At 36.3% G+C, this 142,929-nt stretch overlaps 12 protein-coding genes and 1 pseudogene across 20 annotated transcripts; 5 read left to right on the plus strand and 8 right to left on the minus strand.

Moving 5' to 3' along the window:
• The first annotated feature begins 542 nt into the window (after positions 1–542).
• On the plus strand, positions 543–7,405 carry LOC137715211 (homeobox-leucine zipper protein REVOLUTA-like). The gene is made up of 18 exons (XM_068454457.1): positions 543–1,688; positions 2,015–2,174; positions 2,419–2,504; positions 2,619–2,709; positions 2,844–2,939; positions 3,064–3,177; positions 3,275–3,358; positions 3,506–3,661; positions 3,735–3,809; positions 4,178–4,284; positions 4,431–4,614; positions 5,118–5,306; positions 5,506–5,586; positions 5,692–5,826; positions 5,986–6,320; positions 6,433–6,538; positions 6,669–6,818; positions 6,924–7,405. The coding sequence occupies exons 1-18, from the start codon at positions 1,456–1,458 to the stop codon at positions 7,071–7,073; spliced, it is 2,532 nt and encodes an 843-aa protein (XP_068310558.1). The 5' UTR covers positions 543–1,455; the 3' UTR covers positions 7,074–7,405.
• Positions 7,406–19,537: 12,132 nt separating this feature from the next.
• Positions 19,538–21,463, minus strand: LOC137715714 (CASP-like protein 5A2). Its single transcript, XM_068455055.1, has 3 exons — positions 21,108–21,463; positions 20,842–20,974; positions 19,538–19,999 (listed from the first exon to the last, which is right to left on the minus strand). The coding sequence occupies exons 1-3, from the start codon at positions 21,320–21,322 to the stop codon at positions 19,808–19,810; spliced, it is 540 nt and encodes a 179-aa protein (XP_068311156.1). The 5' UTR covers positions 21,323–21,463; the 3' UTR covers positions 19,538–19,807.
• A 4,629-nt stretch (positions 21,464–26,092) lies between these two features.
• LOC137715186 (uncharacterized) lies at positions 26,093–35,798 on the plus strand. Of its 3 annotated transcripts, none has more exons than XM_068454425.1 (19): positions 26,093–26,502; positions 27,226–27,329; positions 27,536–27,622; positions 27,768–27,843; positions 27,930–28,004; positions 28,087–28,140; positions 28,439–28,498; positions 28,591–28,707; positions 29,341–29,435; positions 29,538–29,746; positions 30,300–30,397; positions 30,630–30,733; positions 30,872–31,037; positions 31,297–31,419; positions 31,765–31,847; positions 32,899–33,040; positions 33,117–33,146; positions 33,741–33,811; positions 34,306–34,459. In XM_068454425.1, the coding sequence occupies exons 1-19, from the start codon at positions 26,464–26,466 to the stop codon at positions 34,325–34,327; spliced, it is 1,755 nt and encodes a 584-aa protein (XP_068310526.1). In that variant the 5' UTR covers positions 26,093–26,463; the 3' UTR covers positions 34,328–34,459. The 3 variants fall into 3 exon arrangements, with proteins under 3 accessions (XP_068310526.1, XP_068310524.1, XP_068310525.1); XM_068454423.1 differs by lacking the exon at positions 34,306–34,459 and adding an exon at positions 34,600–35,798 and having other exon boundaries at positions 26,099–26,502; XM_068454424.1 differs by lacking the exon at positions 34,306–34,459 and adding an exon at positions 34,603–35,798 and having other exon boundaries at positions 26,099–26,502.
• Positions 35,799–36,883: 1,085 nt separating this feature from the next.
• On the plus strand, positions 36,884–37,702 carry LOC137716610 (ubiquitin-like protein 5; annotated as a pseudogene).
• A 2,376-nt stretch (positions 37,703–40,078) lies between these two features.
• Positions 40,079–43,077, plus strand: LOC137714320 (pleiotropic drug resistance protein 2-like). Its single transcript, XM_068453559.1, has 4 exons — positions 40,079–40,197; positions 42,035–42,206; positions 42,306–42,560; positions 43,039–43,077. The coding sequence occupies exons 1-4, from the start codon at positions 40,079–40,081 to the stop codon at positions 43,075–43,077; spliced, it is 585 nt and encodes a 194-aa protein (XP_068309660.1).
• A 1,640-nt stretch (positions 43,078–44,717) lies between these two features.
• Positions 44,718–45,284, plus strand: LOC137714321 (uncharacterized). Its single transcript, XM_068453560.1, has one exon. The coding sequence runs from the start codon at positions 44,718–44,720 to the stop codon at positions 45,282–45,284; it is 567 nt and encodes a 188-aa protein (XP_068309661.1).
• Positions 45,285–53,998: 8,714 nt separating this feature from the next.
• LOC137715899 (auxin response factor 18-like) lies at positions 53,999–57,991 on the minus strand. Its single transcript, XM_068455260.1, has 4 exons — positions 56,302–57,991; positions 54,605–55,512; positions 54,419–54,484; positions 53,999–54,240 (listed from the first exon to the last, which is right to left on the minus strand). Exons 1-4 carry the CDS (start codon positions 57,415–57,417, stop codon positions 54,159–54,161), a joined length of 2,172 nt encoding a protein of 723 aa, XP_068311361.1. The 5' UTR covers positions 57,418–57,991; the 3' UTR covers positions 53,999–54,158.
• A 14,828-nt stretch (positions 57,992–72,819) lies between these two features.
• LOC137714322 (uncharacterized) lies at positions 72,820–73,602 on the minus strand. The gene has a single exon (XM_068453561.1). It carries the CDS (start codon positions 73,600–73,602, stop codon positions 72,820–72,822), a length of 783 nt encoding a protein of 260 aa, XP_068309662.1.
• Positions 73,603–76,722: 3,120 nt separating this feature from the next.
• LOC137715785 (GATA transcription factor 11-like) lies at positions 76,723–80,163 on the minus strand. Its single transcript, XM_068455132.1, has 3 exons — positions 80,018–80,163; positions 78,898–79,140; positions 76,723–77,648 (listed from the first exon to the last, which is right to left on the minus strand). Exons 1-3 carry the CDS (start codon positions 80,060–80,062, stop codon positions 77,031–77,033), a joined length of 906 nt encoding a protein of 301 aa, XP_068311233.1. The 5' UTR covers positions 80,063–80,163; the 3' UTR covers positions 76,723–77,030.
• Positions 80,164–91,697: 11,534 nt separating this feature from the next.
• Positions 91,698–97,905, minus strand: LOC137715389 (protein-tyrosine sulfotransferase-like). 7 transcript variants are annotated; one of them, XM_068454700.1, is made up of 15 exons: positions 97,554–97,905; positions 97,323–97,379; positions 97,125–97,201; positions 96,614–96,827; positions 96,447–96,518; positions 95,551–95,839; positions 95,269–95,409; positions 94,861–94,965; positions 94,593–94,740; positions 94,261–94,310; positions 94,098–94,166; positions 93,888–94,007; positions 93,087–93,212; positions 92,016–92,144; positions 91,698–91,874 (listed from the first exon to the last, which is right to left on the minus strand). In XM_068454700.1, exons 3-15 carry the CDS (start codon positions 97,171–97,173, stop codon positions 91,713–91,715), a joined length of 1,674 nt encoding a protein of 557 aa, XP_068310801.1. In that variant the 5' UTR covers positions 97,174–97,201; positions 97,323–97,379; positions 97,554–97,905; the 3' UTR covers positions 91,698–91,712. The 7 variants fall into 7 exon arrangements, with proteins under 7 accessions (XP_068310801.1, XP_068310804.1, XP_068310800.1 ...); XM_068454703.1 differs by having other exon boundaries at positions 96,614–96,779; positions 97,554–97,903; XM_068454699.1 differs by lacking the exon at positions 97,323–97,379 and having other exon boundaries at positions 97,125–97,198.
• Positions 97,906–101,068: 3,163 nt separating this feature from the next.
• On the minus strand, positions 101,069–103,334 carry LOC137716575 (UDP-xylose transporter 1-like). Its single transcript, XM_068456028.1, has 6 exons — positions 103,214–103,334; positions 102,925–103,109; positions 102,715–102,782; positions 102,464–102,596; positions 102,148–102,309; positions 101,069–101,571 (listed from the first exon to the last, which is right to left on the minus strand). Exons 1-6 carry the CDS (start codon positions 103,332–103,334, stop codon positions 101,209–101,211), a joined length of 1,032 nt encoding a protein of 343 aa, XP_068312129.1. The 3' UTR covers positions 101,069–101,208.
• A 9,115-nt stretch (positions 103,335–112,449) lies between these two features.
• Positions 112,450–118,738, minus strand: LOC137716343 (uncharacterized). Its single transcript, XM_068455781.1, has 15 exons — positions 118,611–118,738; positions 118,124–118,287; positions 117,894–118,002; positions 117,694–117,816; positions 116,393–116,497; positions 115,927–116,010; positions 115,721–115,836; positions 115,460–115,561; positions 115,236–115,349; positions 115,046–115,102; positions 114,542–114,608; positions 114,334–114,387; positions 113,778–113,852; positions 113,223–113,258; positions 112,450–112,893 (listed from the first exon to the last, which is right to left on the minus strand). Exons 2-15 carry the CDS (start codon positions 118,141–118,143, stop codon positions 112,801–112,803), a joined length of 1,155 nt encoding a protein of 384 aa, XP_068311882.1. The 5' UTR covers positions 118,144–118,287; positions 118,611–118,738; the 3' UTR covers positions 112,450–112,800.
• A 4,350-nt stretch (positions 118,739–123,088) lies between these two features.
• On the minus strand, positions 123,089–127,192 carry LOC137714143 (uncharacterized). Its single transcript, XM_068453423.1, has 3 exons — positions 126,077–127,192; positions 124,358–125,028; positions 123,089–124,229 (listed from the first exon to the last, which is right to left on the minus strand). Exons 1-3 carry the CDS (start codon positions 127,180–127,182, stop codon positions 123,208–123,210), a joined length of 2,799 nt encoding a protein of 932 aa, XP_068309524.1. The 5' UTR covers positions 127,183–127,192; the 3' UTR covers positions 123,089–123,207.
• Positions 127,193–142,929: the final 15,737 nt, after the last annotated feature.

Genomic DNA, 142,929 nt, shown 5'->3' on the forward strand with positions numbered 1-142,929 from the left:
AATTGAGACTTTGAAAAACTGAAAAGAAATGCTAACGAGGTTTTTTCAAAAGTGAGATTCTATGAACTCTCTGTCACCTCATGTTTTTTATACAATATTTTATACTGTTAACATGAAAATTAACATTAAACTATGGATTTATAAATGTGTTTTCTAAGAAATGCTTAGAAGTCTCTCTTAAAAGAAAAATTCTTTATAAACTTTCTATCATCTTATACTATTAACACAATATTTATTAGTATTAATACGAAAATTAAAGTTAAACACGAGTTGACAAAAAATGCGCAGAGAGCCCACTTTGAAGGACTCTCTTTAGCATTTCTTCGTTTTTTTGGATGCGAAGATAAGATTTGGTTTACTTGACCGAGGCATTTGACAAGAGTGCCTCAGCCCCTATATATGTGTCCCCTATGGTATAAGACGTCATTACGAAAATACACTAGGGACAACGACGTAAATGCGCCGAAATCATATAAATAATCATCAATATTAAACTACTCAAAATAAAAAATTGGGAGCTCGACACTGCTAAATGTGTCGATATGCGTGCCACATAAACACTCCCTTTCTCTCTCCTCTCTTCTATTCTCCACTGTTTCTGCTCAGCTCAGATCACTGCCTTTTTAGCTCCCCTCCCCTCTCTCTGATAAAATAATCAAATAATGAAGCCAACCCCATAAATCTTCTCACATTTTCTCACTGGAAAGTGGCAAAAACAGCTTCTCTCTTTAGGATAATTATGATTAGGGTTTCTCGCTCTCTTCTTCTGGATTGTCTTCTCCTACATCCATCTCTCTGATGCTTCTGGAGATTTAATTTCTCCTGACACTATGATTTTGAGCTTTGTATTTTTTGTTCAAACCAAAGTTGCAATGTGTAACAAGCTTCTATTCATTGTATGATAAAATGGATCTATGGGTGGAAAAAGACTGATTGAGGTGGTGGGTTTTGGAAACTCAAAGGAATAAGTGGGTTTTGTGTTTTGTGTCATATCTTTGGACTTTCTTGGAAAGAGAAGAAGTTGGTTTCTTTCTGTTCAAAAGAGCTAGAAGTTTTGGCTTTGAGCTTTCGTTTGTAAAATTTTGTATTGTATTCAAAGTTCCAATCACAGCAACCAATAACAGAGAGCTGTGTGAAGAAATTAAGGAAAAACCCAGACTTTGATTTTATAACCGAAACCCCGAATTGGGTCTTCACCAACAAGCAAGCAGCCACTGCCCCTGTTCACACAAACCCAAGAATCTTTTGTCTCAAAAATCCAGTCTTGCTCAACCATTTACACTTAATCTCTCTCTCCTCACTCTCTCTTTAGACGGACTTTACAAAGCAGAAAATCTTTAACCTTCTTCTGAAATCCAGAGAAAAACCAAAACAAACCATCACTCTCCTCTCTCTCCTCCCACTTTTTGCTGTTTATATTAGCTTTAAGCTTTTGTTGGTTTGGGGTTTGGGAAAATGGCCATGGTTGTGGCTCACCACAGGGAGAGCAGCAGTGGGAGCAGCATAAACAAGCACCTCGATGCCGGAAAATATGTACGTTACACATCTGAGCAAGTGGAAGCTCTTGAGAGAGTCTACGCCGAGTGCCCCAAGCCGAGCTCTCTGCGTAGGCAACAATTGATCCGGGAGTGCCCCATTTTATCAAACATTGAGCCCAGACAGATCAAAGTCTGGTTCCAGAACCGCAGGTACATATGAACAGGACTGATTAGCAACTGGGTTTTTTACCCTCATTGCTTTTGTCCTTTTGGATGCATCAAGTTTGATTCTTGGGTAATTTTGAAAACTGGGTTTTGGTCAATTTCCCAGTTTGATCAAAGTTCAAGACCATACTTTTTAGAATTTAGCTTTTACATATGGGATTTTTTCTTCATTTTTTTTTTATATATGAGGTGATTTAAAAATTGGGTTTTACTCAATTCCACTTTTTTGAAGGTTTTAATGTTTGATTTGGCCTTGAGATTATTCATTTTGGGTTAAAAAAAGAAGGGGATTTGGTGTTTTGGGTATGCAGGTGTAGGGAGAAGCAGAGAAAAGAGTCCTCAAGACTGCAGATTGTAAACAGAAAGTTATCAGCAATGAACAAACTGCTGATGGAGGAAAATGATCGATTACAGAAACAAGTCTCTCAGCTTGTTTGTGAAAATGGTTATATGCGCCAACAATTGCATACTGTAAGTATAATTATCATAGATTTTAGGGAATGAATTTTCTTTTTATAGTCCGGGATTGGAATTATATTTTGTCTTTTAGCAGTTATTTATTAGAAAGTTTTAATATGTTTTGGCCAAGTTTTAATATTGCATCTGCAAGTTTTGCATTTATTCCAATTTAATGGAGTTTAGCATGGCCAGCTGAATTGCAGTAGAATTTAGTGGTGGCTAGAACTTAACCCTCTAATAAGTGATTTTCTTGTAGGCACCCGCTGCAACTACTGATGCAAGCTGTGACTCTCTGGTGACAACTCCTCAGCATTCTCTTAGAGATGCTAATAACCCTGCTGGGTAAATTTTTACTGCCAATTGAGTTTCACCTTTCCTAATTCCCTTTGTAAATATTTACTGGCATGTTGATTTTCGTGTATTACATGATCTAATCTTCATTATGTTATTTGGCAGACTCCTATCCATAGCGGAGGAGACCTTGGCAGAGTTCCTATCCAAGGCTACAGGAACTGCTGTCGATTGGGTCCAGATGCCTGGGATGAAGGTTGCTTCTTGTTTTTATTATTTTTGGGAAATGCTCGTTTGTGTATCTTCTCTCTTGTTAAATTTTTGTGCAATCATATGGTATAAATTGTTCTTCTTATTCATGCTGAATCATCTTAATCAATTGTTTGCCAGCCTGGTCCGGATTCGGTTGGGATCTTTGCCATTTCACAAAGTTGCAGTGGAGTGGCAGCGAGAGCCTGTGGCCTCGTAAGTTTAGAGCCTACGAAGGTAAGAATGTACATCATTTGATAGTGCTAGAAATTTTTTTGCTACATATTTGTATACACCTTAGTTTCATGCGACAAGGTACATGAAGCATTTGAATTTGAAGTTAATTATTCATGTACAACAGATTGCAGAGATCCTTAAAGATCGTCCATCTTGGTTCCGGGACTGTCGGAGCCTTGAAGTTTTTACCATGTTTCCTGCTGGAAATGGAGGAACCATAGAACTTATATATACACAGGTGAACAAAAACGGTTGCAAACTTGGAAATTTTTTCCCTGATTATGTTTTACCGTGTGTTTTTGTTTAAAGGAATAACTAACATTTAATTGTTCCAGACATATGCTCCAACTACTTTGGCTCCTGCAAGGGATTTTTGGACCCTGAGATACACTACATCTCTAGACAATGGCAGTTTTGTGGTAAGCATTCTGGTGTATATTATGTTGTCATAATTAGTGCATACCAGTTTATGACAAATACAAATTTGACTTCCTTTTCTTTTTTTTGTACTCCTGTAAGTGGATACCTAATGTGCTCTAAAAATATTTTGTTATCTATGTTATAAGGTGTGTGAAAGATCTCTTTCTGGTTCTGGCGCTGGCCCAAATCCAGCTTCTGCTTCACAGTTTGTTAGAGGCGTGATGCTTCCTAGTGGTTATCTGATTCGACCATGTGAGGGTGGAGGATCAATCATTCATATTGTTGACCACCTGAATCTTGAGGTATGAATTTCGGATTCTTACTCTCGTAAGTCTCTTAGGTAGAAAAACTCAATTGTTTCTCATCTTATTTCAGGCATGGAGTGTGCCAGAGGTGCTGCGACCGCTTTATGAATCGTCCAAAGTGGTAGCACAAAGAATGACTATTGCGGTGAGTAGTTAATGATTGAGTCATTGACTTGATACTTTCTTCTGTACAATCAATGTATAAGTGCTTGATATTCTGATTTCTGTATAAAAAGTGAATTTTCTGAGCTCTCATTATGTGATCAACTTCCTTTATGTCTTTAGACGTTAAGTTTTAAACCCCTTGATATGAACCAAAGGCACCCTGGAAAGTAGAATTTCTCAATGTAAATTCCATTTATTCTTTAGAATACTGCGGTGTGCTAGTGTTAATAGCATGTTGACTGTAGAACGGAAAGATAAACTAATAAACCCCTCCCCTCCCCTCCCCATCCTACAAAATTCATTAGATATTTTGAGAATAGAAGTACTAACTAAGCTTCTTTTATGAAGGCGTTACGGTATATCAGGCAAATAGCTCAGGAAACGAGTGGTGAAGTGGTATACAGCTTGGGCAGGCAGCCAGCTGTTCTGCGAACCTTTAGCCAAAGATTGATCAGGTGGGTTATTATACTTCACTTATTAATCATTTGCTCATTTGATACATCTGTTTGTATAATTGCTTTGTCACCTTTTTCAGTGTTAATAACCACCATCTTTCTATATCATTTATGTAAATAAAATTTATCGATATGTCTTCTTTTAGAGGCTTCAATGATGCTGTCAATGGATTCAATGATGATGGATGGTCATTGGTCAACTGTGATGGTGCTGAAGATGTTATAATTACAGTTAATTCAACCAAGAATTTAACTTCTACTTCGAACCATGCCAATTCCCTTGCATTACTTGGAGGTGTTCTTTGTGCAAAGGCTTCCATGTTACTACAAGTAAGTCTGGAATCTGACGACCATCAACTCTAAAAATGATAGTTTCTGTGTTATGATCTAAGATGCCTTTGTTATGTACTCTTCTCGGATCATGAAAGAGCATATTTGCTTTGTTATCTAATCTTCTTGCATGATGAATGAGGATATATGTCTTTTGAACTCAATTTATGTTTCTTGATACCTAAGATGTATATGTTTGTCCCGAGTCCCTGACCTATTTTGTAGAGTTTGAGTAGCCTTTTCTGTGTTGGGAAAATAGTAGAATGTCCATGATTCTTCTTTATTGCTTTGTTTTTCTGAGATTGGGCATTGAGCTTTATCCAGAGGGCTGCATTTACAATGATTTTGTCCCGTCTGCATCTCTTAATATTGCTGTCTAATTGGATTAGTGGAAATCAGTGTTAGTTTTGAATGGCTAAGAGCTTATGCTTTCTCCAGCTTGTTGTCTAAACCGTAAATTTTAGCTAATGAGAACTTGGCATGCGTATCTTTTTCAACTCCAGAATGTTCCCCCAGCTGTTCTCGTTCGTTTCTTGAGGGAGCACCGTTCAGAGTGGGCAGATTTCAATGTTGATGCCTACTCTGCCGCATCTTTGAAAGCTGGTTCGTATGCTTATCCTGGGATGAGGCCAACAAGGTTTACCGGGGGACAAATTATCATGCCGCTTGGTCACACAATTGAACAAGAGGAGGTATGCTGTTTCAATTGGTTCAGATTTTTATTTTACTTTTGTGAGTAACATCTGAACCATTGTTGTGAAACATTACATCAACAGGATGATAATTGCAACCACTTTCTGTCATGTTAGAGTGCAAGTATATTCTACAGAGTGCTTCTCATCCCCCTTTTCTTTTCTTTTCTTTTTTTCTAACCTCTAATTTTGATTCCAGTTGCTTGAAGTTGTTCGACTTGAAGGCCATTCTCTCACTCAAGAGGATGCTTTTGCATCAAGGGACATTCATCTCTTGCAGGTGCTTTTTCCTGCTGCTTGTTCAGCTACTGCCGTCCTTGCTACTATCTGTTGGGGTACTATTGTGTGCTGATCATACGAAAAAATGTCTTGTTTCTATTGGCAGATATGTAGTGGAGTTGATGAGAATGCTGCCGGAGCCTGTTCTGAGCTTGTTTTTGCCCCAATTGATGAGATGTTTCCAGATGATGCTCCCTTGCTTCCCTCTGGTTTCCGTATTATCCCATTGGATTCAAAAACAGTTGAGTTTTTTTTGTGCTTCACGTGGGTTTTACCTGTTAATTCAACCAAATAGACATATGCATCAATATTGTCATAGCCTTCGGGCCATGCTGGACTGCATCTTAATGTGTTTTTTGGGCTCCCCCAACATGCTAATGTCTTGCAATTATGAATACAGAGTGATTCAAAGGCTACTTTGAATACGCATCGAACATTAGATCTGGCATCCAGTCTTGAAGTCGGCTCAACAACGAGCAATGCAGCTGGAGATCTAACTACATTTCACAATACTCGATCAGTATTGACGATTGCCTTCCAGTTTCCGCTTGATAATAGTCTACAAGAGAATGTGGCAAACATGGCACGGCAGTATGTTCGTAGCGTAATTTCATCCGTGCAGAGAGTTGCAATGGCTATATCTCCATCTGGATTGAGTCCGTCTGTGGGACCAAAACTATCTCCCAGCTCTCCAGAAGCTGAGACACTGGCTCACTGGATCTGCCAGAGTTACAGGCAAGTTCTTTGTTGAATACTTTAGATTGCATGCATGATTCATCTGTTGGGAAAAACGTACCATATTTGCGCATAATTTCTATTTCTCAATCCTTTTCTTTCTCACCTACAGTTATCATGTTGGGGGAGAACTGCTGAGACCTGATTCCTTTGGTGGTGACTCGATGTTGAAACATTTATGGCATCACCAAGATGCTATTTTGTGTTGTTCATTAAAGGTACATTGCATCATGACTGACACACATGCTAAGTCTTTATATCGATTCCGAGTAGCGGGACAAATTTAACATGTCATTCTGATTAATAATTTGTGGAGATCGTAATCTGCGCAATTTGTTTGTTTTGCAGTCAATGCCGGTTTTCACCTTTGCAAACCAGGCAGGACTTGACATGCTGGAAACAACATTAGTCGCCCTTCAGGACATCTCATTGGATAAGATTTTTGACGAGGCCGGACGCAAGACGTTGTGCGCAGACTTTTCTAAACTAATGAACCAGGTACATCAGATGTTTGAACTTTCTTCCCTCCCTCAGTTACGTGTAAAGCCATATGCTGTCTCTCATTGTAGCCTAATTCATCTTTTATCCTTTCTTCCTCGTCAGGGTTTTGCGTACTTGCCAGCCGGCATTTGCATGTCGACGATGGCTCGCCACGTGTCGTATGAACAAGCGATTGCATGGAAAGTACTTGCAGCAGAAGAAAACTCTGTCCATTGCCTGGCCTTCTCCTTCATAAACTGGTCTTTTGTGTGAGCATTTTAATTGGTTCCATCCCTCACCTTTCTTCCACTAGACATGCAAAAGAAGCTTTGATAGAAAAAGAAAAGCAGAAATGTGGAAAAAGGAAAAGAAGTTTTGTAATATCTCTACCCCTGCCGGAGGTTTTGCATCAGATTAATTTAAGTTGATTTTGATTTGCAACTGTGCTGCAATTGGCAATGTTGGCATTTAAGTGATCAAGGCTAAAAAGGCACAAGCATTTGTATATACTTGACTTACATTGGCTTCTGATAGGACATTTCTCTTTGCAGACAGATTAGAAATTTGACTGGTAAAAAGTCTTCGTTTTGTGGTTTGTGTTTTAATATTTTTCTAAATTTTGCAGTTCAAATTTTTTATTTGATTTTTCAGTTAAGGTGCCATGTAGTGTTTCTAATTTCCATAGTAACCATAAGGGAGGGCTTGATTTTGGCCTTTTAGCCGACAAACTTCTAAGCAAGCTGCCCAAGGTCGTATTTACAGCTTCAATTTGCCCATCTCATTGAGGGTGATAGACACAACTATAATTTCACGAGTGTACAAAAAATGGCTAAATCAATTTGAGGATTATATCATCGACTCCTAACTTGTTATATTTACTCTTGACTACACATTTATTCGTATGATCACGATAAGTTCATCTGCTTAGAATAATTTTCTGTAACATTTGTATGTCTTGCTTAAGGTGGTCAAAATAAATGTACAATATGTAGAAAGAGTTGCCTATATATATAAAACAGATGTGTGGAAGTCATCTCAAAAAGGATACGTAAACTAGGGGTGGACAAATGGGTCTAGGACCCGTGGGGCACGGGCCGGGTACAATCGGTTCGGTACGGGTATGGGGCAAGTTCGATTTTAGTAGAGAATGAACGAGGCAGGACGGGGCGGGGTGGTTCCAAAACTTTAGTTTCACTGGCCCCCGAATCGACCCGTTTATAGCATACCAGAACAACACAGTGTCCACCACTTCTCAAATTTTTAAAAATCTCTATGTCCTTCAAACTTTCTCACATGCCACAGAATCTCGGCACTTACTGCCCTCAAATTTCTTTTGGACCTAACACCCCAAAGGTAAATTTCAATCTCGCGAACTTCTGGTTTTAGTAGCTGAGCTTTCTTATCGACAAGGATTCGTGGTAAATCTTGGTATCGGAGATTACCTTCGATGGTATGATTCTCAATCCACTCCACTGTACTTTACTTATGCTTTGACATCACATGTGAAATGGGTTCATTCCCGCTCATAGCGCACTCTTATACTTAGGCACTTTTATGTTTAAATTTATTCATATTTTCCACATCACTACACTTTATGGCTTTATCACCTTCCAAGTATCGACCAGTATAGCTCGATTCGAAGTCCAAGTGAACATTCCGGATCGGGGTGTGTCTTTTATGATATCTACTATCTACTTTTTTTATATAATAATTAAATGCATTGTTTCTTGCTGTGTGAAAATCTACTTTAGATTTGCTTTTGCAATAGAAAAGAAGAACTGAAAGTTACGTTATGGGGAGTTGTTGTAGAGAGAGAATTTGTGTTCATTGTCGATGGAAGCATTGTCTCCATCAATTATTGTCGTTTTCACGAGTTTGAAAGTAAATTTATATCTATTTATTTAATTCGATTAAAAATTAACATATTTCATATCGTTATTACCCTATTTTTAAATATCATATGGTGTAAATTGTGTTAACCATCTCTTATAACACGACTTCAAAGCATTTACTATCTCTGATTGGTTTTTTTTTTAATTTTTTTTTTTTATCGAATTTGTTATCAATAATGAAATAGGTTACGATTCTATACTTAGAAACTTTAAACGTATATGACATTATACGGACTCTTTATTAATGTTGTATTCATGTTGTTTCCATTATTTTTCCGATGCACAGATAAGATTGTGTTGAATACCACTGTTTCCATTATTAATGTTAGTTCCTTGCTTTTCTTCCTTGATCCAGACATCCCAGAGTTAAACTCATATAAATCAGTGTGGGTACGTTTACATTTCTCCAGAGAGAACGAAAATATACCTATTATTTTTACAACAAAAGGTATGTTATTTTTACAAACTTATTCAAGTCACATTATTTTTTAAAACCTGCAAGTTTACTCGCATAGAGACTGTTAAAACACTGCCACCCTCTTCGCGGCAGGCAAATGAAGCTCAAATTTTACAAACTGCCAAGAGATTAACGATTGATGAATTAGCTTTCTTGGATCCAAATTTATATAAGGTATAAAACTTTAATAAAACTTTTTATATTTTCTAAATTTGATAACTACAAATTTACTCAAAATTATTTACATGCTGACTCATCATTATACAAATATATATCAAAACATTTTCCAGGACTACACGTTTTTGTGCAAGGCATCTGTCAATTGTTTTGACACGTGATTTGATTGGTGGTACAATTCTTGTTCAAATTGTGTAAAGCAGATGCATAAGGATCCAGCGAGTGGACAACTAGTTTGCCAAAAACACCACGATCAAATTCCAACGCCTTGGTAATGTGTTACATCCTCAGTTTCAATTTTTTGTCTTGCAAATTTAAATACAATCTGTCACCATTTTTTTTTCAATTTATATATAATTAATAATTTATGCTCTTCCTCACTTAACATGAATACTATTTCACGTTTAATGCATTGGTACAAAAAACATTTCTCCCTTGAATGATCGATTGTGTCAAAAATATATCACCCAAATTTTAAATATAGGTACAAAGTAAATTTGATTCTTGAGGACCACACCAATGAAATCACTACTTTGATAATTGGTAAATCTGGCAAAAAGTTTTTGGTACGCCTTGCAAAGATTTGATCCTAAATCAGAGATTGGTGGATTAACAACAATTACCCAATGAGTTTCTCAGATTGATAGGGCAAAAAAAAAATTATCACCTACGTTTTGGCAATAGAAGAAACAACTTTAATTGAAGTGATGTTCTCATTCACAATGTCTCTGACGATGCAAGTATTGAGCCAACAACTCCACATACATTGTTAAGGGAAATTACTATGCCCACAACTGCGGTTTCATCTTTTATGTCAACACCAGACACAACTGCAGAATCCCACAAGCGAAAAAGAGAGTCGGTGAGAAGACCTCTTTTTATTGGTAAAGAACAAAGGTTTGTTTGCTATCTTTCCTTTGTACAGGTTTTAAACTTTTCTCTGTTCATTTTTTCTAACATTTGTTATCGATTTGAAACATTAATGTAGACTTTGATCAAATTCCCATCAAGCTGTTAAAAAAAAAAAAAAAAAAAATCATCTCCCACTCCTCCAAAGGCAGATTTGACTCTTCCAAAAAAACAATAGGTGACAATACTCTACCATCAGTTTTTCTTTTGATATAAATTTATTGAAGCATAAATTTAATGCCTATCTAAATGTTTCCCGTTCTTTTCCTTTGTTTAGGTTGGTTTCTCCATTGTGAAAAATACTCTACTATCACTTTGGGTACTCTAGGTGGAAAAATTTCCAGCTTTTCCTAATTTGCATCAGACAATGCTTCTAATATTTTTTTGGGATGTAAATAGTCCTTGGTGATAAACATTGTATGGTATTTTTTGCATGTACATACACCAGCGCTTTGTAATGTTTTCTAAGTGTTGCTGCTCACCGAAGTTACATAGAACTCCTAGAATACAATAGATGGATGTAATATTTTTTGCCTGCAGATGTACACAGATTTGACAGCCTTTTGTATGCAAATGTTGCTGTTGATGGAAAATTATGTATAATTGCTGCAACAATATGGATGACTGTCGTGTATTTTGCATATGGACAAATAACAATGCCACTCTTTTAAACATACATTGCACCAGCTAAATCTTTAGGCCGCAAAATATTTTATATCTTTGTTATAAACAATGTTAATGCTTTAAGCCACCATCTCCACATCTTTTGAACACAGCGTTTCATATAATTTTCGAACCCGTAGTATCGGGCAATACTAGCTAGTATATACTCAAACCCAACTTGTTTCACTGTACATAAGCATAGTGTGATTCCCATTTGCCCGTGCCAAGTTTGTGTTATTACTTCTTCTGCCACTATCTCAGAAAATATAAATACACTTTATTTTTATTTTCTTCTTCTGCATCTCTCTTCCCCTCTCGCTCCTCCCGACTCCGACTCCCCGTTCGAACACAAACCCAAACATTTTCATCTCCTTCCCCAAATCAACACAATCATCCATTAATCTTAATTCGCACCCAAGCCCTTAGAACCCTCGAACCCAGTTTGGGTTCGAAATTCCCGGCGACTTTCAGAGGTTTTCCGATGGTGGCCGGCTCTGCAACCGCAACTATTCGACTCATAGAGTCCCAACAACATCATTTGAGCTTTGCATGCTCGAATCTACCCCTTAATCGAAGATTTCCATAAGTCCAGCTTGCGGTAGGTTTTTCCTACGAAGATCCGATTTTTTTTGGGCCAATTTCAAGCCTTTCAGACCTTTTTTTGGGTCCAGCAAAGGTAATATTTTTACTCTACACCTTCGAATTAGATTTCGTTGTGAGCTAATCGGAGTTTGTTTTCCAGCAATTTTTTTTTTCAGAAACCAGCGATAATTTCTCCACATTATATATTAGGTAAATTTTAGTTACTCTCCTCAAGTATCGTGGTTTTCAACATTTGATGCATGAAGTTGTTTTCATCCTAGAGTTATACTTAAAGTATTAATTTTGTGATAATGTCGTACATCCGTTAATCTAAATGTTAAGTCTTCCATTAATTAATGATGTGACATCTATGTGAACGATGATTGAATGTTATGTGTTATTAAAAAAATTTTAATTAAATAAAAGTATTAAAAACAAAAAAATAAAAATAAAAATAAAAAGAAATAGAACCCAGAACGGTCAGAAGCCAGAACCCTTCATTCCTTCTACGGCGTCGTTGCAGATGAGCCTCGATGACATCAACAGCTCCGCGAACCGGACCGAGTCCAACAAGAAATCTCATTTCGTTCGAAATCGATCCCCTAGCGGTGAAGTAACTCGACCGAGTCGTTCGCGTGGGCGTCCCGCCCGACATCGAAGTCCCGGAAATTGAATTCCTATATGTACAGATTCTTGGTTCCCAAATCCGACAGATTTCCTCTGTTGTCCAAGAAGGTGAGGCCGACCTGGATTAAATTGAGGCCATCGACGTTGACCTTGAGCATGAGGTAGTGTGCGGCGGGTTCGCGGTGGTAGAAATTGGGATCGTTAGAGTCGGGTCGGACCACAATGCTCGAGAATTCGATGTCCATGGAAATCACTGCTATAAATTTTTCGAGGACCCCTCGTACTTGAGTATAAGGTCTGTGCAGGTTGCAGGTTGTTGTGGCTGTCTTCTTCTTATAGAAGATGACCGCACACGGAGAAGAAAGAAAATAGGAACCCTTCTTGCCTCTCTCCTCCTTGCTTCTGTCATAGTCTCATCCGTCGATCCCACCTACTTCTCCTCTAACCTTTCTCTGTCGTTTGGCAGGGGCAGTACATAAACCCAAATTTCCTCAAATTATTTCAACCATCTTAGTAATTTTTCTTATAGGTGAAATTTCCTTCATAAGGTTAGTAAGATGGATATGATCTGTTATGGGTTGGTGAAATTTACGGGTGGAGTTGCCATGGCTTCGGGAGAATGGGGAGGGAGGCGGTTGCTGAAGGTATGGCAGCTTTGTTCTTAATGAGAGAGAAGGTGAATGTTTGGAAACTAGTAAAAGAGAAAAATGGTATGTTTGGTTAGAAAGATAGTGAGAGTTTGGGGAGAGTTTATTTGATCGGTGTTTTAAATTTTGTGGTTCATATTAGATAATCAATAACCTATGTACTCCCTAGTAACTTATGATACCTCGTAATGGATGCTTGAATTATGATTTTATAATTTGTAATATCGTTTTGCATATAATTTTTGAATGAAATGTATTATATTTAAATTTTCGATGTTATTTTTGTCTATGATTTTTTCAACCTTTATAATTGGGATCCTCCGAGTTTAAAATTCTGGATCCACCGCATGGTGGAAGGGGTCGGATGATGACAAAGGGGTTTGGGTGGGGAAGATGAAGGCGTTTTGGGTTCTGGGTTCTGGGGCTTTTTTTTTTTTTTTTTAATAATTAATTTTTTTTAATTTTTAATTTTTTTTTAATGACACGTGGCGCCGAGTCATCGTCCACATGGGCGCTACATCATCAATTAACGATAGACTTAACAGCCAGACTAACGGATGTATGAGATTGTCCCAAAATTAACATTTTAGATATAACTCTGGGACGAAAAAAACTTCATGCACTACATGTTGAAAATCATGAAACTTGAGGGTAGTAAACTGAGATTTACCCTTATATATTCTATCCAATTTGGTGTTTAATTAAATATACAAAAGTGTTCTGTAGCACTATTAATCGGAATTGCACTCTTGATTTGTTGTCTCACCGTGTAATGTAAACCCTAATTAAATATTGAATACATATATTCAAAAAAAGGTTTAATACGAAAAAATTTGGTAACTTTTACTTAGGATTTTTAGAAATGGATCAAATGAGAATTGATCCCTCAGATCAAACAGTGATTCCATTGGCAAATCTCTATTAATCGAACTATTGGTATTGAAATCAACCCTAACTATTTCACAGATCAAATAGTGCATTCATTTTAATGGGTTTGCACTCTTAATAGTTGTTCTTTTGAATTCTTGCTGTTATGTTTACATATCTTTTACAATGCAGTTATTTTAGGCAGGGTCACCAATGAGAATTACTGTTTTGCGTTGTGAAGATTATCATGCCATTTAACAATCCTCGGTTGTTGACTTAAAATAAAACTTCCCTCTTCCTTACATTCGGAATTTAGCAGGTTCACTCATACCCAATTTACCGACAAAAAATTTGATATTGATCTCGAAAATATGAAAACCCAGTAATACTAGATTCTTATAGTTCCATGTCTGTGTCAGTGTGTGTATATATATGGGGGAGGTAAGATATAGATGCACGGATTATTAAGGAAATAGAAAAGCTGCTCTTACTTGATGCTATGTCTCCGTCTTTTTGCTTGCTTTAATCTGCATTCTTGTGATTTCTAACTTGTCAATTTTTTTATTTTAGTTTTATTGATTTGATTTGGAGGATTTTCTAAGATTGGCTTCAATTGAGTTAGGTTTTGTTCAATTTAATCTCATTATTTTGATTCTAATTCAATAAATTTGTGTAACGTAGAGTTTTCTGTTGGAGAATAAATTTTCTTCATAGTTCAGTCAGTTTTCAGTGTTTCAGTTTTGCGGTTCCGTTAAGATGTGCATATATTGAAATATAAAAAGTACAAGCTTCCAAACGTAAACTCTTTGCATGGAAACCAAATTTTGTGTGTACTTTAACCATTATATAATCAAACTTCTCTACACCAAACTCTGTGTGTATTATAACGATTATACTTGGTTAGGATATATTTTTACTTTGATAGTGAATTATAAGAACTGTGGCTTCCTTGCAAGTCCTTTTGGATAATGCATCTACGAATTTGAATAATTACCGAAGATTTGCTACAATAATACAAACTTTTGGGACGGAAGATTTCTTGCGTTCTTGTAATGCAAGCAATTGGATTGCCTCTTCAATCAATTTGGCCAAATGAAAATTTTTTGTGATCAAGAATTTATTTTAATGTCAAACTTTAAAAATGTAAAAATCTAATTGAGTTCCTTTCATGCAGGCAATAAGTTTTCTTTTTCAATCAATTCCTTCTTCCTAAAGTTATTCTCAACAGTAAATCACTAGATTTGTTTTACTCAACCAAATGTATAATTGTTTGGATGCGTTCCAATATATCCTAAGCCTTTGAGAAGATTCTTGGTCATTACAACAGTACAAACCTTCTTAATTTGTTTCATTTTTCATCGTTATAGAACTCGGTAGATTTTTTTGGTTTTCTCTCTTGATCACAAACAGATGTTCGTTTGTACAATTGAATTGGTGTAGCAATATTAGGGCCTATTATTTTTTTCATCATCACGGTTCTTTTAGAAAAAAGGAACTCATTGCCTAATTGTTATTTCATCATTCTTTTTTTTCCTGTTTTCCTACCTTAGATGGGTGATGTATCTGTCTTGGAAGTATTTCAAAACTGCTTTGACTCTCATTTCTGTAAAAAAAGATTGCACATTAGTTACAAATTGTAGGTTTTGAAACTTGCACTTCTGTGGTATGATAAGTGTTCATTTTCCTTATTTATTTACAGTTTATAATCGTGATCGAAAAATTAAAATCTAAACTACTATAAAATCTTCTTTGTCAACCAAAAGAGGATAAAAAGATAATTTTATCTTCTACCACAAAACAAAATCATGGGCGTTAAATTAAATTTACACAAATTAAATTTTACGGTTTTTTTCAAAGCTTCACCCAAGGATGATTCTAACATCTTCTAATTTTGAAAAATAAAATATAAAAAAGAAATTTTCTCTCTCTAATCAACATTCATTTTTCTCCCTTTCTCCTTCCCATTTTAAAATAAAAATTATTTTCACACACAAAGTGTGGGCATATGTTAGTTTTATTACGAAAGTTTTAACAAAAAGTCCGCAGTGCTTTCACTTTAACGAAAAATCAAATTTTTACACTAAAAAGTCAATTTTGATACTATTCACTTTACTCTTTATTTTGTCCTTATCATTAAAACTCAAAGTTTTTAAGTTATTTTCATTAGTTTTCTTTTTTATTTAAGCATGTTAAATTTTTTCTTCCCAACTATCAATTTGTTGCTTGAGGTTTTAAATTTTTTGCACATTATGCCAAAAATAAATGTATTAATACAAGAAGCTCATACTATTGGCACTTCAAATGGCATAGAAATGTTTAATGAAAATATTTTTTGCATGTTGCCTGAATGTCCTACATTTGCCAAGCAAAGTTTGATGATGCAAGAAGTGAACAACTGTCTTTTGAATCACGTGTTGATAAGGAAGTTCAGAAATGCTGATTAGTATATATGTATAAATAGGATGGTAAATTTGGTTGTATATATGTAGTAATAGAATTGTAAACATCGTTGAAATTATGTAACTAGAGTTATAAACCTGCGGTATCGCCTGGGTATTTTTTCTTGTATGTTAAAAAGATAGAAATCCGTGATTCCATATGGCCAATTAGTTTTAAGGAAAATTAATGAAAATGACTTGAAAATTTTGAGTTTTAATGATAAGGATAAAATAAAGGGTAAAGTGAATAATACCATGATTGACCTTTTAGTGTAAAAATGTGGTTTTTCGTTAAAGTGAACAGTATCGTGAGCTTTTCGTTAAAACTCCCATAATTTTATGATGGAGCCTTAACTTCTTTAAAATGCACTATTTTTTAGATGCACCAGCATTGATTTACTTATTCTCCAAATCACACCTAAATAAGGATGTGTTTCTGTGATAGATGCAACTTTGGCACTACAGGTTATGACAATAATGTAGCTACACGGCGCAGAATCAAGTTTTGACATACAAATTATCAAAATGTCCCATTTATAAGGATCTTCGTTCCAAACGTCATCAAGTATGAGAATATATCATCTTCCTTTTATCTCTTCTCGGAGGTTTTTCAAAAGTGCATCCTGACCTTTGATCCCAAGTCTTGTATGGTTTAGAGATGTTGGTGTAAAACGTTGGCTCAATACAAGCCAAGATGGATGTGAAGAGAGTCTCACATCAGAGATGTACAACAACCTAAGGTTTAAATATTGGTGTTCCATTTCTAATTACACCAAAGTTTTTTGAGAATGCGTCGGTTTCTCAAAGAATGCGTCGGTTTCTCTGTCCCCTCTAATTCTTTGATGCAAAACTGCTGTAGCTACACTTTTTTTTGCAACTAAACAGATCATAGATGCTTTATTTACTCTACAGATTCCGCAAAGATGCATTGATGTGCTTAATTTTATGTGCCATTTTAAGACGACATGCACGTGGATTGGAGAATGAGAAGAAGTTGAGTACCATTTTTTTGTGGTGTGGTGTTCCAGTTCTACTTTATGCCGGAGATCTTCATACTGAAACTCATTGAACACAGCGTCAGCATCCTCAGCTACATCTTTTAAGTTTCTTCGCCCACTCCTCGACTGCCTTGCCTAGACCTTGTGCTTGCTTGGAAACATCTGCTGAGATATCTTGAATCCTGGAGAATGATTCGCTAAGCTTCGATAATTCATCCTTGAATCCCAAGGCCATGCCGAAATCTTGATGAACGGCAAGAGAAGCCACTTTTTTCAGCTTTCCCTCGGCAGCAGAAGTGAGGAGAGACTCTAGCGCCATATCTCAGTAAGTATGCGAGACAAAGAGGATAGCTAGACTCCCCTCCAAACATTTGGAGACCAAAAACATTGATTACATCGTAAGACAACAACCATGCTAATCTAATGTTAGCAGCACCAAAAAATACCATACTAACGAATTAAGTGAAGTCGACAATAAAATTTCTACTCCAATCATGCATGTTCATTAGTATTAAAAGATGACATGTGCCACATCGCAGGTTGGTTTCCCTCATTAAAACCCACGAAATTCATCTAAAGTCTGGGGAAATGATACGAACTTGAGTGCTGAGGGAGGAACACTGCTCTAGCTAACTTCTGCAGTCGGAAATATTGTTTGTTTAATACAAACTCAAGTACTCAAGCATGAGTGAGTGGGTGAAGCTGTATTGCAAAGGTTTGGTGTGGTACTAGCATGAGAATGACGTGACCGGGGCTGGAGTAGCAATTTGTGACGAGAAGAACAATCTGATATTCGAGGATGGCAAGCGTCTCACCAATTTGGTAGAACCTAAATTATGATACATCCTTTCTCTGCCGGATGATTCAGTTAGTTACTACTTAATCAGCAAAGCCAAGCTCTTCATTGTACTCAGTTGACATGTTATTCTGAGTATAATTCTTGTCTTCACTAGTGACCGACTACTTTCGATCAAACACAGATCGCAAAAACTCCCTCCTCCCAGGAGCAGCAAGCTTAGAGAGTTAGTCAACCGAGTCACTTGTCTACAAGAGTTTCAGCACTTCACTCATTGTTCTGTGGACAGTTGCTGGATTTGAGCTTAATCGCCGCAGGTGTCTTTTTGTCCAACTTGTGCGGATTCACAATGCATGCGAACTTTCTATGCAATGGTCTATTTGTTTGGATCGCATTTGAAAAATAGCTTCTTACGCATCTCACAGATATTGTGAAGGAAATTTTGCTAACATGGGCTTTTCTTCTACATCTTTAACATGGCATGATTCTCCTCCATCGGCGGCTCGTGCTGCTTTGTTTTCAGACTATATTGGCTTGCCTAGCTACTGCTTCACAAATTTATGTGCATCTTGGCATCCATGCTTGTCTCACTTTTTTTTTCCCTTACTTTAGGGTGTTGTTCGACTTTTTTTGCAGGTTTAGACCTTTAGGTTTGGTTTTAGAGGGGTTAGGTTTCATGTCCACCCCCCCCCCCCCTTTTTTCTTTATATCATGCTTGTTTTTATTTCTAAAAGGGTAAGATTTATGTCCCGCTTCTTTTTCGTGTATTCTTTTTTGTTGTATCTGTTTTTTTAAGAAGTAAGGTTTATGTCATGCCTAACTAGATGCAACTTTTTTTTTTCATTATCAATAAAATTTCCCTTGTACCATTGAAAATTTTCAAAAAAAAAAACAAGAAAAAAAAAAAAGAAAGACTCTGCATGCGAACTTGCGACAAGCGCCGTATGTTCTCGCAGAAACTGAAATTGACGCTAGTTTAGGTTATCTCCAAGACTTTGATATTGCTCAGATGTTCTCAACTGGCCACTGGCCACACATGACACATGTATTGATTGCCTTGTGTCAAACGGGACCTCGAAGGAAAGTTGGAAACCGGTTGCCCAGAGTTAGAAGCATAGTCGAGAGTCCTGTTGCAAATGCAGAGAAAGTATACTGCCCATTTCCAAGTGTTCAGTGATGCGCAAACGGGAAGTCTTGGAGTTTACCAACAATTTTTTTTGTTAACGAAGGACGCGTGAAATGCATGAAATTTCCTCACTATTCTGCATCGACTGCAAGGTTCCTTGGACTGCCGAATGATTTGCCAAGAGTTCAAACCATCGGAGACCGATATACAATCCGATGATCACATGTTTAAGTTTCTTGCCACGGAGAAATCCTAGCACCGTTGCTTGTAAATTTCGTGTTTATGCTGTTACATGTTTGATTTGTATTTAAACTTAACCCTCATTATCGGTGTTGACGGTGCTATCCAGACACCTCTTGTTAATTTCTGTTATTTAATCTTTTTAATTCAATCGATCCGGCTCTGAAAAATAGTCAACCACAACGAATGACGAGAATCATACGTAACATTAAATATCTAAAATGATTAGATGCAACTCTTTCTCCTTCCCAAGTCACTTGTACGTGCAATAAAGGAGAGCGGAAGAGAGGCGCACGAAGAGTTGACGGCAGAACAGAGTTTTATCACATGAAAACATACATCTCTTCAAACTTCATGTAAATGTTTAGTTGTTCACCACAATACAAGTTGAATTATCGAAACATTCACGACCCCAAATATTTGACGTCACAGCAACACTATACACGCAAAACTACAAGTTTCAATCTAAGCACATTGCAGTACATGACAGGCAAGAAAAATCATGCAAAACACAATAAGCTTGGCTAGCATTCGAACATGACCCATGTCATCATCCTCTTCTCGAGTGTTTTTTCACTATACACGCATTCATCGAGATGCCAGTGACCAGAAATTCAAGAGAAAAGATGGTAATGCAGCGAACCAGGATATGAAAGCCATCGCTGTAGCTGTTTCAAATTGTGCACAATGGTTGTGGGCACAGCTACTAAGATCATTGTCAATAAGAACTGTGATGCCTGCAGAAGCACAAGCTGCAGCAAATGTAAGAGTGGATGTCACCTGCAGCAAATAACAGTAGATTGTTTCAGCCATGGGGAACAAGTAACTACTCAAACTGAGACTTCCATGCAAACAAAAGTAAAACTGTTGACAATAACAACGACAGCAATATCCGGAGCAAGTCCAGTAAGTACAATCGCATGGATTTGCAAAATTTGTTTAGCGTTTCACTGGGTAGGACAAATCAAATGTTCAGGTAATTCAGGCATGAACTTGATAAAGAGGTTTCCTTTCCATAGAAGTTCACTGATCAACTATGTTGGGGCATCTACTTTTGTATCAATGCTCCGACAGTGACTATAATATAAAGATTGCTTCAAGTTCAGACATAAGTTAAGTTTCCAATATAATCATCTAATCGTGACTTAGGAATAGCAATTTAACATTCATAAAACAAAGTAGGACCCTGCAAAATAGACCAAGTACTGACCAAAAATACTTCCTACAACAGAGGTTATCACGAATATATCACTCAAACTAATGAGAGGGCAAGGTGAAAGCACCATTGATGCCTAAACAAATAGAGCCGTTGACTGTCAACCAATTCGTTTAGACTGAGAATCAGATCCATTATGCTTTTGCACTATTAGTGATTAGCAATGGGACAGCACCAATTAGATTCAACACTACTGATTAAAAAGTTATGCAGCTTGTAAAGAAGGCAACAACTTTTTCAGCTATTTACAAGTAAATTCACAAATGAACAACTGACAAAAACTCGAAAATGCTTCAATTTGAACGTCGAAAATTAAAACCAAAGAAAAACAAGCAAGACCCACATCTCCAAATTGTTGAATACACCGAAATCTGCAAAAATTAATTCGAATTTCGATTAATCTTACCCCATCACCAAGGGTGAACAAGCATACAACTCGATGGTTCTGCAAGGAACGCCTAACTAGAAGGGCATAAACGTCCACAATGCCCAACGAGAAGCTCCACAAACACTGCAAACCAGTAGCTGCAACAAGGTAGCTGAAATCCACACAAAACAGAACAAACCCAAAAAACCCAATTGTTACCTGACGGAAATTAAAGCATAATTAAAAGAATTAGAGAAAAATAAGCTGAAAAAGAAGATATGGGTTCAATTGTGGCGGCTACCCACCAAAACGCAGTGACGGAGGGGAAGTCAGAGGTGGTGGCCATGACGACGAGCGAGGCGGCGGAGAACAAGAACTGGGCGAGGCGCAAGACGAGGCCGCCCGGCGTGCCGGGCATGCCAGGAAGATCCTTCATTCGGACCCGGGGTGGGTTCGGGCCGGCGCCGTCTGTGGTGGGTATATCTTCAACTGGGTGAACCGACCCATGGCTTACGTTCATCTCCTCCTGGGTCTTCAGTTGGTCCGAACCATCGTCGTTAATCAGTCAACGATGGTGGATCGGAGGTGAGGGTTGAATCGAAGGGGCACGGTGGTTGCGGGATCTGAGTTCGGCGGGGTTGTGGGAGTAGAAACTTCTCGATAAATCGGAGTGGAAGATAAAGAAACAGGAGATCAAATGGGGACTTATCTCAGGTGTCAGGGAGAGAAGCTGCGAGCGACATTTCGCTGTCTTATGACATGACGAGTGGATCAAATGAGATTTTGACATTTTCGCTGCTTTTTATGTTCTTGCTGATATACCCTTGCTCAGCGCTCGCTGCAGACTACAGTACAGGGATTTGGGTAATTGGTTGGGTAAATTTTCAGTAAATTCTAGCGTCGTCACGCAGTTATTATCAGTTTATCTCATACGAAATGTTATTTTGGTCACTTATGATTACGAACAGTGCCGGTTATTTACTTTTGAATTTAATATAAGAGTTGAGATTAATTGATAACGATTTTAATATTTTAATCTTGATTGTTAATATCAAATTTCTTTAATCACTACGTGAAAAGGACGAGACTACATGAGGATAGGTGGCAGATTGATCGTCACAAAAAAAATTCTTTCACCAAACCACCTCACTAACAAAACCTTAGCCCCTGGAGGAAAAAAACCCAAAGAAAAAATTTACCGCCAAACACAGCCTCTAGCCTTTAGATCGGTGGCAATTATTTTTTGGGGTCCCAAATTACTTTTCACACACTCCTTGTTAATTTTTATCCGTTGATTTTCTTCAATTCATCTGATCTGACAGCTGAAAATTAGAAGAGTGTGTAAGAAGTAAAATGGGATGTGTGGATATCACATCCCTTATTTTTTACCTTTTCCTTCTTTTTATTTCCTCTTTTTCCGAAGTGATCGCTCCCTCGCTTCATTGAAGAGAACCTTTGTGATTGTAGTTGTGGTTACTCTCTCTCTTTTAGGGAAGAGTTTTTGTGACGATTATGATTTATGCTCAACTCGAGATCTTAGAGGGACAATTATCTAAATCTAAGGTAGTGATTTTGTGATTTTTATGCTTGGCAAGGATTATGTAGAGTAAGCTTGACGTTTTTTGAAGGTGACTCATGGCATATTTTTTGTCGACTATTGTAAGATCACCAAAGGGAGGTGCGATCTTTTCCTCATGGGGTCGTTGCAATGGCTTGAGGAATTCACGTTCATGTTTTCTTGTTGTTGCAAACTCTTCAGATGATGGTATGATGTTTACCTTGTGTGTCTTGAAAGTGTTGGGTCCAACTCACAGGGTTTATGCTTTGTGAGCTTATCTTTCATGTTGTTTAGGTATGGGTCTCTTATAGTTGAGGAATTGTGCCTCTAAAGAGTTTGTTTTGTGTTGTGTCATTTTTTTTGTTTTATTTTGGTTGTTGTTTCATTGTCTATTTGCCTGGAAAATGACTATATTAGCATCTTCGTGATGTCTCGTAGTAGGGCTTCTTTGTCGAAGAAGCGTTGTCTTTGCAAGTTCATCAGAAAGAGATAAAAGGTTTTTGTCCTCGTGAGCGTAATAAGGGCTAGGCACGGGCCGGGCGGGGCCCAATTTTGAAGGGACCGGACCAGACCTAGGTTTAAAGAAAATGGGACGGGCCGAGCCAGGGATTGCATTTTCTAATATAGGAACCGGACCTTACCCAGCCAAGTTGAAACGGGCCGGTTTGGGCCAGGTCCACGGGTCCCCTTTTTTTCTTTTTTTTTTTTTCAAAAAAAAATAATAATCAAATTTGTACATATTGCAAACTGCACTGCACAGAATGCAAACTGCAAACTGCACTGTACAGATTGCAGATTACAAACAAATTTGTGCAGATTACAAACTACACTGCACAAAATTGCAAACTGCACTGCACAAATTGCAAATTACAAACTGCATTGCACATATTGCAAACTACACAGATTTGCACAGATAGCAAACTGCACAAATTCACCATTATTCACAACATCCAATCTAAATACAAAGTCCAACATCCAAGTTCATAAATTAACAATACATCCAAAATAACAATATTACATCGTCCAACATCTAAAAATCAAATCAAGATACAAATCAACCACATCTGAGGCACTACAAATATAGATGAACCTTTAGAGTAAAAATTTAGTACCAATTTTGCTTCTTCTGCAGGTACGAAAATTCAGCTCAATTAAGTATTAACTCTGAAAACACCTAATAAACAAGCTAAAAAATCAGAAAATCTACCAAATCAGCAAGAACAAACATGAACATCCCAATAGATTGAGCACAGATTACATACATGATACATCCCAATAGATCAAAGTTTAAACTACAAAGTTACAAACATCAGAGGTTAAAGAACCTATAAAAAAGAAAAAAAGGAGGTTAAAGAATTCACCCGAACTAGCGACGGCGATGGAGTGTTGGTGATCGTGACGGCGGTGATGTCGTCGGGAAAGAGACAACGAGAATCGAGAAGATGGGCGTTGCGGGTGCCTGGGTTTTTTAGGTCTGGGGTGAGATGTCGTCGAGGAGAACAATCGAGAAGAAGATCAGCCGTGGTGGTCGTTAGGGCCCAAACTCATGACGACGGTGATGTCGAACTCGGGGGTGGGCAAGGAGATGACTGATAGGGAGTGACAGAGTGTGGGTGGTGGAACCGTGAAAGGGAGGGGCTCAGGGGAGGGGAGGGGACGAGGACGAGGTAAGACTTCAGAGACGAAGAGGTTGAGGTTGAGGTCGAGGTCGAGAGAGAGTAAGACGCATTGAATCAGATTCAACTAGGGTAAAAACCAACGGTCATGATTGGAAGATATGTTTATTTTCAATCTGGGTCGTCCATTTCAATTACAAATGGCCCGGTCTGGGGCCCCATGCCCGATCCTAAAATGTCATTGCCCCGCCCCGCCCAGCCCCATTTTCCCTATTTAAAAACAAGACCATCCCCGTACCTGCCCCTACCAGCGGGCCTAAGGCCCGTTTGCCCAGCCCTAAGCGTAATATTTCATTTTGGTTAGATGTGATTATGTTGGTAGGTTTTGTATTGTTTTCTGTTGCGTTTATAATCATGAAATAGTATTCATGATCAATAATGTTCCTCATTTTATTTCATTAATGAAATTTTATTATCTTAAAAAAAACACCTCACTGAATGTTGAACAACAAATTTTACCTTTAAAATTATCTTTGTAAATAGATTAAGATCCCAAACTATATGGAGTTATTTATAAAATTAGAAAGAAGTAATAATAGGAAATAAATCAAATCAAACCGTTGACTACAAGACAAGAAAACTTAAACCAAATCAAATAAAATCTCTAAAATACTTCCCTTTATAAGTTTCAACATATTATAATGTGTTGATCATCTTCGGTCGAAATGCAAGCAAGCGTCGTATCATCGAGAATGACGTTCATCTTAATTGTTGGTTGCGGAAATCAACTTAAGCAAATACTTTAGGGACTTACCATATCTAGCAAAAAGTCCGAATTTTCGTGCTAAGCGAGTATTTGAGCCTTTAACTGTTTTGGATAGGGAGGTGATGGTCCCATCAACGTAACCAAATAGACCATGACTTTGTAGGATGGGTGATATATGAGCTAACCAAATTGGGTACTTAGTTCTTTCAACTTTTAGGTGGATTGTTTATCTCATGCCCAGTTGAGAGTTCAGCACATTCTCATTCCTTCGTATTCACATACCATTTAAGGAAACCGCCCTAAAACTTTCTGTCTAAAGACCTTTGTTTTGGGTAATTAGTGACAAAAAGCCAAACAAAATATGAACTAAATTGCCTTGTCATCAATTATATTTATTTATTTTCTTATTTTTGTACCGAATTTCCTAGTTCAAAGAAGAAAAATAACATAATGTCAATACATCTCTCACAAAATTATGTCGTGCTTAATGATCACAATTATATTCCTCTATATGAATAAATTTTATGCATACAAACCCTAAACTCAAAGAAGATATTATGGCCTAGTTTGATATTGTTTTTTCACTAAAACCTGCTTCACTTTAAAGTTCAGCGGTACAAAAGTGTTTGGTAAAAATAAAATATCCTGCTCATTTTAAAAGTAACGACCTCTAAACAGCATCTTTTAAAAGCAGCCTGTAGGTAGTTCTACCATAAGTATATATGCCCATATAAAGTTTTGTGCATATATAGTTTTGGTAGAAATTGGTTTATAATTCCTTTTATGGTTGTTCATATATTAAAATAAATTATTTTAGTTCATCTTAGTAGTTGTAATTTTATGCTATATTTATGTCTTTTTCTGTAAGACAATAAAGAGCCACATAATCTAGGTCAATCACTAACATCAAATATCACCATCATCCCTAACCAACAATATGTAGTCATATATAATTGCAGTGTTTTATACCCATAAATTGGCACACACATCATCATCATCATATTTCTTTATTCAAATTTTTTTTTTCTCTTTTGGTGATCAGTCAATTGAGAGTAATTCATGAATCATCATAACTAATAATTACAATAAAAAAGTGAGTGAAAAAGAGAACAAAACAAGAAGAAGGGAGATTTTGTATAAAATTTCAATTCACATATCAAATTATTATTTGGAATACAAACCGTAATAAATTGAAGATAAAAGTCTTATCGACTACGGTAATTCACCACTTGCTGAATTGATCAAAATTCAATACGAACCATAAAACAATCGAAGATAACGACACAACGATTATATATATATTAACGACATACTAAAAACTGATCATAACGAATTTCTCACAAAATTTGTTAATTTGACCTCAATTAGTACTTTGTGCGTCTCTCTCCCCATCAGCGGTCGAGATTCGGGAATTACCCCAAATAAGCCAACGAGCCGATTACCCTTTATGCGCTTATTTTCTTGGGCCTCATTTTCTCTGTCTCTCGATCTTCACGGTCTTTGCTCCCTCCTCCCTCATCGATCTCTCAAAAAGCTAGGGTTTCGGCTTTCGAGCTCCAAATCCACCGACCTCCTCGCCTGCTCCCAAAAATCTCCACCTCTCCCGCGACGGCCTAGATTTTCTGCTTCTGCTTCTCCTCCTGGTGCTGCTGCTGCTGCTTCTAGGGTTTGCAGATCTAAGCCAGCTCTCACTTCCCAGCTCTGCTCTCTCTCTCTTCACCATGTTTTGGAAGCTCACTTCTCTCTCTGCCTCATCGCCTGTAACTCTCTATCTTTTCCAATCTCTGTAATTTCGAAACCTAATTTCAGCTGCTTGTTGTCGAAATTGACTGGTGTGGTGTTCTTGATCAATTTGCCAATTTTAGAGTTTAGCTGGTGTGGAGTTAATTTCTAATTAATTTTGTTTGATTGGGTTTTGTTACAAACTGGTTTAGGCTGATCGGACGTAGCTGTATTAGTTTCAGAAATTGAATGGAAACTAGATATTAGTGAGCTGTATTTTCCGTTGGTTGGATTTACTTTCTAAGAGCGGTATTAATGTGATTGAGATTCAAGTTGGGTAGCTCAAAATTTTGTAATTCCGGGATATGCGATTTACCGCCTGTATTTGCTGGGGTTTGGATAAGTGGGGTCTTTTACTATTAAGATTGTGATTGAAGTGGGGGAGCTCAAATTTGGTAATTTTGCGATGTGTGATTGTCGTCTGTTTGGTTGCTGAGAAACTGATAGTGGGAAAGAACTACTTTTGAAGTTCATAGTTTTTGGTTAATGGGGTTTAGATTTCGAGGCTGCAGTCTTTAGCTGCATCTAGTTCCCATGCGCTGCCTTTTCTTTGGCCAGCTATAAACCATGAGTAACAGTGTTTGACTGCTGTAGTTCTAAGTGCATTGAGCTCACATATGGTTCTTTGCTTGCGACTGTGACGCTTCTGTTCTTATGGCCTCTTATTAGTTCTTTTTTCTTGTCGTTTTTCTCCCGTACAGGTGGAGACAGTGCTAGACAAGGAAAATTTTACATTAGAGGAGCTTCTGGACGAAGAAGAGATCATCCAAGAATGCAAAGCCTTAAACACTCGTCTCATTAATTTGTAATGTCTCATTGGTGTTCTCTTTACGGATTGTACTGCTACTGATATTATCAAAGTTCCCTCCTGTATATATATTAAACTCCATACCAGAATTTGTTGGCTCTCCTTACAGTTTTTGGGAATTTTTTGAGGAATAATTGATTGTGTAATATGGAACTTGATTGTGGATGAATAACTGATACTCTTGTGTAAGTTTATGTTTACAGTTTACGAGATAGAGACCAGGTGGAGCAATTATTGCGTTATATTGTTGAAGAAGCGCCTGAGGATGCTGAAAGCAAACGAGCCTTCAAGTATTATTTCATCTTGATAAAGCATTACTTTTGACATTTTTTTATTTATACTCATATATTTCTCTCCAAAATGTTTGATATTTTTATATTTTTGAGTTTTGCTTTTGGTTATTTGATTAAATGTTTTTTTCCTCATGATCTTTAGGTTCCCCTTCATTGCTTGTGAGGTTTTTACATGTGAAATTGATGTTATCTTAAAGACTTTGGTGGATGAAGAGAAGGTATTTATGATTATATCTTAATCTTGATTAAGGAATTTGGCGTATAAAATCTTGTCTAGTCTTGACATATGCTTATTTTGTTGCAGCTAATGAACTTACTTTTCTCCTTCTTGGAACCAAATCGTCCTCATAGTGCCCCACTGGCTGGGTATTTCAGCAAGGTATTTTTTTAGGATATTTACCGTTTGTCCTGCTTTATCTCATCTCAAAATGGGTCCTTGACAAATTTTTTGGGAACTTTAGGTTGTTGTATGCCTAATGATGCGGAAGACAGTCCCACTTATGAATTATGTTCAAGTAAGTAACTCTGTTAGCGTATCTTCATATTTTCAAACTTCTGCAATTTGGTTTTCTTCATTGCATCAACTTGGGACAGTACTTTGCCCCTGGACCTGTTGCCTCTTTGCATTGCCAGCAATAGCATCTATATCACACATTTATCTGATTGCATTGCATGCTCTTCTAAGTCAAGAAGCCATGGTTTTGGAAACAAAGTTTTGTGGGAACTGTTTTAGCTGTGAAATATGGGTGATATCCTGATATCCCTTTTCTGTTTGTGTATATGTTTTTGATTTACAATCTTTGGTGTCTGCAGGCCCATCAGGATGTTTTCCGTCAGCTAGTTGATTTGATAGGAATTACGTCCATCATGGAGGTATTTAAGAATTTTAATCGAGTTCAAAGTTTTTGGCATTTTTCTTGTAGGATCCTCTTTGGAAATCAATTTGAGGTGTTTTCATGGCACAGGTTTTGGTTCGACTTGTTGGTGCGGATGACCATGTGTATCCCAATTTTATTGATGTGATGCAATGGTTAGCTGAAAGTAACCTGCTTGAAATGATCGTAGATAAGTTGAGCCCAAATGTACGCAGAAGATTATATTCTTGTTTATCTATAGAAATTTTTCTTTCCTTATCTACTTATTTATGAAACATATATGACTAGTGACTGCTTATTTATTCATTTTGTTTTGCATCCATAGCTATTAAGCATGCACCAGGGTACAATTGGTTTCTTTAGTCATTATGGTAACAATGTCTTACTTCCTCAGTTAGCGATACCTTTAGTTGAGAACTAGATATGTTGACAATATAACCTAATGGATATCTGTTTTACTTGAATGCTCATGTGCCCTGTGTATGTCTACTTTTGCCTCTGTGCACTACTTTAGTTGTTGCATAAAAGGTGCTGCCCCTTAGATCCAGGAAACACATAATCAGAAGTATTGCATGCTTTGTCACCTTAACTGTATGCCTTTGGCCTTTCTACTTGGAGTTCTATGTGATTTTGTTGTTTTTGGTAGAAATTAATAACTAAAGAGAGACTATTGCGATTGAACTTAAAATTGTAATTGGAGAAAACACTAAATGGTAACATACTTTTTTATGAGCTTAAGAAGTTTGGAATAAATATAAACGTTAAATAAAATAACGTAGCTTTAGAGCAGCCCTGGTGCATATTCTACATCTAAAAACATTCTTTCTTACTTTGTATCAGAATCCTCCTGAAGTTCATGCTAATGCAGCCGAAACACTTTCTGCTATAACTCGAAATGCTCCATCGGCCCTAGCCAACAAACTTTCCAGTCCAAGGTTTGTGATCAGAACACTGTTTTGGTTGGCTTTGACTATTTATTACGTTTTGGTACATTTTTTTTGGATTGGTTTTTAGTTTTCTTAAATACTTTTATGCAGTTTTGTTACAAGAATATTTGGTCATGCATTGGAAGATTCACATTCAAAGTCTGGTCTTGTACACTCACTTTCGGTCTGCATCTCTTTGTTGGATCCGAAAAGATCAGCAGTTTCTTCTCCCTTGTTCCATTCTTTTCGGAGCCAACATATGTACGAGTCTCCAATCCCTGTTAATCCAGATACTGTCAGTACAATGCTCCCAAAACTTGGTCAGTGCAAATATCTCTTGCCATAATTATGTAAAAGAAATTGTAAAAATGTACGTTTTTCTAGCTGCCTTGCATTTATAATTATTGTTTCTTGTCTGCTCATGTTTATATTATTCGGCTGATTATATTTCTGCTGTCGTTACATCATTGTTTAGTTTTTCAGTTGCATTTTTCAACAATAAATGCTGAATCTTCACTTTGCCATTAAATTTAAATATAACTTGACCTTTTGTTGCTTCTTGAAAGTAGTAGGGGATACTTAGGGTTTGGTGCGTGGAAGGTGGATGTAATCCATTGAACCTTCCATTGGCTTGGAAATATGACAAGGCTTTGGGATATGACGAAGGCTCATGTCATAGGGTAAAATAATATTGTAATGTCTTGGGACTGCAAGAGGAATATGCCTCATATTTGTACAGAACCTGAGGGCTATTAGGATTTCAGTACAATGATACGTTTACTCAGTCATGGGTGCAAGTTTTTCATTATAGCTGCCTTAAAGAAAAAGAACTGTTTCATTGTTGAAATTTTAAGATTCAAAGTGGTTGTCCAGGCGACTTGCTTATGCTTTTGAATGTGTCATCGGATGAGAAAACATTGCCAACAACATATGGAGAGTTGAGGCCTCCACTTGGAAAGCATCGTTTAAAGGTTGGTTTTTCTTTTTATCTTTACTGGAGTTTAGTAGTATTCTGGCTGTTTTATCTACTAAATTGTTGACGGATTTTTTAATTCAGTTCTTGCTGGCAGAATTTTTATTTGATAAGAAGTTACTTGTTAAATGAATTTTCCGCCCTAATTTACAGAATGAGAAAATTTTTAATTATTGGAATACTGTAACTGTCAATTTGCCATTTCTAAACTGTTCTGCAATTTATTTCAGATTGTGGAGTTCATTGCTGTTCTACTGAGATCAGGCAATGAAGAGGCAGAAAAGGAATTGGTTAGCTCGGGAACCATCCAACGGGTTATTGATCTTTTCTTTGAGTAAGCTGTTGCTTCAATTTTTTATTTTGAATTAGTGAGTGCTGAGGATAGGTTGTTAAGAGACAATTTCTTCTCTTTTGTTGTTGTGAATGACTTACCTGTTACTAGTATCCTAATATGTTTATTTAATTAATGCAGGTACCCCTACAATAGTTCCTTACATCATCATGTAGATAGTATAATATCGTCATGCTTGGAAAGCAAGAGTGATGCCATTGTTGACCATCTTCTTCGAGAGTGTGATTTAATTGGAAAGTTCCTTCAAACAGATAAACATCCTATTCTATCTGGTGATGCTAATAAGGTAGAGAAATGGATATCTTCGCTACTTCTTTAACTTTGCATAATAATGTTGTAGGAAAATTTTAAATGCTCAACATTCTAGATTTGTTAATAATGCCTCTAGTTCCTTTGTTGGATGAGGTGTATTATAAAGGAGAGAGCATGGTTATACTTGAGTGGGGTTTAGATTTTTGCAGTGCATGTAACCGTATATCAGTGACTACCTCTAGTTTGTTGATTTATTTCAAACTCTGATAATGACTTTTTCCTTGATTATGTAGCCAACGGTACCTGCTGCCGGAAAGTCAGCACCACGGGCAGGAAACCTTGGGCACATAACACGAATTTCTAACAAGCTCATTCAATTGGGAAACAGCCAAAGCCGTGTTCAGGCATGCCTTCAGGTAGGTTGCAGGTCTGAACTTTAAATTACTACAAGAAGCATACATATATGGATCATGGCTTTTTTTCTTATTTGTGATTTTGACAGTGATCATATTTAATTGTTTGTAACTTTTATAGTAAGATGACTTTTCTGTGAAGCAATTCTACCATATTTCATGTCGTATCTTTGCTGTAAAGTCTGCATCTACATTATCAACTCAAATTTATTGTCATTTACCTCTCTATATTGGTAAGATAGTGATGTTGTCACATTTTGGGATACTTGAGTGGGTGTTAGTGTTTTTGACAGAATTTTTATTATTAGTGTCTTTTCTAATAGAACTTTTCTTGGCTTGTTTTTCTAGGAAAATAGCGAATGGAATGAGTGGCAAACAACAGTTCTGCAGGGGCGCAATGCAGTTGAAAATGTTTATCGATGGGCTTGCGGGTATGTTGTTCCATATATCTGTTTTGAAATGTACATTATTCAAGTATGATTAGGGACCATGACTTATAAATTACCATAATTTTCAAGTTTATATAGCATTCAATTCAAAGTAACAAAGTTGCCAGTTAGGTTAGGACGACGGCCTTTTTGGGTGTAGTTTTGCAATTATAAGATTGATGTTTTTTGCCCTTCAACTCCTCTTTTCCCTCTTGTCGGACGCCTTTTCATATGACTCACACTGCGGTTATTATAATATATTAGTTGAACTCTACCCTAAGCAAACAATAAAGCTATTCTTAATAGTCTTAACCAGCTAAAGCATATCCTTAATTCAAAATGTTTTATTGCCTTTTGTGTGAGGAAAATATCCTATATATTGACTTTGCCCCTCTTTTAAATTATGGAATGTTTTTGTTGTAAATCTATATCTATCTCTTGTCACATACAGACTCACACATTTGCTCTATTATTTAATTTTTAAAATATTCGTTTCCATATTTTTTGTTTCACTTTATATTTTCTTCTCACTTACTCGGTCATAAAGAGAAAATATACTATGAATTCATAATGTCGATTTTACTATTGGGAAGTGTTATTGGCACTTCAAAAATCTCATTCTACACTCCTCACAAGTGTATTTTTCTTTCCTAATATAGAAAGTTTGGAGTGTAGAATGAGATTTTTGGAGTGCTAATAACAATTCCCTTACTATTTCTCTATTAATTTGGATGCATTCTTAGTTGATGTTTTTAATTTTGTTCGTAAATTCCATATAAATTATCCACAAATTCTTGTAAAAAATCGCTATTTGATATGAATCTCAATATCTTCATTGATATATCTATATTTATGAACTTAAGTATACCATTTCATATCTAGTATGTAGTCCTTGATTTTATTTTCTGTTATGTGATGATATATTCATGGTACACAAAGTACTTGCTTATAGTTGTTGAGCCTTATTAAATGATCAATGTGGTTAACCCTTCAATACATCAAACTCATTTTGTTGGATCTCAGCTTCACTTATGTTTATCCTTGTTACACACAGTCGCCCAACTGCTTTGCAAGACAGGACAAGGGATAGCGACGAGGATGACATGAATGACAGAAATTTTGATGTAGCAGCTCTAGCAAATAATCTAAGCCAGGCTTTTAGATACAAAATTTATGAGAATGAGGATGCAGGAGAGGTATCTCTTTCTGTCCTCTTTTCTTGTTCCTCCACTTTTTTTGTTGGGCAAATGATTTGAATTTTCTGCATTACAGGACCAGGGAGCTCTTGATCGAGATGACGAGGTAATGATTTTGTTTCTATCACTGATGTTTCCTTAGTTGATGTATAATACTTGATGGTAACTATTCTTATTGAAGCATGAGCAGTGCTCTAAAAAGCAGTCGCCTCGATTAACCTGAAATTGTTTATTAAATCGGCAAGGCTATTAGGCCGCGTAAGGCGGCCGCTTGGGCGGATGCTGGGCGGGATGGCTGACGGCGGCAGTGGTTTAGCAGCTTTAGTTAGGGTTTTTTATTTTAAGCAGGCGACAAATTAAAACTAGGAATATAAGGCCCAACCTTCCATTTTTTTAATGAGAATAAAAGGCCCAACAAAACTTATGGGGTTAGAAAATGGTACAAAACCAACAGAATCTAAAATTTTACTCATATACCTATATCTCATAATATATAATAAATTTAATTAAAATAAAAAAAGGCCTAGGCCCCTCCCGCCGCCCGAGTACCGCCTAGCGCCTTTAGAACCTTGAGCATGAGTAAGCTCTGTAAAAGGTTGGAAGTAGAAACATGATAACCCATGAAAGCAAATTTTAATTGCTTTTTATTTTTGGTTTAATTACATTCTGAAATGAGTGGGTTTGATTTGTAAAATTGCAGGATGTCTACTTTGACGATGAATCTGCTGAAGTGGTCATATCATCCTTGCGTCTTGGTGATGACCAGGGAAGGTAAGTTTGTAACCTTTTGTTTTATACTGCTGTTTGTATGAAGAAAAATAAACTTTGAAATTGGGGTTCAGTGGAGAAACATTGCTTTTGAAAGGGTTTCAAATTCGTTTTGGTTTATAAAAATGTTGATTTTTCTTAACATCATCCCTATTGATGGATCTGCTAGTTTCTACTGTAGGTAAAAACTGGCCTAGAAAATTAGGTTTCCTATAAAGAGTCAATCCAAGACAATATAGATTGAAATGAAACAAATAATTAACAAGGCTTCTTAGGCTTGATGGTTCGCATGCAATCCTCAAGTGCAACTAGCAGTTAGGTGTATAAGGAGTTGCGCCATTTTCGGAGACACGTATATAGCCTCTAGCAGCTTGACTTGTAGACCTATAATACCACAATATAGCTAGAAAAGCTAAAATGAGATTTTATTGTATTCTCGTATCTTCCATTGTTCAAGGTGGAGTATCACATGCATAACATCGTATATGTCCTTGCAGTGTACTAAATATGTTCAACTGATTGCTTCATGAGGCTGGCATTTGACGTCTATAAATTTATATCTCTAGTAGTAATGTCATATGTATATCATACTGTATATGTTTAGAGTGATGTACCTCGGTTGGAAATTGTTTGTCTTATAAATTTTATCTCTGGTTGTAATGCAAGTGCTTGATATTGTTGAAAGTGTCGAGTGTATGAGAACTTAGAATTGGCTCATCTGTTGTGTATTATAAGTTTTGGTGTAGAATATTGTTAATGTGGATGCTGAATTGTTTTAATCCTGAATGCAGCAGTTTATTCACAAATTCAAACTGGTTTGCGTTCCAAGATGATAGAATTGGTGATGAACCTGTGGGCACATCACCGTCGGAGATGGAAGAAGTAAACTTGAACGGGACTGCGAATGATGGTAATAGCAGTAGTGATGATGAAGTTGTGGTAGGGGATGATGATGAGTTGGCCGGAAGTAAAGACTCCGTCAATGGCACATCCAGTTCCAACACAAACCTTATGAATGGATTTAGCAACAGTGGAAACATGAACCCAGATGGCGAGAAGACAAGTGCATCCAATGAATTGGGGGGTTTCTTCAGATTTGAGACATCCGATAATGATGACATGTATGGAGACAGGCCTTTGCCTGAATGGGTGGGATGGAGTGAAGCTTCAGATTTGCAATTCGGCGGCGCAAGTGTAAATCCATTTGAGGATCATGATGACTCAGTTGTCAATCCTTCCACTGCGGAGGTAGTGGCATCTGATGTTGGTGCTAGTTTGCACTCAAGTGGAGAATCTACACTTTCAAATGGCTCTCCTCCATCCTCCACTGCTTCTACTGCAGGGTCAGCGGGCAGTGATGTGAGCCAGAGATCAGCTGCTGTGCCATCACTGTTTGAAGAGGATGTTGAATTTGTCGGTGTGGAGTTGGAAGGTACTGAGAAGGCTATGGAGCAGGCTCTTAAAGAGGGCATAGTAGGGGAGGCAGGGCCATTGAAGAAAAACATTATGCCAAAGGCGCTAGAAAAGGAGAACCCTGCCGATGGTGAGGCTGCAAATAAGGAGTTCAATGATGCCAACTACTGGAGGGTTGATCAGGAAGTAGCTGTTTCGGAGTGAATGGTGGGTTGATCCTTCTTAAAGCTGTTTGAACCTGAAATTGGGTCTGACAGCCAGGAGCCTATTTTCGGTTGGCAGTGTCAGCGGCTTCTACAGCAGTGGCAGTCATGTACAGTATATTTTTGTTCCTAAGGTAGGTTGTGTTATGGTTATTTTCTGTTTATTTATTGTTACTCATTGTTTACTATTTAAAGGTTGGTTTCTCCCTGATACCGGTTATGGGAATGTCCCAGATCCAAAAATATTTTCGTATTTCCGTTTCTCGCTGGAATCATTCGTAATGTGGGATCAGTATCATTGTGGAATCCGGACTCATTAAGTATACATTGGTTAGGTATTGTGAGTCTATACATATCTACCGCAGTTTTGGTGGTCAGTGCCTTGTCTCGCTCTTGATAGAATTTTTCTTATTAGCAAGCAAAGGGATTCAATGCGTTCATTGCCCTTTCGGTTTGGTTCGCTTCCACCAAACGTAAGGGTATGTGTCGGTTTGATTGCCATTTTACGTGAGTTAAACTCCTAAGATGGTTGTGAAATTGCTCTCATTTGGTTGCTTGGCGAAGGATATCAAGTTTGAAATTTATGGCCAAATGTTTAGACACATTACGATCGATTCCATAGCTCATGGACTTGCGTGACAATGTCAATGAGACGAAATGTTGAAGTTTTGAGCAGATCAAGAGTCCCTTGTCAGATTTTGGTCGTAGTATGCTGCAAAATTCTAGAAACCACAGATTTAAGAACTTGTGTTACCGCAGATTGAGGAAGTGGGAAAATGGATTAAGGTCGGGCTAAAAAGGGTTGATCTTCATCGCCTTTTATTTTTGTTGGTACGGGTCAATTAACCGATACTTAATTTGAACCGTGATTTCGTTACGCAATCATGGCCCGCACATAATAGCTACTATAATACAAGGTTAACGATGTAAACCGATGTTACAGTAATAACAATGTCATTGTATGACCTTGTCATCATTTCTTGGACAACAAATTTATCCTTAAGTTACAAGTTACGTGGTGGTCTAGTGAGCAGTGTTAACATAAATCTTAGTTGGTAGTTTCACCACGGTAATCTACCTTTTCGAGGACTGGAAAGACTCAGAGAAATTCCATCTTTTTTCTGGCCACTTTCGTATGATTCATCAGTATCAAGAATCAAACTCAGAACGTGCAATGTGGAATACGAGATTGAAATTCGTTCCCAACCACTGGGATATCCTGTGGTGGTTTGCAGCTCAGCCATTAAGAAAGAACTATTCTTGGTGTACAAAAGTAAAAAAACCATTGCTATTGTTACAGTTAAGGGCTGGTTTGGTATTGCTGAGAGTATTTTAAAAGTAGTTTTTTAAAAGAAGTTGAGGCTAAAATTGTGTTTGGTAAATGAAAAAAAAAGTGTTTTTTTTTGTCAAAATCATGAGTTTAAAACAGCAAAAAACAAAAACAACTCTACCCTGCCTTTGAAAACGGTGTCTTTTTTCACAGCACAACAAGTGTACCATTGAAAAACACTTACAAAGCATACGGGGTTAAGCCCAAAAGTAAAAATAGCATGAACATCAAAATGTGGTTAGCCAAGGAAAATAGCAATAGTGCATGACAATTCCAAATTCCAATAGAATCAAAAGAGCAAAAAGACGAGCATACCCTTACTGGTACATTGTAGAACCTTCCAGAGCGAAGATCCAAACATTCCTCCCGTTCAGTATTTAAGCGCGCACAGCGGTTCCATTGCCAGCCTCAGGGCTTCGCAGCCTACAATCGGAGGAGGAGAATACGACGGAGCGGCGGCGGAGAGAAGATGATCGAGGTAGTGCTGAACGACAGGCTTGGAAAGAAGGTCCGGGTGAAATGCAACGAGGACGACACCATCGGCGACCTCAAGAAGCTGGTGGCGGCCCAGACCGGGACCCGACCCGATAAGATCCGAATCCAGAAATGGTACAACATTTAGAAGGATCACATCACTCTCAAGGATTACGAGATCCACGACGGCATGGGCCTCGAGCTCTACTATAACTGAATCGCAATGGTACGTCGTCGTTTGGCGTTCTGCAGGTTTGGGGGAAAGTGCGTTACATGTACGTTGTGTCGTTCCATTCCACGTTGCGTAATTGTGTTTCGTGGACAACTAATTGAGAAATAAATGGTTTCGTTTAAGATGTAATGATATTAGAGTGTACACTATCTCAATCAACCAAACACGTTATCATGTATTTTGGCTTGGGAACAACTTTACTTGTTTTATCCTTTTCAGTTTAACCATATAGATATTTAAGATTCAACCCTAACGGTATAATTCTTGGCTGCACTATTAAATTACCCATAGAAAAAAAGGAATTGTTATGGGTTCTCATGAGAAAATCAGAAGTTACTCGTGAACAAAAATTGGTTTCTAGTCTCTTCAATCGTGACCACGACATCAGTATGTATTATCTTTTCTTGTCCTTGTCCATATTTGGTGCTCTTAAATTTTGTTGTGTCTTCCCCTCAGAGAATTGGCAAAAATACTCACTAGTTGTTGAACATCAATCCTCTAAAACTCTTAATGTACGTATTTTCAATTGAAATTAACTAATAATAAGTATTTTAGCCACTTTTCCTTTTTTTTTTTTTCTTATAGAAAAATGATTTTATGTATTATGAATGCAAGGTCTTTTCTTTATCACATTTGGACGCATCTTAAAAATTTCTTAGGTTATTCATTTTTTTGTTTAAACGTATCTGTCTTAGGGAACTAAAGTGGCATTAAGATGCGTAGTGATCCAATGACAATATGCACATTTAACTCTCATTTGGTGAATCACTATTTCTATGAGCTGTCTAATAAAAAAATATAATTATGAATTTGTAGTAAAATTGTTTGATTGATTGTGGGTGTCGGGGTGCCTCACGACTGCAAAATCAACCAGTTAGAAGGGCAGAGATCCCAGCCGGATTTCCCCCATCAAGTCCTAAGGTCATTTCCAACCGAAGGCTGACCAGAGGGCTCGTTTTAGCCCTCTGGCCCTTCAAGAAATTAATATTTTAATGAACAGTACATGACCATATTTGCTTCCATCTTCAACCGAGGGCCAAAGGGTCATATGGCTCGTTTTAGCCCTGTCACAAAACACCATCTCCAACCGAGGGTCATAGGGCCAAACATAATTTATTATTTTAAAACTACAACTTAAATTCAAATCCAACGGCTAAGTGACATCAGCATGGAGTAGGCGTTTAAATTTGATGTTAAATGTTTTTAAAAATGTTGTTTAAGTTTCATGTTGTTAAATGTTTATTTTTATGTTGTATAATTTTTATATTGGTTAATGTTATTTAATGTTGTTTCATATTGTTTAATGTTGTTCATGTTACTTAATTTAATTTAATGTTGTATAATGGCTTAGGAAGTTATAGGAAAAAAAAATAGAATTAAAAAAAAATATATGAAACAAATTTTGTAACATAGAAGTTATAGGAAAAATGTAACATCCCACATCGCTCAGGGGAGTGGATCCTATAAGCCTTATATGTATATTCTCATCTCTACCTAGCACGAGGCCTTTTGGGAGCTCACTGACTTTGGGTTCTATGGGAAATCAGAAGTTAAGCGAGTAGCGCGCGAGAGGACTCCCATGATTGGTGACCTACTAGGAAGTTCTCATATGAGTTCCTAGAAACAAAATCATGAGGGGGTGGTCGGGGCCCAAAACGGACAATATCATGCTACGGTGGTGGAGCGGGCCTGGGATGTGGTGGACCCTAGGCCAGGATGTGACAATTTGGTATTAGAGCCTAACCCTGGCCGTGGTGTGTCGACGAGGACGTCGGGCCCTAAGAGGGGTGGATTGTAACATCCCACATCGCCTAGGGGAGTGGATCTTATAAGCCTTATATGTATATTCCCATCTCTACCTAGCACAAGGCAGTTTGAGAGCTCACTGGCTTCGGGTTCCATGGGAACTCCGAAGTTAAGCGAGTAGCGCACGAGAGCACTCCTATAATGGGTGACCCTTTGGGAAGTTCTCGTGTGAGTTCCCAGAAACAAAACTGTGAAGGCATGGTCGGGGCTCAAAGAGGACAATATTGTGCTACGGTGGTGGAGCGGGCCCGGGATGTGGTGGACCCCGGACGGGCATGTGACAAAAAAAATGGAATTTAAAAAAAATATGAAACAAATTTTGTAAAATAGAAGTTATAGGAAAAAAAATGGAATTCAAAAAAACAAAACTGTGAGGGTGTGGTCGGGACTCAAAGCAGATAATATCGTGCTAAGGTGGTGGAGCGGGCCCTGGATGTGGTGGACCCCGAGCTGGGATGTGACAAAAAAAATGGAATTTAAAAAAATATGAAACAAATTTTGTAAAATAGAAGTTATAGGAAAAAAATGGAATTAAAAAAAAAGATGAAACAAATTTTGTAAAATAGAAGTTATAGGGAAAAAAAAATATGAAACAAATTTTGTAAAGTAGAAGTTATAGGAAGTTATAGAAAAAAATAGAATTTAAAAATAGAAGTTATAGGAAAAAAAATTTGTAAATAAAAAAAATATATAAAAGTGTAAAAATAAAGGCTAGCTGAAGTTAGCTAGCCGTTACATTTGAAAATTTGGCCTAGCATTCCTGTCGAATATAACCGACAAGAATATACATATTCCTATTGATTATATCCGACATGAATGCTCACATTTCTGGCCAGCACGGGGCTGGCTGGCTGGATTGGGCCAGCCCTTTGGCCCTTTCAAATTCTGTGGGGGCCCACGAGCCCTCTAGCCTAGCCCTCGGTTGGAGACGGTTTTCAGGCATTTTACGGCCCTCTGGACCCTTCGGTTGGAGAAGGCCTAAGGATCCAGAGATCCGGGCCCTTGAAATTTGATCTAATGGCTACAATTATTATCACTTTTAGAAGGCCCCCATGTTTGTAGCCAATTGGATCAAATTTCAACGGTCCGGAACTTCGAATCCTTAGGATTTGGTGGGGGGGTTGCGGGGAAGGGGAAGGGATGGGTGGGGAAGACGATTTCAATTATTATTATTATTATTATTTTTATATAACTTTTCTTTAGTAAATTATTTTAATATTTTAAATATTTTATTAGTTGTTTAGCCACGTGGCACATATGTGGCAGCTCCATCATAACAAATGGGGACCCCATATTTGCCACGTCATCACTTAACAGTTAATTTAACAGATTTTTAACGGTTGTATAAAATTGAAATAAAATGATAAGTAAATGTATGAAATTAAAATGTTTTAATAATATTGTAAAGAATTGAAATTGTTCTCAAACATGAAGGGGTAAAATGTAATTTACCCATATTAAAACTATATGTATTTTCACAATCAAATCAAATAGGTATATGGGCTAACCCAACCCAACACGATATTGTACAAGCACAATTGTGACTTTCAGCTGAGTAGAGAAAGAGGCTCACTGTTGCAGTAGAATTGGTTGCCAAACTTTCTATCATCTTGATGGACGAGCTGACATCAGGTCTTGATGCTAGAGCAGTTTCCATTATTATGTGTACTGTGAGAAACACTATGGATACATGACGAACTGTTGTTTGCACAATTCACTAGCCTAGCATTCTCATTTTTGAAGCTTTTGATAAGGTACAAACTAACTTTTTAATCGGTAGAATTTTTCATTATTCATGTACAATATTTCACATTGATTTCATTTAGCCTTGCAGCTTTTCGAAAAAAAGGAGGATAGTTGATTTATGCCATCCTCTAGGTCGCCAGTCTTACAAACTTGTTGAATACTTTGAGGCAAGTTTATACTTTGAATCACTTCGGTCGATCTCATGTAATCCAAAATGTATTCTACTCTGTGAACTTAAATTGTTTGACTAATACAAAATATTTTGCAGGGTATTCTAGGGGTTGCAAAGATCAAAGAAGGGTCACTCGTCGGTGAACTCAGCTTTCTCTGGCCCACCTTTTACTAACAGTTAGCTAAATATTAAAACTATATGTAATTTCTCAATCAAATCAAATAGGTATACGGGCTAACCCAACCCAACACGATACTGTACAAGCACAATTGTGACTTTCAACTGAGCAGAGAAAGAGGCTCACTATTGCTGAAGAATTGGTTGCCAAACTTACCATCATTTTCATGGATAAGCTAACATCAGGTCTTGATGCTAGAGCAGTTTCCATTATTATGTGTACTGTGAGAAATTTTTCATTATTCATTTAAAATATTCCACTCGTCTGTGTGTGCTAATTATTTTTTTTTCATCCTTTTTGTTTCGTTTGTTTAGGAGAAATCAAGAACTTATCATGGAACTAAGCATTCCAGAACCAGGCTCCAGTGACCTTTACTTCCCCGCCCAATACTCCCAAAGCTTTGCAACACAATGCAAGGCATGCTTCTGGAAACAACACTAGTCATACTGGAGGAACTCACGATACAATGCCATTAGGTTTTTCATGACAATCTGCGTCGTAGTATTATTTTGGTGTCATATTCTGGGGCAAAGGAGACCAAATGTAAGTTTAAGAACCTTATTATCATCTACATCTTTCGTACACATTTTCTTTGAAATGTGATTCAGTCGCATGTTTTCTCCAAACATTGCTACTTATACAATGTTTAACTTTATATATTCTTGTGAACAGACACAAACAACAAGACCTAATCAATCTATTGGGAGCTACCTATTCCGCCATTCTCTTCATTGGAGCTACCAATGCTTCTGTTGTGCAATCCGTGGTTGCGGGTGAACGAACTGTTTTCTATCATGAAAGAGCAACTAGAATGTATCCAGAGTTGCCTTATGCATTTGTTCAGGTAAGATATTGACATCCATACTTGTTTATGTGCTTGTTTTTTTTTATAGTCATTGTAATTTCATATCTTTGTTTATTGACATATATATTGGTGTTATAGGTGGCTATTGAGATAATTTACGTTGCAATCCAAAACTTTGTCTATTCATGCCTTCTATTTTTCATGATCGGGTACAATTTCAAGGTGGAGAAGTTTTTGTACTTCTACTACTTCATCTTCTTGTGCTTTACCTACTTCTCTATGTACGGAATGATGGTTGTTGCCCTGACTCCTGGCCATCAAATTGCTGCAATTGTTATGTCATTCTTGTTGAGTTTCCGGAACTTGTTCTCGGGCTTCCTCATTCCCATGCCGGTATGTCATTTGAATCGTTCTTCTCATTTCAAGTTTTTTTATATGTTATTTACCTTGCTACGGATCATCTTTATTACTACTGTATACCTAATATAAGTCTCAATACTATAGCTAATTTCCATCTGGTTGAGGTTGTACTATTGGGGTTCTCCCGTTGCCTGTACAATCTATGGTAGCTTCACATCTCAAATTGGTGACGTCAATCTCATAATTCAAAATGTATTCTACTCTCTGAACTTAAATTGTTTTACTATTACTGACAATTAGTTAAATATTAAAATTATCTGTATTTTCTCAATCAAATAGGTGTGCGGGCTAACCCAGCCTAACACAACACTGTCCAGCACAATTAGTTCTTGAATACCAATATCACGTACTTGCTATGTAAGTACTAAATGTGAAAAGGATGGATCAATACATATTACACAATTATGCCTCTACGTCAACGTCTACGTTTGCGTCTACATCCATTGTACAGCTAGAGGTTAAGGATTCCTTCTCTAAAGAAAATTTATAGCTCCATCCATGATTGGAACCACAAATTCTCTTCATCTTCATTTAAAATCAACTCTAAAAAAATTTATTCGATTTGGTGCCGTTTAGTTATCCATATGTTTCAAAGAAATTGACGATTATGATAACAAATAACAACCTCATGATGAAATGTCAATTTTTTTTTTTTTTAAATTCACCTACAGTCCCAAATAATTGAAAACTAAAAACTAATGAAACCACTCTCAAAATAATTCTGGTTCAATCCCAAAACTTGAAATACATATTTTTAGAAAGAGCATTATGGTCAGTTTAAGAAAGCACAACACGATGTATGAAAACGTAAAGTCGATAAGATTTACTTAAACTGTAAAACTTGAGCAAAGCACCAATGAAATGGTTCAGATCACTCCATCAAAATGATTCCGGATCTATCCGAAAACTTGAAATACATATAATAATTATTATAAAGGAATGCGAAGAATAAAATGTCATAAAACCCTATTTTTTGACCGACTCCAGTTAAATACTGTTGAAAAATTTATAACTAGTTTGGATCTGTTGAAAAGTCTGATGGGTAATGAATGCCCACAATACATCAGCAGAAGTTTTTAGTATTGGCAGAAGTTTTCAATGCCCATGCAAAGTACATAGAGATTGTATTGTCAAAGGAAGTGTCGTAAATTTCAATATGCAGTTAATGCATCAGTTTGGAGTTGCTCTATAAATAGAGCACTCTGTATGTTTTCAAGTTACAGAAAATATAAGAAGAAGAGAACGAGAGAAAAATATCAATAACATCATCTATTCCTCTGCCTTTATTTGTTATTCTCTTGTGCTATATTTTTAGTGTGACATTTAACATCTACCTTGCACCTACCATTAAAAATGTTATCTCTCTAACTTTGACCTACTTATAACACGTTATCAGTATGAGTCTCTAAATATAATTATTCTATCATCTCTCTTCGCCGAACGAAAGAAAGAAAAAATGTTTCCTTTAAGGTTTTTACTGTTCATCTTCTTCCTCTGCCTCAACTGCGCAATGTACCCTCGCGACGAACTATTTGCTTCATGCCTGCTCTTAGTTCTCAATCTAACGGTTACATACATCTTTGATTACTTGTTTGGTGTAGAGATTGACTACTAACCCAGTATTTATTTATGTTAATTTTACTGCAATCTAAGATGGTGTGGTACGCCGATCTTGAACTGCAAATTTATTCTTACTGCGATCCAAGACGGTGCGGTATCATCACCTATCTTGGACTGCAGATTTAATTTTACTGCAAATTTTAGGTGGAGCGGTATAATCGCCCACCCTACCCTGCATATATAAATTTACCTGCTGTTTAATTTCATTGCAATTTTATGTGATGCGGTATAATCGCCCATACTACTCTGCATATTTAAATTTTCCTGCTACTTAAGTGGTGTGGAATAATCGTCCATTCTATATTACAATATTTTGATGAGAATGGTGTGGTACAATCACCCTCCTCATTCACCCTGAAAATCTCGAGCCAGAAGTTACGAATGCTTATCATTTTGACCTGAAGATCAAAATGAAAATTTTGTAAGAACCAGAAGTTTTAACATCATATTCCTCCAGGAATATATATTATTGCAAGTTCTTACACATCTCATTTTCTTTCAGAAAAGAAAATGGCAAACTTGGCGAAACTTGAATTTGCTGCCCTGGATATTACCGGGAAGAATTACTTGACTTGGGTACTGGATACCAAGATCCATCTGGAAGTAAGGAATCTTGGAGATACCATCAGGGAAGAGAGCAACTCATCCTCTCAAGTTCGGGCAAAGGCCATGATTTTCATTCGTCGCCATCATGATGAGGCGCTAAAGAGCGAGTACTTAACGGTTGAAGATCCGTTAGCTCTCTGGAATGCCTTGAGAAACATATACAATCACCAAACAACGGTGATTCTTCCAAGGGCCCGCTATGAGTGGACTCATCTGAGGATCCAGGACTTCAAGTCAGTGGCAGAATACAATTCTGCGTTGTTCAAAATTACCTCTCAGATGAAGCTCTGTGGGGACATTATTACTGAGGAACATATGCTGGAAAAGACTCTCAGCACATTTCATGCCTCCAACGTGCTCATGCAACAACAGTATAGAGCGCGAGGCTACACTGAGTATAACCAGCTGATATCTGTGCTCTTAGTAGCTGAACAGAACAATGAGCTCCTGATGAAAAACCATCATTCTTGACCTACTGGATCAGCACCATTCCCAGAAGTGAATGCTGCTTCCCTCGAAGTGAACGCCACATCCTTTGGTGGTGATAATCATAAACGAGGACGTGGCCACAAGCGAGGTCGATGGAATAGGAAAGGCAAGAACCATGGAGTTCAGTTTCATAACCAGGTTCTGAGGCATAATTCAGGCCCGAGCTTCAAAAATGTGAATCGCCACAAAGGCAAAGCTCATATGAACAATGCTCCCAGGAACTCTGAAAGAGCCTGCCATAGGTGTGGTGTCAATGGGCATTAAGCGTGTACTTGTCGTACCCCAAAACATCTAGTGGATCTGTATCAAGCCTCCCTCAAGGAGAAAAGTGTCGAGACCAATTTTCTCGACCAGACTAGACCAATGGATATACCTGATCCAGTGTTTGACTTATCAGGGCAATTGAACACAACTCATCTAGATGTTCCAGACTTTATTGTGGAAAGGGGAAATGAAGTATACCGGTCAGATTGAATCACTGATGTACTTTTATTATGCTGAACTTGTAGTATTTCAAATTAAATAAAAGTGGCATGTAAATTTCTTGTTATAACTTGCTTTTAACTCTGATTCTCTTGCTCAAAGAGCATGGATAAAAACTGTGGTTATTCTCAGAACATGAGAAATGGCGAAGATATTTGTCTTGCAGACAGTGCAACCACACATACAATACTTCGTGATCGAAAGTATTTCTCAAGCTTAATATTTACAAGAGTAGGGGTAACAACAATATCAGGACCTTCAGATGTAATTCAAGGTTCAGGGAAAGCCGAGATTATGTTACCAAATAGAACAATATTGTTCATACAGAATGCATTGTATGCTACTCGATCTACTCGAAATTTGTTGAGTTTCAAAGACATACGTTTAAATAGACACCACATTGAAACAAAAAGTGCAGAAAATGTGGAGTATCTATGCATTACCTCCAATGATACCCAGAAGCGTATATTGGAGAAGTTGCGTGGTATGTCGAGTGGATTGTATTATACATACATAAGGACAATTAAATCACATACTGTCATGAACCAGAAGTTCATTGATTCAAAAGTTTACATACTTTGGTTTGACCGTCTGAGTCATCCAGGATCTACCATGATGCGTAGGATCATTACCAACTCTAATGGACATCCATTAATGAGCAAACACATTGTTGTCTCAAATGATAATCCTTACAAAGCTTGTTCTCAAGGGAAGTTGGTAATTAGACCATCTTAACTAAAGGTTGATGCTGAATCCCTATCATTTCTGCAAAGAATTCAAGGGGATATTTGTGGGCCTATTCAACCATCATGTGGACCATTTCGATATTTTATGGTTTTGGTTGATGCATCTACCCGATGGTCACATGTTTGTCTCTTGTCTACTCGGAATGTAGCCTTTGCGAGACTTCTTGCTCAGATAATTAAGTTACGAGCATAGTTCTCAGATTATCCCATTAAGTCAATCCGACTTGATAATGCTGGTGAATTTACGTCTCAAACCTTTGATGATTATTGCATGACATTGGGAATTGATGTTGAACACCATGTTCCTCATGTCCATACTCAAAATGGTTTAGTAGAAGCATTGATCAAGCGACTTCAGTTAATAGTTCGCACTCTGCTTATGAAAACCAAATTACCAGTCTTTGCATAGGGACAAGCCATCTTACATGCTGCATCATTGGTTCGATTGAGACCTATAGCCAACCATCAATACTCTTCAGTACAACTCCTGTTTGAATATCAGCCAAACATTTCCCATTTATGAGTTTTTGGTTGCGTTGTTTATGTGCTTATTGCACCGCCGTAACGCACTAAAATGGGACCTCAACGTAGACTGGGAATTTACGTGGGTTTTGATTCACCATCTATCATTAGATATTTGAAACCCTTGATAGGTGATATGTTTACAGCTCGTTTTGCTGATTGTCACTTTGATGAGACAATTTTCCCGTCGTTAGGGGGAGAAAAGACCGTTCTAGAAGAACGGAAAGAGCTGACATGGGTTGTTCCCACCTTGTCTCATTTTGATCCTCGTAGCATTCAATGTGAAAATGAAGTGAGAAGGATCGTTCATCTTCAAAGCATTGCCAATCAAATGCCAGATGCATTTAATGATGCTATGAAAGTGACAAAATCACATATACCAGCTGCAAATGCACCTGCAAGAATTGATGTCCTTATTGGACAAAATAAAGTGGTAGCAAATGATTTATCTGGTGCACGCCTGAAGCGTGGTAAACCCCAAGGTTCAAAAGATTCAGCCTCTCGAAAGAGAAAGTCAAGGGCACAACTGAATCCAAATGAAATCATTCAAGAAGAGAAAATGAATGACACATCCACAATTCATGATTCTGGACTTCCAGAAAAAGAAAATGTCCTTTATGAGACACATGTTCCTAAAGAGATAGAAGTACATGAAAGCAAAGAAATCTCCATAAATTATGCATGTACAAATGAATTGTGGAATCGGAATGAAATAATCATCGATGATATGTTTGCATTCGCAGTAGCCACTGAAATCATCTTAAATGATGATATTGAGCCCCGCTCTGTTGATGAATGCAAACAGAGACAAGATTGGCCTAAGTGGAAAGATGCAATTCATGCAGAATTAAATTCCTTGGAAATGCAGAATGTTTTTGGACCAGTAGTCCAAACCCCGCCTAGTGTAAACCCCGTGGGTTACAAATGGGTATTCACAAGGAAACGCAATGAGAAAAACGAGATTGCAAGATATAAAGCACGACTCGTTGCACAAGGTTTTTCTCAAAGATCTGGAATTGATTATGAGTCCTGTAATGGATGCAATTACGCTTCGTTACTTAATAAGTTTAGTGGTTTCAGAAAGGCTTGAAATGCGACTTATGAATGTCATCACTGCGTATCTATATGGAGAATTAGATACTGACATCTATATGAAAGTCCCAGAATGACTTAAGTTGCCTGAAACAAGTAACAAACCACGATGTATGCTCTCGATCAAATTAAGGCGATCATTGTATGGGCTGAAACAATCTGGACGAATGTGGTATAATCGTCTCAGTGAGTATTTGATCAAAGAAGGGTATATCAACAATGTCATTTGCCCTTGTGTGTTCATTAAGAAATCCAATTCTGGATTCGCTATAGTGGCAGTATATGTTGCTGATATGAATCTATTTGGAACTCCTGAAGAGCTCAATAAAACTGCTGAATATCTGAAAAGCGAATTTGAAATGAAAGATCTTGGGAAAACAAAATATTGTCTCGGCCTGCAGATCAAGCATTGTGCTAGTGGAATTTTGGTCCACCAATCAGCTTACATTGAAAAAATTCTGAAGCGATTTGGTATGGACAAGGCTTATCCACTCAGCACGCCAATGATTGTTCGTTCTTTGGACATTAAGAAAGATCCATTCCGTCCAAAAGAAGATGATGAACTGGTCCTTGGTCCAGAAGTACCATATCTGAGTGCAGTAGATGCTTTTTTGTATTTAGCACAATGTACTAGACTAGATATAGGTTTTTCAATTAACTTGTTAGCAAGGTATAGCTCTACTCCAACAATTCGCCATTGGAAGGGTATCAAAGATGTATTGCGATACCTTCGTGGGACAACAGACATGAGTCTCTTCTACTCAAAGGACTCCACAAATGACCAGGTCCTTGTTGGATATGCAGATGCTGGTTTCCTCTTTGATCCGCATAAAGTCTGCTCACAAACTGGATATGTATTTAAAAATGGAGATACAACAATCTCATGGCGCTCAACCAAGCAAACATTAGTTGCTACATCTTCAAATCATTCAGAAATACTTGCTTTACATGAAGCAAGTCGTGAATGTTCTTGGTTAAGATCAATGATCCATCATATTCGGAATTCATATGGTCTAACTTCGAAGACAGACAATCCAACTGTCATCCATGAAGATAATGCAGCCTGTGTTGCTCAAATGAAGGAAGGATTCATCAAGGGCGACAAGACTAAACACATATCTCCAAAGTTTTTCAGTGCACATGAGCTTCAGAAGGCTAAAGTTATTGAAGTCAGACAAATCCGTTCAAATGAAAATCTGGCAGACTTGTTCACCAAATCTCTACCAAAGTGCACATTTCAGAAGTTAGTGCAAGACATCGGATTACGTCGACTTACCAAACAACTAAATTTGGAGAATGCGGAATCAGGGGGAGATACATATCAGGGGGAGCATCCATGATACATGCTTGTTGTACTCTTTTTCCTTCGATTAGGATTGTTCCCACTGGGTTTTTCCTATCAAGGTTTTAACGAGGCAACATAAGCATACTTGACACTATATCAACGATTCAGGAAAAGTTGTACTCTTTTTCCTTCGCTATGGTTTTTTCCCACTGAGTTTTTCCAAGCAAGGTTTTAACGAGGCAACTCATGTTGATATGTGGGCATCCAAAGAGGAGTGTTGAAAAGTCTGATGGGTAATGAATGCCCACAGTACATCAGCAGAAGTTTTCAGCATTGGCAGAAGTTTTCAATGCCCATGCAAAGTAAAAATTGAATTTGTAAATACATAGAGATTGTATTGCCAAAGGAAGTGTCGTAAATTTCAATATGCAGTTAATGCATCAGTTTGGAGTTGCTCTATAAATAGAGCACTCCGTATGTTTTCAAGTTACAGAAAATATAAGAAAAAGAGAACGAGAAAAAAATATCAGTAACATCATCTATTTCTCTGCCTTTATTTGTTATCCTCTTGTGCTATATTTTTAGTGTGACATTTAACATCTACCTTGCACCTACCATTAAATGTTATCTCTCTAACTTTGACCTATTTATAACAGGATCTGTTTTTTCAATAAAATCGCTTTTATAAAAACACATTGAAACTTTTAATAAACTGCAAGTGCTTTTTAGAAAAGCATGGGTGCTTCTTTCATTAGGCACTTCAAAATTAGAAGCACTTTTGTTGATTAAAAGTATTTTCAAACAAACTCATAATGACACAGATCATAGCCGTGGGTTTTGTTCGATTGTATTTAGATTCATTTTTCTATGAAATGATATTTTATGAGAAATATTTCTTGCTAGGTGTGCTCTAAGTGATTTGTAGGATTGTATTTTGATTTATATTATTCACACGTTAATGATCCATTAAGACAGTTTCATATCCCAATGCATGAAACTGGGATCCCATAGTATTATAGGGGTTTTGGAACTAAAAACTTACTAGACCAAAAACTTAGATATTTGAATGCTTTCTAAACATGTTTATGCCTTTGCACGTAAAATTCACGAATTGGCTCTTCCTCCAAGCCAACCTTTGACCATTTGACTTTTTGACTCTTACTTTCGATAGATTTCTCATTATGTTGGGAACATGATTCAGTACATTAAGTATCATAATACAAGTGGTTGGTTACTTGAATTACACACTCCTTTGCTGTTATTAGTACTCTAATTAAGTTGAGAAATTTTCAACAAGGTCTTTAACAATAATTTTGAGTGAGTGATGCTTATACGTAGAAACAAGACAACTTGTGTTTGATACTTATAACACTACTAATACTACACTAGTGTGAGTTTATAATTGCGAGAGTCATGACTTCAATATAAGACAACTCATGAGTTTAATATAGTGAACTCATGAGTTCAAGATATTGGTATCATACTTAAATTTTCTGGCCCACTATAGGAGTGTGATTCTTATATGATCTCAATATATTGGTATCCCACAAACTTTTTCTAGGGTGTGTCCTTCACATTCTCTACTGTTTTATTTATTTATTATAAGCAATATTTTGAGGAGCTATTATATCAAGTGATATTGTTACTCTAATTAAATTACATTACACTAAACAGAAGAAGAGAGATGATAATTAAACCCAAGAAGCGTAATAGTTGAATATTATATCCACCATAATAATTCAACACTTGCTCACACTCCCTAATTAAGTAGAGTAATTAACCTCAAATTAATTAAACAGATAGGGGCATTGAGTTTATGGGTGTGCATGGACAAGTTTGAACCGATGATATCGTTTTCAATGAATTCACAATTAAAAAGGGAAGGAGGGCTGGGTGGAGTCCAATCCACAATCCCACCATATTCAAATCATTCCATTAGCCGAAAAGGAGGCCCGGCCATCAAAAAGGCGACACAAGTGTTGGACCGCACGTGCCTGATGATGTCATCATCCCCAACCTTAATTGTCATTTGGGTCCACTGCACGTGTACGTTGCTTTGGGCTCGTGCATTTTCCCTTTATTTTTATTTTTAATAGTTTTGGATTTTGTACATTTTTTTGTTGGGATTAATAAAATAATTAAGTAATAAATCAATTCAACCTGGGAATACTGAGACTGAGTATTGACAATGACAATTGACCGGACGCATATTACAGACAGCATGTCATGTTTCTGTGCATAAATTGGAACTTAACGTGTGTGTAGAAACTTTTATTTTTTGTGGTTCAAATGGAATATTTATTTGTGCTTGAGATTATAATTTACAATAAAAAAGCCATTCAGTGTTCAATTTTTTTTTTCCCAATTAGCTCCTTACTATGCTCGTATCAAAGCGATTTTTCCAATTTATGTTTTTCTTATAAATCAAGCAGCTAGGTATAATTAAACTGTAAGATTTAAGTGACATGTTGCTTACTCATTTACCTTGTTAGAAACGTTGGTCATTTTAGCGGTGCAGTATCAGTTCAAATTTTAACATTAGCAATCACTATCGCTCAATAGTCGTTCAATTCAGTTACCAAACTAACTACACCCTTAATTAGATATACTTCAATATCACATCAAAAAATGTTTACAAGAAAAAAAATTCACACAAAGTACAGCAGATAAAGTCACACAAGCAAACTATACGCAACAAACAGAATAATTGAATTTTGTATGAAAATATTTATTATTTTCGAACCACTAGAATGATTGTGATATTTTATTAAGTTTAATTTTATTCTTTGGACCAAATAAGGCAAAAATGTAAGACACTTTTGAATAGAAGAAACACCAAAAGTGTAGGAAAGTGGCTGTATTAATCGGAAAGAGATCATCTCTGAATCTCTTCTATCAAGGTCATTGGATCAAGTGATCCAGACTTTCAAATTTCATCCAACGGTAAAAAATTATCACAGTTTTTAAAGGGTCAAAACAGGTGGACCGTTTAATGAAATTTGGAAGGTTCGGATCATTTAATCCGGTGACATTAATGGAGGAGATCCGGAGAGAATCTCTTTCCGTATTAATCTTGTCAATGCAAATCTTAACAGCAAAAGTCAATTCTATAAAGTCATAAACTAAATGCCAAGTCGTCAAGTCTAAAGGCCTTCACCTTTTCAATCACCAGGGTTCGTCCCACTAAATCAATACGTTGAACATTGTAAGTTTGTAACCATTGGAAGTGGCTTGGAATAGGGTTTACAATTTTGGATACGAAAGTTAATTGGTTCGAAATTCGCATGAATATAGGACCTAATGTGTTCACGATTAGCACTGTTCAATCAAAATTATAATAGAATGACAAATTTTCTTATTTTGATATCTTTATACTATTGATATGTCTGTGAATTGATATGAACATGATACAGATACAAATGGGTAAATCTGAACATAAGTGCTTGGCTTACTAATGAGTCATGTCAGAAGGTGAAAAATGTTAAAACCTAAATAAAGAGAGATATAAACACATTGTTTTATCGGTTTTTGTTGTGGAAAATGGAACATCTTAATCTTAAATAACTAGATTTTTTTTGTTAGAAGTAAGGCCATCTCCAACTCAAGGCTAGTCAGAGGGCTCGTTTTAGTCCTATCACAAAAAACTGTCTCCAACCGAGGGCTAAAGGGTCATAGGGTCACACATAATTTATTATTTAAATTTTAAAACTACAAGTTAAATTTTAAAACTACAAATTAAATTCATTAAAAAAAAAATTGGCCCGAAAAAAACAAAAATTGAATCCAACGGTAACTAGCCGTTGTATTTGAAATTTTGGTCTACCATTCATCTTAGATATAACCAACAGGAATAAGTACAATAATGTCGGATATAACAGATAGAAATAATGAAAATTTTGGCCTGGCTCGAGGCTGGCTGGCTGGCTGCTTTGGGCCAGCCGGTTAGCCTTTTGGCCCTTTTTTGTCCAGTGGGGTCCACGAGTTATTTGGCCTAGCCCTCAGTTGGAGACAATTTTCAGACTATTTTCGGCCCTTTGACCCTCTCAACCCTTCAGTTGGAGATGACCTAATGTGTAGACAGTCTGTCCATGTACATTTGTTGGAATCTAGTTCACATGCACGTATTACTTGGCTTACGTATTACTTGGCTTCAAGCTTTAACAACATGCAAAATAATACCATGGAAGCCAACCAAGCACCTGGCTTTCCTCAAAACGAATCCCAACAAGCACTGCCTTCATCATTTGTCTTTAAGAATCCCAACAGCCACATAATGCATACCTCGAATCCACATGATAAACCTAATCACACTGCAGGCATAACTCCAATCGTTTTTTTTTAATAATAACATATTTAACTGGTATTATCTAAAGATAAAGTTATAGTACATATTTTCTTTTTCAATTTTCATGATCCATTCGGCTGAAGGAAATCTCACGTTCGACTCAAAAAGATGTGAGCACGCGTAATTTTGTTGTGGACGCATTATCTCGTTTAAAAAGCATTTAGTTGGTTTTCCTAAATGCATATAATTGCTAAGATCTTCATGAGTAGATAATTTTCACCAAAACATTAGGCAATATTATTGATATTGAGAAGAACATGTACACTTAACACAAGAAATATAACACTGTTAATAACATTGAGAGGAGTACAGTATCCCATTTCTCCTAACATTCATTCAGTATTCCCAAGCATCTACTCTCAGATGCCATACTAGAGTCTATACTAAGCAAATATGCTCAAGGGACCGGTCTTATTTGTTGCTCCCAGTCCATTTTCTGCATTTTGCATTCCTCGAATCCACGTCCTGCAAAATAGTTTTCCAACTTTCAGTTTATCGGTTGTTCACGTATGATAAACATAAGAAGCTAATCTTATGTAGTTCAAATTAGTTTGAAAAGTTTCGCGATGTTCGAAAGAAAGCAATGCGTTGGAATAAAGATCCGTAGATATAAAGCGAGATCATTTTTCATAAAATTGCTTGCCTTCCAATACTTTCACTGGCTGGATGTGTTATAATAGTCAGTCTTTTTGCGGTTTTCATAAAATCGCTGCATTGTTCAAAAGTAGAAGGAAAAACAACCGCGTTAATAAAATAGCATATAAAACCAATTTAGGTGGAGTTCAAAAGCATACGATGATCTTTAAAACGAGGAGATAAAAATTGGTACCTGAATGTTTCAACTCCAGTTTGTTTAACAGCACCTGTTACATCTCGGTAAAGAACATGGCTCATCATCTCTGGTTTTTCTATTTCAAACATGTTGGCCAGCCGCCTGTATAGCTCTTCATAAGAACAAAGGGCCGAGAGGTCAAGAGTCCGTCCCACATCCTCCGACTCCATAAACACCTTGCAATGACCAGTTTCTAGGTCAAAGTCAGTAGCTTGAAAATCCTTGTGCCATGAGAATCCAGCACTGGTGGATTTTTCTGGCGAAACCTGTCGCCCAAGTGCTGATTCTGAACCGTTAAAGAAAAACTTAGTTTTGTCTTGATTTCCGTCTTTTGAATTTTTCCCAGGACGAAGTTGTGAAACTGCTTCGCTTGAACAACTCCGAGAAATCTGCTGCTCAGTAAGTATTGGTTGACCGAAGAGTAAAAACTTGTGTTTCTTAGCATTATCAGGCTTCTCCGAGTTCTGACTAGAATTCCCCATTGTTAGCAAGCAAGATAGGTTCTCATTGCTGCTTGTATGGCCTGCTCTGATGCCATTGGAGATTCTAGAACTTTGATCGAACCACTGGAAACTGGATGAGAACAGCCCCGACTGCAGTTTGCTGTTAAGGTGGAGATCTGATAAAGATATTCTAAATTGAGCATGCCTGGCTTCCTGTATGCCTGCAGGAGTATTGTTGGGTAAACAACACAAGGGGCTGCTGGGCCCGAGTGGGTTGCCTGAAAATGATGGCAATGTTAATTGCCTGTCAAGAGAAAAATCTGGGTGTTGCGGGAGACACAACTTCTTTCTTGGTGATGAGAAGGGTGACATGTGGATCATGGGAACATTTGATACTAGCTCTATCAACCATGGGCTGACACACTTCACATTCTGTAACAAATCTGGCTCGTCCCATGTCACCTGTAAGATTGTGGTTTGTTAATCAATGTCAAGCCAGATGATTAAATGGCAGGATTTCAACAAGGTTACACTGTTTAAATATACAACAGAGCGGAGATAGCTGCAACAAATCAACAATAGCGAGGAACGTATAAAACAACAGAGTCTAGACCACATAAATTATTCAGACATTGCAGACATTGGAGTTCATACTGAAGCAAATTATTCTACTTGAGATCAGAGTTAAAAGTCTCCTTCCATATAGAGTTCATACCTCATACTGTGCCCGAGCAAAATATGAACTACCGAGTGAGTTCTGGACTCCCAAAGTGCCAATTTTAGACCTTAAGGACGACAATGCCATGTATGTGTTTCAATTACGAACGATGAGATCCTGGCTATTAGGCAGGTGAATTGGACACAGTAGTGTGTTACAATATTCAGGAACATCAGCAGAAGGGGATATATTCCACTAACAGCCACAAAAGTTGGTGCATCAGACCACATTCACCGCCAAATAACACGAGGGTGGTCAGTTAAACATACCGGAAGACAAGAACGTAGAAACTCACGAAAGTAAGCTGGGGAGACGAAAATCTAAGGCAGATGAGCCGACTAAAACTCTAATCGGTTCGTGATCCAACGACACTGTGATTTGACATGCTATGAATCATTTTTGTGTTAGTCCTACCAAGATTCCAAAAAATCTAAAGGAACTTTACAAACATCAGAATAAGAGAGCAAAACGAACAAACAAAACTCGAAAAAGAAATACAAGTTGAGCAACAAAATCACAGAAGAACAAAATACCTGCAGAAGCCTCCAAGGCGAATTAGGCCAACAAATCGGGTTAGCAACCTGAACAGAAGAAATGGTCCCCATGAACCAGCTGATCCTCGAAGAGTCCTCAGTCTCGAAAGCCATCTTAAACCTCATTCCCGAGCACCACTGCACCCTCATTGCCGCCCTCACCGCCGATGCCTTCACGCAAAACTCCGGCGTGCTCGCCCTCGGATAATAAACCGCCTCAAACGGCTGCCCATTCGCCGCCGTAGTCGCCGCCTCAACCACACTCTCAGGCCTCACTCTCCCCTTCCCTCTCATATTCCCATTGGGGCTCAAATTCCCACCCCCATTTCTCTTCTTGTTATCCTCCTCTCTCAGAAACACAGAGAACCCGCCGTAAGGCAGAACATAATCTCCAGAGCCGCCGCCGCTGCTGTGGCTGTTGTTCCATCCAGAAGCCACTTCATTTCCTCCACCGCCGTCTAGTCCCCTCTTCGCTCTCCGAATCCCAACACAGAGATCGCCATTTTCGGCTCTCAGAAACACAATGGAGTCTCCCGCCACCAATTTCTTCTGGTTCACAAATATGCTCCACCCAGTAGTCAACAAATGCCGCCGAGGCGTCCCTCTGTAAATGTGCCTGAACTTCCATACCTCGCCGTGGACGTCCTTCGCGATCACCGTCTGCACCGGCGGGTCCGCCGAGTAGTCCAACTTTGGAAAAATGGTCTCGGCGCAGTACCTGGGGACAGAGAACCCGCCGCCATTGTTGGCGTCGGATTGGGTCAGCGTCTTGGCGAATGACCCCGGCTTTTCCTGATTTTCCGACCCATCTGCCTCCGTATCCCCGTCTTCAGTGGCAAAGGCCTCGCTGTTCTCGATTGGGTTCATCCTAATCTTGGCGAACACCTCATCGGTTTCCAGGTCCGCCATGAACTTGATGGCGGCCACTCTGCAGAGAACCAGAGAGGGGATCCTTAGGGAGGCGGCGGAGAAATCGACGCCGCCGCCGGATTGGGCGTGCTCGGCGTGGCCTTGCGGAAAGTAGAAGACTTTTGAGTTCACCGGAGGCATGTGGACCATGCCGCCGGCGCAGGCGTGCCACAGCTGAGGATCCAAGATTTTCTCCGACTCTTTCATGGTTCTGGGTCGATTTCAAAACTACCCAGATGATCAAAACTCCAAAAAAATGATGGATTTCGGGGTTTTTGCTTTTCTGGATTTGGGTTTCTTGTTGTTAGAGTGTCGCTCTTGTCTCAAAGGAACGATAATATAAAGGCAATGAAAGTAACAAAGGCTTCAACTTCATGACTACAAAAAGATTTGAGCTTTTTAGAGAGAGAGAGAGAGGCTTTTGATGATTTCAGTGAGTAAATGCTGTGAGGAAGAAACCCAAATCACTGCAATGAAATCACTCCTTTTTCACCCTCTTTGGTGCAACAAAATCTTCAGAAACCCAAATCTAAACACACAAATCGTACCAAATAAATAGTCACTCTGTTTTTACTTTTGAAATTCAGCAAATTCATCATTAAATTCAAAGAAATTATAGAAAGTTATGGTAAGATCTCCCATCCCGATAAAATACTGGAAAATATCCCGATCGGAACTAGTAAAATCAGAGCAGTAGTTATAGTACCTGTCCTTGGACTGGCTCCGAAATCAGAGCAGTCAAGAGACAAACACTTAAACCCTTTAAGGTAGAGCTGGGTTGATATTGATGTATTTTGAAAAAAAACTGTTTTTACTATGTTATGAAAATAAGTAGCAGAGTGTTTGGTAAGATTTTTTGTAAAAGTGCTTTTGAAAAAAAACCAGTATTATAATATTTGATAAACTTTTATGTAAAACTGTTTTTGTGAGAATAAGCAGCAGAGTATTTGCAGCTTTATGTGTTTGCCTTTTTTACATCCAAAACTATGAAAAATAGCTGAAACTGAATATTTAACAAACATAAAAAAAGCTTTCAACTTTTTTCAACTGAGATGTCGTACACCCGTTCTATGTAATTCCTTTTCCTTCAGTCTCTCTCGCCTACGCTTTCACCCTATCAAACCCTCCACATCCGCCCCGACCAAAACATCGCGGACCCCACTTCCCTACCAGACACCACGCCATGCTCCCGCGCGCTCGTGTATCTCTCCATCCCATTAATCACGAGCTAAAAGCTTTCACGGGACGGAAAAAATGGCGGGCACAAAAGCCAGAAAAGGTCGGTCCCAATCCGACTGGGCAGTTAGCTGTTTAACTAAGGTTAAAATGGAAGAAGAGCCGAGTCGAGTTTAAGCCCTAGATTGGTGTAAAAAAACATTTTAAAATGAAGGCTCAAATTGTGTGCACCATGGCCACAGCGCGTGAGGTGCATTATTTGGGAACCAAAGTTGTCAGAAGTATTGCCGTGGCTCAAACGGGTTAAAATATGACCTCTATCAAGGGCTTTTTTTGTTACAATTTCTTAAATATATTTTGGTACAAGTTCTGAAAGAGTCAAAAGGCTGGCCTGAGTAGAAGCCATTCAAGCCAAGAGTGATGGTCATGGGCTACAAGACGAAAATATTTGTCAACATTACCAAAAGCATAACTTTAGACCGGGACTAGAGAATCTCCACATCTAAAAACAAAACCATTTGATTAAAATGTTTTGTATAATTAAAAGGTTTTGTGATTGTTTTTAGAACTACGTTGTCATAGACTTTTCTATTAGATTTTAAAAAATTATTAAACTCTCAAGAGGCGTGTGCCATTTTTTTTACACGAAACAATTACGAAATTTTGTTGATCAACCAACACATGAACAACAACTACAAAGAGGTGTCAAATCGGTATATTCTCGAATAACTAATAATTTGAATAGGGTTAATATGTACAAACATACAAAGATAGAAAAACGCTATATGGCCACCACATTAAAAAGAACCAATAGGAACCACCAGTGTAGATCTGCCACAATAACAACAGACGTGACAGGCCATCAACCCCAATTCAGAACAAGGAGTTCGCAGTGAGGACACGAGTAGCTCTAGGTTTGCTTGGACTGGTCATTTATGATTTTGCTTTTAATTGTCGTGGTTTAAATATTATCATGTTGTATGTTTTTTCTTCAAATAACATACTATGAGTGTGAGGGTCTAGCCTCCAACTTCAATTGAGTTCCAGTCCTCTTTACATGTTTAAATCTTATACACCAATGCATTGCTAAATATTTGTATAGAATTAGAGTTAAAATATAGATGGCGATAAATGAATTTGGTTGGCCAAGCATATCACAATTGATAGCAAAGCACAAGGTTGAGACAACAAGTGTATATGATATGACCTTTGCAATTAATCTAAATTTAACTAAATGAATTAAAATTTAGAGTGGCAAATATCAAATTAGGTGGGTTTTTGTGACATTTCATTCATTCTTCTTATCTTATGCTTATTAGGGCAACATCTTTGGTCCAACTAACGTACAAATTGCCGTCCCATGGCCTGGAGGTTAACCAACACCTAATAGTAATGTATGTGGGGTCATCATCATCCCTCTGGATTTGTTTGCTTCTCTTTAAACACATTAAATCTCTGTGGTCCTTCTACAAATTGACCCTTTTCGTTTTGGATTTGAGAAAAATCCAACTTTGTGGCCGACGCTACTTGAACCTAAATATGTTTACGTCACTAACTATTTCCCTCATTGTTTGATAACCGCAAATGCCGTTCGTGTTTTCTTACCAAATTGTTTTGGTATCTTATCTTGTCAATTTGTTTACTCAAACTATATAGCTCGATTGTGAATGAAATTGAACAATTTAACAACGTAATCTGTCAAATTTTATGAAAAAAATGAACAAACTCTCCAAACGAACAACCTTAAACACATTTAAGCTTAAATTGCATTTTACCCCCTTAAACTTTCGTCAAATTTTAAATTCATACATCGTTCAATTTTTTTAATTTCATACAACGACTGACCATTTTATACCAATGTCCTACACTGTTAATCAATCGATTCAATCCGTCAAATCGACCTCTAAATGTTGATGCGGCAAGAAAAGCAAAAAAAAAATTAAAAAAGAAAAACGAAAAAAAAACCCAAAAAAATAAGATCTTCATCTTCTTCGTAAACCCAATCCCCCACCCACCCATCCTGATTTGGTCCAGGTCTCTATTCCATCTGTGTTTAGATCACCATCTTCCTCTTCACCCAACGCCAGCAATAACCCATCGATGAGCCAACCCGCCACTTACAAATCTGATGATCAGAGGGCTAGACCCAGAAAACCCTGCAGCCGTTCTAGTTTCTCGATCGTCGTCGCACTCCTCCGTCTGATCAGTTCTCCGGACGGCACCCGATTGCTGCAAGCCCGAGGTGCTACTTGATTGTTGCAAACGCGATCGCGATGTGCTATTGAGAAATCCCCTTCCCTCCTCTGCTGCCGGAATCCGTGGAATTCATTATAAACACCATCGTTCCCAGATCAACCCGACTGCGTCGAGACTACTAACAATCGTCGAACACCAACAAGGTCAAGAACTCCACTTAACAGATTTTCTTACTGTTGCACGACATTGGTACAAAATCTTAACCGGATGCATGAAATTAAAAAAAAATTAAAAGACAGTTGTATGGATTTGAAATTAAACGAAAACCTAAGTAGAAAAAAAATGTAAAGAAAACTAATGAAAATGGTTTGAAAACTTTGAGTTTTAACGATAAGGACAAAATAAAAGATAAAATGAATAGTATTAGGTTTGATTTTTTTAGTGTAAAAATGTGGTTTTTCGTTAAAGTGAACAGAACCGTGAGTTTTTTGTTAAAAGTCCCAAAAATGTAAGGGGAATTTTATTTGAACCTCTTTTTACCCCTAATTTATTCTTTACATCCATATTATTTGCAATTAAAGAATTAATATCTCTTTAAATCCAAATTTATTACCTAAACTATCCTTCCAAACCTAATTCAAAATGTAAAATTATCTTTACACTCATTTATAAAATAAAATCTAAAATTAAATTGGATCTAACTGGGAAAAAAAAAAAAAAACTCCATATAGCTAACAAGCTTGATTTTGGGTACATATGAAAATGTTCTGTATATTATTGGCTTATTGAATGTTAATAATTTGAAAAACTGATCAGTTTTTCACTTGAACTGTTCCAAAATTTTCTTGTAAGTTCCCTTCTCCACAATTCGAAGCTCAAGAGGCCAGATCAAATTGCTTCTCCTCAAAGACCACATAGCCATGATCCAAAACTGTTGCATCCATTTCTCTACAACATTCACTAAGAACTCTCTCTTCAATTTATCCTTTGATCTCCCAGTATATTATGTAGTGGCCTGATTTTGGGACATCAAATCTGCATGGCTCGTGACATCGATCAGCTCGTCTTTCGACTTGCTTAATAGTTCAGATCCTTTAAGGACCACCATTTGAAGGTTCTTTTCAGTATTTTTGTCTAAGTTTACTGTCAGTATTGATATTGTTTTGTAAAAAAGGTGATAGGGTTTGATTATTAGGGGTGAGTTTATTTATAAATTTTAGTTTTAATGTTAATTTCATCTTGTACTTGATGGAAATTATGCAATAAGATAAAAAGATAATTTTCATTTATAGTTTAAGTTGGGTATAGAAAGAGATTATGTGGGTTCAAATAAAATTTTCCAAAATGTAATTAATTCCACAATTAATTACTAGTTAATTTTTTTTCTTTACAAATGACAAAGTTAATGGATTGAATTGTTAGTTGTTAATAAGAAAAAAAATCGATAAATGATCAAATCTACATTGGCATAATTGCTTTTTAACACTTGCAACAAAAGCACCATTTGCAATTATTAGTTACCTGCCTGACACATTTAATTGCTAATCACGTACGTGACCCCATAAAAGCGGTATTCCGTTGGTAATTCTTGGCAGGGTTTTCCACCATGTAAAGAAGGACGACGAGGCCAAGGATCTGAACCATTTATATCAATTGAGCTGGAAAAATTAGCGAACAGTCACACCAATCCAGGACACGTACCATGTTCATACTCTGAAAAGCAGACCGTTGTCCTCCTTTCGATGTCCAATTTTGATCTTTTTCCCTTCAACGACCAAATAGTAATTAATTTAGAATAAAATATCTTTGAGTTTTAAAAACATTTCAAAGTACTTTTTAAGTTTTTACAAAAAACGCCAGTTGTTTATTTTAAAAAACACTTTAAGTGTTTTTTTAGAATTTTTTGTTTTTTTTAACTAAAGCTTATTTTTAAAAGTATTTTCATTAAAGATGCTTTCAACTATTTTAAAACTACGTACAAATTTAGCTCGAAAACGACAGCTTTGTCCTTGTCTTTGGCCCTAAAAATGACAATCCAACTGACGCTACTGCCGGTTACACTGTCGTTGTTCAAACAAAAAAAATTAAAAACGTAATTAATTTGTGGGGGTTATTGTTGTCCTGCACCAGCCTTTGCTAGCATGCGCCGTGGGTGCCCATTGAGCGTTGGACGTCCTCCCTGTTTCGCAACAGTGAGAAGAGATGGACAACTAGAGACAACCCATGAGGATGAGGATTGAGGGGAGAGAGAGAGAGAGAGAGGTCGTACGAGTTTTGACATGAGGGCTTTCTGATGACGTGGCACTCCCACGTCTGCAGAATTTTTAATGGACTCTAGTATTTGTAGGGGCCCACTCCCAGGCAACAGTCCACGAATCTCTGCCTTTAGTTTGAGCTCTGAATCGGACGGAGTTGAATAGTTTGGCTTGAAGACCGGATCTGACGACACGTGTCGCTTACGATGGGAGCAGATGAAGAAGGCCAATACAACACCCGGCACTTCGTTAAGGAGTCGTGTTGTGGGCCTGCGGCTTCTGTGTCGTAGTAAGAATGTCGGACTCACACTCATGACCCAACCCAACTCAAACCCAAAGCGATGTAAACATCTCACCTAATAATACAAGAGGACTTAATATGGATCTTTATACCCCGACAGTGATGTTTCGATCGTATAATACAAGAATAAAATTATGTATAACATTGTGTTTTTAGACCGAAATATTATTGTTGAGTTATTTCATGTCAACGTTACGTTTATATACGACCGCTGAATTGAATAAATCCCAAAAAAAAAAAAGAGAGAGAGAGATAAAGAGAGTACGTAAAAATTAATCTTTGCACTTGCACATCTTGGTAATGTTTATTTATATTTCTTTATTTGGCACAAAGATAACCTTTACTTCAATTGGCCAAAACAGTGATGTTTTTTAGAATGCTCATAATTTATTCTGGATAATACTTTTATTCGTATAGGAGAGATTGAATATATCACACTCTTTGTGAATATTGTATATTCATTATATAAATTCCATAATTCGAATCTTTCAATTTATTAACCTTCGTTTAAGGATCAGTCATTCAAAAAAGTCATTTGAATTGGAGATTATTTATGCATTCAAATGTATGTAACAAATCGACGATATGATTACCCATGGAGCAAACTGATGATGTGATTACAAAGTAATATATACATGATGAACCGTCCATTTATTCTATACATTTGGATGCTTAAGCAATCTTCAATTCAAATTATTTTTGTAGGAATGATCTTTAAATAAAAATTACGAAATTGAAGGTTCGATTTATGAAATTTGGTCGTGCCATACTTTACAAATCCCGAAACTTTTGCGCACTGGTCAACTAAATACCTATGAAGACATACTAAATGATTCGTGCTGAAGCACCCTTGCCAAAGCATATGAGTTCCTTTCCAATAAAAAAGACCAATCACAACATGACACATGTCGACATCAGAATAAAACTCCTAGAGTCCCACATCGCCCGTGAACGAAAATAAGGGACTCGCCTTAACTATAAAAGGAGTTCATTCTCCCACAATTAATCTCGAATGCTATTATTCTACTTAATCCATTATTAGAATTCAATAATGATGATTATGCTTAAACCTTTGTATCATGTAAACTGTAGAACTCCTTTACTCTCATGGACCTAGCCCAACTTAGGGTGAACTACTCACATCTTGTGTTTGCTTCCCCATCTCTATCTCTTTACATATTATTCTCACTAGGTGACCAAAGCAACTTTGGGAAGGTTACAACCTTGAAACAATGTTGTTCCAAAATCAAGATTATTTATACGGTGAATATATGTCATTGGCAAAAAGTAAGATATATGCACTTCTCATAAATAAATGCTGAGTATTATTATTTTAACTTTATGAAAGATATCATGCTCATCCGAGGACTAAAAAGAAAAATTTACAAATTAAAAACCTCAGTACGATTACTTACTGAGTGTTGTAAAAGTGAATGCAGGGCAACGTACCAACTGGTCCCGAAAAGATCAGGGAAAAGTGAACCAATTGTGAAAATAATGTTCAATTTGGTGGTGAAAAACTGAAACTCATTGGACAAAAGCCTTTTACTCTAGCACAAATCAAACACAGAGCTTGCTTGAGGTCGTGACCATTTTAGCAAGTGGTGATGGATCATGGAGGAGGGACCAATATTTGTACCAGAGATTGATTGGTCTATGCAGCAGTAGATCAGAGAGATATTTTTCTATGTATTTGGAACACACAAATACATTATGTGTTATGTAAGTGCAGAAGTTTATTTTTAGTATTTTTTATTTGTATTTCGAGTACACTGAAAAATCTCAAGAGAAAGAGAAGCAAATGCAGCCGACGATTGAAGAGAGTCAACCAAACCAAGCATCCAATCCCAATCCAATAGTTGATGAGTGCTGGTGAACAGCCTTCCTCCAATTGATTGGTGGGATGAAGGCCAACTATTCACATTTGTTTATTAATAATCTTTTTAATCCAAGTAGCTTCTTATTTGGAGTAAAACTTACGTAATAATCCGATCATATTCGTACAAAACTTTGTTTTTAAAATACGAATTAGATGTTATTATTATAAATGGAAAATATATTATAACTCTAAATTACAGTAGAGAAAAAGTTTTAACACATAATGTAGTGAATTAAAGAAAAAGATCATATCAACTGCAACGATCTACCACTTACAAGAACAAATCAACCGTTTCCTCTACTTGGAATAGGTAATTCGATTTTATGTGCAAAATATAGTTATACATGTATGTAAGATCTTTTCTCTCATCATTTCAATGTTTTATGTATGGGTATATGCCACACTAGGAACAAAATCAACTTAATGTCTAATTTGTTTAAAAATCTCGATATCGATTTGGTTTAGTGACATCCGATCTTTGCTTATTAAACTACAGTTTAAATCCTCAGACACTCAAATTGCAAGTTTTTATTCTACTAATGCGTGCAAGTTTAGAGAACAAATATAATAACTAAAATATTGTTGTGGTCTATTTTATCTGACAAGGTTAAAGGGGGCCGGTGGCAAGGAGAAAAGAGAGAGAGAGAGATGTGTTTGTAGAATTGTAGGGGAATTTGTGTTGTTATCCCTCTTACATTGTGCCTTTATTTATAGTAGTAAAAGGAGAGAAGATATTCCTTCATCCCCAAGGAATGCAAGATACAATAGGAAAGGATAACTAGAATCAAATCTAATCTAGGATTTACACAATCACACTTAAACTAGGAATGTTTACAACACTCCCCCTTGAGTGTGTAAATACTCAAGGTAGATTTAACATCATGCAGAAGTTGAGGAAGTTGACTCGTCGACACTGATTCTGAGGAATAACGTTTATTCTCGATAAGGAAGGAACTTGCATAAGTAGTATGTCTCATTAAAAAACCCTAAGGCTATGTCAAAAACCCAAGGACGGATAAAATCCATAGTCTAAGGAAAAATGTGTGAGAAATGCAAAGTCAAAAGAAATGTCTACGAGACGTCATCAGGGATATGACCAGCTCAAGGTGGGTGCCTCGTTAAAACCTAGTTAGGTAGCAAAAACTCAGTGGGAAAAATGCTCCTAATTGTAGAGAGAAAGAGTACATTAAGATCAAGCAAGTATTTACAGGATACTCCCCCTAAGTTTGACATAATTCCAAGGAGAAATAGCAAAGTTATAACTCAAAAAGTTTACAAATACCAATTCCATGAACAAGCTTTTGAAATGTTGTCTTCGGCAGTGATTTGGTGAAGAGGTCGGCCAGATCGTCTTGTGAACGGGTTTGCGTGACTTCAATCTTCTAATGCTCTTGTTGTTGATGTGAAAAGAAGAACTTCGGCACAATGTGCTTGGTGTTGTCTCCTTTGATGTAACCCTTCTTGAGCTGTTCGATGCATGCTGTATTGTCTTCAAAGTTCATCGTCAGGACATCAACGGCATGATAAAGATCGTAGAAGCTTTGAATATGGCCCACTATTGTTCTCAACCAAAAGAATTCCCGAGTTGCTTCATGTAAGGCGAGAATTTCGGCATGGTTAGACGAAGTGGCAACTAAGGTCTGTTTGGTTGACCTCCAAGAGATTGCGGTGCTTTCAACGGTAAAGACATAACCCATTTGAGAACGTGCCTTGTGCAGATCAAACAAGTATTTTGTGTCGTCATAACCAATAAGGCAAGAATCAACTTAAGGACCGGTGCGGCACCATTCAAGGCTCAATTTGTGTGCACCATGGCCACAGCGCGTGAGGTGCATTATTTGGGAACCAAAGTTGTCAGAAGTATTGCCGTGGCTCAAATGGGTTAAAATATGACCTCTATCAAGGGCTTTTTTTGTTACAATTTCTTAAATATATTTTGGTACAAGTTCTGAAAGAGTCAAAAGGCTGGCCTGAGTAGAAGCCATTCAAGCCAAGAGTGATGGTCATGGGCTACAAGACGAAAATATTTGTCAACATTACCGAAAGCATAACTTTAGACCGGGACTAGAGAATCTCCACATCTAAAAACAAAACCATTTGATTAAAATGTTTTGTATAATTAAAAGGTTTTGTGATTGTTTTTAGAACTACGTTGTCATAGACTTTTCTATTAGATTTTAAAAAATTATTAAACTCTCAAGAGGCGTGTGCCTTTTTTTTTACACAAAACAATTACGAAATTTTGTTGATCAACCAACACAAGAACAACAACTACAAAGAGGTGTCAAATCGGTATATTCTCGAATAACTAATAATTTGAATAGGGTTAATTGTCGTGATTTAAATATTATCATGTTGTATGTTTTTTCTTCAAATAACATACTATGAGTGTGATGGTCTAGCCTTCAACTTCAATTGAGTTCCAGTCCTCTTTACATGTTTAAATCTTATACACCAATGCATTGTTAAATATTTGTATAGAATTAGAGTTAAAATTTAGATGGCGATAAATGAATTTGGTTGGCCAAGCATATCACAATTGATGGCAAAGCACAAGGTTGAGACAACAAGTGTATATGATCTGACCTTTGCAATTAATCTAAATTTAACTAAATGAACTAAAATTTAGCGTGGCAAATGTCAAATTAGGTAGGTTTTTGTGACATTTCATTCATTCTTCTTATCTTATGCTTATTAGGGCAACATCTTTGGTCCAACTAACGTACAAATTGCCGTCCCATGGCCTGGAGGTTAACCAACACCTAATAGTAATGTATGTGGGGTCATCATCATCCCTCTGGATTTGTTTGCTTCTCTTTAAACACATTAAATCTCTGTGGTCCTTCTACAAATTGACCCTTTTCGTTTTGGATTTGAGAAAAATCCAACTTTGTGGCCGACGCTACTTGAACCTAAATATGTTTACATCATTAACTATTTCCCTCATTGTTTGATAACCGCAAATGCCGTTCGTGTTTTCTTACCAAATTGTTTTGGTATCTTATCTTGTCAATTTGTTTACTCAAACTATATAGCTCGATTGTGAATGAAATTGAACAATTTAACAACGTAATCTGTCAAATTTTATGAAAAAAATCGACAAACTCTCCAAACGAACAACCTTAAACACATTTAAACTTAAATTGCATTCTACCCCTTTAGATTTTCGTCAAACTTTAAATTCATACATCATTCAATTTTTTTAATTTCATACAACGACTGACCATTTTATACCAATGTCCTACACTGTTAATCAATCGATTCAATCCGTCAAATCGACCTCTAAATGTTCATGCGGCAAGAAAAGCAAAAAAAAATTAAAAAAGAAGAAAGAAAAAAAAACCCCAAAAAATAAGATCTTCATCTTCTTCGTAAACCCAATCCCCCACCCACCCATCCTGATTTGGTCCAGGTCTCTATTCCATCTGTGTTTAGATCGCCATCTTCCTCTTCACCCAACGCCAGCAATAACCCATCGATGAGCCAACCCGCCACTTACAAATCTGATGATCAGAGGGCTAGACCCAGAATACCTGCAGCCGTTCTAGTTTCTCGATCGTCGTCGCACTCCTCCGTCTGATCAGTTCTCCGGACGGCACCTGATTGCTGCAAACCCGAGGTGCTACTTGATTGTTGAAAACGCGATCGCGATGTGCTATTGACAAATCCCCTTCCCTCCTCTGCTGCCGGAATCTGTGGAATTCATTATAACCACCATCGTTCCCAGATCAACCCGACTGCGTCGAGACTACTAACAATCGTCGAATACCAACAAGGTCAAGAACTCCACTTAACAGATTTTCTTGCTGTTGTACGACATTGGTACAAAATCTTAACCCGATGCATGAAATTAAAAAAAATTAAAAGACAGTTGTATGGATTTGAAATTAAACGAAAACCTAGGTAGAAAAAAATGCAAAGAAAACTAATGAAAATAGTTTGAAAATTTTGAGTTTTAACGATAAGGACAAAATAAAGGGTAAAATGAATAGTATTAGGTTTGATTTTTTTAGTATAAGGACAAAATAAGGACAAAATAAAAGACAAAATAAAGGGTAAAATGAATAGTATTAGGTGCCTTCAACGATAAAGACATAAACCATTTGAGAACGTGCCTTGTGCGGATCAGACAAGTATTTTGCGTCGGCATAACCAATAAGGCAAGAATCAACTTAAGGACCATAGGGTGCGGCACCATTCGAGGATTCGTTGGGATAGAACAAACCCAAATTCGTAGTACCCTTAAGGTAACGGAAGATGTCTTTCACGCCAGTTCAGTGTCTGCGTGTATGTGCATTACTGTATCTTGTCAAAAGATTAACAGTGAATGAGATGTCAGGTCTAGTGCATTGAGCTAAATACAATAAAGCGCCTATTGCACTTAGATAAGGAACTTCAGGCTCCAAAATCTCTTTATCATCCTCCTTTGGACGGAAGGGATCTCGTTTTGCATTTAGCGATCAAACGACCATAGGAGTACTTGAATGCTTCGCTTTATCTTCATTAAAACGGCGCAACACCTTCTAGGTGTAGTTCAATTGATGTACTAGGATTCTATCCGAATAATGCTCTATCTTGAGATCGAGATAGTATCGAGTCTTACCTAGATCTTTCATCTTAAATTTCGACTTCAGTTGCTCACCAGTTCTCGCGAGCTCTTCAGGAGTTCCGATAAGGTTCATGTCATCGACATATATTGCAACAATTGAAAATTTGGAATGTGATTTCTTAATGAACACACAAGGGCATAGTTCGTTGTTCATATATCCTTGACTAGTCAAATACTCACTTAGGCAGTTATACCACATTCTTCCAGATTGTTTCAAACTGTAGAGTAAACGTCTCAGCCAAATTGAGAGCATGTTTCGGGGTTTGGAAATATTTGAACTAGTCAATGTAAGTCCATCGGGAACTTTCATATAGATTTCCATATCAAGATCCCCATAGAGATACGCGGTTACTATGTCCATCAGCTGCATATCCAGTTTTTCAGAAACTACCAAACTGATAAGGTAGCGAAAAGTAATCACATCCATAACGGGTGAGTAAGTTTCGTCATAGTCAATCCTGGGGTGTTGTGAGAAGCCTTGTGCAACAAGACGAGCTTTGTAACGCACAATTTTATTCTTCTCATTATGTTTCCGAACGAAAACCCACTTGTAGCCAACAGGCTTCACATGTGGAGGAGTAGGAGCTACAAGTCCAAACACCTTATGTTTCGCAAGCGAATCGAGTTTGACTTGGATTGCTTGTTTCCAGTTTGACCAATCAGTTCTACGTTGACATTTATCAACGAAATGCGGTTCAATGCCATCGCTCAACATGATCTCAGTAGCTACTGCATATGCTAATGCATCGTTGACAATCATCTCATTTCTACGCCACACATCATCTAAGCTAGCATAATAGACCAAAATCTCATGATTCTTGGGAGGAGGATTCATCTCTTCAAAGACGCTTCCATAATCTAGAATTTCCTCATGAGTTGGATAGAATGAGTAAGCGATAGTCGGATTCATAGTTGGTTCTTTAGGACCTTGTGCCGTGGGTTTCCTCTTCTGGGGGTGTGAATCCTTTAAACCAAAAGGTCTGCCACTCTTTTGTGTAGGGGCAGATGATTGACTAGCCGTTAGTGTACGTGGATCACCAGAATTGGCGTCCCGTGCCTCCAGAAGGGAAGTTCGTCGTACATGTGGTACATCTATCTTTGCAAGCGTATTCGCAGCTGGAATATGTGATCTTGCCATGCACGCTAGATCGATGAAAGCATATGGCATGCTTTGAGCTATGCTCTGGAGATCTAATATGCGTTGCACTTCAGTTTCAAATTGAGTGGCGCGGGGATCTAAATGAGACAAAGTGGGAGTCATCCACGATAATTCGCATCGTTCTTCAGGAACGTTGACGTTCTTATCTTTCCTTAACGATGTGAAGATTGTCTTATAGAAATGACAATCCATGAAGCGAGCGGTAAACAGATAGTCTGTTAAAGGTTCTAAGTAACGAATAATAGAAGGAGAATCATATCCGACATAGATTCCCATCCTTCATTGAGGCCCCATTTTTGTATGTAAGGCTGGCGAGATCGGCACATATACCGCACAACCAAAAACGCGCAGATGCGATATGTCGGGTACGTATCCAGTAACCAACTGAAGGGCACTAAATGGTTGTGTCGCAACAGGCCTCAAGCGAACCAACTTTGCTGCTTACAATATTGCATAGCCCCAAGCAGCGATCGGGAATTTGGTACGTAAGACCAACGATCGAGCAATCATTTGTAAGCGCTTAATGAAAACCTCTGCCAGACCATTCTGGGTGTGAACATGAGGTACATGATGTTCAACTTCAACCCCAACCGACATGCAATAGTCATCAAAAGTTTTAGAAGTGAAATCTTCAGCATTATCCAATCAAATAGATTTGATAATTAGGGTGGTGAGCCCCGAGCTTGATAACCTGAACCAACAGTTTGGAGAATGTAGCGTTCTTTGTGGACAACAAGCACACGTGTGGAAGCGTTAACCAAAACCATAAAGTATCTAAATGGTCTGCAGGGAGGGTGAATCGGTCCATAAATGTCCCCCTGAATCTATTGTAGAAAAATGGTAGGATTCGAACGAATCTTGTCATAAGAAGGCTTAGTAATAAGTTTTCCCATTGAACATGTTTGACATGCGATTCCGTGGATCGAACCTCAGGTTCGGATTAGTGGATGCCCATGTGATGATTTGAGGATACAACACATCCCTATTCATCCATGATGTCTCCAACGATCATGCCAAAGTGTAATTTCGTGTGCGGTTCCAGTAGTAGGGCCGGCCACATAGTGGCATTCTATGGGGCTTATGGTTGTAATATACAAACCATTTGGGATATGCTCCATCTTCTTTAGAATACGCTTCTGGCCATATTCGTAGAAAGTTATGTACAGAAATTCAACTTCGTTTTCTACGTGGGTTTCAGCATGGTAATTGTTATCTCTAATGTCCTTGAAACTCAACAACGTTCTTCAGGAACATGGAGAATAGAGTGCCTCAACAATGGTCAAGATTGTACCATTGGACAACATTATACGTGCCTTATCGTATCCTTCTATCAGATTGGATGGGCCCGAGAGGGTTGTCTGAGGTGCATTCTTAGGTATGAAGTTAGTGAAATAAATGTGTTCACACAAAACTGTATGCGTGGTTGCACTATCTGCTAGACAACTAACTTTCCCACTAGTCATACCTAGAATAAAAAATTAATTTGAATCGGTCACATGCATAAAAGTTCATAAAAACAAATATCAATTCAAAATAATTTCATTTATTCAAGGATGGTAATTAATTAAAACTTAATATCCAAAAAACAAATCACCAACAAATAATCCAAACATAAAGGAAAAATTGTTCAAAAATCAACCAAAAACAAAGGAGGGGTTCGGCCACTAGGTGGAATTCGGCCATATTGTCTTATTTCAACTAAAAGATAAGTCTATGTCTAAGATTCTAATCTTCCATAGGGGTGGTATTCTCTTGAAAGCCAAAGGAGGGGTTCGGCCACTAGGTGGAATTCGGCCATATTGTCTTATTTCAACTAAAAGATAAGTCTATGTCTAAGATTCTAATCTTCCATAGGGGTGGTATCCTCTTGAAAGCCAGAAACCTCCATCTTTGTAGTCTCCAGTTCGTCCACTTGCACGAAGTTTGATTCAAACTTCTTATGACGAGAATGATATTCATCTACAACCTTCTTGGGAGCTCCGCAAACACGGGACCAATGGTCATTTGAACCACAATGATAGCACATGTCCGCATTCATGGTTTCAGGTGCTTTGCCCTTATTTTTGAAGTTCGGGGCCTTCGGAGCGAGGGGCGCTTCAAGTCTTTGTTTCCTCCCTTAGATGGGCCTCGACTCTGTTGACCTTGGTGGGATGGCTTTTGGCTGTCTCTACCATGCCTTTTTTTACGTTTTGGGAGTTGGTTGGTGCTATAGTGTGCTTCAGGCACAACAGTCGCCCGAGTAGGTCGAGCTTGATGATTCTTCATCAACAGTTGGTTCTGCTTTTCAGCGAGAAGTAAAACAAAGATCAAATTGGAGAACTTAGTGAACTTTTGAGCTCTATATTGTTGCTGCAGGACAATATTAGAGGCATAGAATGTCGAATAAGTCTTCTCTAGGAGATCCTCTTCAGTCAAAGTTTCGTTGCAAAACTTGAGAAGTGATCGGATTCGACAAACATCATAATTATATTCATTCACAGACTTAAAGTCTTGGAAGCACAAATGCTGCCAGTTGTGTCTTGCTTCAGGCAAGAATATGTCATTTTGGTGATCAAAATTATCAGCCAAAACGATCCAAAGTGCATATGGATCCTCCTCAGCAAGATATTCAGTTTGCAAGGCATCATGGATATGTCTTTGAATGAAGACCATAACCGTGGCTTTTTCAGCTTCGCCAATAGGGTTATCCGTCTTTTCTTCAATAGTGAGACGTAAGTTCTTGGTAGTGAGGTGGAGCTTCACATCTTGGACCCACTTAAGGTAGTTCCTTCTAGAGACCTCCAAAGCAGTGAAGTCAAGTTTGTTCAAATTCGACATGTTCCTATCACAAAATAGATGGACAAGATATGGTTAGTGTAATGGAGAAAAATCAATCCATTCACATAGGAGTAGAACATATAGGTTCTAATAGACATGTATTGGTTTAATTTTGCATGAAAAACTTTGGGTTTTCATGGGTGATGTTTTTAAATGAAAACTTCAGGTTTTCAAATAAGGCATATTTGTAAGAAACTTCATGTTTTGAAATAATTATGAACTTCAGGTTCAAATATTCCTACAGGCAAACACAAATATATACATAAATATGCAACAAGAATATGCAAAAATATAACTTTTAGGTTTATAATTATAATTGAATTTAATTATTTGGACTTCGAGCCAAATTAAAGTGTGGGTAAAAAATATAAAATCCATTAGGCCTAAAATAATTAGGCGAATAAAACTCGGGGTCCAAAAGAAAAACTAAGCCCACTGGTGGCTTAAGAAAATTGATCCGTGTCCTAGGCCCAAAAATTAGGCTGGGGGTCTCAGGTGTAAGCTACAAGCCTACGAGGAGGGCGGGATAGGGGGTGGGTTGCAGCAGGTAAGCCTAGAGGTTTTTAAAAAAAAGTCTTTTCATACGGGCCGCTTCAAGCGAGCCCAAAAGATATTTGTTTTTTTTTTATTTCTTTGTAGGCCGGGGAAATATTGGGCCAAAGGAAATGTTATGGGTTTCAGGAAGCAGGCCCAAAACCGATTGAGGTTCGAGCGTTAGGCCGATAAGGGGCCCAAAGGGTTGCGGGTCATACATCCCAGGCATGCTGGGTGTGTGCATCAGAGAAGAACGTTGGGGTTTTAGTCGACGGCGCCGCGTTAGGCAGTGTTTCAAGGTCGGGCAAGCCATGGTTCGTTGAAGAACCAGTGTTTGTCGATGGAGAAGAGATCTCGACATCGAAGGAGAGAGGACCGAATGAATTTAATTGAATTCAAATGAAAAACCCATGAAATTCTTCTTGAATTTCTAGAAAGCGTTGGTGAAAACAATGGGTTTTGTCCAATTTGCACGATTGCCGATGGTATTTCGTCGGAAAAAATTGACGAGGATGACCCGGCCTTCAGGATGTGGGTCGGGACAAGGTGCTTTAAACGCACCATTCTGGTTCAAGCTTGCGGCCGGGATTCAATGTTTGGGCTGGGCCATCGCAGGCTGCTGGCCTGGTGGCTTGCAGCTTGCATGGTGCAAGTGCACGGGTTCGAAGAACCCTAGGTTTCCCCCTCGCAAAATTTTTTTTCCAATTCAATTCATACAAAATTCAATAAATTTCAAATTCCTAAAAGACTCAAGTGAGGAAGAGAGATAATAGAAATGCCCAATTATTACAAAGATAGGAGCGAAGAATTCGTAAATGATCTGTTTCAAGTAGTTATTTGTATATGATTTGTTTCAAGTAGATATTTGTAAATTTCTTCTCACATAACTTTGTTGTGAAAATCTCAGAATAATTTGTGATGAAAACTTAAAATCATATGTTTTGAATTGCAGTTTATGTCGTATATTTTCAATATATATAATAATTAAAGAGAAATTTGTACAAACATTGTCTGGACCATTAGCTACAGAAATGCACAAATACCGACCAAACAAAAGTCTTGCCAATTTACTAACCAAAATACACTTCTTAGTGTAGATGTATCACCTCTATTAATCGCTGTTAGAAATTTCATCAAAATGCAACATGTGTTACGCATGTCAATGCTTGGTACAAAACCCTTAATAAGTGAAAGTGGTTAATTAACAAGAGTTTTTATTTGGTCAATTAGAAATTTAATCAAAGTAGTGTTTGTGAAATTTTACTAAATTAAAGGCTACTTAGTACAACGGTTTAGTGGTATTCCTCTTCGTTAGTAAGTGAGAGGTCTTAAGTTCAATTCTCGTTAAAGGCAAATTTGAACTACATTATTGCTAACTTATTGTAAGGCTAAGCCACTCATCCCCTTAATGTAAATAATGTTATTTGTTAAAAAAACACTAAATTGAAAGTGATTAACATTAAATGTAATTTAATCACTTCCAATCAAATTGGATTATAAATTTTGAGCAGACAGAGTGATAATTAGTGGATCACCTCAAGTTCTCAACTCAATAATTCGCACATGGAGTAGATGGTTTTATCAACTCAGCTCATCATGATTCATCCTGTATACTATCATAGGTAAAGACAATTATATATATCAGGCCCTTATGCAAAGGGATTCTTCTTCTTTTTTCTTTTTATTTTATTTTTTTATTTTTAATGGAAATCAGGTAAGGGGTCTACTTCACATCGAACTTTAATGATCCGAATCGTCTATTTTGTAAGTCTCGATTCATAGATCATCCTTGCAAAAATTCAAATCAATTCGAAACCATTTGCCTATTTAATTATCAAGATAAAATGTCTTAAACATTTCTGATTTGGCTAATATTTTGTAAGGATGATATATAAGGTGCAGCTTGAAAAATAGACGGTTTGGCTCATTAAAGTTCAATATGGTGTGAACTTTACTACTAATCCTCATTTTTATAAAAAAATGAAAATCCCTTCCATTAAAAGTTTCATATATATATTATAGATCCAGATCTCGTCCTGTTTGGTGACCTTTTGGAGGAAACTCCCATGTGAAGCTTGGTCAATATATTCTGGAGTATTTTACCCCAAACAAGCAGAAAATTTAATCTCCGATAAAAAATTAAAAATAAAAAAAGGAGAAAATTTAATCTGTAAGCAACTTTTCATATGTCTTGCTTTTTTTTTTTCTCCTGGGAATATATCAATTTTTTTTAAAGTAATATTATCCCGCTAAAAGTAAGTTTAATCTCTTTGCTGCAGTTTAAAAGAGTTTCGACAGCTATTGTTTCTGATAGTATCATTCATTTAACTGGATTACTTCCATTGATTAATTAAATATAGATAAATTTAATTTAATACACCAAACCAATTTACAAATCTTTATTTGTAGGCAGTACATTTGAATTTTGATTATCTTTTTTTCCTATCAAATTTGAAAAATCAATGACTTCCATTTTTAAGTTTGAATAGAGTTCAAACTTACTTGAGGAAACATTTTTTTTTTCAATGAATGTCAAATATGTCTTTTTATTTTGGTTGAAGAACGGGACTAAAAGCAAGAGCCGAAACAAACCTACTCATTAATAAATCTGGACTGGGGCATCACAAGTCGATCCTCACGAATGAACTCGGAGATCAAGAGCTATTTTGTTTGTTTTGCTCTTCTAGTTTTTTCCTTGATAAGAGGTAACGACTGCTTTCTGACGATCTTATTCCATCATGTACACAAAGAACACATCAAATAAATTAGAACAGAAAGCAATAAAACAGAGACAAAAAGAAAGAAAGGTATCTCAACTACGAAGACTGTTCTCATTTTCCAGATATAATGGAATAAATGACTACCCCTACTACTGCTACTGCTATCTGAATCTCCTACTGTCCCGACGATAAAATCCCCATACTCGCCCCTTGGCAAGACTTGCTTCTCAGCTCGATCACCTTCTTGTGCGAGTTCGAATGCACTGATGCGATGAATGTAGGGCTTGCTGCTGGGCGGTACTCTGGAAGGAGGCGGCCAGACCTGTACCGAACCCCACATGCATTGCAGAGGGTCTTCGGTCCTAGTGGCCCTTCCCTCCACTGAGGGGTCTTCGTCACTTGACAATGCGCGCATCTTTTAGTCTCCCGACTCTCACCTGCTTCGTCCGTGGAGAGCTTTCCCGTTTTCTTCTTGTGTTTTCTTTTGGCAGTGTTTGATGTATCCTCTGTGCGAGAGGCTTCTAAGTCAAATTCACAAGCATCCCAACGATATAAATTTTCAGAGGCAGAGGAATTGGATGAGGTACTGAGGATGAACTGTGTACTGAAAATAATTGGGTTTGCACGCCTGCTTCGTGAAAGCTTGCTTCGGGTGCGCTTTTCAAATTTGGGCTCAAATTGAGCAGCACAAGAGCCAATGCTTTCAAGGTCATCTTTGAGAAGGCTAACTCTGCTGCGGATGGTTTCACAAGTAACACTTGGGAATTGCGGTCGCTGATACATATGTCCATACTGAAACCAAATAAAAAACAAAAGGGAGATGAGGGAAGGACCTACGTTGGCATTTGTTGGCTAAAACAGTATAAAACCTCAAATTTCTTTACAAGAATCGCCACAAGAAAAATGCACACATCTTTAAAATAAAAAGTACAATCCTATCATTCCTAAACACAAAGTCGTTTAATTACCATACCTGTTTCACCATCAACTGCATGAACATTATCGGTAATTTATATGAAGGACCACAAAGCCATTATCCGGACATCTAGTATTCAAAGGATAATCTAAAATTGAACACCACCAAGATGGATGGACAAAAAGAACGCTTCGAAGGGAAGCCAAAAATTAATTTGAGACAAAATACAGATGCATATAAGCAGTTTTCTCTATGAGTGAAATAAGTATATCTTATATAAATCATGTCAACAAGAACAAGCCTGGATGTTCAATTCTATTTGTTCTCTGAGAAATCAATACCAACGTCATATATCGTTCAGATTCATTTACAATTTAAACTCTAGTACTCATATAGGTTTGATGGAAATCTTCCTTCAGCAACCAAAATGTTATCCATAGGCTACATAATAAAACGCTACTCAGAGAATTGCAATGCCTACGCTACTTTTCAGAACACATTACCAATGAATCTTTGGTCTTTTCCATCATGACTTAGTGAGTCCAAGAGTCCATAACCTAAATGAAAATATATGTTTAACAAGATTTTTACCGCTACAAGAACAACATATGATTTACAACCTTCAACAACATGTCAAATTTGCAGGGCCGTAGTTTCACTTAAGGAAATACAAGAGCAGGCAGAGAAATTCAAACCTAAGAGGTAATCACATATCATGGAAGCTCTGATTCCGAGAGAAATATACTTATCTCCATCCTCTTTCAAATTATACATATAAGTAGGCTATCTATCATCACTACACTTTGCCAAACCATAAAGTTCCTGGTACATCAAAATGGTTAAATGCATTCATAAAGCACTAGACAATAACTAGTTATGCATACTTTGTTCATCCAACGAGAATAAATTGCCCATGATATACAACAACGAATAGTTATGCACGGATGAAAAATTCTTGAAACCAATTTCCGGGCCACATTAGCAGAAAGTATTCAACGTAGTAGTGCGAAGCGTAACAACTTAACAGAGTAATGCATATATACTGTAAACACAAAGACAGTTCCACAGTAAAAACACAAACAGAATAATAACCTTTACGTCCCTAACATAAGATAACAATCTCACCGGAGTGGAGAGGTTCGTATGTTTCTTTTCGTCATCATAACTAAAAATTCCTGGACCAAGCAACTGATCAATGTTAGGCGGCGGCTCTATGTCTTGGAACTTCGTGTCCCAATCGTTATCTTCGACACTGTCATCGATGTCTTCCATTGGGAAATCGAGAGCGCTGAGGATGTCTGTGCTGAGGAAGCTCTCGTAATTGAAGGCCCCATCGGCGGGCAAAGAACCATCCATGTCACTAATATTCTGTTTACAGTGGCAAAAGGCCAACGGCAGAGGAAGCAAGAATTTAAATACGAAAACTTTTTAATTAATTAAGATGTATTGACAAACAAGAGAAGCATGGCATTGCTTGCTATATATGTAGTGTTAAAAAAATGGAAAAAATAAGCCAAAAAATCCATAAAAAAAGGAGAGATATCACAGTAAGAAGTCAAAAGGGAAAAGTTATCTCAGGGGGATTGGATTGGATGGGATTGGATAGTTGGGGGTTTTGGTCATAAATTCAGAGAGGGAAAGCGTTTTTAATTGGGTAGAAAATCGTAATTAATAGAAGGTTACCCAAATTGGGGCTCTGAATATTCAATTATCCAATTAATTTCATCATCAATGTTGAATCAGAAACAATAGCATAAAATGGTAACTTACTTTTACTAAACCAGAGAAAAAAACAAAAACAAAAAAATTATAACTATAATTAAAATCTTATAACTGCACACGCTCGCAATCCCAATTCCCGAAGTACACTGTTTGGCTTCCGAGAAAATGCTGGGAAAATTTAAAAAAAAAACGCTTAAGAAAACCAAACACTAATTCGCACTGCATGCCAATTGCACAACTGCAGCAGCAGTACAACAAATTCCATGAATACTTAGTCTTAAAAATAAGTAAAAAATAGAAGAAAATTGAAAGGGAAATGTTGGGTATTTTTCGAATTTCATTTTCTGGCGAACCAAACAGGATAAAAAGTAAAATGTGAACAGAAAATAGAGAAAATGCAAACCTCTGAAAAACCCTAAAAGCAGCGAATGAAAACATGAAATTCATTCATTCACAGAGAAGAAGATGAAATGGTAAAGAAGAGAGAAAGACAGAGGGGGGGGGGGGATGCGAGTGTAGGCACCTCACGCTTCGTTAGCTTGGCGACATCAGCGGAGACCGCCGTCATTGTCCCTGTCAGAACTTTCACAGAAAGAGAGTGAGAGAGAGAGAGAGAGCTGGTGGTTGTCTGTTGTTTCAGAGGAGAGAGAGAGAGAGAAGAGAGAAGAGAGAAGAGAGAGAGAGAGTTGCAGAGGAGAAGGAGGAGGAGAAGGAGAAGATGGCTCTGCGCCCACTTTGCGTTTGTCTGAGATTGGAATTTAGGTTTTCTTTTTCTCTCTCTCAGCAGGGGGAGGAGGATTCACGTGCACCGCTGCCCCACGCGTTTTTACGGTAAGGTCTCACTTCCCAATCAGATTCAGATTTTGTTCATTTTTCAGTCAACTTCCACAACGTGCGTACTTTAAAGTTTTCCAGTTTCAAACTATTTTCCTCAATATTATTTTGTTATATGATTAAATCCTATATGATAGTTACACTTACACCCTCTAGAGAAGTTATACTCTTTACTTTGCATTCTACTTTGTTTTCTAGTTTAAGGAATAATGAACATTTCAGGTTTAGTAATTAATTTTGAAGAATGAATCGGTGACCAAGAGGCAATGACGTAGGTAAGAAAGCACATAGAGCGCCGACAAATAATTAGTTTTCAAAAGGCAATTATTAGGGTTTATGGACTCAAGCCTAGGCAATCGACTCACGATGGTTGGATTAATTTTGACGGTTTGCAAGTTAGCATTGAAACTTGATTCAGTCTCAAGAATTTCCTTGATTTTTTACTTGACATTGATAATTAGATTTTGATTCAACTACAAGTGATAGTAGATTTCTCAAGAATTTCCTTGATTTTTTACTTGACATTGATAATTAGATTTTGATTCAACTACAAGTGATAGTAGATTTTCATGTATTGATTGTAAAGTCTGTAATAGCTATATTATTTTTTTCTCGTACGACATTTCCTCACATGACTAGTAAATGATCATTTATTACCACAAAAATATGCACACATCCACATCCACATCCACATCCACTTCCATTTTTTCTTTATGATTTGTCCAATCATAACAACCGTCGTGCTAGGTAACCAAGTTGCGGATTCTGGCAGACATTTCTATTTATCAAAAGCTTTGAAGCAACTTAAAATTTTAAAATTACGAAATACAAATCAGAAAACATTTCAAATTCAAAATACAAAAATTCGAAAAGATTATAATTTCTTTTTAAAAAATAAAATCATTCATCCTTAATATATTTAAGTTGGATAAGCGTCGGTGGTTGTGATACGGATTCAAATATGGAGGGTGGCAAAGGTCACATGCGGGCCTCAATTTTTTTAATGGCAAGGCAACAAAGCATCGCCATCACTACTCCGCTTACCCTGCTTAATAGTGCATCACCGACGATTGGGGAACATTCTTATTTTATTTTTATTTTTGGTCAAATATTTTGGACACCAAAATTCAAACCATTTTTTCTTAAATTATTCCTCATCAATTAAAATCAAAATTTCTCCCAATCCGAATTCGAAGACGATGCCAGCATTTAGTCATTGGTTGTCTTTAATCTCATTAACTTCAAAAGCTCCATGTATATTTGTTTATATATTGTATTTGGCACATATAAACAGTTAAAGCAAACTAAATTACAACATATTCCTTCTACTTCTTCTATCATATTTGTCTTCCTTTTTTTCTCTTCTTGTGTTGCGACTCTATTATGCACATCATGAACTCGATAAATGCCTTTGTTGACAAACCATAATAGTCTTCAACATTATTCCACTATACTCTGCATCCACCCTCGACGAGCCTTTACAAATAATAGTAATTGTTGACATATGTTGGCAATAATTGACATATGCTTACTAGGTGCTTAACGAAATGACCTAATAAAGCTTTTTTTTTTTTTTTTGGTGATATTATGCCTTTTAAAAAATTTAGCTCCACCACTAAAAACACCATATATTAATAAATAATAAATAATAATTCAATCAACCCAGTAATTTTCCGGATCTTTGTTTGGGTCTATATTCTTCTTCCCTGTTTCCTTATTGCAAGGAAAAAGCCAACTTAGATTCAAAGGGAAAACTGCTTTTTAGATTCCCCATCAGCATAAACGTACATAGAGCTTCTTTCTACTTTAAACCAACTTTAAGCAAGATCCATGAGCCACGTATATACAAGTCATAATCCTTTTGAAATTACATTCAATAGTAACATCTTAATAGGATCAAATTTCCAATGATTGGTTTGGCGATCCACTTTCTTCATTGTAATAACACCAACCTTAGAAACCAAAATAAGCCCTCTTCTTTATAGGGTTAAGCTTCAAATGCACTCAAAATCACGACGAACAAAATTTTGTATATGGTACTGAAATATGATTACTATGACCAATTACATGTAATAATATGAGTGATAGGGTGAATGAAGACGACCCTTAATTTGTAGGGTAATATCATGTGGTATAACCAGTCTCATGTACAATGCGAGTGGTCCGAGTAGATGAAAACCCTTAAAATTTAGTGTTTAATATTAACACATATTTACATGCACGTGAATTTTTGTTTTTAAACAAACGATATTATCTAATTAAGGGGATGTGGGCACTGGCAGATCCATACAGGGACCTGGGGGGTCCCAGGATCCTTTAGAAGCTCGAAGAAACACTTGTGATCGACCTTTAGGACCCTCCAACAATTTGGGCACGTGTAGTGGATAGGTTTGTTGCTTCCATGAATATGCAAGCAGCAGTGCTTAACAAAGAAGAAGAAGAGGTTTTTAATTTTTGTTTTAAAAGACCTAGCCAAAACGACAACGTTTTTGAGCCAGGTCGTTATAAAAATTTTCAAAACTAAAATATCTTTGTTTTCTCTATAGAGCTCGAGAACTTCGGTCTTTTTTCAGTGTCTCCAAATTATATTTAAGAACTCTCAGCCCCAATTGTTGCAACCTTCCAACTTTAAACCCAAGTTACCCTATTCCCCACCACCATTTGCCGTTCTACCGCCATTAGCTGCCTAATTTTATTTCCTCCAAATTCATATAAGTTTTTTTAATCTTAGACTCTAGTCCCAACTCCCAATTAATAATATATATGTTACATTAACAAATTTTAACTTGTAGAGTCACTAATTACGTTATGTTGGTGAGGAGAATTTGTTGGTTTTATTACATTTGAGATTAATTTTGATTTATTCAATGAACCAAATTCAATAGAAAATAGTGATATGAACCAAATTAGTCTAATGTGTATATATATATATATTTTTTGAACTTTTATGTTGGGACCTCCCGATCTTGAAATCCTGAATCCTCCATTGGATGTGGAAGTGGACTAAGACTCACAATTGGCTAACAATAATGTGGTTCCAATCACTTTTAGCGATAATCGAATTTAAGACTTTTCACTTATAAATGAAGATAAATATTACTCGATCGTAGTGCTAAGTGGCAGCTACACGTCAATTAAATACACCATGTAAATAAATCTAGCTAGTGTAATAAGTGGTTCCCCTTTTTCGAGTGTTTGTTCTCCCGATAGTTTTAAAGCATGTTGAAGTTCATAATTTAACTTTTGACACACAAAGGAAGAAGGCTGAAAGGAGTAAAACTAGAGTCACGCCTAAGGAGAGGACTTGTCTGCAATTAGGTACATTAATCAAAGGAATTAAGTTTCTTTGAAGCAATCAGATAGTGTGGCAAAAGGGTAATTAGAAGATTACATGATTCAACATGTGAAATTTAAACACATTTAGAGGGGTCGGCATAAACGGCTAAAAACAGATGTTTCTTGAACAGGTTATGCGATGTGACTAAAGCATATCAATCATATTCAAAGACTTTAGTGAAAAAGCTAAGAAAATCGCGCCAAGAACGTGTAAAAACAAGTATGTGTAGTGTAGGAACATAAAATATATTGATTAGCGAAATACGCTATGTTTCAACTTATTAAATATGATTACTTGTTGTTGATGGAGTATACATGTTATTAGTCAAATCCTAATGGAAGAACGTATATGAGATGAAGTCCCTGCACTCACAAATACACGTTCAATTAGCAAAGACTGCGAGCTCTTAGGAAGATTAAAGAAAAGAATCTGTTTTTCTTTCATAAAGAATTCGTCCAATAATCTACAAAAAAATTCGAAATTGAGAGTTCGTTGACAATGGCCTCATTTGGTAAGCACACTGTCTATTATTTATTTAGTTCATTTATTCAAACACACTATTTGTGTCTCTAACGTATATATGTTCTACATAACTCATTGAATGCTTATACTATATAGTACTCAAATGGTAAACATAGAAAGACAGAAAGAAGTACAAAGTCTAGGAGTTTTATAACCACCTTTGCACCATGCCACAACCAAAGGATGCATGGCGGTCAAGGGAGATAAGACGTCTTCTTCTCCTTCATTTCCATAAGTTGATTCCAACTTTTAAAAAACTAGGAAGTGAAATCTCTCAAACGGATGAATGATTACTAGGACAAATTCCAAATTGAGATTGCTGAAGAGGGTGGTGGAAACAGTCTGCGGTCGAAACATTGGTTTTAGTGGAGAATTCTAATAGTTGAACCTGTCTAGAATCGTGTTATATGATTGGTAGCAACGTAATCAATTATCTATCTATTATTCAAAGTTAATGTAGAATATTGAGAAACCTTACTGACATTACCTGCTACGACTGCTAAGACGGAGGCCTGACTATAATTCTTTGGGGTCTCTTCAGTCTTCAGCAACACTAGCAGCTGTAGTGCGTTAGTGAGTGGAATTTTGTTTTCGGGGAATCTTACCATGATCCCACCATTTCGGAGAACCCATAAGTTCATAGCAGCGGGCTTTGGAGTGGCCAGTTTGACCACAATGTCCACAAACCCCATCAGATTGAGTTGAATATCAGATTATCCGATGAACAAGACTACAAAATAATAAGAATATTATTAAACAAACTAGAATGCCGAAATGGCTATAAAATCTCAAGAGGCTATATTGTGACGAACTTATTCTACATAGCTACGAAACATTATATTTATAGAGAACAAACCTAACCCTGATACTATTAGGCTAGGTCCAAACTAAACTTATAAGAAAACCCAAACAATATAATACCTAAAATACTAATATTTTTCAACATCCGGTCAAACTCATGGCGGTATTCGACATCGGTTTACAAACAATCAGATGCGGACTTGCTCTGTTAGACGGACAAGCGAACTGAACTTGACTGAACTTGCAAACTGGCAAACTTGACTTGCAAAGTAATTTTGATTCTTACATGTTAATGTTGAGATTATGGAAAGAAATCACATGAGTGCTCCCCGTCATTAAATAGACAAGATTTTCATATCTCAACTGTACCAACAAACGAATAACGTTAATAAATTCTGACAACTATCACTTGAGAGGTCAACACTCCAAACACTCGAATAACAGTCACAAAACAATTCCAAACAGGCCAACAGCTCGTGTGGATCAAAAACCAAATGTAACCATTTTTTTCCTTTGACCGTGTGGGCCTAAAGCAACATCAAACAATTTTTTATTTCCTTTCTCTTTTGGCCTTTTTTCCCCCTTTCCTTGCTCCTTATTTTCTCTTCGTTTACTTCATGGTCCCAAACTAAGCAAACAAAAAACACCATACCAATAGTTCGATCAACAACGTACAGCAGATGCAACTTGGCAGTAAGAAAAATTAGCAGCAACAGAAGAACACAGGCAGCAGCGGTGGTGGTTTGGTTGCAGCAGCAAGAGACGCAGATCGTGAGGATGGTGGTAGTGCGTAGCAGGTCTGATGTGGGTGAGAGCAGCGGGTAGACGGGTGTGCGGTGGCGGGATGGATCTGGGTTGCAGTTTGCATCGGGTACGGCTTCAAGATGGTGTGATGCGAGTCTGGTATAACTGAACAGGTGTGGCAGATCTGATGCGGGTCACGATTCGAGCGGTGCAAGCATGGCGGGTTCGTGCAGGCGTGACTGGTCTACAAGGAACAGGAGTCACATATTATTATTTGTCAACAGAAACGCTGACAAACCGGCGATATGCGAACAGCAAATGCGAATTGCAGCAGTGGGGTTCTAGTCTTCAGAGCGACGCGATACCCGTGGCTTGGTGACTCAACTTCAGATTTCTAGCAATTTCAATCTTCTTATTTTTATTTTTACATATAACAACCCACCCAGAACAGATTAAATTCTGAAGAATCTAATTTGCTCTGATACCAAGTTGAATATCATATTACCCAATGAACAAGAATACAAAATAATAAGAATATTATTAAACAAATTAGAATGCCGAAACGGCTATAAAATCTCAAGAGGCTACATTTATACATAGCTATGAAGCATTATATTATTCTAACCCTAATACTACCAGGCTAGACCCAAACTAAACTTATAAGATAACCCAAATAATATAATACCTAAAATACTAATATTTTCCAACAGGCAGATGGTCCCATTATTTGAAAGGGGAGTACTGGCGGGAGTTGCAGACAAACATGTACAATTTGATGGAAATAGGGGAATGAACAGGATCATAAAACCGATGTCACATAGACTATCGATCACCATATATATGATATGAGGATATGAATAAGAGAGTGTGAACAATTATCAAGTTGGAATTGAATGCTCTGACAAGAAAGGAATTTGGTGAATATATAGCGATGAAATACTCTTTCCGGAGGAGTTGTATTCTTCAGGGGGAGTTACAACTTCTCTTGTTGAATACAACTATTCAGTTATATCTAATAGTCATATCCTTGATAATTAAGGAAAATTAATGGAAAAAGACTTAATCAATTCAAGTCATCCAACTTCCAGACTTATGGCCAAGCGGCATTAACAATGGATCATTGCCTGCAAAGTTGGCTATCGAAGAAATTCATAAGAATCATAAGAAAAAAAGAAATTGGACAAGGCAAAGTTAACCTCCTTATGCAGAAGATTTTCAAAAAAAACAAGCTACACATGCGCAAGCCACATGGCAACAAGCGCCAAAACTTAAAAAAGTGGGAAAGCGCAAGCAGAACAAGTTCAAAGTAAAGTAGAGTACTGCATGTTTCAACTATGGAGAGATGGGTCACTATAGGTTCAAGTGCCCCAAACGACGCAAGAACAACAAAATTCTTAAATAGATGATATTGATTGTCTTCGAAGCACTCATTGCTAAAGTCAAGGACAATGGTGGATAGACTTAGGAGCAAACCCAACACATACGTAAGGACAAAAGTTTCTTCATCAACTTTAAGGAGAAACCACTAGGAGAGCACTAGGATAGACTTAGGGCAATAATACTTATGTCAATATTTTAGGTGAAGGAGATTGGAAGATCAACAATAGTAAGTCTACCATTGTACTTAAAAATCTTCTATTTGCACCAAACATTAGGAGGAATTTTGTCGTCGTTTCTGTCCTAGAAAAGAAAGCAAACATTAGGAGGAATCTTGTCTCTGTTTCTGTCTTAGAAAAGAAAAGTTTTGAGACAAATTTCATGAATGGTGTTGTCATTATTGGGAAAAAAAGGTTATATTTATGTAAGGAAATAAGAGTTGATAATATGTATTCAGTTTCTAATAATAAAAAATATATCTTCCAAGTATGGTACTTCATCATGCAAGATCATAGAATGACACTTAGTTGGTTACTAAGGCATCGTTCTGGTGAGTCTACCAAACCCACAAGAACATCGTGTGGTTTCCAATGGTATATCTATAGATATTCGCCATATCTTTACGACACTGGCAATTGAGTATGAAATGAATAGTAGCAACCAACGGTGTGAAAGTATTTGTTAACTAATACATGCGAATCATGTATTAAAAGAAAATGACTAGAACGAGGCTAGTTGAGATTCTCCATGGACTCTCTACCATCTCATGTTTTTGACACAATGTTTTATAATATTGGCACGTGAATTGACGTTAAACTGTGGTAGCAGAGAGTCCATGGAGAGTCCCACTTTGAGAGAGTCCCCTTAGCATTTCTCGAGTTGATAATGAAGCCGACTTTTTAAGTTCTGCATTTAATTTTGTGCATTATGTGATTTTATGCGTGGATTTTATTGATGTTTGGAAATTTGTTGTAATTGTTCTCATTTGGTAAATTCTTTAATATAGGGTTAAATTGGTGTTGATTTTATGCTTCAACCTGAAATTATGCCTCAAAATTTGTGTAAAATTGAAATAATACATGATATAATCAGTTCATGTGTTATAAGATGAGTGAATACAATCATACAACGTACTAGCTCATTCACTTCACAAACAACTGTGGTATCACTTGAAAAATCTGTGTTTTCTCCTTTGTTAAGGAAACGAAAAAAGCACTCATCAACTCAAAGTACAAAGAGCAACAATTAAACTTGGCAACAAGCTAGGAGAGGCATTGTCATTAAAAAAAAAAAAGGACTTAAAGAGCTGAAGGGCGCTTTGTTTTTTTTTGAAGCTCGTAAGTTTTCTTATCATCATGGCCGTAGACAGACCAAACATGATCATCATCTTCCCGTTGCTTGGCCGCCACCGCTGCCTCCTCCTCGGTCTCCTCCTTATTGTTGTCGTAGTATGGGAATCATTGACATCCGTAAGAGTAACAGTCCGCCAAGCATCTGGATCGTCGGTGGAAGCCTACAAACATAAGGTGCACAGTAAGTAGCTTGTTGAAAAATCGAAAGCAGTATATGTTGGAATATTAAAATACACGTATTGTACACCTGGCGATTCAAGACGCAGGAAATCCCGATCGCAAGCGAATCTCCATTCTGAAGCAAAAAAAAAAAAAAGAGAAAAACAATCATTTTCATGAGCAACAAATCCCATAATTTGATAGGAGAAAGAAATTCGCATATGTGACACATTATTTAAGTATCACAGTCTTCATTCAATTATAATAGGAATTCCACATGAAAACTGGAGTACTTGCTGTCAAGGCAATAAAAAATCCTTGGATTATTGCGGACACAAAGAATAGCAAACTCACTGAATTGCTAACTCTTTTACGCGACAAAATTTTCATGGTGGGGATCAAAGCTTAATAGAAATGCTGCATTGCTTATTACATTGTTCACAATATATAACAAAACTAAATAGGGAGATAAGAACAAGAATTGTCAATTAAGGACAATTATCTCATGGGTTGGATTCTTACCTTTATTTCTCCGGGTGGCATATTGCAATAGAAGGAAACAGTATTTATTGGGTGAAATCCTTGTGCATTGAATGTTACCCGCAGCATGATTCTAAATTATTTCTTTCGTTTGGCCAAAAAAAAAAAGAGAGAAGAAAAAGAAACAAAAACAGAAACATGACTCTAACTGAAAAAATAAATGTTCTAATACGCATTTAATTAACGTTAGCGATGTGTTCGCTGTTGGTTTCGAGTTGGTGTTGATACTAGCTATAGCCAAGCCTAAGTCGTGCTGTTTGATTAATTATATCGCGATTTCAGAATTTCGATTAAGCGATAGCAGTACAACGGGGAGTAAACTGCCGGACTCCGGCCATTATTTTTAGCTAAAAGAATGTCTAGGATAACTCAGGGAGATCTCTTCAAACAACTAAATGAACGCAGCTTTGGAATTCTCCTCTTTGTACAGGTGCACAAGCTTATTCTGTAGGCAACGCTGGAGAAGAGTCATCACCCGATTTAGCACCGCCATCTCAATATATAGAACCAACCTCGGCAACCAGCAAGATCCACCCCTTCTCATGCTGCCAAGGCCTTTGAATCCTCAACATACGACTTCGACTTTAGGGTTCATGCAACCCTAAACCCTAATTCCCAAACAAACCAAAAAAATCAAGAAAACGTCTTTTTCGAGTGATGCAGCAAAAACATGAAACGGGTTAGACTAGTGTGCTAGATCCAAAATAAACTAGAGCACACTGCTAGCATGCCGGACTCCATCGAAAAAGGGAAAACTCTCGGACTTTTGTTATTAATATGTTAAAGCGCGCTAGAGTTTTATGAGTCTGTTGAAATAGAAAATATAAACCCTAATAACCTAAGAATATTAAAAGGAAGAAACTTACCTATTTGACACTGAAAATATCAACATTATAAACTTACCTAACCCTTAATTTGGAAAGGAAAAAACACACTTACCTAAGACCAACTCCAATGGTGGGCTAAAAGCCAAATTACCCCCTAAAATTTCTCCCCAAACCCACTCCAACCCAAGGGGAAATTTTGGGCTAAATGCTAAATGCTAAACCAATGCCAAATTCCCGCCAAAATTTAGCCCAGAAATCGGAGTGGACTCCACCCAATATTTATCGGAATTTAAATTTTTTAGATTAAAATGTTCATAAAATTAATTTACGATAGTCTACATATCTATTTTAAAAAAAAAATTAATTTAACAAAAAAAAATAGCCTAAGTTCATTATTTAATAATCCCAGGCTAAAATTTTAGGCTAGAATGGTTGTAGCAAAAAAGTTGTTTCTGGGCTAAAAGCTAAATTTTCCAGGCTAAAAAATTTAGCTTTTAGCCCAACCATTGGAGATGGTCTAACCCTTAGGTGACTAGAGTCCAGGAACCCTAAATATCTACATGAGGTTTTGCACAATTACCACATGAACTTGTAAGTATGTGTGTTAATATTACCTACACTTTCAATTTTTTATTTTTACCACCTACACTCTCTCAACTGTTGGAATTTACCACCTACGTTGCTTTCCATCTATTTTTCCGTTATAATATATCACATGTCCTTCACAGGGGGGGGATATTTTTGTCAATTCACTTCCTATGGCTCACTCGAGTCAATTTATACGAAGGCAAATGACATTTTTTTAGCCGCGTTGGAGTCAGGTCATGAAGAGAAAGTGTGAAGTTGATTTCGGGTTTGAATTTGGTAAAGATTGTAGAAGAATTGAAGTGAAATTATACAAAAATGTAGTCTTTTATTTACAGTGAATAGTATGTTGGGTTTTTACCTATGCGTCCTACCTACATTTATTGTAATAGTTTCAAACCCTTCCCCCTCCTCCAAATAATAATAAAATTTTCAAAAAACATAAAATTACAATGAATTTTCAATTTTTTCTTTAGGTCAGCAAATCGGTCTGTGATTTCCTTAATTTATTAAAATATTAATTTTTCAAACTCTTATGAAAGGAATTTGGTTGCAAGTCGTAGATTTGCACCAAATATGAAATTTGGGCGATCTATTGCCAAAATAAAAAGTATGGGTCATTATTTTTAATATAAAATGTACCCTTTTCTTTGAAATGTATCGGAATTAACTTGACTCATCCATAGTTGAGGAAGAGTTCCTCATCAATTTACTTCGTAGCCAATTCATGGAACTTTAGGCTTATAATCGGTACCATTAATATTATAAAGCACCCTATAGATATCATCTTTGTAAAAAATAATAAAATATACAATCATTTAGTCATCAAACTCTACAAAAATAAAAGGACAAATTCAATAAAAGAATTATGAACATCTATCTATTTATTATTAGTGATTGATTGAACAAACTTAATTTTAATTTATTTTTTTACAAAGATGATATTCACACAATGATATATAATATAAACAATAATGATTATAAATACAAAGTTTTGTAAATCAAACACTTAAATCGAGGAGAAACTCCTTTGCAATCTCCTGTCTTTTGAGCGTAAAAAGAAGGCGATAAAGGTTATTTCCATTGGTGGTTAAAAGATTGAGTGTCCTAAGTTCTTAAAAAAAAAACATAAATTGAAGGTCAATTGTCCTTGGTAAAGAAATTGGAGTGCTTGTTTTTGTCATATAGTAATATGTCATGTCCTTGTATGCACCATGAAAAAAGTATGAAGCTGTTAGCTTTCTCGTCTAGGACTGATAGCAAACGACCAAAAACGAAGACCTCCACCGTAATTAATTGGACCTACATTAAAAAACACACATAAAATAAACACAAAGGATGAACACTTAAGCAAATGTGATACCTTCTTTCCATCTCAGTTTCTCAATATTTCTAAACCGGTGTGATCCTTAACAGTCTATCAAGGTACATTCATATTTTAACCTTTGACGTTCTTCTTTGGGCGTTAACAAATACATAGAAGGCCAAAAGAAGTAAAACAAGAGTCGCGCCTAACGAGAGGACTTTTATGCCCGCGCCATATGTGCTGCTCTGCATCCCCTCCCCAACTCCCTGCAATTTCGATGCATTAGTTGATGGAACTAAGTTTGTTGAATCAAATTAGTTGGGGTGCTAAGAAGGCTAAATTTCTTCCTGCATCTCCCCCCAACGGGACAACACAGAAATACAAACTTCAGTTTTCCGTAAACAGCTAAACAAAATAATGAAGCAGATATGTTCGGGAACATGCCATGTGGCCAAAGCATCGCAATCATTATGAAATCCTATTTTGTAAAAAGTCAAGAGTACAGGATCAGTTCAATGATTATGTACAGACTACGTAAAATAAGTAGGCAACGTGTTCAAGAACAAGGCTATCACCACACTTCAAGGCGATATATAAAAGCTGGAACATGAAATAGGCATAAAAGAAAATAACCACATATGCACTAATAAGGAGACTAGATAGAGGTTCCCAGTGAATGTCTAATGGTTATCGTACTTGTGGAATAAACCCAAGCTACTCTCTCATGATAGAGAAATAGTCGGGATATGACATTGGACAGAATAACCATGATGCTTGGTTGAATACAATTCACAAGACAGACTTGAGGTCAAGCAGCCTAAAGAAAGATTTTCTATATTCTAAATCCAAACCACCATTAACAATTTCCAGCAACAATTACTATTTCAATTCCGAAACCCCATTATAACAGAGTTTAAAAGTTGATGGTGGATACCACCTGTAAAACATCTAAACAATTTCTAAACATGAACACCGCTATAAAAGGCTTCATTTTCTTAAAAATCACAAATTATTTTCTTCGACCATATTTACATTTTCTCTTCCCCGGCCTAATTTTTAGTCTGACAAAACTGAAAATGTGATGGTTGACTGTAAATTTACCAATTAAGATAAAAAGCACACACTATAAGATAGTCTAGTCTAACACATCCTGCCACATGCATATGTATTTGGCATAGGGAATTATTAGCCTTGAAAAAGAGACTTACCGTGATGCCAAAAGTACGCTTATGTTGATTTGCAAAGATATTTTGCGCATATTTATAAAGCTCCACATCAAGATGATTAAGTTCCCTTATCTGCTGGAGGACCATTTTGGGAACCTGGAGCCGTGCCTGTAAATTTTAAGGGTCAGAATGACATCTAAAAGAAGAGAGGGCCCAAATTGAGTATTTTGCCTCTTAGCAATTCGTCGCACATGCCAATTGGCCATCCAATGTAGTTCTCCTTGGTTTGTGTTTAATTATACAGTTTACTAATTTATCCGTATTATATGAGTGTCTTGTTCACTTTAGCACTAAAGGGTTATTTTTGGTATTTTGATAGTTTCACCTAACTCCCCCTCTCCCTTTACATAGGATAGTGCTATTCACACACCCAATTTTACCTCCCACACACCCTTGTTAATTTTTGGCCATTGATCTTCATTTCATTCGATCCGATGGTCAAAAATTGAGGAGCGTGCGAGAAGTAAAATGGGTGTGTGGATAGAACTACCCTTTATATATAAAGAAGCAAAAAAGGTGGGTTATAGCAACTCAACACCGATATAGCAAGTTCAAGTGCTTAGAAGGTAGTTTGCAAACCAACATGCAAACAAGGGCAACAGGCTTTACAATATTTATTTCCGATAAATCACAGGTTCATATATGTTCTAGATTACATGTGCATCTAACCAAGAAGAGAATGAGTACAAGGATGAATGGATGCTGTGCACACAAATTAATGAATGATGCAAAACATCATCTATTGTACCATCTACTTTGAAGAAACTAGAAACTTAATGCTACCTGCTTTGTAAAGTTTGCCGGGGAGATTCTCTTCAAAGAAGAGGTGCGCCGGTTTGCTTGGGTGTTTCGTAAACTAGAAATGCAGTCTTCATAAGCTTCCATAAGCTCTCCCACAGTCATCTAATAAGGTGTAGAGAGGATCAAAGTCAACAAAGTGGAAGCCAGATCAACTATCATTGTGTCAATAACTCAATATGCAAAATGGCTTACATTTCCTTTCACTGCTTCAACAGTGTCAGGTGAAGCAATCTCACTTTTCTTTCCATTTGGGGTCCTGTCCTGTCATATACAGAAACACTGCAGTAAGAAAGCCGCTAAATCAATTTACAAATACGAAGCAATCCACGTACTGATGATGGTCTTTTCTAATTACCCGAAGTTCATTATTATCTGACTTGGAATCTGAAACTGAGTAGCTCTGTTCTGTAGCACAAGCAGAGGAATAAGATAAATGCCAGATTGTAGTGTAAATCAATCCTATATAGCAATTATAAAAAATCAACATGTTACCCAAAGTACTATGCAAATAATTTGGTAATCCTAAAATACTCAGCTAGAGGCATTACACAGTTCAAAGTTGAACTCAATGTTCTGAACTTCGTTGTGCTCTTAACGCTGAACAAATAGTACAACTCCATATTTTTTTAGAGTACTACACCTGAACAAGGTTAAATAACAGAAATTTTAAGTAGATGCCACACTGACCGGAATTGCTGTTAGCAGCACTCTCCTCGCTAGAATTTGATCCTCCTAGCTGTGAAATCACCTGGGCGCCAACTACATTTGCAAACATGGTTGCAGATTCTCTGTGCTTCTCAGTGAGACCAACATATAACATATCATCCAACCTCTTCTGAAAAATTTACAAATCGCTACAGTGATTACAATCACGGGAAAATGGATTATGAGAGTAACAACATTTATAACAAAATTGAAAATACCATGGAAAATTTTCAAACTTCATTTTAATTACCTTTGCAACTTCCAGGACATGTTCACCAAGATGTTTATACCTCTGTACGCAATGGCGCACTTCATGTGATTCTGATAGATAGGAGTTGTTTGTCAATCCTGCAACCTTTTGAACTAGAAAGTCAACCATATAATAAATTAAAGTCTTATATGCAGATGTGTGCGTAGTGATGCTTCAACATAACGAAATCTCATAAACTCATCATTTTATAGCCACTAGGGGGTCCACATAGAAGAAAAATCAAACAAAAGGAGGAATCTCATTATTAAGAAAAATAAGCAACTATTTAGTATCTAAGACTCTAAGCAAAAGCTTTCTAGCATTTTCACAAGTCATGGATGGAGCAAACTAAAAATAAGCACTAAAGATTTCCATGATGTTATACAAAACTATAGGAGGATAAACAACCTGGAATGTTTCTCCGTTGTGAACAATTTCTTGAGCTATAGGGTCCTTGATGTACTCGTGTAATGGCATCACAACTTCCTCCATGTTGTACGGGTCACTGCTCTGAATATCACCTGAGCCTCTATGCTCTTGACCATCTCTCTGTCCAGAAATGTCAGCACATTACAAATAATATGCGAAGAAGAAATACTGCACTTCAGCAGAAATATCCCAAAGGTGCATGAGAGCTGCAGAACCAAAAAGGTCAACTCGTCCAAGCAGTACATAACCAAAATAACATACCCGAGCAAAAAGGTCTTCCCTCATCCACGGGACCAAATATTTCCATGGCCAGATATCCAGCGTGCTTACTCCTTTAGTCTTTGAACGTATACGTCTTGCCATTTGTGTTGCAGAAGTTAAATTAGGATGTACCAAAAACCTAGCAGCTACCTCTACTGAAAATTCGTAAGTACTAAAAACACGGTCAATCGGATCCCTAAGTATTGTCACAACTGATGTTCTCTCCCTGGGAAGTTTAGACATCATGCTATAGTCATCATGAGTAACCAACAACCTGCAATGTCGCTTTCTGCAAAGGGTACAGAATTAACATCTATTAAAAATGCAAATATATGCAAAATTAGGAAAGGAAAGGGTTAATAAAAGGGTGACAGAATATTATAGTTCTGTCAGCATCCAACTTAGTAGCTGACCTCAGGCTTAGTTTTACTTTTTAAGATGCAAACCTAGTAGAAGCACATATGATAACCTTGTGATTTTTCTTCTTTTAATTGTATTTTTCTCCAACTTATGACTCAACAAGTAGAATAACACAGTCAACATAGAAAAAGATGGCTGAAATGATAAATCATAAACCTTTCCCCTCTCCAAGAAATGGAGCTACCAAATTCTACTGTATCTGTCAAGTTTATTTTCCAAATAAAAACAGCCTTCCTGCAAAACTTTCTCAACACAATTCTACAAACCACTGAAGCCTACAGACATCTCAACTGTAAATCAATCACACCCTTGTAACATTTCAATGCCCAAAAATAAAATAGTATATACTTGAGTTTACTAATTCTTAGTTGACAAAATTATTTGAACTTAGAACTTAAGTGATGCTAAAGGATCGAGAATTCACTGAATTGAAAATGTCAAGAACAAAAGTTAACAAATAGAACTCAAGATGTTACCTAGGATCAAATCGCAGCTTATCATAAGATCGAGGGCATTCCAGAGAGCTGTAGTACAACTTTCTCAAGAAACTGCAAGTGTATTTATAGCCAGAACCATGCATTAATACAGTTGTCAAAATTATGGGTGTCAATCTAGCTTAAAAGTTGGACCTATGTGGAATTACCAGTGGAAATAAGTACGCCCTCCTGTTCTGGGGACATGAAGAAAAAACAGCAAATCCCCCAGTGTGTGTTTGTCTTCTTTAACTTCTTGTTCAAGTGAAGAAGAAGCCCATTTTTTGACTAGTCTTTCACAATGACCAAAATCATTCCTAAAAGGCGAAGCATTTGCTGATACAGAAGGTGTGGACGAGTTATAAGAACCCCAAGAATAGCATCCTGACCAATATAACTAGGCAAGTAATTGCAACGAAACGAACCAAAAGAAAACAGAAAGAAAGTAACCAAAAACAATTTATTCAAAACAGCACGGTCCCCATTTCGTTTGTTACTCAAATGGGTTCAAATTGCATAAGGTTCACTCCAGACAATCCCACCTAAACCGCCCTGAACATATATTTAGTGTACAATATTACCAAGACCAAAAGTGCTAACTTGAAGACTATAAATTACGAAATGATAAGAACAATTAAGAGCAAGTATAAGAGACATAAGTTGTGTTCAATTCATACATACCGAATCCGAGAAGCAACAGCAGGATAGAGAATTTCAGAGTAAGATCCATACACCTTATTCCTATTCTCCAACCACTGCTGCAAACAACAAAATCAACAATATCCAAAGTTGGCATCTTTCAAAAGAGTTCACAAAAATAAAAATATGTATATATGTGTATGTATGTATCAAATGAAAAATGAGTATCTATCAGCACACCTTTAAACTAATTCTATTAGCTGGTGCAAAATTTTCCCAGAAAATTCTCTTATTTTCCTATCAAACAGGATTAGAACCCAAAACCTCAAAATTCAAAACAAAGACCAGACATTTCCGGAATTACAAAGCTGAGATATGGAAATATGCAAACTTATAAGAGCCCACAAAATTGAAACCCTAACGACAATAAAGGGGAGCGAAAAAAGGGCGGAAAGGAACAAAATTCGATACCTGTATCGAAATCGAGGGTGTTGTGTTCATAAACGGTGTTGGGACTGCAGCAGACAAACGGAGGACGAAGAATGAGGGATGACGGATGAGGTCCCCACCTTTCAGAACCTTTACAGATCCTGAAAAGGCAGGTCTATCCCACCCACCCGGATTCAAATTTTCTCAGCAACCAAACACCCTGATTTTCTCAGGATTTTCTCTCTCAATCTCTCTGCGGTTGTCTGTGAGGATGGTCATGTAAAGACAAAGAGTGTATCCATCCGTGTGTGTATAATTGTGCGCGCGCTACTCCAAATGGAAAGTTTGGTCGTATGGAAAGAATGAAATAGTTAGAATATTGGGTCAAAGGTGTTCTGGGGACGCTAGTTTTGCATTGTTGGTAGTGCGACTGTGCGAGTGCGACACAGGTGTCCCTCTTATCTCATGGTTGGACAATAGTGGTCCATTGCTTTAAACTCATCAAAACAAATGATTCTTTTTGTTAATTTTATCAGAATTTTTGTCAAAATAAGTCACATGAAGCTGAATTAATAAGCAAATATTAAAAACCAAAATGAGAAAATTGTGGCAATGTTCCTTCAGTTTTAACTCAACTGGAGCAATGGTAGTATAATTTTTACCTAATTAAAGAAATGATCTCCAAACTTTAATTCAATTGCAGCAATCGTCCTTCCACCATAACTTATTTTGACGGAAGTTCTAACAAAGTTGACGGAAATTGCACATTTTAACGAGTTAATAGACTAATAGTCACAGATTTTTAATTGAGAGATCAAGATTCCAATTAAGTTAAAATTAACGAACTATTGCTACTATTTTATAAAATTACAATAATAATACAAGGTGGGGGCCAAAGAAGAGTGGAGCCCTCTGCCTATCCGCACTTGCTGTTTTGTTACATGCAATGCTCCTTGTGCCCTGGTGCTATTGTTTCTTTCACATTCCCAGGGCTACTGCTGCATACATCCTACGCTAGTTCCATTTCTAATTTTGAGTTAATTGAGGAATGGAGATCCATCAGCTGTAGAACTATTGTACCACTTACTCTCATAATTTATTGAATGAATTTGTTCCAGTGAAACTAAATCTTTACGTTGTCAAAAGAAGTTTTGAATTTAAAAGCTTGTTTGGTAAGTGTTTTGTTGAAGACCAAATGATAGAAATTAATAGGGTGTGTGAGAGATAAAAGGGGTTTGTGGATAGTTTCACTCTTAAATAATTGAAACGTTTTTAGAGAAAATGTTATTGGATTTCAAAAACACTTGAAGTGATTGGTTCCAAAAACATTTTATCTTAAAATGTTTTTAATTATTTAAAAGTATTTTTACTAGCACTTAATCTCTATTTTGTTAGAAGAGTTTCAAAGTCAAATATCATGAATGATAGTTATCGAAGTTAATCTTAATTGAAATTAATGAAAATAAGTGGGAGTACGAAAATTGAAGTGTTTGTAACCAAAGTGATGAATACAAGAATACTCATGTGAGGGGTGGGCACGGTTTGGTTCGGTGTAGCTTGGAGTGAAACCGAAACCGAATTTTTTTGCTGTTTAGTTTGGTTCAGTTTTGAAGCCAAATCCAAAATGAAACCAAACCATTTGGTTTGATTCGGTACAGCTTCAAACGGTTTCGGTTTGGTTTTTAAGAAAAAATGTACAATTTGCAATTTAACATATTAATAAACATTCAATAGGAAAAAAGACATTTGTTATGTAAACAATTAGCATGTTGCATGTAGTTGTGATGTTAAAACATGTTTGTGAAATAAAAGGGTGTCTCGTACAAGGTATAACATAAAACAAGTTGAATAACTTTGAATTCATTAAACATGAGCGAAACTTTCATACTAGAATATGTGATATCATGCTTCAAATGAGTGGACTTCTTTAGATCATTGTTCGACTCTTGATGACAAGATTAGTCCACCCTTGTAGATATACGTGTGTATGTCTGTGATGGTATAAAATAACAAAGGTCCTTCAAGTTAATGAACGAAAGAAAGTGATGAATGATGATATTCTAGTGTGGTTGAGTACATACTAAGTACATGGATTCTAATAAACAACCAATTAAAACATGAAATTTAATATGGATATTTAATTAAATGTTTATTAATATTTGTGGTGCAATTTGGTTTTAGTGCAGTTTCAAAAGCCAAAACCGAAACCAAACCGTTTTCTATGTTGCGGTTCGGTTCAAAATAGAAACCGTTTCAAAACTGGAAAACCAAACCGTTCGATACAGTTTGATTTGGTTCGTGTTTCAATTTTCGGTTCTAAGTGCCCAACCCTAATCATGCCATTAAAACCTGTACATATATGGAATATGAGAATTTCATGTACGCCATGTACAAAACAAAGTTACAGGTATTTCCAGGCCTCTGCCATTTTGAATTTTTTGGGCTTTGTCCCCGTTTTCTCACAAACAAAAAAAGTAAGAGTATTAGGAAAAATAAATTATACATATGGCATCATAAGTTCGAAACCTTACTAAGGTCATCTCAACCACCACACCCGCTATTATCATTGCCATCACCATCACTATCTTACCAATTTAGTCATAATTACCACACTCGTTATCATTGTCATTGAACACCTCCATTGCCTCCACCACTACCACCACCATAATCATCCTAACTGCCATTTCCGCCACCGCCACCTTTGCTATGACTCACACCCCACTCCCATCACAGGTATTTACTGTCTCTTTCATTCTCATAACATCTTTCACGATTTTCTTTTTTCAGAGCATCATTCTTAGTGTAAACTACCAGACATAATTCTCAAAATTTAAAAATGCAAAATTTTGCTTGCCATTTTCGTTTACCAATACAATACAACTTTGACAACACTATTTCAACAATATTGCCATGGATGCCCTTTATGTACTTATAAGCAAAAAAGGAGTTATGGAAGGAGGTGTTATAATTAGCACTAGTTTGTGGACTATGAAAATCATCTCAAACAGTAGAGAAAGAACATTCGGTAATATGATGAAAAAAAAAAAAAACTGAATGGAAGAATAAGCAAAAGAAAAAGAGTTTTTTGAGGCAGGTGGGCCAAGTACCAGGTTATATTCTCAGCACACTAAAAAATCTTCCTAAAATAACACTTCATTGCTTAAGAATTTTAGAAAAACAAGACCAATTCTTACCCAATTACATAGAATAAGTGCTCATTTGCACTAACGGGGCCTATATTTTGGACTCACAACTAGTATGGGTAGTTGAGAAACAAGGCTTCTCATTTAGCCCAATTTCATAGTGGACCAGACGAATAATATACAACAGCCTTCAATAAAGTAAGCACTATTATATACAAGGAAATCGATTTTCTAACATCATTTTTTACTTTGGCATAATATTTTTCTTTTTCACAGTATTGCTAATTTTTTTCTGTTATTCATTCTTTTATTTATCCAATCCAAGTACCAGAAATAAAAATAAGGGCGTGGGAACCATTTCCCTAAACAAATTATAAGACCAAAAAGAAGAGAGAAAAACAGAGGGGAAAAAAAAAGGGGTAATTGTACATATGTAAAGGGTAAATTTATTAATCAAAAGAATAAAAATCAAATTACAGCTTATGGGGAAAAGACTGAAAACTCAGAGTGCAATAATACACATGCAGCCATATGATCTGATAAAACCCTATCAATCAAACAAGAGAGTTCTTAGTTAATTTCTTAACCTCATGGCTGTCTTTATCTTGGATCAAAAGTGGAGTGCCATCCTTATCTTTGATCTGAGATCCCAATGAGAGGTCACCACCAGCTTGTTTCTTCTTGTTTTCCTGGGCACAGAAATATGAATACAATCCCATCCCAAAAATGGCAACTAGAATTCCAATTATGTTCCTCTCGGTGAAAGGGTCATGAAGTAATGTGTAGCCGAACCCTAGAACAAGGCATGTCTTGAGGTGGCCTAGCACTTGATATGTAACAGGTGATGTCTTGCCAATTACTAAGAAGGTACTGAAGTTTACAGACACAGCTATTAGGCATGAGAGTATGATGAATACCTGCACACATAAGCAAAAAATAATGCAGAAATATGTTAGAATCTGAAGCCACATATTAAAATAAGCATCCACCTAATTGATGATGTAGATTGATTATTTGACAACGTATGGCAAGAGAACATTCAATTATATGTATTTTAACATTTAGATGAGCAACTTCTCTTGTTAAATAGGTTGATATGTTACGTTGTCATATTTTATATCAACTAGAACTATGAATCGTGAAAATGTTTCATTGAAATTAATCATGCTTATTCACTTCTTAAGCAGTCTGATATGCTATATAAACTACTATTAGCACTCCAGAAACCTAATTATGTACTCCTTGTAATTGTATTTTTCTTTCTAATTATAGAGTTTGGGGGTGCATAATTAGATTTTCAGAGTGCTTTTAACAATTATATATATATATATATATGTATATATATTTTTTTTCAGATTATCAATCATAACCATTACTCTTCATATCTTAATAGGCCTGACATATTATATATACCAGAACAGTTATTATTTTAATTGAAATCAATCATGGAAATATAAATTGCAATTAGTATATGAAAAGAAGAATCTACCTACCAAAACTATGGAAGAATATTTATGGGCAAAGACATTTTGCTTGGTGAGGAACTGGTCGACCACAGGGCCTGATACAAAAAGAATAGCTGCTTGAAAAGGGGCTGATTGGTAGAGAAGCTGAGTAGAGGAGACATTGAGCCTTTTCTGTATTGTGTTTGTTAGCTGAATTGGAAGCTTAGTTAAGAATTAACTTGTTCTACAAGCAACTGAGCCAGATGAGCCACCCAAAAGAGACTTGAAAACAGAAGGTAGTTGGAAAATAAAGAATAAAAATTTGAAGTGCAATAAAATAAAATAAAAAGAATATCAAGGATACAATTTGTCCAACACAGGTTGTCACGATGGCTAGAAGAGAGAGAATAGTTCCAACAAAATTGAGCTGGAGGTCTGTCACTGAGGCAATTCCAACTCCAACAACTAATAAGAAGAGAGAAAACTTGATCTTCTGGCTGCAATTATTAAGATAAAAATAAAAGGGTTACTAATTTTGAAATACATACATACATATATATATATATATATATATATATATAACTTGTGGAACTTCCATTTAAAAATGCTTGATACCTGAATTGTTTTTTAAGGAAAAGAGTTTCCAGTAACACAGTAAAGGGTATAATTGCAAGCTTGGTCATCTGCAAAAACAAGAATCCAAAATGTTATAACAAAGACAATTGTGCAGAACATATGACACTCGACGGTGCTACATGTACTATATTTACCGCTCATCTTTCTCGTACAGATATGACCTAAAACTAGAAAACTAAATTAAATTACCTGGTAGAATCCAATGGAGTTGAATCCGAGGCTCAAGTTTAGCAGTCCAATGGAAACACCATTTAGAATACCAAAGAGCATGACAGTCTTCATGTCAATTGATTTACTCTCGAAAAATTTGAGACGTTGTGCCGCATGAAGGGTGCAAAATGTTACCATCAGATGCCAACTGGTAAGTGTTGTTGCTGGGAGAAAAAAAAAAAAAAAAAAAAAAAAGGATTATTGAAATGAAAAAAGAAAAAAAAAATTAGTTTATTACCAAATGAGGAAAGAGAATTTGACCTATTACCAAAAGGGAAGCCGAGATTGCTCATCAAAGCTTTGTTGCATATAACAATAGAGACAGATGAAGCCACTGAAAGAAACAGTGCACCAATAACGCCCAATTGGAATCCAGCCATTTCTCCCATGATAGGATTGTACGAGTTTCTGCTTTGGACTCTATGATCAGTAAAGAATCGATGAGAATATTTTTTTTGGTCAACGAAAGAATCGACAAGAATATGACAAGGAAAATAACAAATAGATAGATGAGTAAGTACCTTGAATGCAATGAAACCAGAAATCTTGATGGGAGTTTAGGAGCACCAGAAACCTCAGCAAAGATAACCGATTGCAACAAATGATCAAGGCTACTTGTCAACCTTTTGAGATGATCAACTGTGCCAATTATGATTTGCTAAGGATACATATGTATGTATATATATGTACAATGCGTAGCTAAGAATCTTACAACTCCATGCAACCCTAGCTTTACAAACTGATGGTGGAGTTGGATATGAAAGACCAAGCTTTAATTGAACCACGAACTCAGAGAGAGAAAAAGAGACAAATGGAGAGAGAGAGAGAATAGTATTGCCGTGGCAATAATTGACTTGCATAAGAATGCAAAGGTTTTGCAACCCTTTTTATTTTAGATGGTTTTTGTGGTTGGTGCCAAACGCCGTTAAATTTAAAACAATATTATTTGGATCTTCTGTTTATTTTCTTTTTATGGGCGAAGGATATTTTATTTATCACATGTTCCTTTCCTGTTTATTCAGAAGCAAGTTAACGGAAACCATAAGCAAACCTTGCAACAGACAGTCAAATAATAATGACCGTTAAGATGTCAACCTGATATTAACTAGAATTCCAGAAAGAACCTCCCACTTCGTAGTTGGAAAGTGAATTGGAAAAGAGTCTTTGATGCACATGATGACATTTTATTCACCAAGTAATTTACTTTTACATTTGAAGATGACTTTTAAGTTTTAACTCTCAAAGTATGAATTGGATTCATTGCTTGGTAAACCAATTTTTGATAATCTAATTAAAAAACCATTTTTAACCAAATCAAAAATCCCATTTTTGACCAAAAAAAAAAAAAAAAAAAAAACCTAAAGATCTCTTTTGCTGATTGATCGAATTCATATGGATTTTGGCATGATGTAAGTCCAAAAATTACCACTATTCAGTACTACAGTCTAGTAATATTCATCTTTACTTGTAAGTAAGAGATCTTAGGTTTGAAACTCGTGGATGGCGAATTCAATACCAAATTAGATTGCACATTGTGTCGCTTAGCCGAATTCTAAATTCTCTTAATGTAAAATATATCGTTGTACTGAAAAAAAAAAAAAGTCCAAAAATTACCATGGTCAATTTGTTTCCGTCAACAATTGATGTTTGATCTTCTAGCTAGCCAGAAATCATTAGCGACTGAGACTGATCAAGTCTGATTAGACCGATCATGTCCATGTATTTGGTGGGAGGGAAGACCAATGGAATTTTCTTTGATAAACTTCTTTGCACACCATGACACTGGTTGAAATATTAAATAAGTCTTAGCAAACAAGCCAGGACGGTGAGGTGAAACGTTTCTTTTATGAGGGTGAGGTATCTGCAATTGCAAGCAAATTGTTTGGCAACCTCAACCTCAATTAGTGTCCGGTGAAAGAAGAAACTTGAGTCCCACTCCATTTTTTATTTTTTATTATTATTATTTTTTTGTTTTGTTTTGTTTTTGTTTTGTTTTTTGCAAACAAAAGAAATATTGGCCCATCGTTTACCCCTTTTTATGGCATCACACACCAAGGTATATAAATGGAACAAACAAACCTACCTTTCAGAATCTTAAAACATGATCGGCTTTGGGGTGATACGCATTTTAGTTCATGAATGTGAAAGTCATAACATTCTATATGTTACTATGTATATATGCATGGTACTGCAGTCTTGAATCTTAGCTAGTGTTAAGTGATGTCTTCTGATCATCTAGCTCAATGTAGCATTATATCCTAGCTAGAACGTACACTTTCCAAGTCAACATTGACTTAGAAAATGAGTTCAAATGTCAATGGCCATTAATTTGATTTACTAGTGTATTCAACTTGACCTTTATTAGAAGAGGGTCTGAGTTCAAATATCACATGTGATTATGGGTAACAAAATCCTCACAATAGTTTTTGTTATTATCTCTGCAATCATAGATAAATTAGAACTCAACACGCCGGTATGGTGTGAGGCATGGCCTATCTAATGTCTAGGGTAGATTCAGAAGATGAATGAAAATTCAAGAGTTTAGGATTTCTTGTAAGAGGAAACCGTTACTTCTCATGAGAGCTCATGATGGTGCATGTGGTGTGCTTTGGTTGGAGGGTTTGAGACCTATTATCACGCTTATCAAGTCAATTAGATAAAACATCTCTAATGAAAGATGTCAAAAGAAGAAAAATGTCCAATGTGAATTTGAAGGCCTATATGGCAATGCCAAATTTTCTTTTGCTCCAACCCATATGTTTTTATTAATATTTGTAAGAACCACTCTTCAAAAGAAAACCAATCAAAACTAATTTTCATGATTTTTTATTGATGCATTATTAGGATTCACACAACAAAACATCTAAACAAATAAAAAACATCAAATTTTCTCATATGTCAAAATTGACAACACACAATTCTATGCCAATCTACTTAAATCAGACGATTCTTAGTAATGTAACCAGCGGCGGAGCCACCTTGTCGTTAGAGTGGTCATTTGACCCTTGTGAACTTTTAGTGATTTCATTATTAATTTATTAATGATCTGGTATATTCTTATATATTGAACCTTGTGGCCAACTAAACAACTTAATCTCTATTTGTTATTTGACCGAAGAAACGCAAACATAAAATAAAATTCTTTTAGCCAAAACCCAAGTCCTTACAGCTGACAAGCTGCTATAGTCACAAGTGGTGTATGAGAAAGGCTAAGACCTGGCGCACCTTTCCTGATTCGACAAGGAGATATTCTTAAGAAGTTCAAATTCATGCGAGTTTCCAGATTTGAATTTCAAAAACCCTTCTACTTTCCATTCTTTTTTCTTCAAGTATATTAGTCAATTAGATCAAAACCCTTAACCCTTTTATAGTCCTATTCCAACTTTCCAATACTCTTGCTTATAAATGCCACTCATCGATCTCCTTCTCTTTTCCATCAAAACTAAAACAAACAGATAGAGAAACAAGAACTACTTCGTCTCTCTTTTGTTAGCAATGCCTAATTCTCGTGTGCAGTTTGGTGGGTATCCGTTTCCGTTCGCTTCTTTCTCCACAAGATTGTTGTTGAAAGAAAACCTTTGATGCCGCCGTACGATAACCTTGTGCATGAAGAGTACCTCTTTGGCACCAAAGAACCATGGTATATATGGGAAGAATACGGAGGATATCAACACTATAATCAAGAACTATATTTCTTATGCAAGGTCAAGAGGTTAAACTTGATGGGTTCGCACATCCATCGCAAGACTGATCATGCAGGTACTTGGATTGAACTTAGTGAAGAAGAACTGGTTTACCATGCAGAGGAAAATGGAAATCTTAACCCTGTCGGGCAAAAACGAAAGCTTTTGTACGAGAATCAAGGCTCGGAGCAACACGCAGGGTGGTGTTTAGATGAATATAGTCTGCTTGTTGGAGCTAATGGCCACGATCCAAAGGTGTGGATTTTCTAGCTTTAAGTTTCAATGTATTTCACATGTTTGTAATGTACAAGAGACAAGGCATATATGAGAGAGGAAGGAGAGAAGAGGTCCAGGTAGTTAGCTGCAACAAGCGGCTGACTAGTAGGAAGAAAAGAGGGCTATCTATCACAGCCCTGAGTTTGGCATACCAAGCTCTTAGGGATTGTTTCAATCCATATATTGCCTTGTGCAATTTACACACCATGTTGCCTTTAAGACCATTATAGCCGGGAGGGGGCTGCATATATACTTCTGTTTGTAATTCTTCGTGAAGAAAAGCATTCTTCACATTCCTTTGATAGAGAGACCACCCATAATTTATAGCAATTGAAAGTAAAATCCTCACAAAATTCATCTTAGCCGCATGTGTAAATGTTTCTTTGTAATCTACCCCAAAGGTTTGGGTGAAACCTCGAGCTACAAGTCTAGCCTTGTGTCTCTCGATAAAACCATCAGCTTTGAATTTGATCTTGTAAATCCAACGACTTCCAACAGCCATTTTTCCTGGTGGTAGTTGAACTAAACTCCAAATGTTATTTTCTTCCAGTGCAAGAAGCTCATCTACCATGGCTTGATTCCATTGTGGGAGGAGTGATGCTTCTCTTAAACTCCTAGGTTCATAGTGTTTATCAATTTCATTGAGAAATGTAACATGAGACGTGGAGAACTCACGAAAACTAATGCTTTCAGTGATAGGGTGCGTGAGGCATAAGTAACATAATCTTGCAACCTAGTTGGAGGCTTCCTTGTTCGAGAAGGATTTCTTTTAATCACTTGAGACTCTATGAGAGGTTGAGAGTGATCAGAATGAGACTCATCATTCCCCTCACTAGCAGGAATCAGACTAGCAGTGATTGAGTCAATTTGCACTTCTTCACTATCGAAATCACAGAGACTGAGTTTTCTTCCAACACATGAGGATTAAACTTCTAAGGGACTGGAAATAATTCAAACAATTCCTCCCCCTGACTTGTAGTAGTGCCTTTGGAAGTGAAATAAGGACAGTTTTCTTCAAACTTCACATCTTTTGACACAATGCACTACTTAGTGACTAGATTGAAGCACTTACAACCCTTTTGGGTGGAAGAATAACCCATAAACACACACTTGGTAGCCCTGACATCTAATTTGTCACAATGAAAGGCTTGAATGTGAACGAAGCAAACACATCCAAATACCCTGAGGTGTGTCATTACAATTTTTCTACCTTTGTGTATTTCATAGGAAGATTTGAACTCTAGCACTCGACTTGGGAGTCGATTGATGAGATAAATGGTATTGAGGATTGCAAGTGACCAAAATTTCTTTGGAACGTGCATGTGAAGCATGATGGCACGAGTCTTCTCCAAGAGATCCCTATTCTTTCTCTCGGTTACTCCATTTTGTTGGGGAGTTCCTACACAACTGGTTTGATGTATGATGCCTTGAGAACTTATGTATGAAACATGTTGTTAGATAGAAATTCAGTGCCATTGTCTGATCTTAAGACTTTAATGTTTGATTGAAATTGAGTTTTAACATGTAGATGAAAGTCTTTGAAAATGTTTGGGATGTCTTTAAGAAGATCCATAAGTGGCATGCAATGACTATTCGACACCATGACGTTAAAAGATTCTGAAAGTGCATTGTTCATTGATCCCCATCTTTTACCAAGAAAATGGGCAATAGCATAGTTCTCTTTCGGAAAATCAGACAAAAATTTCTTTACATGCCTTTGCCCATTATCCTTGAATTATGCCATGCAATCATCAAACTTAGATGGAGTACATGCGCACGCACAATTTGCCAACAGATTCATCATTTTGTTCTTTAGTCCCTCGCCAACAGCCTTTGGAAATAAAGTACTCACATTCTGTTTCAAATGAGCAATACAAAATGAATGTGGAGACTCGGGAAAGAATTCTCGAACGCTCTTTAAAATACCATCATGTCTATCCGACATAAATGTGATCACCCTCCCTTAAGGCCTCAAAATACCAGATAATATTGACAATAACCATCTCCAATTTGCTATCGTTTCTTAATCAATAATATCATAAGCAACCTCAAAAATCTCTGCAAAACAAAAAAGGAAAATGTACTGTCAAAATATAAACTACTTCTGAAATCCAATTAAACTTTTCTTAAACTGTGTTTGAAGTATATTTGCAACTTTTTTTCCTTTATTTAACAATAAAATCAAATATATATGCACAAAAAAAAAAGAAATAAATAAAGTCAATTGTCAACTACTAATCAAACTATGATATAAATACTAGTATAAATGTCATGGCACTATTTCGTAAATCTGTGCTTCGACTATTTATGAAAAGTTTTTGCACAACAAAAATACAAACACACACACACAAAAAAAAAAAAAAAAAAAGAAGAAAAAAAGTAAAGAAAAAGATAATATTGAATGTAAATTCAGAAAGTATTAACTCACCGTCGTTCCCATTTTTTGCACAGCAAAATAGAAGTGTTCCCTTGTATTTTCGCTTGATAAAAGTATCATCAATGAATAATATCGGGCAACAAAACATGAAACATTTTATCCATGCATCATAAGCAATAAACAAACAAATAAATATAATGGTTTCCGGTACAACTTCGAGCTTAAACATAGAACTAGGATTGCTTGAACTGGTAGATTCAACATACCAAGTCAAGAACTTATAAGCATCAACATCAGCACCATTTAGTTCAAAAATTGTCATCTCTTTGCCAAAGTATGCGTAACATAATCAATATCCAATCCATAAAACTGTTTTAAGTTTGAAATGATCTCTAGCAGTTTAATAAGAGGATTTGATCAAACCTTGTCCTTGATGAGAGAAGCAACAAACTGTTATCCAATAACTTTGTTTTTCTTCTTTCAAATCATACCTTTGCATGTATGCACATCATGCAACTTCTGAATGACGAAAAAGTTATTAATATCACACTTGGATGCATACACACGCTAAAGACAACCATCAGATTTCTTCATAGAGCACTCAGCACTAATGCGATTCTTGTCATTCTTCAAATACTTCAATTCAAAACCTCATTCAACAGAAAGCTTCTTCAACCTATCTCGAAATTCAACACAACCTCCCCTAAAAACTTGCCCCTCAGATTGTATGTAACCATTCAATTCACATGACATATAATTATACATATCATGAGAACCATACTTCCCTAAATGATATTTTTCACTAACAACAATCGTAGAGTTTGATGTACGACAAGATGAAGATATGCTTTCCATAGGTAACTGAACTATAAAACCATCACATTTATCAATAACCAATATTTCTATGATGGATTTTCCAACAACATCAAGAACCTTCAACATATTCCTAACATCGGCATCACAATCTAGGAGACAAGTAAGATCTTCATTCAAAGCATATCGCAACTCAAACCAACCAAGTCTCAAACCCTTAAACCTAGAACAAAAATCAATACAAATCTGATCGAATGTAGAAGATGATGAAATAGAACTAACAACGGATAAACCACCATATGTAAATTGAGCTAGTTTACAATTCTCCATAACTAATAAATAAAAATACAAACAATTACAAATCAGTACGCAAAATATTATATGCAGAGTACAAAAAAACAACGAAAAAAAATATAAAACACAACAAAAACTATTTAATAATCTGTTGTAAAACTAAAACCAATATTTGTAAAACAAAATAATAACTGTTTCAGAAAATCATATTCATATAAAATAAACCAAAAACTAACAACATTTCTAAAACAATTATAGAACTACATCCACTATTTATGAAAAATTAAACACATACAGCGTGATGAACAAATCAAAACTTAACTGCAAATTCTTCAAAATAGTATGATCAAAATTGGAAATTAAAAAAAAAAAAGAAAAGGAATTAACTACCTGATATATTGTAATTTGAACACAAATTAAGACAAAATATATCAGTCAATTCAAAAACTCAAAACACTATAGAACTAGAATCTCAAAACCTTGATGCAGTCCCAATTACCTCCAAACAATGAAACTATGAAGAACGACGATCAATTACAGAACTCCAGTAAAACAATGAACGACAACGAAAATCACGAATCCAAAAAAAAAAAATCTTAGAACATTCAGTTTCAGGAACAAAAAATAAAATCTAAGAACCTTCAATTGAAGAATAATTCTTACTTCGAAAAACCTAAACGAACAACAAAAAAAATCAGGATTTAAAAAAAAATTGACTCTCAAAACCTTTGCCCAGTTCACAAAAATCGACTCTCAAAATTTGCAGATTGAGGAACTCTGCAACGCAAAAACAAAACTGTGCAACGCAAAAACAAAACTGTTCCAATCGGTTGTACTAATTTCAAAATAACTAAACTAACGATTAATTAACGTAAGTTAACCTAATACCGTTAGGGGCAAAATTGACAACCAACTTGTTATTTAGGTTGAGCCATTTAAGTTGGGCTGATATAACAGTGGGCTTTGTCTTTTTTATTAAATAAACTTACAATATGGTTTTTGGTTAAAATCTAAAGTTTTTAAGCCATTTTGGTTAGTTTTCCTTTAATTCAATATAATACATTTCGGTACAAACATTTCGGTGCATATATTTCAGTCTAGCATTTAAATACATTAGTTCAATATAATACATTTCGGTACTAACATTTAGGTACATTAATTGAGTCTTTCAAGTTTGAAGAATGTTAAATAAAATTAATAAATTAAAAAACTCTTTTTTGGTCAAAAAATAAATTAAAATTTGTATGTTAATAAATTTAAATATTTAATGGGAGACATTAAATAAAATGCACATTAATTATTTTGAATTAAGGACACTTCAAGGATTATAATCAATAGATAATTTAACACCAGATTTATATTAAATTTGAATCTTCTTGAAAGATAAAAAGTTTAAGCCCCACCTTTTTTCCCCCACTCACACGTCATCAAATCATTCCACTCATAATGTGAGAGCATTTTCTCGTAATTTTAAAGTTATCGAAAAATATAACATGTTAATGTGGAATACATTAGATATAGGCTCAACGGGCTAAAATTAATTTTTATAATCTTACGATATACGTCAAGTTATCCAAGGATTAAGATTTAGTTTCCTAATTTTTTTAATCGTTTATTAGGTTCCGCAAACAAATTTTTTGATGGCGATACTACTTTTTGTTTCCAATTAAATTTACTCGGAGTTTCATAAGTTGACGTATTGTAGCTATTTTAAAGTTTTACACTTCACTTTCAATTTGCACTCAAAATAAGAGTTCTTAATCGCTAGTTCGACCTTAAAATCGATTTTAATAAATCATTAGGTTTAACCAAAAGCTTAAATTATTATTATTTTTTTTTGTAGAGAGATTAGGCAAGATTAGCTCTTCGTCAGCAATCATAAGCGAGACACCAACCCTCTCCCAAAGGAGAAAGGACAGTCGAAACCAAAACCGCCCACCCGCCCTGACTAAAGCTTAAACATTTTGATCTCCAAACTAATACTAAATACGTAAACATCTGAAATAATGATTTAGATCTTCAACACCAGGTTCTCATCGATGGCATTGATGCGCTGCATTTTATATAAATAGTTTAACTCTAGAATCCATACAAAATTGGAATCAAACTCCCTTCGCAGACCACAATTCCCTTGGTGAAAGAAACTGGTAAGGTAAAATTTCCATACCTTGGTGAAAAAGAACAAGGCAGAAACTCGACTCTATCGATCTCAGGCAGGCTAAATTTCTCTCCTCTTATAAACTAACAACGTTTAAGATACATCTCAGCAAAGGGAGAAAGTATTACAGTAGGAATTTGGACTCTTCAACACACCCCCTTTGTGGCCGAGTGAAAACATGTACAAAATGAGACGGGGGATGCGTGGGGGTCGGGTGGGGGTGGAGGCTTTTGTTTAACGGGATAAACATATATTTACCCCTTTCCTTTCTTAGCAAGGTATGCCTGGTCTGCGCCGAGGAGGCGAGCCTGGAATTCAGCCCACTCATTTTTGCACCTTGTTCTCACCTGCATGAGGAACCAGCCAAAGAAAAGTAACAAGTCAGTCACAATCACAAAAGTTCTATGCAGTTTTTCCCCAACAATTATGAATGCAACTATGCAACGATTTGGAGGCAGAAGAAAGTATGAAGAAAGGGTTAATTTACTACTCCAGTAAATATATCGAATGGAAGCCAATAAAATCATGGGCTGTTATAGTCTACATGGTCATAACCATATGAAAAAATCTACTGCAAATAATAAAAAACGCGGCTAAACTTATATAAAGGTAAAAAGCAAAAAGAGAAAAAGCGTAGGACGTATATAATAGGATCTTATTTTACCATATCACGTACCCCTTCCCATGGAGCTTTTCCATCCTCCTGATTTCCCTGAAAATTGATGATGATTTAAGAAGGATCAAGATTAACAGGTTCTTTTATTACGGCAATAAGACAAGTGTTTGACATAATTTCACGACTACAACAAAACATGTAGCTACAAAATGATATGATAACCTCCACCTTGTGCTAATGGTCTTTCAAAGGTAGAGAATTGCCTGGTTAACAACTTAAACATAGAAAACTTATTGAGAATAATCTCACATCAGACAAAGTGCTAACGCCATCGCATCAAAAGCACAAAACTATTATGCTTCCCTGCCAACACCTATTTCTATTCTTGTATAAGATAAAGATTAACCAGATATCAACCCTTTCAATTTTCATATAATATTCTAAACCTAACCAAATCAAGATACATCCCTTGCTTACTTTTACTATACCCCTATACAGGACAGGGAGACATCTATGTATGAATTTTGTTCTGGTCATAGTCCATGTACGATATGGATATAAATGTGCCTATACATATGGATTATCTATCTAGAAATGATACCAATGATCACTTACCTGGCCCCCAAGAGAAGGAATTACTTGATGAACAATCCACTGTGAATCAACTACACCAATCTTTTCATGAGCAGGCTGGAGAGACAAAAAAGAGGTTAGGCATAATCCTGTTGACTAATATTTCATACTTGTACTTTAAGCATTTAGTTAGTTATCATTTAGACTGGTATACAGTTGTCACTCATTTTCAAGTTCCTTGGTTTTGAGTCTTTTGACAACAATTGCCACCTTAGTCTCATTACGTTATTTCTTCGCTTTAAGGAAATCCTCTGCAGATACTAAATGAAAACTAACCTTTGAACTTTCAAGGGAAAGAAGGGAGACTATCACTAAAGGCTAAACAAAGTTTGTCTTTTCCTTTTAAGTATTTTTCAGCTAGTGAAAATGGAGAGGGGCAAAAGACAATTAAATGGAACTGTGAGCTAGCAGGCATCATCAAATGCAGGTTTTGGAAGTGAGCAATTGAAACATGACCAGCAATTTAAGCAAATAACATAGCTGCAAAAACCATAAAAAAATAATACAAAGAGAGCAATAAAATGCAAAATCTGCTAACCTCTACACATCTTCTGAGAGCAAAATCCAATCCCCATCCATGCACTAAATCATTCTACAAGTACACAACAACGCATTTCATTATCAGTTGCAGGGAATCCTTGAAAAGATAAAACGATTGTTCAAAAGAGAAGATCGTATGATCTGCAAGATCTTGTAACTGACTACGTATGAATAGCTGAGCCAGAAATTACAAGTATACACCATACTTGGATCATATGCCATGCGCAACGCCAAGCTTCCCGCGAAAAGACAGGGGCCATTATTTCCACAAATCTGAACACCCAGATGGAAGTGTGAAACTGTTAGAATCATTCTGACTATAGCTTCAGACCAGAACTAAAGGAAAACAAATTTCCTCCTTTTCCAGTTACTGAATCTGCCTTCAAGCTAAAGTTGTTTATTCAATCTTGCGAAAAGCATAACCATACTAACAAACACACACTCCGAACAACTTAGTAAACTTAGATTGAATACAGCTCATGTTCAAAATTGACCATGTTAATTTAAATTTTTTTCTAGAAGCACCCAAGATATTTGCACATTGTTTGAGAACAGGCAAACTTACACAATCTTAGACAGTTAGAACCATATGCATGCACACAACATACATGTCCGCACACAAGCATGCTCATGGTACATGAAGAGAGAGAGAGAGAGAGAGAGAGAGAGAGAGAGAGAGAGAGAGAGCGAGAGAGAGAGAGAGATCATACGCAGCACAAGGAGGAAGATGTGGGTCACTACACCAGCCTGGTTTTTCTTCTGTATCCCTGTTTATCAATCCAGACATAAGGAAATGTGGAAATAACTTCCAATACATGGCACATTTATTGCTGCATGATGATTTCAGTGTCAGTGTATAAAGGGCAATGGGTGTTGAGTGAAAGAGGAGAAAGAGAGTACTTGTGAACTTCTCTGTCACCTCTCCTCTTTGTCATCTCCCATGTCAGTCCATCATTGGGCTCAAGACCCGGTTGAGAGATCTCCAAACCATATTTCTTGACCAACTGTATATACCTGGTAATCATGCGGAACATCAATTGAAGAATAAGGTAAAGGGGAATGAGAAGAAAACATGAATGGATAAAGTAAGACCAGAAACCATGATTGTTGAAAAAAAAACGTACTTCTCTGCATTGAAATGTTCTACTCCCAAATCTTCATCCCAAATGAAAATATATTCATAAGCTGCCACGACATCAGGATGCAAAAATCTCTTTGCATACCACCTGCAAAACAATGGAAAGTATGACAACTGGCCGCAAAAGATCAATTCCTAAATGACAATGCAATAAGAAAAAAGACTGCAACTAGTTTAAATTTTGAAAAGCTTGTTAATTGAAAAAAGTCACATAATGAGATTTTTGCAAAGCACCATTGAGACTTACCATTTTGCTTGTCTCTTCACACTAACATGAATTGCCCTCTTTGACCACTCAAACTCTTCCCACTCGCTAGTCCGGCCATCATAGTGAAAAAGCAATATGGTGAAGTTCTCGGAGAACTACCAAATGTAAGATCGAACCTCAGTATTCTTAAAAATCAAATCAATAAATAAAGAGAAAAAAAGAAAGGGGATACCACATTTTTCAACCTTTTTAACAGCTGCATCAATATTCATTTTCTGATTTATGCCAACAGTAAATGATACCAAATACTTTGGCGTTACTTTCAGATCCTGCAGAGTTCAAGATTGTCAATTAAAAGCATTTTTCAGACCAAGATTATTAAGCAACATGCACAATTCATAATGGCCTCCAAGATGGAGTGTAAGAGTAGGACTACTACTGCAAGATCACACAAAGATATATCCACATACAGACTATTATATGTATGCATACAAACAAAGCTTGACAAGAAATTTCCACCATATGCCTCCAACCAATCTTTCCTTCCAATACCCATCTCCATAATCTGCCCTTTCTACTTAAACCAAACCCATGAATCCTAATTCATTCAGACATGTGAATACATCATAAATAATAAAAAAAAAATAATGTTTTGAAAATTAAAATATACAGCTACTTTCACTATGATATCAGATATCACAGATATCATACCTCACTGGGTTCACCCCACAATCTCCGGATATAAAGATCAGATTGAGGAACAATAATTCCTGGGGGTAGTGTTTCCGCACCACGCGGGTTTGTTGGAACATATATCTGTCAGAAAATTAACAAAACGATATGAAAGGACTATTACTTGGAATGTAATGGACATGAATTATGGGTGAAAAAGTAGCACTATGAATAAATGCTTATGACCATGGCGATCTGGAATCCCAGGCTACACTACATGCATGTAGCAACATGCAACCACATCAAACGGAAAATGCCACCTATGCCAGAGTTCTGGGAAAGAGAAGACTGAAGTCGTTCTTTTATCCTAAACTTTTATCTTGGGTCGCAGTCAGGCCGAGATAAGCATTGTCAATAAGACAGATTCACCACAGATGCACATACTCCTGTGAGGCCACCACCCATTATTTGTCTGAACTGATATGCAGTGGATATGATCAGGGTACATCATATGTCATCTTGTAATTCTAATCAAAATAACGTATGATCGTGGTTTTAAAATATGATTTTAGAGCCACAGGGAGCCATTCTTCCTCTTTTCCTCACTAGGGTGACAGATAAAAGATAGATATGGGTTCTTATATCTTATGTTTGTTTTTTTGGGGGTGATGAAAATGAACATGATATAAGAACAAGAAATCAATAGGTGTGCTATTGATTTAACCTTTTATTTAAAGATATAAAGAAATATAGTATATACTACTTCTATTGCTGTCTTTGTACCCATGTTTTTGGAAATTTGCCTATTATTGTATCATACTCTGTATCGAATCTATTGTTCCAGCATAGTTTAAAATATGTTGTTTTGATGTCTTCAAGGTTTCTACTGCTCAAAAATGAAGAAGAGTCTTACCTACAAGAATAATAAGAAAAGAAAGGATTTCGTAACCCAAAATCAGTCACCTAATAGTCAAACTCAATGTATGTACTTAGGATCACAAAGTCAACGAAGAATATCACGACGAAGTGTATTTGGTCAGACAACTATTACAACATGACAGTGCAAAAACAATCATAAGGATACATCTTATTTATAAAAAGACAAAATATAATCCTAAATACGCAGCCATGAAAAATTGGGCATAGATGAATATTTGCAGCATCGGCCTAAACAGTTTTGGAACTGCTTATTGTAGGATTATAGACAATATTAAGCAAAACACAGATTCCATCACCAAATTTAATATTGAATTGCCACAATTATAAAATATCTTATACAAACAACAGTAATAAAATCAACAAGAAAATACACATATTCAGAGATGGAGCACAATAAGAACCTTAGGGACACCCTCTGATCCTTCATCTTCAAGACTCTTGTTTGAAGGGGGAGGAGTACTAGGTCTACGTAGTTGGGTGAAGGCTACATCAAGAGATGTTATAAGGCTTGAAGGTAACCTAATCTGTGAAATTCAAAACAAATCACATACATATACAAGTCCAAATTCTATATAGCCACATACAGATGAAGGGGAATTACCTTGCTTAGAGAAACCATCGGTAACGATACACCAATAAAAAATCCAAAGATAACTCCCAAAATTGTAGTGAAAATAAGCCTGGCACTGTCATTCGATTTTTTAACCCCACTGAAAAATTCAAAAAAATCAAACAAATTCAAAAAAACAAGACTAATGATGAACAGAGAGTTAATGTAACAATCTTCAGGAAGCATCGGTATTCGGGATCATCATGTTAATACGCACGTACCTGCGGTGTACAGTGCCCATTATTGGTGTTGTGTCTGAGACTCAACTCAAAAGCTCACACTCCCAAAAAAACCTCAATTGATTCAGCAACTTCTCAGGCCAATATTGCATTCTTTTTCAACCCCACAATCTTCTATCAAACTAAAAATCTCCAAACTTTCACTCCTGAAGTTAACATAAAAAATCACAACCAAATCAAGTTAATAATTTAACCCTGCTCACTTCTCATTCCTCATATCACATTCTTCATCAAACCGATAATTTACTTATATAAATATCAAAATTAATTCATATCCCAACGTTCGATTAAACAAAAAAATTCTATTGCAGCATACGAGCCTAATGAAACGGAAAAAAATGTAAAAAAAAAAAAAACGAACACGAATTAAAATTCACATTCTTCTTCGTTTAACGATCAATAAATTTGGGAATCAAAAAATTCAAAAAACACGAAGGGCATTGCGGTGATTCTATGGTTTGGAACTTACGGCGGTGGCCGGAGATCGTATCGGAGACGGAGAGAGAGAATGTAATGGCACAGCGTCTGCAGCACCTCCCCGGCTACAGTTGTTGGTTTTACGTGTTTCTCCAGTTGTGTGTTTGATCAATTTTTTTGCCCGCTTCGCTCCTCCAGCTTTTGATAAACGCACCCGCCTTTTATTTATACTCTGCTTCTATGCCTGCCACGTTCGTGATTTATGCATTACATTTTACTTTTGGGCAACGTACACTACATCTTTGGTGTACACTTTCCAAAATACTTTCTAAATCTTATTAGGTACATTTTTTTAGTTGAGCAATAGCGTTATGGGTTAAACAATTAATTGTGAGGAAAGAAAAAAATCGGTAAGAATCAACCTTGTATCAGGATATATAAATATAATTATTTTTTATCATTACAATAAATCGTTATTCATAATCCAACAACAGAATAAAATTATGTGTTCGTAAAAGAAATAGTAATAGTTGCGAAATTTAGCAGATACTACTACACATTTCATTTCAATTATGGTTATAGTATTATTTGTCACGTTTCTAATTTCTATGGGGTATAATATAGTATCCTTCTCTATTTTCCTTTCATTGTATTGATGGATCGATACGCTTTTCAATTTCATTTTTTGAATCGTAACCCAAAAACTATGTGAGTCTACTACTGTCAAATTGTAACGTAGGTGCATTCATTATGGCCATCGGATTTGCTTGCAGTGTCGACCTTGGCTTTTTGGTGGCACTAACTAGGCCCTTATAATGCTATAAGAATTACCCTAAATGGAGAAGTCGCGAGTTGCACCATTTAATATTCAATTCTCCTTTTTATTAATTAACATGACATGTACATATCACTTGTTGCATAAGATAGTACAATGTGGTACGTACAAAAATACGGTATTCCATAGGTGAAGCTACATAGGAACAGTGAGGGGCGGCCGCCCCTCCCCCTGCCGGAAATGAAGCCAGGAGCGACGGTCCTCCCCTATGCCCTTGTCAGAAAACCTGCAAGTCGTAAAGCCCCTCCCATGGTGATGATCTAGATCGGTCGTTCTGCCAGACACCAACGTCAGTTTAGTGCCATTTCCCTGTGCGACAATGGAGGCGGCGTTGACACAGTCTGGTGGAAGGCCTCGCGAGGAAGATGATTAGCAAAATCTTTTTAATCTTTACTACGTCACCGTTTTGTTGAGTGTCCAAGATTTTTAAATACAACCTGTTGTTATTTATTTCTGTACTGAAATGACACCACATTCTATTCCACATCCTATCTTTTCTTGGGTTTAAATGGGACTAAAGCCCAACAACCAGAACAAAACCATAATCCCTCTTTGAATCCTTTTTTGGTCATTTAAAAATATATTACAAATATATTTTTATTATTAAATATTTACCAACATGATACAATTGTTTGTATTGACGTGTCGTATTGTGTAGCCATGTCTGTATTCGTGCTTTATAATGCTTGAATGAAGGCAATTGTTGCTATATGTTGTGCTGTGCGCGACCTTTTTTTTTTTTAATAATAATTAAAAAAAAACTGGTCCAAAACAATGAAACAACATCATTTTGGACATTGAAAAACACAAGACAAGCGGCATCGTTTCAATGGTTAAGTTTTGCCCCTCCTCTCAACAATTCTTGGCTTCGCCACCGCGGTATTCCTAACATTTTCCTTAACTAAAACATAATTCACCAACAAGTAGAGAGGAATATTTTAGATTGTAGTGTTGATCTTTCTTTTAGGCTTTTTTATTTTATTTTATTTATTGAGGTTGGCTATAGGGTTTGTCAAGGTCATTTTTGTATGAACTTCTTGCCTGTGAGAAATTATTGTGTAGTATCGATATTCCATCATGCGGTAACTAGTTCACCATTGTTTGAACATGTTGATGGATTATATTACTATAGCCCAAAGCACCAATTAGTTTTGTAATACCCTGAAAATTTAAATATATGAATTAGATATGCATAATCATGAATACGTGGAGGAAATCGAAAATAAATCGATTTATAGTTATGAAAATTGAATTGAGAATTTGTAAAAAATTTTGTTTCCGGAAATTATTATAATTTGCGTTGTAAAAATTTAGACGAAAATGCCTTAGTTGACCAAACGAAATTATACGGAGATGTATTTTAATCCTTATATGTTTTGTTGTATTTCTTGATATAATTGGATAGAAGAAGATCCCACAAGTGTGTAGGCGGAAACTGTTCGTGAAACGGAGTTATAACGAAGAAGTAATTAACGATTGAAGTGGAGGGCAAAATAAGCATTTTACCATTAATTTGGAAGGCTCCAGAAAATCTGGAGCAATGAGCTATGCCACGTGTGTGGCTGGGATGAAAGGAATAGAAGAAAAATGGGGTAGATGAATGGCTGTGATGGAAAAGAAAGGAGAGAAAAGGGAGGCAGACAGACCAATCAGGAAAGGAAGAAGAGAGGGGAAAGGAAAGAAGAGGGGAGGAGGGGAACTCAGACCCCCTGGACCCGTGACCCAACCTGGTTTCCACAACCGATTCCGATGGTTTTTCCAGCGAACCATGTCACCTAACCAATGGGAAAACATTCCCCATCGTTCCCTTTTCCTATCACACCCCAAAATCAAAGATATTTGGTTTTGAATTCGGGAAAAACAACACCAATGGGTGCGGGGGTTCTTGCCATCGATCCTCCCATTTTTGAAACAATTTCCTTCGATCACCCCCACCTATAACATCCTCTTGAGGCCAGGAACAAAGCCCAAACAATTATAGGGGCGGCGGAGCATCGGAGGTGATAGATTGAAGCCACCAATTTCTAGGGTTTTCGGCGAGTTTGAGGAGAATTGGAGATTTTCTCGGCCAAATTGGACTTGGCCACATGTATAAAACTTGCTCTACTCATTGAGATCTTCATTTCTGTGAAATTTGGTAATTTTTGGAAATAGTTGAATTTTCCGACGAGTCGAGGCGGCTAACCGCCACCCACGGCGGTGCATGGCTAGTGGGCGGATGTTGCTATTTTGTGCAAATTTTGATATTATAAATATGAATTTGGTATCCAATTGATGTGTTTCGATTATTAAACTCAATGTTGGTTATTTTGGTTACTTGAATGTCTTTGGAAATGGAATGAAAATGAACGGTGAACTACGAATGGCTGGCAGTCTAACAGGGGTTAGATGCAGCCTTAAATATTTGAGATTAATCTTTTGTTGGGAATTTGATTGAAGAAATGAAACTTTGGTGAATTATTCGAAAATTAAATCTTATGTTTGGTAAGTAAATTTTGGTTATAGATTTTGTGAGTGATTAAGAAATTTAAATAAAGAATTGTGATTAATGGTAGAAAATTAAACAAGAGTTAAATTTTTGGCCTATTACCGAAATTATTTTCCGAGATAAAATTTTCGGGTTGGAGCGTTACAAGTTAACTCATATTATAACACGTAGATTGGTTACACCACGTGGCTATGTGCCAAATATACACTAGTTTCAGTTCCACCGGGCCTTAATTCAAAAAGACGTGGGAACTTATATGAAACCAATATCGCCACTTAGTATTACCATATAGTAATATTTCTCTTCACTTGCAATTGAGGAGTCTTAAGTTTGATTCTCATGAATGTCAAGTTCACTACCAATTTATTTTTCCACCACTTAGTATGAAAATGTGACACATTCCATTTTGAGAGCAGTGTTTACCAAGGGTGGTTCGATATGGGATCCCAAACTGAAAATGGGATATCGAATCCCAAATTGAAAATTTTTGGGAAGGAGATTTGAAAACCAATCCCGAACCAAAATTTCTGTATTCCCAATTTTCGAAATTTCCAAAATGTTTTCGGTATTTCGGGATGGATCAGATCGGATATTGGGTTTTGGCTTTTGGGTTGAAATTTGAGATTTTTTTTATGTGGGCTAAATTTTGGGTTTTTGATCTAAAATTTTGTCCCTCAATTTCATATCAATTGAAATTTAAGTTTTTTACCTCATTTTAATTTTGAAATTTCATACCAATTAAAATATCAATTCATTCATACCAAGTCAAATTGATGTTCCAAAGTTTCAAACTACTTAATTTCATACTTTTATTTCTAATATAGTCTACTATCAAACGACTTAAATTCAACATTCAACATGCATGCAACCAAAATAAATATATATATTTTTTCGATTTGGTTCGGGATTTCTGAACCATTGAATATGTAATCCCGATTCCCGTACCGAAAGGTTTGGTCAGGATTCCAAAAATTTCGGTATATTGGTTTGGGAAATTTTCGGTATGGGATCAAGAATTTTTTGGTTTGGTTTGAGATTTTCGGGAAAAAATTCCAACCCTAGAGTTTACATTAATTGAATAATCTTTTCCTTTGCTTACAAAGTTAAATACAAGCCAATTTTCGGCTGCATTACAACATTAGCAACACAATCCCAATTTCCCTTGCCAAAAATCTGTTTTTCCTCCACTCACCCAAATTGTTCTCAGCACCAACCCCACTCACATAAAGCTTAAAAGAAGGGGAAAAAAAAAAAAAAACAGAAATTACAGAAAACGTTTGTTTTTGTGTATAAATAAAGAATAATCAACTAACAACAATTCAATTTTTAAAATTTGGCACACCTCGATGGCAGACCTGTTTGATGATCAACCATCACTATCTCTGTGGCATTATTGCATCCAATCACATCCTGCCCCAACTTTGCCCCGGCTGCCTTTAGGCCTTTCAGAGAGACTGGTTGGTTGAAGAGGTTCAAAGATGGCAGCCTTGATGCTGGAGGCAATTTCCCACCTGGCAAAAAGTTCCTAAAGTCTTCCTTCAACAATGGCACCTCAAAATCTGACTTGTCATGCTTCACCACATTGTCCTTGGCACTGATATGTGCCCCGGGTTCCATATGATTAGTCGAAAAGCTTGCCTGGTTCGGGAAGTTCGGATAGAGACTGACGTACCCTCTGAGGTACATCATGTCTATGAGGAACTTTTTCCATGAAGCTTGCCATCCATTAGTCCTGGACTTGGGTATTTGAACCGGGTTTTTCTTGGCATCTTCGGTGAATCTCATGTTCATGTAGACATAGAATTCTCTCCATTGCTTGGGGAAGAAGACTGCACCCCAACTGCAGGGTAACTGATGGAAATAAGGTGTGTTTGGATGGATGTTCTTGAAAAACTCGGTTGGATTCCACTTAGGCCTTTCTTTCACCACTTCAACCAGCTTAGGGGTGTAAAGAGAGATTGAGGAGAGCTCTGGGAGGGACACTTGGGGGTCATAGTGGTAGGCTAAGAGGGCATATTTGATCCATAGGTAGTAGTAAGGAGAGACTTCGATATCATCCTCAAGTAACAGACCAAAATCATCGTCGGATGAAGGGTACCAACTCTCGCTAACAGCTCGAATAAGCCCTCCTTGGATGATTCGTCTTTTGAGGGTTTTCGGGCCATGAGGCCAGTCAAAGGAACTTACTAGTCTAATTGTTGCCTCATCCACTTTACTGTCCATGTTAAAGCTGATAGGTACCTCATCACCAAGGTAGTAGGCATCACTGAGAGATTTGAGCAGCCTTGTAAGTGAGTGAACTCTGTTTTGGGTGATGATGTTGATAGATATTCGCATTCGGTTCCAATCTGCATTCGAGAAATTGGTAGGTTAGATGCATGCTAAAAGAAAGTACTAAAGGGTACGGAAAGTTAATGATATATTTTTAGGCATATTTGGTAACTTATTGGATTAAAAAGCTGTCAATTCAACTTACTTGGCAATGCTGTTGTTCTAAGATCAGCCATCCAATGAACCTTTGAAATCGAAGGCCTTGGTAAAAGAACCAATGTGGTGGCATTCAAATTAGTCTCTGTTGCCATTTTCAGTGCTTTCTTCACATTAGGATTAATGTCAGCCACTGTGATCACCACACTTGGGTTATGAATTTTGATCAATCCCTTCATGCTAGCATACACTCCTTGAAGCACTACCACCTCCGAGTTTGATACTCCCGAAAGAGCTCCCACAGCCAAATCGAATATCTTAAACCTTCGCTCTTTACAGACCAACTTAGGCCACTTGAGAGCAGTCGCTGCATCTTCACAACCGCAGTAGTTGCCACCCGAGACAGCGATGTAAGCTTTCTTGCCAACGGTAGACCTGAATTTCTCAAGAAGGGGTGCAAGTGCCTTAACTTCATCAACCGAATGAGCATAGAAGAGAGCATCAATATTTTGAGGATACATTGCAGCCCACTGAGTGATGTAACCAGTTGATAGTGCTTTCCACCATTGATCATCTCGGACTTGAACGATATCTTTGAAAATTACAGTGGTTTCGGACACATAAGCAAGTCTATGTTCACTGTCACCCCAAGTTTCCTTATCATTTGAGTCAACTGGAAGAACAAATGATCCTGCATTTCTGTACTTTTGAAGCTGATAGCTGCATTTTCACCAAAATAACAAAGCAACCATTAGAAACTTGTTCAAGTCGCTAAATATAATCCATTTGAGAGTTGTATTACGCGGAAAATGCCTTAGTGTGTGAACTATTCTACAAGGTCAACCTCCATCATACGACCAGTCACTTCAATGCTCTATTTAGTTACTAGCAGGCTCTCCTAGGCTCGGCGCCACAAAAGTCCTTAAACATAGATTACATGGAGAATGGTAATTCAGAATTTAACATCCAATACACTAACAATATTTTTTTTCCTTGTTTTAACTTGTAACCAATATTCCAATGTTTTTGCAGGAAATATTTGAAATTTTTGTTGTTGGTGTGATTGCTGCTGTTGGTAATGACCAAGAACCCTAATGTCCTCCAACCCAAATGCAACGCAATATTAAACCCACAATGTTGAAGGGAATCTGAAAAAATTTAAATATATATAACGTGGGAGCAAATAATATACAATAGACTAGCAAGTGGACGCAGAAAATGAACTAGTGGAAAAATTAGCAATATTAAATAAAAAATATCAATGTTTACATCCACAAAAGGCAAGTTGACCACATTATTAGAGCATTAGTGTTAGATTCCTTCACACAAACTAATCCCAATTAGAAACAAATCTGATTACGGAATTAAAACTTGAAAAAGGCCAATTGGTGACACAGTCGATCTTCAACTTTTCTGGATTTTGTTTTCACAATTTATTCCAAATCAATATTCTAAAACATGCCCGAATTAATTAAAATTTCCATCTAAGGAAAATTTCTGATTAAATACTTGAAAGTGTTGCCTACTTGGCTGAAATTAACAAAATCACATTGGAATTCAAATGTAATTTTCTCTAGTAATTAGTAATATGAGCCTATATCAAGGTAAAAACTACTAAGATGAAAATAACTAAGCAGACACGAGTTAGGCCAGTTGGGTAGATCAGGGTGCTCTTTTCTTCACTCGAGTTTGAATCGTCCTACCGTATATTAGAGCAGTTAATATTATCGTGTCCAAAAAAAACCGATGAAAAGCAATAAAAATGTACCTGAGGTGCAGATCTTCTCCGGTCGAAAAGGTGAAGGGTGTCTCAGTGAAAAGTGTCTTGATAAGCTCTGCAGACAAGAACCAAGAGCTGGAAAGGAAGTCCACCTGCACAATTTTATCCAGTGTGATATCATACGCAGGGTCAGGCAAATAAAGCCCTGCCTCCTTAGACCTGAACTTTCTGTAGCTTGGAAAGGTAAAATCCTTCTGCCTGAATGGCAAAATCCTCCCTATGCTGCCCAAAACCGCGTTCTTGTACTTCTCCGTCCCCGCCACATGTGACAAAATCTGCAGCATTTTCTTCCCAGGAATCATGTCATCGTCAAGAATGTACACAAGATCAGCTTCGGTTTGTAAAGCCATTTGGAACCTTCCATAGTACTTGAAGTCATAGCTTGAACTTATGAAGCTTATCCTCGAATCGTTGTAGCTATCGACAATTCTCTTTAAAGAGAGCTCATTTGGGCTCCCAAATGAAAGAACCCAAACATGGTGGAAAGGAAGGGTTTGTTGAAGCAAAGTGTCCAGCTGAGCACAGAGTGTTTTTCTCTTGAAGTGGTTTAAGATCACTGTGACTTTTGGCTTGTTGGGGCCTTTCAAATCCCACTTTGATTTCATTGCAATCAGCTGAGCAAGAGTTTCCGTGCCGATGGATTTGCTCTGGAAGTCCAAAACCTCATTGTAAAGCTCTGTCTTGAGCTTGATCATCTGAGCATCATTGGACTTCTTCTGCATGAAATCAATCTTTTCGTGCTCACAAACTAATGAGGGCGTGATTGGAAGGCTTTCGGTTCCAACAAGAGAAGCGGATTCTTGATAGTGGTTGAGAATGTGGGGTTGGATTATATAGTGTTTCCATTGCTGTGCAATCTTGGTAGCCCATGCAAAGTCTGGTTTGGTTCGTAAGTCGATCGAAGGGCTCATGTAGTAAAGGAGGAATGTTGCATAAACTGCAAAGGCAAATTGGAGACAAGTGAGAGCAGTTACAAGCCTAGCAGAAGTACTCTTATGAGACTTCAACTTGACCTTCCCTCCCACATAATCATTTAGCATTCCTTCCAAGTAATCTGCACTTCTCGTATTCGAATTTCTAGCCACCCCCCTCATTTGAATTCAATCTAGATCAATCACACCTGAAAAAGATGAAATTATCATCAAACACATTCATAAATCGGTCATCGGCCTTGGATCATGAGCTGAGAAAAAACTTGTAAAGCAATTAAAGCTTGAAACTCACCAAAAACAAGAACCCAAATGAGCAAAGACAACAAATATGAACTTGTTAGAGTGCTAGCTATTAAATAAGTGGAGGTTGAGATTATTATTTCAGAAATTTCATCAAACACTTGGACTTCACCACCACCAACAACGTTGAGGAGAAAAGCTTTTGAGAGGCCAAAAGGGCTTTGAAGTAAGCTGGTCTTAATTGTGTTGACAAGCCTTGAAGGGTCATGTGTTTATATATATATATATATATATATATATATATATATATGTAGTAGGGAAAGTACAAGAAAAAGTGAAGGGGAAGCACCCCCATGGAAAATGCAGCAGAGGTCACATGGGGCAAAACGCATATAATTAAAAAAGGACTGTTAGGATTAAAGTATAACGAGAGTTTTTTAGACGCGTTCCCTTCACTACAACTCTTACATTTCCACCCTGAAGACATCCATTGAAAGCCGGATTTGCTGCCGCGGATAAGGGCTTCCCCTGCGTTTTCGGCACTGCTATGTGACCAAAAATTCTCTCTCTGTGTGTCTCCGTCTCTGTCACTCTCATATTTACTGCCCACTGAGACCCCAGAAGCCAATCGAAGCCAATAGAAGTCTATAATCATTTTTTAACGGACATTATAGAAGGAGTATTGTTAGATAGATCAATTTTTTAGACTAAATTTGCAAATATGTGATGTGTCACAATAAAAAAAAAAAAGAAGGAGAAATTAGGTTCTCATCCTTCCTTTTGCTACTTCATTGATTAAAATCCTATTCATTTTCAATTTTTGATCAAGGTCCTTGGGTATTAATAACATCATTAATTATTTCAATAATAAAATATTTTTTTATTTCTAAATATATTCATTTAATGTTAAAAATGTTACAATTAGTATATTTGTATTTATGACTAAATTTTTTATCATATATTTTTAGTTTTAGTTTGTACCAATTTTCTTTTCGATTTTAATTTGTACCCATATAATAATTTCCTTTTGTGCCCATATTTTTTAAAGTTTATTTGTATTTGTACCCATATATTTTTTTTTATTTGTACTTTTTATTTTGCTAAATGTACCCATGCTAATTATATGTACCCATTCATGTAAAACTTTTTAATCTTAAAATGTACTCATTCTTAAATATACCAATTTGTTATATGTAAAATGTACAATTTTTTATATAAAATCTATTCAATTTTTTTCTAATCCATTTTTAAACTTATATGGGTACATTCTTTTTTCTTTGATTTTAAAATGTATCCATGTCAAGTTTAATTGAAGAAATTTACTAATGTTATTAAGCCTAATATCATCTTTTTTTTTTTCTTTTTTTTTTTTTTTATTTTTATTTTTATTTTTATTTTTTTGTGATTTTGAAGAATGTACCCATGTTTTGATACAATTAATTTTTTGGTTAATTTTGATGAATGTACCCATGTTTATACACACACACACTAGTATATTTATATTTTAATATTTTTAATCCCACAAATTATGGTTTTTTTATTTATTTAAAATCTCATTTATATAAACAACTAAAATTTCTAATTTTGAATTTAAAAAATATAGTAACGTACATAGAAATAAATTATCACATTAATTTTAGGGACCGTGATCAAAATTAAAAACTAACAAGGTTTCAATCAAAGAATATTCATAATTAAGGACCGCATCCAAAGTCTCCCTAAAAATAATTAAACACGTTAATCAATACTTAAGTAATAATCCAATAATTAACAACCACTTCATATGATTTACAAACTATTGTATAAATAGATGCATAGTCTCTCTAGTAGAGAACATCGAAACTAATGATATGAAATTTGTAAAAATCTCAATTCCCAAGAAAATTTTTCTTTCGGTCTCAGTTTGTTATAAAAGTTATTTATTCACTACAGGTAAAACAATTAGAAATTTGCACTTCATTTAGTAACAAAAGTTGGTGTAATAAATTTGTATCGTTGTACTATTGAATGAAAAAGAACATGTATCATACAGGGGTAAGACTCATACTCGCTACATTGATTACGAAAGGAAATGAATTAAAAAGTCATATTAGATACATTAACTTAAGAGATGCAAATTGATGTGTCGGTGTTTTATTTTTTTTATTTTTTATTTTGATATTTGTTTTGGTCGGTTAAGAAATTTATTTACTCATAGAAAGTAAGAAATTTCCGCGTCGGTTAGTAATAAGAGTTAGTGTAATACGTTTAAGGTTCTAGTATTATATATTGAATGAAAAAGAACATGCATCTTGACCAAAAGAAAATGAAGACAACGTAGAGGTAAGACTCATACAAGCTAACTTGATGATGAAGGAAATGAGTAGAGATAAGATCATAAAAGAGAATATCCTCTTCTTTTTTTTTTCTTTTCAGCTTTCTGCTTCAGCAGAACAAGCTAAACCTAAACCTAAAATTCACACCACCATCACAGAAAAGTGGACGATGAGCTGCCGCGTTAGGGTTACAGAGAATTGAAGCATTTGCATGAGAGGCATAAAGATTGAGTACTAAAGCGATAAACTAGTTCAAAAAAATAACTAAACAAATCTTTATGTGCATTTGAAATATGAAATTTGTAGTTTGACCGTATCAAGATACCTAATTGTACATTGCAGCAAGCTTTAATTTGTTAATGTTTTTTTGCCAAACTTTGACAAGTTGAATGCAAGAAAGCTATTTCGCTGTGAATTTTTCTTGCAATGGGGATAATCCAAATGGATTTTTGCCCTTTTATTCTAGGAAAATTAGAAATTAGAAGGCAAAGTGTGAATTGAAAAATAGAAATATCTTGAATTGCAGAAATTGGTCAAGTCGTATTTTTTTGGTGAATTGCCATTAGGGTTGCAGAAGCTGAATAAGACGAATAGAATATTAGGTTTCATAACATTTGCAATGAGGAGAAATTCTATGTTTACACGTTTAACTCACTCACATCGTGACAATGTTGGTCATTCAAAAATGTGTTACAAAATAGACTGAGTGATTGGAAATTATTAAGGAGCATTTCTGTTTAGAAGAAGGGTTGAGAAAATTAATTAGTTATATTAAGAAAACACTTCACTACTATCTTTAAGAATATAATTAGAGCAAATTATATGAATGGTCGCTAAATTTCAACCAAAATTTCATTTTAGAAAAATGATAGTTTTCAATAATTTTTTTCTCGTACTGTCGAGATTTTCTTAAATAATAAAAAAGAAAATGAAAAAGAGAAAATGATTGTAAGCCATAAAATTGGAGGGAAGAGTTAGAGAGAGCTTCCACTTTTTTATTTGAGAGACTGAAATGCCCTTGGATTTAGTGCTTGATGCGCACAACTAAACTACTTTTAATGGAAAGGTTTGCGAAGTATTCAAATTGTGGACATGTAGACTTTTAATTAACTAGTCTAGTTTTTTAAGGTTTATGATTTGTTTAGTACTCTATTTGAATCCAACTTTCTAAATTTAAAAATAATTTTCAAGTTTTATGCCTTAAAAACTTGTTTGGTAGGACTATTTTAAAAAACTGAATTCAAGACTAACTCAAAAATATAGTTTCTTATCTAAAAATTCTTAAAAAAAAAAACAAAAAAAATGAGTTTTTAAATTTAAACTCATTCATTTCTTTTCTCTCCCTTCTCCTTTCTCACTCCAAATCTATCTCTCTCCCTTTTCTTCTTCCTCTCTCCTCTTTCTATTTTTTTTAGGGCAAAGTACAAAAAATAACCTCAACTATTGGTGTCACGACATTTTCATACCTCATCTTACGAATTTTTGCCAATGTTATACCTTCCGTTAGTTTGGCGTTAATTTCTCAGTTAAATGCTGACATGGCTTGATTCAAGGCCCACTTTCTATTAAAAAATTAATAAAATATTATTAAAAACTAAAAAAATTTATTTAATATTTTTTAAATATTAAAACAAAAGTTAAAAAAATAAAATAAAAAACCCTCACTTCATCCCTTCCTGCTTAATCTTCAACCAAAAAAAAAAAAAAATATTTGAAAACCCATCAACCCAAACGCAACCCAGAAAGAAGAATCCTCTCTCTCTCTCTCTCTTCTCCCCTATCTTCATCTTCCTGCTTAATCTTCAACCAAAAAAAAAAAAAAAATTTGAAAACCCAACCCAAACGTAACCCAAAAAGAAGAACCCCCCCTCTCTCTCTCTCTCTCTCTCTCTTCTCCCCCATCTTCATCTTCCTGCTTAACCCAGAAAGAAGAACAGGAAGAAGAAGAAGGAAAAAAGAAAAAAAAAACAAACCAAACACAGTTCGCCCCCTCTCCCCCCTAACAAACCTAACCCTCTGCAACCCAGAAAGAATGAGGAAGAAGAAGGAAAAAAGAAAAAAAAAAACCCAAACCAAACCCAGTTCTCCCTCCCCCCCCCCAAAAGCCCAACCCCCTGCCAACCCCAAATCCACCACTCCCACCCCATCATGAAGGTTTCTCGATTCCACCTCAACGTTTTTTTTTTTGGGTTGCAGGTAGTGGGTGCAAGGATGGGTGCGGGTTTAAGGAAGATGGGAGGGGGGAAGAAAGGAAGGGGGGTCGGGGAAATTTTTTTTTTTTTTTTTTTTTTCTACTTCTTTTTTTTTTTGGGTTGCAGGAGGGGCGCTGGAAGGGGGAAGAAGATGAAGATGGGGGACGTGAGGCTTTTTGTTTTTTAAATTTTATACATTTGATTTATTTTTACATTTTTTTAATTATTTTAATATTTAAAAATTATTAAATGATTTTTTTTTTTAGTTTTTAATAATATTTTATTAATTTTTAATAGAAAATGGGTCCCGGATCAAGCCACATCAGCATTTAATTGAGAAATTCACGCCAAGCTAACGGAAGGTATAACATTGGCACAAATTCGTAAGATGAGGTATGGCATTGTCAATTTTAAAAAATGAGATGTGAAAGTGTTGTGACACCAATAGTTGAGGTAGTTTTTTGTACTTTACCCTTTTTTTTACCTTATTCGTCTCTCCTTCAATCTGCTCTCTTCATTATCTCGGTTCTTTCTCTCACTCATTCCTATCTATCTCGTTCGATCCTCTCTCTTCTTTCTCTTTCCTTCAATCATCTCTTACCTTCTTTTCTCCTCTCTCCTCTTTCTTTCCTTTTCTGCGACGCCCCTCTTTTTAGATCTCTTTATCTAGTTTAAGTCGTAAGATTTAAAAATTTTAAATCACAAACCAATCAAGTTTTTAAGTCTTAAAAAAAATTATTTTCAAAAACTGTTCTTAAGAAATGTTTTGAGAAATGATAAAAAATTTCAAATAGAATACCAAACAAGCTCTTAGATTTTAACCAATCAAGGAAGACTCAAGCGTTCTGAGAAGTGGTTTGATCACTGCTCCAAAGCGTCAAGAACTTCTGATTGGATTTGGAACTCGAGTGACTGTATTTACAAGTATTAAAAAGAACTAGGCTACAATTCTTTAACTTGTCGACGTGCCCTTCGTAGACACATATCTCAAAGTACGGAGATACAAATGATGGCTATGAAACTTGAGCTAGGGACCAAATTGAAACTTAAGGCAATAACGCGTTAACTACTGATATATTATTATATTTCATCGGCTGAAAACCCTTTTTGAAAGAATTTTGTAAACGCAAGTCTCCTAAGAAGAAAACTGGAGCATTATTTCTTGGACTTTGATCCAATTGGAGCTTTAATTTTTGAACTAAAAATTTGTGAGTGCTGATTTATGAACTTGTTAAAAGATGAAGCAACGATCTTTTGGATAACACGGTTAAAAGTTAAAAAAAATTATTTAGACTTAGTTATTTTATCTCTAAACCCAGCTAAAAATTTTCTCCACTAAACTTCTAAGTTTGCCCTCAACTAAATAAGAAAGAAAAAAAATTGGTGTTTTTATCTCTACACTCAATAACAAAAAAACCTAGCACACAACCACACTCATATTATTTCCAGTGAAACCCACAAGAAAATATTCTCTCGAGGTCATCGACAACCATGGGTGATGGTGTTTCTTCAAAATTTACAATTGAGAATTATTTATTGGAATTTTTAGGGGTAAATTATCAAGACCATACCTTGGAAGAGCAAATTCGTTTCGTCTACGTCCATTAGTAATATATTCTAAATCCAATCATTTAAAACTTTGATGATATAATTAAGGTTCTAAAAAACGTTAGGCACTAGTCGGGCGGTGGGTATGTGGTCTAGCGCCTAGGTGGCTAGGTGGGGCCCAGGTTGGCGCTTAGGCTGATTTATATAAATTTATTTTATATATTGTAAATAAGTACCTATTTATACTTAAAAAAATATACTTGTATGGATAATAAAATAATGATAAAATACAAAAATAGAAGTAGAAGAATACACAAAGTACATCCATCCAACAAGTTCAATATTAAAAAAATAGTAAGCATATAATTATAATGAGGAGTATTCTTGGATGATAGACTTAATTCTTCTTGTTCATGATCCTTGCATTGGATTGGACATAGACTAAATTATTTAACCTTGTTGTATCTAATTTATTTCTTTTCTATGTATGTATCCCCTCAAAAGTGCTCTAGTTCATTTCACAATTGGATGAACATGTAGTTAATCCATCCTTTTCAAATTAGGTACACCATTTCTATAAGTATACCACCATGAAACTAATTAAAAAGGAAAAAAAACACAATTAATAAATAAATAAATAAATAAACCAAACTGCCTAGGACCGCTTAGCTTTAGACCGATTTTTCAAAACGATTTGCACTAAATCGTGGCGGGCCTTCACCACCTAGGAGGCCTAGACCGATTTTTAGAACAGTAGATATAATTTTGGATGAATATCACAAACTGACAATTATGAAGAAATTAAATTGTCATACGGTTACCTACAAGCCTTTGGTTACTAGGAAGAGGAGATTCTGATTTGAATAGGGTTTTTAAAATATTGACATTTATAATTTTTCATTGTGTTGATATATTCCAAAAATTTAAGTGAATGAAAGGAGATAACGGTCTCTGGCAGCGTTGAGGGAATAGTGCGCCGCCACTTGGGTTTGTTTCGCCGAAAATAATGGACGGGTGCAGTGGATTGTTAGGTTTTGGGTCATTGGATGTAGAGATAGAAACATCAATTCTGATTTTCTTATTTATTTATTTAAAGGTAAACTTGGAAGCTTAGTGGATAAAATTTTTTAATTGGATGTAGAGATAAAATAACTGAGTCTAAATAAAATTTCCCTTAAATGTTTCATTCAAAATAAAAGGTTTAAATGAGCAAATAAGGAACGTAAGCTTTGGCGCAATTACACCAATGATTCATTGCTCCATATTGTGATAATTTGTGGACTAGTACTATTAGGTTTTTAGTTCAGACACCAATGCTCTAATTTTCTTATTCTTTAGTGTAGTTAGAGCAATCATTTTGATTTTAGTACTTTTTAAAATGAATCTTCAAGAAAATAGGGTTTGGGGGCTTGAAAATTTGTCTGATTGAATTTTCTTTTTTCATCGATTGAATAATAAGTAAAGAAACTCAGCAAAATGGATCAGTAATTTCGGGAAAAAGGCTTACTAATTGGAAACATGGCACTCCTGTGATGCTTCTAATTTTCTGTGAGCTGGTTCATAGCTATTACTAGAGCCTGTTTTGATCGACTAGATATATATCACTAACACTTTTAACTTTGTACATTGATTTGTTTCATGTTAGAAAATTAAAGATTTTGATAGCAAGTTAAAATCAACTTGTTCAATTAATATCACCCTTTATCTTAGAATAAAAGATAACATAAAACTTATGTTCCAAAAAAATAAAAAAGATATATATCGAATTATTGCCCTAAATAAAGATGACACCGGCCAGATAGACTTTTTGGTTTTTTCTCTCTGATTAAACTCATTCGATGTTTTCATTGGCCCAAAATTAAATTAAAAGTATTCATTCTGTCCCTACTATATGTTATCTGTTGAAAAATGAAAATCCTGCTTATGTAATCATAAAAATTAAAACAAAAATTAGGATATAGGATAAAATTAATCGCCTACCATATATGAAGATTATATATAGAGCATGCATGACGCGGATAAGAACAATGCAAAACAGATGAAATTATTACCCTACCAATAACATTCAACTAATGCCTATTTTCTCATTGGATAAACGGGATCCAATAATACAAGCCAAATATGAATCATGGACAAAGATTATAAGTCAAATAAGAGAAGCAATAATTGATTTACACTTCTTTTTTTTAGGCACGAGCCTAATTATGTTTGAAACTTTAACATTAATAACAAAATGAATTATAGACAAGGAGCTTATTGCCACATAATGTGTAGTTTATTATTTGTTTATGTACCTTATCTTCGCCTCCACACTAAAATACGAAAAATGGAATTGTATTCTGTTTTTCTCTTTGGCCTCACCTAAAACCTAAAATTAATTTTTGATTTTTGAGATTTTCTTCATTTTCATGTGATTAATAAAACAATTTTTGCAATATCATTGCTTTCATTTTGAACGTTGTAAAACATGCATCCTATTTTAATTTCCATTATATTCAATTTCTTGTTAGTATTTTATAACTTGATTAAAATATGTAATTATTCAGTAATAATATGACTTCAATGCATTATGTCTAGAGTTCAAACCTCATCCTCTCCTTAATTAGTGTGAAAAATCTTTTAATCACTAGCAGATCCATTAAGGGGAAAAGGGAATTTTCGTCAATCTCCATGGATGACTTAGGCGTTGTTCTTTTGAAGGTTTGAGTTATTCTTCATACATACCCTTGGATTGCTTGATAAAATGCCTCAAAAAGAAGTTGCCATTCTTGTAATTATAATTTTTAAATATCAGGGCATTATGTTCTTACTACGCGTTGAAGTAGTGAATTTTCTCAAATAAAAGGAATTGGTAGTCTTGCAAAAAGAAAAATGGTGGACATGGGAAGGAACATATAGTATATAATCATGTGTATTTGCTAAATTACATTGACTTTGATTTTACTGGTTGGTATTGCTTTAGTGGAGAGAGTTTTTTTCGCTGTAAATAGTGTGAAAAATCTATTGCGTAATCGAATGGGAGATCAATGGTTGAGTGATAGTATGGTGGTTTATACTAAGAGCAATGTTTTTTCTTCAATTGTTAATAAAGCTATAATGCAACATTTTCAAAATATGAAAACATATCGTGGACAACTATAACTTGTATTGTTATTTGTTCTATAGAGTTATGAATGATAAAACTATGATTTAATCTTTAAGGTTATTATATGTCAAAAAAATATGACCTCTAAATAATTTTTACTGAATCCGCCACTGCTTTCACAGTCCCTTTTTGTTTCCAGGAACTAAAACCACACACAAATATTATTATCTTCGATCAACAGTATTATTTCCCGTCTGCTGCTTTGTAGAGGATCTAAGCATCTCACAGACGTGCACACGCCCCCGACACTATTTTTAAAAATATTTAAGCGTCATGCATTTGACTCTCAGTAGATTAGATCTTAATCTCAACTTAGTAAACTTATACACCAACTACTGACACATATAGGCATATTTTATCTACCCTTGTCATTGTTTCATATATATGTATATATATATATATGTATATGTATTACATGCATGATCCAACGTCAAAACCCTACATATACCAACTAAAAAAAAAAAAAATTCAGCCCAGATGGTTGTCATTATGGAATGTTGAAGAAGAAAACGCTTCTTTGACTCCAGCCATGTATGAATGAGGTATATCAGATTTTGACAGGCAACGAGAATATGGATTTGGTTAGTTAGTGGAAGCTCCATAAGCAAAATGTACAGAAAGTGAGTTGGTATTATTTGTCTTAACTAGTTTTATGAGCTGATCAACTCAAATGTGTAATGAGTTCTGTATTAAATTCAATGTCCTACATAAGATAATTGATGTTTTCCGAGTGATAGGTTATTAAGTGGTCAGACTATGTAAATTGCTTCGAGATCTTTTGAGACGAAATTACGCATGCAAATCTATGAAGCTTATCTCAACCGTGTTCTGAATTTATGCAAGGAATTTCGTTGAGAACAATACCACTGGACTACGAAATGAGCTGGTTTAGGATGTAGACCTTAACAAGAATAGGAGCTAGTTTTACGTCACCTAATTAACAATAACAAAGAAATTTGTAATTGATGAAAGTCTTACGATCTCCATGTGCAATGTTCATGTTCCTTTTTAATCACAAGCATATACATACCCTTGTGCCTTGTGTTTTGTCCTTTGTGTTAGTCAATGTGTGATGGATGATTCTTGGTCTTAATTAGTGGGCTTTTGTACATTTTCTCGAGATACTTCGCATATGGTCTAGGGAAAGAGGAGGATTTTGAAGGGATCTAAATTCTCACGTTTAAAGGCAAGTGGGTAATTGATAGTCTTGTACGAGGTAAAGGGAGTAATCCACAACCTTGTGATAGTTCCGGAGAGGGGAGGGCGTGGGTGTTATCTGCCAATACCCTCAAGGGAATTGTAAATTGGGAAATACTTTTCATATATACTCCTTTTCATCTCATACACACCCTTTTTATTTTATGGCTGTTATATTGAACAATTAAACTAAAAATTAACAGTCATAATTTACAAACGAGTGAAAAAGTTAAGGAGAGTGTTGAAATCACTACCCTTATAAATAATCTGTTTGCAATAGATAATTTGTCAAACTATTTAACTACTTTTTATCCAACTAACATGGAATAATTTGAAGAAAGTTGATGATCCACTTTAAAATCAGTTGACAATGGAAGAGTTATTTAACTTATAAACCCTTGCAAGATCCCTTAATCCCAAGTATGTGATTCAAACTCTCAACACGCCCCCTCACATTTGACGTTATTCAAGCCTAATTCGGGAACAACATATATTGGGTGATGTAAGAACACTTGAGTTGCTGGCTAAACACGTGAGTTAACCAAACTTCGATCTCACGAAGGAAATTGAGATTCCAGCCTAAAATTTAGCAATAAGGGAGGCACTCTTGCAAGGTTCCTTAATTGCCTATGTGGGATTCAAAGTCAATAGAATTCTCTAATCCAATTATTTAGGGGGTGTAGTAAAACTCGGATTTGAGAGGATTTTAAAAGACTTTAAAATCCTAGTGTAGTCAATTAAAAGATTTTAAAGGATTTTAAAATTCATTCAAATCTAGGTGCAGTCAATTAAAATATTTTAAAGGATTTTAAAATATATCCAAATCTAAGTGTAATAAAAAAATTAAGATTTTGGAGGATTTCTATAAGTTGTAGATTTTGTGGGATTTGAAAGCAAAAAATATATATAACTAAGACTAAAAAGAATCCAACATCACCCCCTAGGATTTCAAATCCTTTTCCATATGGGCATCACTCCTTCTTCCCCCTTTGCTCTCGTCCATATTCCGAAAGGTAGGCCATCACTCCTCGATTGCAATTCTTTATAACCAGAGCTTTATGATTAGGGTTCCATATCCACTAAATCATCGTTTTGTTAATCTGGATTTGAATTGTATTTGATCAGTAAATCATATTTTTTGTTTGATGGTTAGGGTTTTCGCATGAATTCATGTTCTCAATCTGATCGAATTTTGTTTCTTTTCTTATTAGAGTTCCAGTTTCAAACCATACATGCTTTCGTTTTCTTTGTTCCATTTTTGAATTGAATTGCAATCTAATAAGTTAATGATAGTGACGATTGGCTTGAGGCCTGATATTTATTTGAATTTTAAATTTCATCAGGGTTTGTTGTTTCTTTATCGAATTTTATACCTTCATGGGCAAGGGGAGAGTATTTTTTTTTTTTTTTTCAATAAAAAAATAATATGAAAATCCACCACAATCTATCAAAATCTACAAATAAATCCATTCAAATTCTTTAAAATCCATATGAATTTTGTAGGAGTCTTAAATCCTCCTAAATCTTATCAAATCTATCACTTTTAAAATATTTTAAAATCTTAGTTTGACTACACCCCCCTTAGTGTCCGTATGGATGATTTTCTCTTGGATTTTCAATGCAGGTTTATGAGGAAGCTATAACCCTTTTCTCAAGGGTCACCCTAAGTTGACGAAATTTTTTAGTGTCACCACAAATATCAGACATTAGTGTTGTTATTAACTCAAGTGTTATAATATGAAAGGACGAGATGCTTGATATTTCATTTGGACTTAGGTTATAATTTTAATAAATAGATACATGTACAAGTTGGTAATAGCATGTGATGGTCATACCAAAATATTCCTTTTAGACTGAGAAATTTTATAGGAATCAAGAATGGCGCATGTCCCTCGTGATGTTTTGACAGAAAAAAAAAAAAAAAAAAAAAAGAACTTTTTAATTAGGTTTTATTTTTGCACAAGACAATATTCTAAACTACCCTATTAAAAAAAATAAAGGGAATTTTGGTGAAAAGAGCTAAAATAATGTCCAAGCTAACTGGCCTAATCTATATATATACTATTTTTATCACCATGTGAGGCAGACATGGCGCCTACTATATATTTATATATACAAATTTTTTAAGGAAAGCGATCTTTATTTAAAAAAAAAAAAAAAAAAAAAAAAGGATAACTTGTGGAGCTCACACTACATCGAATTTCAATGATCTACACCATCTACTTTTAAAGTTGTACCTCATAGATCATTCTTGCAAAATATTAACCACATTGGAAATATTTGAGGCATTTAATTGAGTTAAAAGAAATTGACAAACACTATGTTCTAAGAAACATTCATCGTGACAATCAAATGGGCAAATGTTTTTGAATTGAATTGAATTGAATTTTTGCATAGAAGATCTATGAATCGCGACTAACAAATAGACGGTTCGGATCGTCAAAGTTAGATGGCCCACAACTAATCCTTTTTTTTTTTTTTTTTGAAAAAATGAGGATCCCTTCTCTTAAGGGGCCTATATATAATGTTGTTGTGACTTATATTTAACTAACAGGGGAAAGGGAGCAAGCGGCACATAGAAAATATAGAGAGAGATATGTGTTCGTAGGGAAAAGGAGTATAGTAAGATCAAGCAAATATACTTAAGGATATTCCCCCTGAGTTTGACACAATTCCAAAGAGAACTAGCAATCTTACAACTCATAAAGTTTACGCATACCATTTCCTTGAACAAGCTTCTAAAATGTTGCCTTTGGTAGTGATTTGGTGAAAAGGTAGGCCAAATTGTCTTGTGAATGGATTTGCGTGACTTCAATCTTCTGATGCTCTTGTTGTAGATGTGAGAAGAAGAACTTCGGCGCAATGTGCTTGGTGTTGTTTCATTTGATGTAATGCTTCTTGAGTTATTCAATGCATGCTGCATTGTCTTCATAGATCGTCGTTGGGGCATCAACGACAGGGTAAATATCATAGAAGCTTTGAATATAGCCTGCAACTGCTCTCAGACAAAAGCATTCCCGAGTGGCTTCGTGTAAGGTGAGAATATTAGCGTGGTTAAATGAAATGGCAACTAATGTCTGTTTAGTTAACCTCCAAGAGATTGCGGTGCCTCCAACAGTAAAGACATAACTCTTTTAAGAACGTGCCTTGTGCAGATCAGATAAGTATCCAATGTCAGCATAACCAAAAAGGCAAGAATCGACTCAAGATAAGAGGGTGCAACATCACTTGAGGATTTGTAGGGTTAGAACAAGCCTAGATCCGTAGTACCCTTAGGGTGCGTTTGTTACACATCCTTAAAAGGGACTAGCTTAGACTGTCTTAACTAGGATTATAATTCTATGTTTGATAAGGTTTTGGACTAGAATAAGTCGCCTCGACTACAAGGCACTCCGCCCTTCGCTAAACCTTGTCAGCTAGTCCCCTACCTTTGCTTGGTATTAAACGGGACTATGGAAACAAGGCCAACATCCAGTTTCAGTTCCCAGGCTCCGCTTCTTCTTCTGCAATGCTGTCACCATGCCCAGGCTGTCGATGGTGCTTTGAATTGAGAGGTTGGCTTTTTGAAAATTGAAGAAGTTCTAGAAAGGATTGGATCTTGGAATTGAGAGGGCTGAGATTTTTTTATTTGATTTGGGAATTTTGAAAATCTAAGGGTTGAGACCTCCAAACCACGAACTCACCTCATCTCCCAGATATGCTTATAGATTTCAAGTGCAAGGGAAAGAGATGGAAGACTTGGATGTTGATTGTGAAAAGCTTATAGTATGCAAATCGGATCTTGATTGCACAAAGACTCTGCATTTTGACACTGAGGTAATTTGGCTTCCAAAAGTCCAGTACAAATTCTCTTAATCGAAGAAATAAAATTGAGACTGATGCAAGATTTGATAGAGAAAACATGATGGGGAAAAGAAATAAGGAAGGGTATTGGAAGGAAAGGGATAAAAAATGTGCTTGGGTCCATTCATCTCTAGAATTCACCCTTTTTATTATTAATTTTTGTTTAATTTTCAAGGCAAAAGTGAATTAAAAATGGTAAAAAATAATAGTCTGTGACTTAGTCCGACATTGCACCAAACGCTTCACTAAGTCCAGTTTAGTCTATTCTAAACCAGTCCAATTTAGTCCCTGAAGCTAATCCAGTCTGACATAGTCCGGTACAACAAACACACCCTTAAAGTAACAGAAGATGTCTTTAACAACAATCTAGTGTATGCGTGTTGGTGCATTACTGTATCTTGCCAAAAGATTAAAAGCGAAGGAAATGTTGGGTTTAGTGCATTAAGCTAAGTACAATAAAGCGCCTACCGCAATTAGATAAGGAAGTTCAAGCTCCAAAATCTCTTCATCATCCTCCTTCAAACGAAAAGGATCTCGTTTTGCATTTAGCGATCAAACAACCATATAAGTACTTGAAGGCTTCGCTTTATCTTCGTTAAAACAGTGCAACACCTTCTGGGTATTGTCCGAACGGTGCTTTATCTCAAGATTGAGACAATATCGAGTCTTTCCTAGATCTTTCATCTCAAACTCCGACTTCAGGTGCGCGACAATTCTCGAGAGCTCTTTAGGAGTGATGAGATTCATGTCGTCAACATAAACTGCAACTATCGTAGAACCAGAATGTGACTTCTTAATGAACACACAAGGGCATAGTTTGTTGTTCACATATCCCTGATTACTCAAATACTCACTCAGACGGTTATACCACATTCTTCCGGATTACTTCAAATTGTAGAGTGAACACCTTAGCCGAATTGAGAGCGTGTTTCGGGGTTTGGAAATATTTGATCCAGTCAATGTAAGTCCTTTAGGAACTTTCATATAAATTTTCCACCACTTTGAACCCATTTTCATGCTTTTCAACAAACTCCTGGAGTAACCTATACAAAACAACTTTTAATCACTTGTAAACAAGAAATGCAACCCACATGCTTTGAGACAGTTCCTATACCTCTTTGCAGCATTCATAGACACCAAGTAATTTCAACTCAGCCACTTATAGGAAACCTATAACATAATTTAGCACCGAAAGTAACTAAATTTAGACAATCTTATACAAATTTAAGCACATCTTAACTCAAATTCCAATCAAGAATTTTTTTTTTAGTAGGTATACATGAAATTGAATGTATAATCAATCCTAAATGCCCTACCAAAGGAATAAAACCTTCATCCCCTGCACTCAGTCACCAAACTGTTACTCCACTTCAATGATTCAATATGCGCCTTCCCCCAATTAAGGTAAACAAAATTTAATTTCCTTTTT

This window comes from Pyrus communis, chromosome 14, assembly GCF_963583255.1.
Source record: "Pyrus communis chromosome 14, drPyrComm1.1, whole genome shotgun sequence".
NCBI lineage: Eukaryota > Viridiplantae > Streptophyta > Magnoliopsida > Rosales > Rosaceae > Pyrus > Pyrus communis.

Excerpts from the sequence above, each read along its gene's own strand:
- LOC137715211 (XM_068454457.1), top strand. The coding sequence starts at position 1,456 with ATGGCCATGGTTGTGGCTCACCACAGGGAGAGCAGCAGTGGGAGCAGC. Across the intron at positions 1,689-2,014 it reads GTCTGGTTCCAGAACCGCAG|GTGTAGGGAGAAGCAGAGAA; the intron begins GTACATATGAAC and ends TTGGGTATGCAG. Across the intron at positions 4,615-5,117 it reads AGGCTTCCATGTTACTACAA|AATGTTCCCCCAGCTGTTCT; the intron begins GTAAGTCTGGAA and ends TTTCAACTCCAG.
- LOC137715714 (XM_068455055.1), bottom strand. The coding sequence starts at position 21,322 with ATGAACGTAAGCCATGGGTCGGTTCACCCAGTTGAAGATATACCCACC. Across the intron at positions 20,975-21,107 it reads CCCTCCGTCACTGCGTTTTG|CTACCTTGTTGCAGCTACTG; the intron begins GTGGGTAGCCGC and ends TGTGGATTTCAG. Across the intron at positions 20,000-20,841 it reads TGTTCACCCTTGGTGATGGG|GTGACATCCACTCTTACATT; the intron begins GTAAGATTAATC and ends TATTTGCTGCAG.
- LOC137715186 (XM_068454423.1), top strand. The coding sequence starts at position 26,464 with ATGTTTTGGAAGCTCACTTCTCTCTCTGCCTCATCGCCT. Across the intron at positions 28,708-29,340 it reads TAGATAAGTTGAGCCCAAAT|AATCCTCCTGAAGTTCATGC; the intron begins GTACGCAGAAGA and ends ACTTTGTATCAG. Across the intron at positions 30,398-30,629 it reads TTGGAAAGCATCGTTTAAAG|ATTGTGGAGTTCATTGCTGT; the intron begins GTTGGTTTTTCT and ends AATTTATTTCAG.
- LOC137714320 (XM_068453559.1), top strand. The coding sequence starts at position 40,079 with ATGAATGCTCACATTTCTGGCCAGCACGGGGCTGGCTGGCTGGATTGG. Across the intron at positions 40,198-42,034 it reads CTAGCCCTCGGTTGGAGACG|ACACAAACAACAAGACCTAA; the intron begins GTTTTCAGGCAT and ends TCTTGTGAACAG. Across the intron at positions 42,207-42,305 it reads TGCCTTATGCATTTGTTCAG|GTGGCTATTGAGATAATTTA; the intron begins GTAAGATATTGA and ends TTGGTGTTATAG.
- LOC137714321 (XM_068453560.1), top strand. The coding sequence starts at position 44,718 with ATGGCAAACTTGGCGAAACTTGAATTTGCTGCCCTGGATATTACCGGG.
- LOC137715899 (XM_068455260.1), bottom strand. The coding sequence starts at position 57,417 with ATGAAAGAGTCGGAGAAAATCTTGGATCCTCAGCTGTGGCACGCCTGC. Across the intron at positions 55,513-56,301 it reads CGCCTTGGAGGCTTCTGCAG|GTGACATGGGACGAGCCAGA; the intron begins GTATTTTGTTCT and ends ACAATCTTACAG. Across the intron at positions 54,241-54,418 it reads GCCAGTGAAAGTATTGGAAG|GACGTGGATTCGAGGAATGC; the intron begins GCAAGCAATTTT and ends ACTATTTTGCAG.
- LOC137714322 (XM_068453561.1), bottom strand. The coding sequence starts at position 73,602 with ATGTCGAATTTGAACAAACTTGACTTCACTGCTTTGGAGGTCTCTAGA.
- LOC137715785 (XM_068455132.1), bottom strand. The coding sequence starts at position 80,062 with ATGACGGCGGTCTCCGCTGATGTCGCCAAGCTAACGAAGCGTGAG. Across the intron at positions 79,141-80,017 it reads CCAAGCTAACGAAGCGTGAG|AATATTAGTGACATGGATGG; the intron begins GTGCCTACACTC and ends CACTGTAAACAG. Across the intron at positions 77,649-78,897 it reads ATACGAACCTCTCCACTCCG|TATGGACATATGTATCAGCG; the intron begins GTGAGATTGTTA and ends ATTTGGTTTCAG.
- LOC137715389 (XM_068454699.1), bottom strand. The coding sequence starts at position 97,173 with ATGGATCTTACTCTGAAATTCTCTATCCTGCTGTTGCTTCTCGGATTC. Across the intron at positions 96,828-97,124 it reads GCTGTTGCTTCTCGGATTCG|GATGCTATTCTTGGGGTTCT; the intron begins GTATGTATGAAT and ends TATATTGGTCAG. Across the intron at positions 96,519-96,613 it reads GGGCGTACTTATTTCCACTG|TTTCTTGAGAAAGTTGTACT; the intron begins GTAATTCCACAT and ends ATACACTTGCAG.
- LOC137716575 (XM_068456028.1), bottom strand. The coding sequence starts at position 103,334 with ATGGGAGAAATGGCTGGATTCCAATTGGGCGTTATTGGTGCACTGTTT. Across the intron at positions 102,783-102,924 it reads ACTCCATTGGATTCTACCAG|ATGACCAAGCTTGCAATTAT; the intron begins GTAATTTAATTT and ends TTGTTTTTGCAG. Across the intron at positions 102,310-102,463 it reads CAACCTGTGTTGGACAAATT|CTAACAAACACAATACAGAA; the intron begins GTATCCTTGATA and ends CTTCCAATTCAG.
- LOC137716343 (XM_068455781.1), bottom strand. The coding sequence starts at position 118,143 with ATGGGCACTGTACACCGCAG. Across the intron at positions 117,817-117,893 it reads CGATGGTTTCTCTAAGCAAG|ATTAGGTTACCTTCAAGCCT; the intron begins GTAATTCCCCTT and ends TGAATTTCACAG. Across the intron at positions 116,498-117,693 it reads GATCAGAGGGTGTCCCTAAG|ATATATGTTCCAACAAACCC; the intron begins GTTCTTATTGTG and ends ATTTTCTGACAG.
- LOC137714143 (XM_068453423.1), bottom strand. The coding sequence starts at position 127,182 with ATGAGGGGGGTGGCTAGAAATTCGAATACGAGAAGTGCAGATTACTTG. Across the intron at positions 125,029-126,076 it reads GGAGAAGATCTGCACCTCAG|CTATCAGCTTCAAAAGTACA; the intron begins GTACATTTTTAT and ends GTGAAAATGCAG. Across the intron at positions 124,230-124,357 it reads TAGAACAACAGCATTGCCAA|ATTGGAACCGAATGCGAATA; the intron begins GTAAGTTGAATT and ends TCTCGAATGCAG.